The following is a 141,606-nucleotide window of genomic DNA, read 5'->3' as shown; positions in this document are numbered from 1 at the left end:
AAGTCCGAATGGATTAATCCTAGAATTAGGTCATTTGAAAATGACCCAGCTGTTCTGATGGCAGTCCCTCAGAAGTGCCCCTGTAGCCCCCGTAGCCCCCACCCCAACTCCAGGCCTCCTGTGAAAGTCAAAGCCTGTCTTTCATCTCCGATCAGTTGCATGTGCCCTCACAGATCCACAGGTTTTACTGCTTAAGTCTGGGCTGGCAGCATTGATCATGTGACCGTTGCCTGCCTGGCGTTTAGACACATCATAGCTCTGTGAGCGCTCTCTGTCTATGCAGCCTGCCAGTTCTGCTCACACATCCCCATCGTTCGTCTCCCCATGCCTGTTAGTTTTGATTTGCACATGCTGTTGTCGAGGGTCCATCCGTGATCATCAAATCCCGCTAGTTGGAACTGTTAGGTCAGGTTACATCAAAGAGATCAGGAGGGATCAGCCTCTTGAAAGGGACAGGCTCTGGCTCACATCATCAGAAACAGGTGGAGGTCCTCATTGGAAGAACAAAGGAGAGATCACCATCTATAAAACTTTTATATTTCATAGAGGAGTTTCTTTAAATTCCTTTAAATTGCCACCCTCACCTACACAGTGCACAAACTACACAGCACCACCAAAAAACATATGATATCAGGTTCGGGATTGTGGGACTCAACCGCAGCACTAAATCCCATAAAGGTCACAACAGCAAAGCCTCAGACTTAGTGGCATTATGCCACAAAGTGTTTAAGTGTGGAAATCTGCTAAAAGCCAGAACAAAAAGGAAACTGGAAATGTATGGAATACAACTCAGGTGTTATGAATTAGTTGGAAAGTTGTTGAAATCTTCAGAGTTATTTTGTGTATTGTTTTAATAACTCTTAATTTCTCCTGTGGCTAACATTTCTCTGCTGCTTTTCCATAAAAGACAGTACCAGACTTTGACATTTTGTTCATTGTTTGTGGTAGCTTGGTCACAGAACTCACTGTGCTACTCATAAAAAAGAAAACAAATACACTAGATGTTATTCATGCAAATATAATGATGTTTGCCTGCAGCATTTTATTGATAGTGTCATTAACAAGTTGATCTGACGGTGGTGTTAGAGAGCTTTGACGTTTGAGGCTATCCTTACCTGTGAAAACGTTTTGAGGCTCAGCTTCTGTTCTGTGTCACCTTGAGGGAAAACTCCGGAAGCAGGTCCCCTTAATTTCATGTTGGAACTATTGTTTAAAAACCAAAACAAACATGTACAGAGGTTTTGGGTGTTAACACACTGTAGAGTTCCTTTCATGTGCCCTCACCACATGTTCCTGATATTACCCAGAGAATCCGTAAACAACCTTGATCCTGGTCAAGTTAAGTCAAGAGGTGCCATCTAAGATGTGGATGTAAATGGGGAGTAAGAGAGAGTAAGAGAGGCAGGAGACATCTGTCGAGCAGGCTCTCATTTCGTAAGAGGAGGCCGTCTATTGGTTACAGATGATGCCCTGTTTGATAAAAATGAACTCTTTCAAGATAGGACAGCTTGCATTAGGGGTCTCTCTGGCACCAAAGGGTAACCAAATAGTTCAGCTGACAGGTCAGCTGTTTGTTGTTGATCTTTCATCTGAATGATGGTCACAAAATAGCTGCTGTTGCCTGTAAACAGTTCTGTCACGTCATTCTTACTAAGCAAGATAGATGTTTGTGTCAGTCAGGGTGGGGGTACGTGCATGTGTATGTGCCTGCATGTGTGTGTTGGTGTACATAAGGATGAGTGATGTGGACTCGGCTGTCTCAGAGGTACCGGTGCGTGAGTGTGTGGCCCTCCTCCAGGAGTTTTCCATTCATGCTTTGTGCCTGAATCATCCTGTGCAGTACCCTCTGCCAGGTAGCGACAGAGGAGGGAGCAGAGACGAATTACCATTGAAGACCTGCTATTATTATCATCAGAGAGGCGGCAGCCCTCCTTCCCCTGCGCTTATTCCCATCTCCACCGAGACAGGAGGAGAATCAGGCCCTTTTGTCTCGGAAATGTTTATTTATGCCGCAGATTTGCCAAAGGACATGGAAAAGCCCTTATTACAGGTCATGACAGTAGAGCCACAACACATTATTCATTTTCTGTCCTTTAACCTGGTAGTCTCTATGGGGAAATTCTTTTGAAGTCCACACCCTGTTGTAAAACATGGTCATTATTCAATTATGTAAGAGCTGTATTTGAAACAGTTTTGAGACTGTAGACTATAAAGAATCTATGTATGAAGAGTTGAGAATAAGTTGTTGTATATGCCATATAAAACAACTTATAGCATATAGCATAAATCTCTTGTTACATCCAAACGTTTGGTTCCAGTTTCTCAGACAGAGATTAAGAATAGTCCTAGACTAAAGACACAATTCTGTGAAATATTACAGAATAACCATAGTTTTGGACTAGACTTAATCCTTGTCCGGGAAGCAGGCCCATAATGTTGTGAGTACATGGTATGCGCTTCAATCCACTGAGCCACTGGGACACCATTAGCGCATGGTATGTGCCTCATTATTTTTGACACTTTCTTAACACCAAGCAGCCGTTTTCTTTTATCCTCTCAGCAAGCAGATGAAGCTACTGTAATCAAAGAAGACAATGATCAGTGCCAGCCTCTTGGCCTGGCCTGGTACCTGCTTTGATGTCATATTTTGGTGTATAGCAGGCTGTGGCCCATGCCAAAGAGCACCCATAGTCGCCAACTGTCTGACAGGCTGCCTTTCATCACTCTGCTACTTGATTACTTTCCATGGGTTCTTCCAGGCCTGGGAATTTTCTCCCAAGAATCTGAAATCATCATCCCCGTCTTTACACTCTTCATCTCAAAATAAAAAAAAAACACACATCTGAGACAAACTTTAGTATATGTGGCATATGCATGGGCGTATATTTGGGTATGGACGGTAGAAATGTGTCCCTACCAAAGTTGAGGAGTTAGTGAATTGTCTCTACCAGTATTTTTACTGATCTCAAACAATGTAACGGTAACCTGCAGGAATATTACAGTAACCTAATACAGTCAGTCAGTATGCTGAGTGACAGAGTGAGGTACAGTGGATACTTGACCAGATGATCTGGCAACTCATACTGTATTGTATACCACAGATACATAGATGCTGCGTCATTATATTAGGGGATCCAGGGATCAGCACCACAGAGGATATATAGGCAGGCTCTGATGCTATAGTGAAATGTCTGTTTGTGAGTTCATTAGGTGATTATAAAATCAGTTTTTGAGAAGTTTTAAAGATGGATGCCAAAAATGCACCATTGTATTCAGGGAGATTTATTTTGTCAAACTCATACATCAACTCATCATTCAGTCATCTGCAGGGAACAGAATCAAACTCAGGACTTAGGTGAGGTCTAACAAGATTTATTAGTGCTCTTGAACATAAATAGAGATGGTACTGCTACATATTTACTATATCACTACTTTATGATTGCACAACTTGAATTACAAAGAGGTCATTTATTTTTTTAATTTCATTTATTAAACAGAAACATTGTTTGCAAAACACTAAAATAAATATATTATAACAGTGGCAATGACCATTTTTATTTCTATGTATGCAAGACTTATTTTAGTGTTAAGTCATTCCTGACTACATCATCATCATTAATGCAGTGTATTTAAAGAAAAGCTCTCATACTACAGCATTTCAAATATGCACTTTTGTGTAGGTTGCACAATCTTTCTTGTCACTGTTCTGCAGAATGACTCAGGAAATGATTTTTTCGTATTGTTTTAAATATAATTACTAGTTTTTGACAGCATAACCGTAAACCACTTAATTTTAAAATGCAAAAAATGTTTAATAATTGTTTGTTGAAGCATGCTGGGAAGTACACAGCATTATAAGCAATATTGAAGAGGAAGCAGCTGTTGGATCTTAATGCGCACTGTGATCCATACTGTGTAAACTTCATCACACAACATGCTTAGAATGCATCTCTTTTGATTTGTGATTCTTTTTAGCCGGTTTCATGAGTTGGGAACTCTCAATAATCCCTCAGGAAAATTCAAGGTAGTATTTGAAGGACAGGCAACATCAGGAAAAAAGCAAAACCAGAAAACTGAAACCTATATGTCTGATCAGAGAACAGGTAGACCGTTTTGGAGACAGCTGTTACTGCTGGTCTTGGTCAGCATGAAAGTGTATTGTTGGGTATGGAGGAGATGACCCATTGTGGTTCAGACACCGGAGTCAGGGCAAATGGTCTCTGGAAAAATGTCCTTGGTCTATATCTAGCATCAGAGATATTTGGGGGACTAGAATGCTTAAACAAGTCGCTGCAGAAGAAACCACAGACCATTGCAGGCTGTACCAGAATACATGAACTCCTCTCCTCAATGTAAAAAGGAATGAGGAACACTGTCAGAGAGTGTTTGACAAGGCATTGTCTATGGTGCACTCCTCTGATAGTGAGGTTATCCAAATCTTTCACCAGAGACACCCCTAATAGATACAATGGTGGAGCAGCTCAGCGTTGGCCCAAATCACCAGGAGAATATTACAGGGCTGAATATTATATGATGTTAAATGCAGTTTAAAAGATAGTTTAATCAGGCAGATATGCAAGTCTTCAACAAATTAGAGAATGTTCTCTTCATCGGGAAAATGAACAATGTTGTCTGTCAATACTAGCTTAAAAAAAGAGTATCCGAAAGTCCGTGTTCATCTCAAAGAATAATTACAGGTCCAGCATTGAAGCTGCAAATATCTTAAAAACAATGTCTCTTGAGGTTAAGGGTTTGTTTGATGAGGTTGAAACTCTTGTTTGGCTGCTGTTTGTCATCCCTGTGACTTCAGCTGAGGCCGGAAGGAGCTTCAGTAAATTTAGGATATTGAAAACTTGGCTCAGGTCAACAATCTCACAAATGTGTCTTTACAACATTGCAGTGTGCCCTGTCCATTAAAAAAAACTTGATACCTTTGACCTCAGAACTATAGATAGATAGATAGATAGATAGATAGATAGATAGATAGATAGATAGATAGATAGATAGATAGATGTTGGTGAAAATACAGTAGTGGAGTCCTTTATTTTTATTTATTCTCTAGTAATCTTATTACAAAAAGCTATCATATGCCAATTCTATTTGTATTTGAATTAATTTAATTTCAATTATTTTTTTTTTCAATTTATTTTTTTTGATAAAATAAACAGTAAAATATTTTATCAAATACATAAAAAAATCCATGTGATACAAATCATGTTTTGGCAAGTTTGCAAATGCTTGGTAAAAAAAAAGGTCCCCACTAATGTTAAAACCAAATTTACGCCCTCAGGCATATGTACAGTGTTTGTATTGAAAGGTAAGTGTGCTGAATATTAGTAACAAAGCACTTCTATTGTGACGTTAGGGTTTTGTCAGGCCATGATGCTTTTTTGTAAATTCTTTAATACGATATGTTTTGTGATAGTAGTGAAACCAGGTGGAGCTCAATAAACATTAATCGAAGCGTGAAGAGAAACATGGAAAATAGAAAAACAACTGTAAACACCACAGTCTTTCAAATCAACATTTCCCTTCTTTGATTTTCCCTCTACAGGGGGAGAGAGCACTGATAAATTACAAGGTAGAATCTGAAGTGTTTGCTTTTGGAGGAAACTGAGGAAACTGCCGTGTGAGGTGGATATTTATAACCCTAACTTCTCCTCCGTCAGGCTGGTGGTAGTGTTGCCTCTCTGCCCAGTGTCAGCTTCACAGGATCGTTGTCTGTCTTCACCTGTAGAGTACTGTAGGTCAGGAGCAGAGAGCCTCTCCTCCCCACATCATACAGACTCTCCTCTAGATGCCCTGAGGATCAAGAGGTGTCTGCGGGCCCCTGACCATCCCCTGACTGGAAACTGGAGTTTAGGACTTTCAAAAGGAAAAAACATTTCAAAGGATTAGAGAGTGTGTTTGTTTATTCTCAGCAGAGAGGATGTAGAGAATGACTGCATATCTTCAAGAGGTTGAAGTGGGATAGACAGTACATAACTCATGTGCCTGCCAAGTCCGCACTGCTTTTTGATGTATTCAGATGCATATCCTCTTACAAACACGGGTAGGTATAATTATCATCGTGTGATCTAATTAGAAACACAGAAGGACATATATTACTACGGTAGAGGAAGAGTCTTTTTAGTGCCACCGCTACTTCTTACAAAGCCACCTAAGCCATTGAAATCTGAGTGTCTTCCCGTAAAGATCTCATCTTTGATTTTGAGGTCACCTGTGGTTGGCGAGTGGAAACATTTATTCAAAACAAGGTAATCTATCTGTTTGGGAATATATGGCACCCACATCCCTTTCTCCTTCAGCAGGAAGAGAGTGATCATTTGTGGGAAGAAAGTGTTACTCAGGCTTTACTCACAAATGCGAGAGAGCAAAAGGAGCCGTCATCAGACACATCATCTTGTTTTCATGATGACTAATGAGCAGACTTCTACCAGCACCTTTCGCTCGCCTCTATCTGGTTTTGATCTGTTAATATTTCACATAACTGGAATACTTCCTACCTCTGAAAAAGAGCTGCGATGGAAATAAATGAGTTCTAGTCAGTCTCTAAATGAATCCACTTAATCGTTCTTCTTTTCTTCGCAAAGCTCTACAATTAGGGAAAGTGATGGATGGAAATAAAGTAGAACTAAATACTGATTACTACCACAATCAAGTAATATTCCTAAAGTAAGCAGTACAAAAACAATTAAGACAAAACACTTGAATAATAAGACCAAAAGTGAGCGCCCTCACATCTGGAGGACAGGTGTAGGACCAATTCTCATGTGTCAGAACTCTCTCCTTAATTTACTTAAGAGTCCACAAAAGCCAGAGTGAAACAGCTGTGTACTTCTGGATTTGATACGGGACAGGAGAGGATTCCAGTGTTAAGGAAACCAAAAGGCATGGTTATCCAACTAAAATGAAAACACGCCAGGCAGGTAGGGGAGAGGATGACTGTAACATGTCTGAAGCGTAACCTGTTCTCCGGCCCTTGCTTTGAAACCAGATGAAGATCGGCTGCGGCCCTGAAGTCATTACACCTTCAAAGGTAATTAACACATGGCTTTTGTTTGGGCCCGATGAGCCCCAGATTATGTAGGTACAGATGGTCAGGGGGGCGGACGACAGATACCAAGAGCAAGGTGTGCTTGGATGTGCTTTCATGTCAGCAGGAAGTGCTTGACCCTTGGCCCCCTCTTGACCTCAAAACTAGGTTGTCAGCGCCACTTCCTTGAGTGCCCTGTAAAGATTAACATGTGGACAGAGACAACAGGCCTTCAGAGTCCTGAGTGATGAGCAAGAGGGCCAAGCTGGCATCTCTGCCCTACAACACCTTTTGCCAGTTATGCTAATGCAAGGTTATATAAGATCAAAGGCTCGATTTATCTACGTCTACTGAGGCCTTACGGCGAAAAAATACTGCAACATCAGTTTGTGGGTACTGTATGTGTGCAGGAGATCAGAAAAGTGGTTCTCACTTTTCAACACCATTGCCAGCTTAATGCTTTGAGCTTCTGTTTCACTTTGTGCTAGAAACCACCACCTGCCATATTTCTCAAGGTGGTAAATAGCAGCACTTCCTCTTGTTGCCATCAAAGGGAAGGGGGGCTTGCCTTGACCTTGAAGCCACAGAGTTTCGTATTGCACACTGGTGTGCCTACATTTGGAGACCAGCCATTTACCCTATAACCCCTCTGATCTCTTGCCCAGTACAGTAGCACAGGGACCATGTGTAGCATCACTATTATCTATACCACTATAACATCAATCTGTGAGCACTTTCTGTTAATGCTTTGTTGTTTTTTTGTTGTTTGTTTTTTTTCTAAATCACTCTTTTAGTGATTAATAGTCCCACTTCCTTCAGGAGTAATCAATTGGCTGTAATTATTAAATGGTATCCTTTCCACACATCCTGCCTGGTGTTGGTGCAATGATGCTGTACAGGGTTATTTTATTTTTCTGAGTTATATTTTAGTCATGCCTGGCTTTTGGCAAAGGGTTTAAACATCCAGAGTGAGTAATGCTGAACTAATGGTAGACACATTTCTTGGCCAAATGGATACTCTGTGATGCAGCAATCACATGATAATGGAGAGCGTGCCAATGTGTAAAAGCATTAGATTGTTGTAAGATTCAGAATCAGATAGCACTAGTAAACTCCACTCCACATGTTGCCACTCAGGAGCATCTGACTGGTCCAGATCCACATTATCTGTGCCCCTGTAAGCATCCAACACACATGCACACACATACGTACACATAGTGATCCCTACAGTTTAATATGAATTATCTCAAGCAGACACTTGGATCTGTGGGTCAGCAGTCTGTCTCAGGAAAGTGTTTGATGATGGCGTTTTATTGTTCCAGAAGGTCAAGATCTTCAAAGCTCTCCTTCTGTTCTCCACAGGGCACCCGGGCAGCAGCTGTCGGAATACACTCGGCTTTGTGTTTTTATATGAGAGAAGAGGTTGGTCAAGCCCACTCTCACAGAAATGTTTTTACTAGGGGGTAGGCACTCAGTGGACACCATAATATTTTTGTTCTACCCTTTTGTGCTCAAGAGCGGGGAGCGTGTGAATCCTGTCGGATGGGACGTCACCTCTCCTAAGTTTGCTGCTGATCAAATAGCCTTTTTGGCATGATTCAGCAGTGTGCCTATGTGTGTGAATCAATGTGTATGTGTGTGAATTGTTACAGACAAAACAGACCACCACTTGGGCTTCAGATCAAATTGCGTCTCTCTTGCGCACCTACAATGCACTATGTAAGCGCTTTTACACTAGGGTAACACGAGGGCTTGTACAAACAGTGTTATTTTGACAGGTTTATATGCACCACAATAACGTATGAATTGTTCTTGTCAAAATATTGGCTCCCATAAAATATTTGGGGTCTGTGCTGTATAAATTGTTTTCAAGATCATGTTTTGTAGGGAAATTTCTGCTTCCCATGGACTTACAATATTTTTTAAATTAGCTAATTGCATGTCATACAGAGATAATTGTGGATATGTTTTTGTTTAGAAAAAAACAAGCTTAATAGCAGACAAGTGACAGTGTCTTTTAAGGAATGACTTAATTTGACCAAAGACAAAAGAGAAGGTTTGAGCATCTGTAAATGTAGATAAGCCATGTGTTTAGTCAGAGCCCTTCAAAAAGTCGTTTTACCACATATTTCCCTCTTGACAACTTCCAGTACAGTATGCAGTCAAAGAGAGGTGCTTTGGGTGAATAAAAGAGTCAGTGAGTTGAAGAAAAAGTCAGAATGAAAAAAAATTTGGGGGTCGGTTTGGTTCTTCTACCTCCAATCCATTAACAAGGAAGAGATAAGACGAACGACAGGCCAAGTACCAGTGGCTCAGATCTGTAATGAGGGTTGATGGCCCCCCACCAGCTAAGAAACCCAAAGCCAACAAGGATGCAGTGATAAGACTTGGTCAGCGTAGCCTGGAGTAGAATAGTTCACACACTGTTTCTCTGACCTCTTGCACCCTCCCGCTGACCACCCTGAAATACTGACTTTTCTCCGCTCCACCCGCGCCCTTCCCTCTTGACAGGATGTCCATGAAAGACTCCTCTTGCCCCTCCACCTGTTTTCACACCCAGCAAGCTGGAGAGGCTCATTTTCATGCAGTTGCTATGCATTTGAAGTGCCCCATTGCTGAACACGTACACCCGAGAAGGCCGGTGGTTTGTGCCTTTGATAACTGGAATGCTGTTTTGGACTTTCTTACACAGCTATGAGTCAAAATGCAGCATATTTTCCAACTTTACAGACGTGTAGAATAAGAGCATCGTCTGTGTACCTCATCCTTATAAAAGACTACTGAAATAACTACTTGTTTCCACTGCTCCTGCTGTGATTCACACAAGTTGCAACCACCCACTCTGCTTCAAAAATACTAAATATTATTAACTTGTCACAACAGTCCAAATCAAATTGGAGTGGTGTGAATAATTCCTTAGTCAACAGCAGCAGGGATGTTTTATTTCCCCAATGAGAGCAGCCAACTTTGAAGATATAGTCCGTTTACTGAGTTTGCCAGATTTCTTGATTCTGCAATTCCCAACATTCCCCAGGTTTCACGGTTTTTACAATGCCAATAAATAACACAACACAGATTACATGTAAATATGACAGGAAGCTTGAATCAATTTATCTGTTTCATCTTTGCAGCATCACTTGTACGGAACATAAACTGTGAAATATAAACCCGGAGCAAAAAAACAGCTCACTAGACTTTTGTCATTTCATCAGATCTCTTAGCAAAAAGAAACATCAGCAGCGAACTTGCTGAAAAGTAGGACAGCAGTAGCAGGAAGGGGTTAGCTCTCAAACAAAATGCTGTCACTTTGATCATTTCCTACTGGTCTTTGATCTCGGCACTCTTGAAAGGGCCAATAATGATGTTTAATTGATTATGTAGAATGAACAAGCTCGGTTTGCTCTCATATCATTCATTCCTCCCCCTTTTTTTTTTGTGTGCTTTCTCCAAAAGAAGATCGCTCGCATGCCATATTGCCCCTTCCCTTTCTTCTTCTAAAACAAATAAAGACGTCAAACATCAAAGCTGTTCTTGGTTAATAAAAGAAGACCTCAAATATTTTCCATTATGTTTGACATGGTTTTGGGTTTCGCCAACCAGAGGAATAACAACAGGACGGAATAAAATGACGCTTTTTTTTTTTTTTTTTTTGTGTTGTTGCTCCGTTTCTGTGTTACAGAGGTTAAGCAGACCAAACTTGAGCCTGTTCTTTGATCTTGTTGGCTCTAATTATTCAAAGGTAGTCTTTCTCTCTTCTACTTCTCTTCTGAGACACCAGTATCCCCCCCCCCCCCCCCCCCTTACCCACTCATCCTTACAACCCACTCCACTGCTCTCTCTCTCTACTTACTGTCCCTTTCCACCCTCCTGATTATGATATCCAGAGTTCCCCGGCTAAAACAACAGTCTGTCAGAGGATCACTTTCCTTTGAAGTCGACGTCAGTCAGTTTTGTTTCTGTCATGGGCCTGAGCACTGACCCCTGACCTACAGTGATTACTTCCGTGGCGCAGCCAAGCAGAGATAACTGTAAATGCAGGCCTTTGATATCCACTTGAGAGCGGGAGGTTGAGCCTAAAGGGAAATATAATGATGCTCAGGCATCTTAGTATGTTTGTGCGCTCGCTCTCACACACCCACAGAAAGAAAAGACAAGGCACCAGATGGCAGAGGTCACAGAAACATGGGTATGACTTCCTGGTAAAAGCCGTGACACAATGATATGTGAACCTCCAAACCCCCAAAGAAGATTTGTGAACAGATTCTGGTACTGTTGATGAAACCTGCACCTTAAAGCTTATGTTGTGAGTCATGAAAAGAGAAATGATGTTAATGTGCTCTTATATAGTCACATTTCTCTATTTAGGAAGATGGCACAAGAACAACACAGCAACAACAGTTTTTTTATTCATTCATCTTTTGATTATAAAAATGAACTACAAAATCTAACCATAGATTCCATGAAGCCACATTGGGCACAGTCATTATGTTCCCTGTGGCCCTCATGTCACCATCCCTTCATTTTACAGTGTATGCATTCTCTTTAAAAGCTTACATTTATTACAGTGCATGTTTGCATCTGAATGATTTAGTTTCTTAGGTCTATCTTGTTGAGGTCTATTGGAGATATCTATATATGTTCGGACAGCACACAGTGGATTTTTCCTGTAGTTTCCTGTAGATGCCTTTTTTCTGTTGACATTCTTTTATCTCTGAAATAAGTATTTAGCTGACAAGATAGTCCATTTTCATCCATATCCAGATGGCAGTCTTAAAATGACATCCACATAAATGCATGGATAATATCCATTCTCACATGCATGAAAATGTAAACAATTGTAAACTTTCAAGCTGTGTTCGGCCCCATGAGCCAAACCGCTGTCGTAACTGATTAACTTTTTGTGAATGGTGTTATAAAGCTATTATAATCATGTTTTGTTTAGATCAGCCTAAGTGAGTGGATATATGTCTCCAGAGAATGCCATTAATCGGCATATATAGTCATTACTGGAATGACTGTTGACATGGTCGGTTAAACAAGGCCAGAGTCAACTGCATTCTTATGTTAGGGACAAATGAAGATGAGCAGATGAGAGTTTTTTGACGAGTACTCACTCACTCTCTCTCTCTCTCTTTTCATACTCAACTATAATTATGGCCTTTCTTTATTCACTCTGTACTTCCAGTCAACTGTGGTATTTTCTTTCTTTTTTTTTTCTGAAGAAAGACTAGCATGCTGCTGGACTGAATGTCATGTTCGAGCTCAGAATAGTAAACATAAAGCCTTGTAATTTGCAGAATGCTTTTGTCATCTTCACCTCTAATTTCTCTTTCAGCGCAGAGTGAGTGCCACATATGAAGAGCGGGAATCAAAGGAAGCTGTGGAATGCGTCAGGGTAAAAATGAACACAAAAATGAATGACGGTTGCTCAGACTGACTGTTGGCTGCTTGTACTATCTGTGTCATTGCTTTTTTTAGTACCAAATGGCATTCAATTCACATCCATTCATAATGGATTTCAAAAGAGGGGGGAAAAAATGACTTCCACGGTGTAACAATGAGTCTTGATAGGTGAATCGATGGCCAATGAGTGCCTAAATCTTTTACCTTGATCTTGGGTAGCTGTTAGCAAATACCTAAGAGAAAGAAATTTGCCATTGAGAAAATAGTCCAGAAAAGTTTGAGCCTTATTCTGAGACTAAAACAAAGAGGATCAAAAAGACTGTACTGTATCTGCTTTGCTCCTGTGACCCCTCGATCAGCGATGGTTGAGGGCATTCTTGTGTTTGATAGCCAAGTTGTAAAACTAACAAACCATGGAAAAAAAGATAAAACTGATATATTACAGTTTTGTGTTAAATCAGCCAACTTTCAAATAATATACTCACACAATGAATTTCAGGTCTCATGACTCAGTGCTCAGCTGGTTTTTATCATCTATTATGGGGCTTATTCACACCTGGGACACTGAGTAAATACAGATTATGAACTACCTGGTGGGAGAGGACGCCAGTGTTGTCTGAATCTTAAATCACAGCCATCTGTTTTCATTCCAACTTTTCACTACTATACAGCAGCTGATTTCCTCCTTTCAGGTTATATTCAGTATACCTGCATGTAGTCGGTACATCCCTGTAACACCTTCCACAGCGAGACATGACACTTGGTTTCATGAAGATGTATACCAGGTATGACCAGATGTGGAACTAAATCCAGTAGGACATCAGCCCTCCACATCAGAATAAAAAAACTGTCTGAATAAGTTTTTTTTAATAGCAGTTCTTGATAATATGAGACAGCTTAACATTGTTGGCCCTGTCATATTTTCTAGACCATAGAAAACGAAAAAATGTGACATATCCAGCAGCATGTTGTTTCAATCAGCTACCTCAGGAGGGAGCTGCAACTGCTTAGGATTCTGCTGTAATTTCAGTCACAGCTATCGACTGCAGGCTCTCTGTCACCTGTCACTTTTCCTCGACTTGCTGCTATTTGTCTTTCCACCTTAATCCTTGTGAAAATTCCTGACATGTAATGCATGGAACGGCTCAGAGAGAGGAAACATGTAACTGAGAGAACATGTAACTGCCTCTCTTTCTCTCTTTCAGCAGTCTATTGTGTGTTATTGTATCTCTTCCTTCAGACACTGACAGCCTGAAGGATGAGGATTTCAAAGTGTGTTCTTTTTTTTTCTCTCTCTCTCTTTTTACCCAAGCGCATGTTTTATGTCATTCTATATCTTTGTTGGTATCGTCTTTGTTTTCATATTTATTCTTTTAGAGAAAGTGAAGAGGTTCATATAATGCACTCAGGCTGGGCACCTCTTTCATTTCCTTTCTGTATTTACTTCAATTAGTCATGTGAGGATTGAGAGTTTCAGCTGCTGTCTTCATGTGTCATTTACTCTCATGCCAAGATAAACTCCACACTGGTTAGCAAAGTATCCACAGTGTCATTTTAATTTCTTGTCATTTTAGTGCAGGGATGAAAGACAGCAAAAAAAAAAAGAAAAAAAAAAAAAGCCAGCCCCTCAATCTCACAAGTTATATGAAGTTGTTACAGTGATTTGTGAGTGGTATCTTTTCAAATGAAGGCCTGCTCATTTCTCTCTCTCTCTCTCTCTCTCTCTCTCTCTCTCTCTCTCTCTCTCTCTCTCTCTCTCTCTCTCTCTCTCTCTCTCTCTCTCTCTCTCTCTCTCTCTCTCTCTCTCTCTCTCTCTCTCTCTCTCTCTCTCTCTCTCTCTCTCGTTGCATTAAACAGCGGCGTGATGTCCTCTGTCTTTGAAATGTAAATAATTTGACCGCTCCCATGGTAACACCTCCCATGTAAACAGCCTCAGCTTCCACCAAGCCCCTCCACTGATACCAACTTTTTGTTTAGGGGTAGAGTCCAGGCAGAGAGAGAGAGAGAGAGAAAGAGAGAGAGAGAGAGAGAGAGAGAGAGAGAGAGAGGGGACTATACTTGAGGAGACGTAACTTTGAAAATCCCTTTCATGTTCGTGGAATAGCGATGAACTTCTGTTGTAGTTTATTGCCGGTGTGATTTTAAAAGCATCCCCCAGGCTCTTTGAAGTGAAAACTGGGTCTGTTTTTCCTCTGCAGTGCAGTGGTGTCACTGTGTCACTGCTGTTTCTTGTCTCTAAATGGATCTGATGAAATTTCTACTTCAATATCCAAAACTGGTCATATCGAAAAAACTGGATCCACCACACAGCAAAGAATTATACTCTGAAAATATAATTTACAACTCTTATACTGATGAACACGATGTCATTGCTTTACAGTATTAAGCTAAGAAGACTCATCTTTAAAAAAACAGTTCAACAGGAAATGATTCAAAGATTGATACCACTGTCATGTGACCACAGTAAATATGAAGTCATCAACAGCAGCGTTACACTTAGCATTAAGATCGGAATCCAAATAGCTAACCAGGGTCTGTCCAAACCTCTCAAACTTACCAACACTAACGTTTTATATCTCACTAAAGCATAAAAACAACAATTCACTTTTTTAATTTTATGGCAGTTTTTTGTTGTTATATCTTGTTTATTATGTAGAGAAAGAGAAATGATGATTTGTTGTTTCATGGGTCATTTTGTGTGGGAGACTACATTGGTTGCCTGGCAACTCAACGCCAAGAAATGGTTTGGCACATAACCCCCCCCCCCATATAATAGCATAATGTTGCTGTTAGGCTTCAGTCCTTGTTACCTTTAGACAGAGCCAGGCCAAATGAATACTTAACTAAACAGCACATAAGTGTATTTCCCCAAATATATATTCCTTTAACCCTCCTGTTGTGCTCCCGGGTCAAATTGACCCCATCTCTTTTGACTGTTCCTCACTTCCTTCCTTCTCTCATTACTTCCTTTCTCTCTACTTCCTTCCTTCCTTCCTTCCTTCCTCATTCCTTTTTTCCTCTCCTTACTTCCTTCCTCTTTTCCTTCCTTCCTTCCTTCCTTCCTCCCTCTTTTCCTTCCTTCCTTCCTTCCTTCCTCTTTTCCTCTCTTCCTTCCTTCCTTCTTTCCTCCTTTACTCCCTTCCTGTGTTCCTTCCTCATTTCCTTCTTTCCCCACTTCCTTCCTTCCTCCTTCCTTCCTTCCTCATTCCTTTTTTCCTCTCCTTACTTCCTTCCTCTTTTCCTTCCTTTCTTCCTCCCTCTTTTCCTTCCTTCCTTCCTTCCTTCCTTCCTTCCTTCCTTCCTCCCTCTTTTCCTTCCTTCCTTCCTTCCTCTTTTCCTCCCTTCCTTCCTTCCTTCCTTCTTTCCTCCTTTACTCCCTTCCTTTGTTCCTTCCTCATTTCCTTCTTTCCCCACTTCCTCCCTTCCTCTTTCCTCCCTTCCTTCCTTCTTCTTTCCTCCCTTCCTCCGTTCCTTCCTTATTTCCTTCTTTCCTTCCTTCCTTCCTTGACCTGAGTACAACAGGAGGGTTAACATGACTCTTAACACTGTCCTGTTTTCCACTAAGAGTTGAAATATATGCTTTGTGAACTGTAAAGTGATTGAATTGAAGAAGATTGATGTCTTCACTGACAATAATGCCCCCTCTTCAAAGTTAGCTGAGCAGACCATAATCGTAGTATCTTTCCTCACTTTTTACGGATTTTGTCATGCATGCCTTCATGCTGCTGAAGCCAGGGCTTCATTATGCTTTTACGGACTATTCCGGTCAAACTCGCGCTGCGGTCACACACGTCGAATTGTTTTCCTAACAGCTGTCTGTGCCTTTATAATAGCTACTTGAAACAGAAGAAGGTTTTATTTTCCCTCTGAGCATTATTTTTACTGATTTATGTGTCTTTTTAAGATGTTATTTCAACTCCAAGCGGGTTTAAAAATAGCCACAAAGTGCTATTCCCAAACATTTATATACCTAACATATAAACATTTTTATTGCTTGAATGTAATTTTGTGGGTAGAAAAAAGAAGGAAGACAAAAAGGCACACATTTTTTGATTTCCTTCCAATAAATGTTTGGAATTGTAATAACCTCTGGGACAGACAGCCTGTTACTGTCTCATGTGGCTAGAGGATCCGGGTTGCTCTCTCTCTCTCTCTCTCTCTCTCTCTCTCTCTCTCTCTCTCTCTCTCTCTCTCTCTCTCTCTCTCTCTCTCTCTCTCTCTCTCTCTCTCTCTCTCTCTCTCTCTCTCTCTGTGGTATGCGTGTCCAAGGGCTTGTTACACTTTGAGGTCTTGGTTTGTTTAATGAAGTGGTAATCTGTCTACACTGAAGGATCACCCTCAAATCTTAAATTCACTGTGTCAAGTGGCTCTGTTTATAAACTTCTTCTTCCTGTCTCTAATAAAAGTGACTTCTCCCCTGATGCTTGATAACAGTACATATATGTCCGATATGTATTTCAACATCTTTTTTTTCCCCTCTGTGATGCTACCACCTCTGGGTTTGTATATGTTCGACCCTTTGCTGACATTGAAACCTATGCTTATAGCTCTGCTGTGCTGAGGGCCAAATGCAAATTGTATCCTAGTGAGCAGCTGGCAGGAAAGTCCACACAGGCCAAAGGAGGTTGCGTTCTGCTTGACTCGGGGTGTGTTTGTGCAGCCATTTTTTTAAGGGTGCTGAGGACTTTCCAGGCCCTGGATCATCAGAAAAACAACATCAACATTCAAGTTACAGAGAGAGGGGACTGAAAACATGATCCACTCCACACTGTGTTTGAAATGTTAACTAAAGAAAACAAGCTGGCTAATGGTTTTGTATTTATATATTTTCTTTGTGGGCTTTGAAGTCTGAGCCCACGTTGCATGTCAGCCCCAGGCAACTCTCAAAAGTAGCCTAACTGTGAATGTGGTGAATGTAAAGACACACACATACACACACACACACATACACACACACACACACACACACACACACACACACACAAAAGATTAATTTCAACTCTGAATCTAGTGCCTTTATTCTAATGTTATCATCATTGGTCCAAATGCCCTCAAGTCCAAATTAACAACTAATGGTTGTCATAGAGACACTTTTCACATGATGGAGATAATTCAGTGAACACGTTTCCCAAAAAGAAAAGAGGATAATTATCTATGAAACTTACAATCACTATAGTCAGTTGAATCTTGTACTTCTTGAGTACGTGGAATAAGAACTGAGAACAGGCACAGCAACCACCAAATCTATAAATTAGCGAGTCCATTAGAGTAATTGCTACAGTTTTTTGTAACTTAGTAATGTTTCTACACCCTACAATGTTTGGATAAATTCAGTTCTTCAAAAGAAGGAAATATTGAGTTTGCATTGGCGGTAACTTAACATGACTCTGATACAGTTTTCGGAAAAAAATCGAATCAGAAAAGAAGTTATCAGGAGGGGGTCCTTAAAGAGACAGGAGCTAAAACTGAGAGACACATAAGAAGTTTTGTGAATCCTGCAAAGCTACTCTTGTGGAATCCCAATTTGAAAATATAGAGCTATAAATTAGATAATAGATCCCCTTTTAAGATCCTGTTTGTTTCCCATAGTTATATTATTGTGCCCTGTTTTTATTGTGTAATTGCACCAATACAGAATTACACTGTAATCTGTGGGCTTCAATCAAAAGCTTTGGCTTGTATTTTTATGCCTGAAATCTAACTAACTAATTAAATGGCCATCTTTAAACATTTCTACCAGACAGATTATCAAAATATTAAACAAAACAGGAAGAATCATATTTTAGCTTCATTAATTACTTTATCATGTATCCGGGGAGTAGAACTAGTTAGTGGAACTACTGCCTACTTGGTAGTCACTATAAAAACTTTACCTCAGTGTTTTCTTTGGATTATCTAGTGTAACTTTTTATTTGTGGAGAGATTTTGCTGCTGATTATTTTAAATGTAATATTTCAATGCTACGAGCACCACAAACCCAATTTCCTGAATTGCACTGAGGTGAACAAAAAAATGTCAGTTACCCACAACTGAAAACCTGGCAAATAAAACCCAAACTATCTGCATGGGTAGATTAGATACCACTTGAGTTACATTAGAAAAATGCATTGTTCTGACTAGACCCCTGTGTGTGTGTGTGTGTGTGTGTGTGTGTGTGTGTGTGTGTGTGTGTGTGTGTGTGTGTGTGTGCATGTGTGTGTGTGTTTTGTTTTGTTTGCTTGTATGTGTGCATGGGTGTGTGGGCTGGGGGGGTTATTACTGCTTCTTGTTGGTTGCGGCGCAGTCCTGTCTGTTCTGTGGGACATCTGTGGGTTGCGTGATGGGCTTTGTGGAACGGTGCTCTGTTAGTGGAGTTAAACAGGCACAGTCACGAGCTCTACCAGACGCCATGGGCACAAGTGGCCTTGTCTCTTTGAGTCTTCGTACACACGCACATATGCAGACATTACAACATAAAAATACAAAATTACACTGAAACTCAAGCAAGAAGTACATTCAGTAATAGACGCAGGCAGAATTTTCAGGAACGTGTTTCACTGGGGAACCTGTAACATTCATGTAGTCTAGATGTTGCCTGGCCAAATCTGTGAAAGCTGTGAATGAGTTGTCCTACAGCTGCCAGTATTTTTGGTCTTTATTGGCCCATGAACACATGTTTGAAACATCCCCACCACACAAGTGCCCACCATCCATTTATCAATGATGTGTGCGGTCTGCCCCGTCTCTGAAAACCTTTGCACAGCAGCCAAAATCCAAGTTTTATTTCTAATGTGTAGCTATCCAACGCTTTAATAGCTGCCTTTTTATGGTTATTGATTTATTTTATTTGAGAAAGGAGTGGGTGTCTGTGTGTGAGTGTTTTATCTCACTCTTGCCCATTTGTCAAAAAGAAAGTCATAAACTTCCCTGGAGGTTGAGAACATAACATCCATTACAGAACATCCATCCAACTATACCAACCGTATTCGTTCAAAGGGGGATGCAGGATCCCGCAGAAGATGTGTAATTTGGTAGGAGATGAAGTGATACTGGCTGGTAGATGGTTGATGGTAGATGTTGTGTATCAGAGTGGTCACTACAGAGCTCTTTCTTATTTTAGAGCTTACCCCCCCCATTCTCATGTCAGACCCTGATAGATTTTAAATTATTTGAAGGGCAGAGGAGGATAATGAAGACCAGAGTGTAAATGGGCCAGAGTGATGTTAAAAAAGAGAGGAAAAAACTTGGAGGGATCAAACAACCCAGTCTATTGACTTTGATGTTTGTGTCTTTCGTCCTGACTCGCGGTGGTTTCAGGCATTTTATTAGACGCTTCAAGACGCCTCATCTCTTCTTCCTGCCACCTATTTTTCACACGCAAATTTGATGTTTGGCACGTCTTCCTTTAAGTTTTACTCTCAAATGTGCACATGAAAACATCTTGTGTACATTATCCACAGCTGTGTTTTTTAATTTAAAGATGTTTGGGTGAAAGATTTCATACAATGGATAACATTACGTGTAAAGACTCAAAAAAAGACATCATTGATTTTATCTGGATCCACCTTGTGCTTAATGAGAAGAGGAAGTGGCCCTAATGTTTTCCACTTTCAGCGGTCATACTCATGGCGATACTCATTCCATGCTGTTGTTCAGCCTTGTTTTGTTGACGTGCCAGCATGGGAGGCCCAACCCGGCTTGGCAGGCGAGCTGAGTCCATCAGAGCGGTCGGCCCTTTTTATGAGATTACATGAAAGCGCGGGAAATAAGGACAAAGCGTTTGATCATCTGAGACCAAGCTGATTTACTGCCGAACCCAACACCTCAGCTTAAACCTGGCAGAACATCACCTAACGCCCGCCCGAGAGGAAGATGAGAGCAAAACCATGTACCTCGCAACGTCTCTTTCACTTTCCCGCGGTTTACTACCATGGCTCCAGGTAGAGATTTGGTGCCAGGCCTTTTTTTTTTTTTTGGATCTGTCCAACCACAATGCTTTATCTTTACAGGGAGGAACTAATGAGCTAATGCAGAGGAAATCTTTAACCTGTAGACACCCACGTACAACAGAAAGGAATTAACAGCATTCTTGTCAAACAAAATGGAAATCTGTTTTTCATTTCTGGGGATTATGTCATGGGACTGTGCTCCACTTTTGAAGTTGCTTTACCTGAGTGCAGTGGAATGATTTCCCACATGTTAGTGATGATGAAATAGTTTATAGATGATTGTATTATTTGTGTTGGAGTTGGCAACTTGAAGCAGTTTATAAAGAAGCACCTGGCTTATTCTCAGATCCATTTTTAGCTGCTTGATTCCAACATAGCATTGTAAAAAGTTCATATAACAACACAAGTCTGTCAAATCCAATGTTGTACTTTGCAGTATTCATTTATAATAAAAAAAAACCCTCCAACATAGACTTATTGTTCTGGCTGGTGCCACCTTGTTTAAATGATTAATTCTCTAAGAGCTTGTTGATTTATTTTTCTAAACCAGGGCCTGGGATTGGTACTCGATCAAGTATAAAAATGCCAAAAAATCAACATACAAACTGGGATTTTGTCTCCACTATAGGTCCAAATAATAGGCCTTTGATGAGTAAAGGCTGGACAGAGATGGAGACGGAGGAGAAAAGAGAGGAGACCCACTTGAAACCACAGTAGTCAATGGCATGCTTTACAAGAGACAAAACATTGAACAAAAGAAAAAATAGGATAAAGGATGTATTTGCTTCAAAGGTCTTACTGTAAGTGTAATTTTTTTAAAGGGCTGGGTTGCCCCCGTTCTGTAATTAAGTTCTTCACATTGGGTTTGTCTGGAATTAAAAGGACTATTGCCACTTTTCAACATGGATGTTTTTATATGTCTATGTTTGTCTGTGGTGAAGGATGAAAGGGAGATGCATTCCCCTGTCTCCTGAAAAGTCTTTACACCAGTGGAAAGTAGACGAGGAAGAGACTCTGCAGTGTTTGAACTTGTGTCTCGTGCCTTCCTAGTCTTCAACCAGTCAACAGAGGTGGTTATGTTTTTATTGTGTGCCTGACACTATGATGCTTTTGTTTTCTGGCCATAAACTCTGCCCAGATGAGTCTAGATGATCCCACCAGCACCCTCTGAAAATCTTATGTCTCCTTCCCATGTTTTGTCACAACATGGGCAAAGACATATTTGAAAATGACACGAGTGAGTATTTATCTTGTCAGTCATCTTTGAATTGTCCAAAATGGCACGTTTTCTCAGTTGTGATGCTACCTTAAAACATATCCATTTTAATTGAATTGATTTCTTTTTTTAAAGTGATGATCTGTGACATTTTACTCAAGTCTTCGAAGCTTGCCTTCAGTGCAATGCCCTTTGCTCTGGAGGAAACCGGAATGACAATCTTTTTCAAGTATCTTACAAAGTGAAAATCTGATGACAGTAGTTGAGACTAGTGGACTGTAAAGCATTATCTGTGGTTCCGTGGTTTCTTCCTCAAAGTACAGCTCCAGGGCAGCTCTCAGAGTTCAATCACAACCCCTGTTCTGCTTCCAAGACTACTCTTGAAATGACAATGATACACTGACGTCAGATGCGGGTGTTTTTCTTAAAAACAAGACAGAAAAATAATAATGATACAATAAGACATGGCCTGCTGACTTTCCTGGAAGCCCTGATTCATTGGAGCCAATGAATTGAAGCTTCTTTGCTTTCTTAAGTCTTTTTTTTTTTTTTTTTGTGAGCCAGACATTATGTCTTCTCGATGAAGGATAGTCTGCAGCATTCTTCAAAGGCACTTAAGATGTATAATTAATAACAGAAATCAGTAATTTGAAATTACAGCAGAGGACACCCAGGTCTCTTTGAATCTGTCAAACCTCTATGGATGACTTGTGGTCCTTTAATTAGCCTGGATTGAAGAAATTGGGTGGGGTCTGTCTACCCTGTACCCACCTACCACAAGCATATCCACCCAACACCCAGAACTGAGAAGAGAAAGGAAAGTTGTGCTTGATGCACAAACATTTTCCTTCCATCTGACCCCAAAATGTAAGCTGAAGTCATCTTTTGACAACAGTGATTTTGCTGTCTTGAAAAGTATCTCCTCAATCAGACAACCATATTGGTTGGCCTGTGATGAAAAACATCACACAATCCTCACTGGCATCCCGCAGGCTACTGACGGGGCCTGCCCTTGTCTATCACAGGACGATTCTGTCAGTCAAAGCTTTTAGAAGAACCGCAAGCCTCAACCAGAGTCTGTGGTGATGTCTGTTAACTTCATGTGGTGCAGTCATTCACGTATCCCTCCACCCTCCACACTTCTCTGTCCCTGGCCTCCATGGTTCGTATCTCGGGCAGCTCAGCAACCATCACATGCTTGTCTAAGCTCTGCCAGCTTTGTTTACGGCTCTCCCTCCCAGTTACGACAGTCAGAGGTCTGTCAGTGAGACAAGAGCTAAATATAGACTGGGCCTGTCATTATCAGGATCATTTGAGAGTAAAGCTTTTTCCCATTATGTGATAAGCCAGCAACCCAAACAATGACATACATTGTGTTGTGGGAGTATGACTACAACTATAACATACTACAACATATATTAACTATAACATACGGGCAAATATGGGCAAATGGGAGGAACAAAAAGATATGGATGTTTGTTCTTGAGATGCCAGTTACCAAAGTTTCTGTCCTACTTCTGGCTTGTTCCTGTGTCTGCTGTGCAGTATAGGTCTTGGTGAACAGCAGAGCATGTGGCCAGTCTTGTGTTCTCTCTCTCCTCTCTGTGGGTGGTCCCATGGGGGATGTTTGATTATTCGGGGATAATCTTTTGATTACAATTCAATATGGCTCTCTTGAGAGAGAGCCGATGGAATTTCCTTATTCTCCCCTGTATGAACGTGAATGTACTCATTACCTTGACACCAGTGGAGTTCAGCATTCACTTGATTCATTCTTACCAGTTTTAAAGAATTTGAACCACAACTTCTGCGGATCCATCCTGTTGTCACTGTCACCAGACAATTTGTTGTTGTGTTTTACAATGGTTTTTAAATAACACAGTGTGGATTTCTGGGAGTAGAACTATGAAATAAATCAAAGAGCACACATACTTGGCTAGATTTTATCTTTCAACTGTTCATGTTGCTTGACGTGTGTCTGGGGAGAGATGGAGCTCGAGAAAGGGGTGATTTACAGAGGAAGGATGACACGGGGGCTGTGGAAAAAGATTAATGAAATACCACCACATACGCAAGTGTTTGGCCTGGATGACGCAATCTGCCAGGGAAATCCAAAGAAAGTGGAGGGGTGTATCATTCTTATAGACTATTTCAGCCAAGTTGCTACGCCCAAGAAGAAGTCATGATGACTTTTACAACTTGGAGTGTGGACATTGGTTTTACCTCCAACATATCTAAGGGATTCACCATCTGCTGCAAAATACTGTCAGTGTTTTTCTTTATATGTAGTATTGAATGGGTGCACCTGTTCATACAAAGCAATGCAGGAATGAAATGTTTTTGGGTGAGTGTAATTCCTGGAGCATTTTAAGATGTAAGGATGCATGCCCCCTTTTTCTAGAACAGTTTCCATCCTTTCCTCCACCCTCTTCAATGTCCCTTTTACTTTCTGTGCCCATAAAGGGACAATGGATTAGCCTCCTCCATTTCTATGTGACCTCTTCTGTGTTTGATTTTTGCCTACTTGAAATTGGCCATGGGGTTAACATAGAGTCCTTTGATCAGTCCTGCCAGGAATAGGACTTGTTTATCTTGTTTATCTGATGATGGCCCCTTAATGGGGGGGGGGGGGACTTACATTTGGCAGGGGCATGCCTTGATGTGGGTCTTGATAGCTGCAGGACACAGAGAAGAGAGGACCAGGACTGTAATGATCGGAGGTGAAGGAAAGACGATTACAGATGTGGCTCGGGGGGATCTGAGCCTTGTCTCTCTCAACTTCTTTCCTCTAACACTTATCTGACCCCATACAGATGGCCCCTCATCATCATCAAAAAGCACAGTTATCCACCATCCTTTCTTTTCTCTTTTTAACCTAGGCAGCTCGTCTCTCTCTCTCTCTCTCTCTCTCTCTCTCTCTCTCTCTCTAGCTCCCTGAGATTGACAATTATTAATCTACATGCTGACAGCCTTTCTAGGTAGTCTGTAAGTGCAGGAAATGGCACGTAATCAACAAGGTTCTCAAGTGAGATGTTGCCCTATTCCCCTGTTCATTGACTTGCTGATGGAGATGTGAGGAAACGGTGCGGGTAGACAGCCAGGCCCCATCCCATCACTTGCCTGGCTCGACCTCAGCCCCCTGAAATGAAAGCTTTCCTCTCCTGCACCGCAGCTGGACTCCAGGGAGCCTGCAGACGGACTGTTTATTTGTGCAACAATGTAATCAGGGGGTCTGTCGTTACAAGACCTAGCCTTTGCACCTTCTCTCTCTCTCTCTCTCCGCCAGCCCCATCCTTTCTTCTGTTCCCATCAGCTCCCCTCCCCTTCTTTTACCATCTCTCTTTCACCACCCTCAATCTTTTTCTTTGAGCCTCATCATTATCCAAATCCTTTCGCTGACCCTTGTTGACCTTAGGATTTGTTTGATGTGGTCCTGGCAAGGAGAGAGATGAAATGAAGTTGAAAGTTTATTGTTTAAAGGGAATATTTCCATGATTAGGGTTTTTGAAATAAACTTTCCATCTCTTTACCTAAGAGATTGCAGAGGCCCGTGTGAGTGTTTCTGTGTATGTAAGACAGCAGGAGAGAGAGAGAGACGTCTTGCGGGCGTGCATATGTGTGTTAATCTACCAGCAGGCACATGCACACTTTCTCCTGTTCCAATCAAAGGGGAAAGAGTGTGTAGTGTGGTAACATGCTAATAATTTAGTCTGTTATGTTGTGGTTTAAATCATGAGATTCCTTCAGTTAAAAGCCAAGCGTAAGTAAACAAGCTCACACATGTGGCCACAATATTGCCGTTCCTCTGTCCAGAGATGTTTTCCCTGTGAGAAAAAGGGGGTGTTATCCATCCTTTTCATTCAGCATTTCCCGCTGATGTCTGACAGAACCCACCATAGCCTCAAGGTTTTGCCCAAATATTAGGATATTTAAGTCAAAAACAACTATTTTACTCATCATAATGAGTTTTTTCCCCTTCTTGTAGTGTTTTTTTTTTTTTTTTTTTAAATGATGCAAAAAATAAAAATGGTTGATGGTTAAAAGGTTAACTCAAAGGTGTTTCATTCCTTTAAACAGGTTATAATCATACTTCAGAAAACACTTTTTTTTTTTTAGGCGCATGTCCCTTTAATTACTAGTTTGTGAATTGTGCCCAAAATTGAGTAGATTCTGACATATGTGAAAGAATCCATTTGGTTTCATGCATGTTTAAATCTTTCTATCTTTACTTTATAACCTGTTGTCGTTTGCTACACTGAATTCAAGTCTGCACTTCATCCTGCTCTCTCTTTATTCAGAATGAGTTCCAAGTCCTTTTGCAAATCTGTGATGTCTCTTATTTCCCTGTTTGTCTCAAGAGACAGACGGGCGGGTTAGTTTGGGCTGGTCCGCCCTTCTGAACAACAGCATCTCCACCAGTCTGCGCCGCTCTGCACAGAAGAAGCATCTTGTTTTTCAACTGGTGGTTTTCTTAAGCCACAATGTTTGATGTGGGCTTCCCTTAATCACACAACATGCTCTCTAAACATGAACTACATTCATTTTCTCTCCATGACTTCTGGACTCTCCCCCCCCCCCCCCCCCCTTTAGTTTGTCATTGCTTTTGTTGAGTTATTGTGCAACAGTGTAGTTAGACAAGAGGAAGACAGTGACCTTGATCTCAATGAAGTGATTTTGATCTGGCCAATCCAGCAATTAGGCTACTGAGGGAAGAGTGAACCTCTAATCCTGGATGGGTCACATGTGTTCTTTGTAGTCCTTAATGTCTCTCTTCCTCCTCTATCCACATCACTATCTGATGGGAAACAGAGTAAGTATTAAACCAATGCCTCAGATGGAAGCCTACCATTACGATGGAGATGCTGTGCTCTTTGAGGCTAAGGACTTTTAATTATAAGCTGTGGGCCCGATGTAGTTGTGTTTCCTCCATCTTGCTGAATAGAGGGTTTGCTTGGCGCTGGCTAGAGAGACCTGGTGCCAGGCTCTGGAGTCAGCATGTCACTGCCGGGTACTTTGTGGGTACGAGACAAGGCATGCCGCCACGCCGAGCATGACTCTACAGGAGTCCCATATGGGGGCAGAGATGAAAGGCTTTTATCTCCCGTTTACCCCCCTCCTTCTCTCTGTCCCCTTCCCCTCTGAGCTTTGACTGGCAGGGCAGTAGGTGGAGGATAGAACTAGAATAACCAGACTGGTTGTTAACATATCAGCCCTTGTTGAAGCTTCAAGGGCATCCAGTGAGATCAAAGCAAAGCATTCAGTCCAAAAGGATGACATTGTCTTGCACAACAATCCATCTAGCCTCCAATTCATCTGTCACTGAATGAGGAAGTGGTCATGAACAGCAATGGAAGGCTTTCACTGTCTCCTAATGGGCTTTGATGATCCAGGACAAAGAAAGTGTCATAATGGTCTTATACAAAGTCTAATGTGGGCTTTTTCATTTGTTTATTGTTGTCATTAAACCGAGAATGACCCAACCCACACCTTTGTGTATTCAGTCAAATGATGATGAATGTCTGACAAACGACTTCTGCCTATGCAATGTTAGGGTGTGTTTCTTTCTTTTTTTTCTCTCTCTTCCTTCCTTTCGTTCTTTTTTTCTTTCTCTCTTTTCTTCTTCTGTCCTCTCTCTCCCTTCTCCCTGTTTCTTTATTTCCTCCTGTACACAGTAGCTCTTTTTCCTCCCTCTCCGGGGGTGTGTGGGGGGGGGGGGGGGGGGGTGCTGTTGTGAATATCTCCCATCCCCTCCGGGACTTCTTTATTTTTCATGGTTTTGTTTTGTTTTTCAGGCACTCTGCATTTACACCCAGCAGCCCCTTTGATGTTGTTGCCTGGGTGCTGATGGACAAAAGAGCCTCCATCAGCTGGACTTAAGGATGGGGTGGCGGGGGGTGGCGGGGGGTGGGGGGGGGTGGGGAGGGTGGGGAGGGAGGGAGGGGGGAGGGATGAATAAAGAATCAAAGTAACTGGAGTGGGGTTCGGAGGCGGAGGACTCCATGTGAAACTGTGAACCATGTACCCCTCTTAAAATATGGGCCAGGAGTTCACAATTGTCATTACTTTTCCTTTTGGCTCTGTTCCCCCCCCTTTTTTGTTATGTCATTGTCTCCATATGTCTATTTGTGGCCATGCTTGTTAATTCCTTTGTTATCATTGTATATTCTCAATTCTTCAAGTCAAGTGACAAGTACAAAAAAAAAGGTCCATATTTTACCCTTTTAGGTTCAGGTGATGTGAAAGACCACCAGCTGACGTTTTGGACCCAGTAAAGGTTTCTTCTTCATCATCTGTGTGCCGATCACAGCTGCTGCTCGGCTTTTCACTGTCACAATGCAGCTCAGTGGCACCTTGCTCTGTGCCACCGCAGTTACAACCTCTTCTACTCCTGTGTTTTCTACCCGCCTAGCCATGCACAGCACAGCAAGGGGCTACTGATGCCACTGCTGCCCCTCACACTCCCACAGTGGGGGAGAGACAGTCTGTGCTCCCTCAGCTCATCAAATCCCTGCAGGACCACTCTGGTCCACTGGAGGTGAATTCAAGGAGCAGCCTTTGGTGGTGCCGACACAGCAGCCCTCTTTCACTGAGGGCCTCATTAAACCTGACAACATCCCCTCAGCCTGGGCTTTATTGTTCAGCCAGCTTAATGCTAAATGGCAATTAAAGGCATCACCAAGGTGCAGGTATTAATGCCTTTGAGGAGCACAAAGGCTTTGTGAGATAAAAATGACAGCTACACAGTAATTGAAAGTTTTCTTTGCCATTGGAGGATAGATACACTTGGTGTTCGCTTAGGTCACCCTACCTAACCTCCATTCAGAAGTTTAATGTGCAAAGCAACAGCGTGAGACTCTTGAGACTATTAAGGGATGTTTGGAATTTTCTTCAATTAACAAAGAGCTTCAACATTTCAACATTTATGACTTGGACAGTTTTGTTGTTTGCAAGGTGGAAAATTCAGGTAATGTGTTCAAACTGATCTCAGCAGTTTCATTGCCAGGTTGTTTTCCACTATAATTAGCAGATCAAAGCATAACATTTCTGTGTCACTTGTTTAACTCACTCCACATATACAGTCATCAGAGTCTGTTTAGATCCAGTACCCGGCAGGCTCGCTCCTCTATGGATTACTTGTGGGCATACATCTTCACTTCCTATTTATTTGCTTGTGTGCAGTCATGGAACAAGCAGAGGGTAAAGAGCATGGGCTCCATATGCCGGAGGGGCTCTGCTATGTAAACCACCAGACTCGGGTAGGCAAATGGATCCAATTGAGAATGGTCATAGCACAGATGAATGAAAACTGTGTAAACAGTCTGTGAACCATCAATATATACTTCAGCGAGGTGGAGGGATGCAACTGTAACATCTGTCCCAGCAGTCCCACTGGAGAGTGATTAGGCCATATTTATAGGCGGCACAGGAAACAGACCCACAGCTTATCTTATTGTGGACAGGTTTAACACAGCTGGTTTGAGAGGACAATAAGAGATTTTAAGGAAAGACAAGGCTCTGGCTGCCTGTGTAGTATTTAGTAGCTGTATAGTGTGTTGTCAAAGCGTACTCCTCTGTGAATCCTGTCCAGCAGATTTTATCACCAGTTTTTGATTCAGAGAAAGTGCGGAAATTGAAGACAGTTCACTAAGATTTCACTCACTCTCTCAAGACTTCAAACACACAGTGAAATAACAAAAGGAAGTCTGGCAATCAAACATGGCTATGTTTGTCTATCTCTATCATTACCACATTTTGAGGTTTTTCCATTTCAAAAATCATGTCTGTAGCCATATAAGATGGACTTAAGTAGTTTACTCAGCTGTAGATGAACAAGCTCTGCTTCCCCTCTCAGCGTCAGAGATGCAGTGAAGAATAAAATTGCTCTGATGGCTGTGTTTTTACATTATTGCTGAGTATCTGACCTTCCTTTTCATATTGTCACAATATTTCTTCAACTAAGAAAGGTGAAGGAAGGAGATCTGGCTGCTGTCAGCAAATACAAGGTTTCATAACCACAAAAGCAAAGTGCCTGTCATGTCCTGTGCATTCTGTGTTTTCTCCACCTGGGTCAGCAGTTCAACGCCCTTGGATACCCATTCATAAAATAGCCTGTGTATAAACTTTTCCCATGACCCCAATAGGGTGAAAATGTACCTGCAGTAGGCCTGAAAAGCTTCTATTTAACACTTTGTATGATTTGCCTGTGCCTCATTATAGTGTTAACTTACAATACTTACTTTCAAATTTGCTAAAAAGGAGAGGATAAAACACAATTATTAAAGAATTTACAACTTTATTTTTTATCTAACATTTTCATTTTTAGATGTTGCTAGGATACACAGGTAGTTATATGATTTTCAGCGATTTTTGGATGTTCAGTTCATCATTTAGTTTAGTAGATTTGCAAAATCAGTCTATTATATTTTAATACTTCCTTGATCATTTAGAAAGTAAAAATACCAGACATTCACTCAGAACAGACTCATTTCCTCTGTTTTGTAGAATTCTGAATATATTGAGGGAGGGGGGGGGTTCTGGGGTTTGGATTGTAGTTATATGTGATGGGCTTTTCTGCAATTGTGGTGAGCCAATAATTCATTGACAAAAAAAAATCAACAGATCCATTGTCAATAAAAGTAACTTAGTACCGTATAACTTAAGTAAAGACATTCTTCATTTCAGTTTTTCTCTGTGGTTTCTTTTTTAGTTGATATATTTCATGTCATCAGCTGTGTCTATGTTGAATGCTTTCCCTATTGGAAAGGTCTTAATCCAACCCAGAAAATAGAAACCAGCAGCTCACTTTAGAGACCTTAATCAAAAGCACATTCCAGTAGAATTGTCACTTCTACCACTGCTACACATTTCACTTCAGTTTTTGTTTAATGTGCAGGTGTCAAATGGGATGGGGCTGTGTGGTTAGATAAATCAAATGTTCTTAACATAAGACATACATGCTATTGTTTAAACTGAAATGCCAAACTAAATTTCTTCTTTGTTAAACTTTGTTCCTCTGTCAGGGAGCAATTGTAAGTCCTCACTCCCACACATCTCCATCTCCACAGCTCAGTGATCTGGGTTCCTGTGCCAGGGGTGGTATCTCCCCTGGTGCTATTAGTTAGCAGGATCTGTGCTGGGTGGGGGGGAGGACCGGGGGACACCTGGTCTTTTCTCTTTGGGTGCTCAGACATGTCACGGCTGTGCCCCCTTGACAGATTCAGGATGCAGGATATTACTCTCCTATTGATGTGCGTCCTGAAGCTCCTCAGTCCATGTAGTGTATCAGTGCAAACTCCACCAGCACCTCCGGGGTATCTGGTTGCAGTACACAACCTTATTTCCAGTCCATTCTAATGCTCTTAGATAATGGATTTTGTATCATTAATTACTCTAACAAGGCTCATTTAGAGCATGGTGACAAATACATGGTCCACTTCTCTCCTTTGTGGGATAGTATCATCAAATTAAGGATGATGGAAAATCCTTCAGATAAAGAGACAATCCGGAAGAAAGTGAGAAAAGGTGAAAAAGAACATTTGACTGTTTTGCCAACAGTACACCATATAAGTCTGTGTACTGGAAGTGAAATTCAAGAGTCTCTCTCTCTCTCTCTCTCTCTCTCTCTCTCTCTCTCTCTCTCTCTCTCTCTCTCTTTTCTTTGTCTGCTACATCTCTCTCTCAGTCTGTGCCTAAGTGTGTTGTTAGATTTTTGTTTCATCGTAGGGTGATTGAGTGGTTTTAGGACATGCCAGTGCTTTGTTTTACGCACAGAAAAGTAAGAGCACCAGCGGCTCCTTTGAAGACCTTTCAAATTTATTGTTGTTTTTCCAGGAGAGGCGTTTTTTAAATTACTGCTCATTGTGAGTGGATCTGCTCCTTTGCTGTTCTTGGAAAGGGTTTACATTTTATGTCTGGAAAAGAGTATTTCCCTCTCCTCTTCATCAGATGAAGATAGAACAAGTTTGGCACAGAGTGGTGCAATGTACTGTACCTGCCTTCAAAGATCAGAGTTCAGCTTATGTTAGCAGTCTCTCTTCTACATTTTTATTTATTAGAATTTGTCACCAAGATCAAAAATCAATCCATGGGATTTGCAGACATATTTCAGACCACAGCTCTGTTCTCTGCCGACTGTCCCTTGCAGCAGTAACCATTCATCATCCAAGATCCAGTTGTGTGATGTGAAACTGTGTATTAACTCTGTTCTCCTCTTGCTCCTCCAGGCCAGCGTGTTTCCAGCAGCTCTGGTTTATTTCCAGTCTGATGTCAAGACAGGTTGATAAATCACCTCTCCTAGTCACTCTTTTTCATGCCAGAGAAGCAAAAAGAGCCTGAATTGCTTCTTCTATTTCCCTTGCATTCAAAGAGAAAAAGAGACACCTTACAGTGGAGCACCCTGCTGTGTCCCCTATTGACCGTGGAGTTTCACCTTCACTCTTGCACTGTTTTCTCTTAGGCTATGACACATGCAGAAACAGGTGCACCTTCAAAGTCTGAAGGTGAGCAGAAGCATCGGCACAATCTGTGTTATATATTCTGAAATGAAACATTCATGTCAAAAATCAAATAAATTATTGAGGGTGAACCTTGAAATCTCAAAGGTTGTGGATAAAGGATTTGTTCGATGTAAATCGCTGTCTAATAAATTGTTATAGTGAACTTAGCCAGTACAGATCCTACATATTTCAAGCAGATTTACTACAAGGACCACCTTATGTGACAATCATGTTTACTATCCCTCTGTATTACATTATTAAAACCGCTGGATCAGCTTTGCGAACTGAAGACAGGTAAGACAGTGTAGTCATTCATCAGTGCAAGTTCTATGCAAGTCAAGTCAACTCTGTATGTGTACATAATGTATGCCACTATAAATAAAACATATATTGCTGTTTGTTTAACATTATCCATCACCTGGATTTAAAACAAGACTTCAAATCTACAGCAATGCTAGCAGCAGTGTGAAGCTGTATTTTTAGCTAAATGCTAAAAGCACCTCACTAAAACCTCAATAAAAGCATGCTAAAATCAGCATGGCATGCCCACGATGACAGTTTAGCACATTAGCATGTTAACATTTGCTAATTAGCACTGAACTCAATACATAGCTGTCTGATGAGACTGTAATTAGTTTGGTGCGTGTTTGGCAATAATAGATACAATTATTGCACAAATTCAGTTTTGACCTGATGATGGTACTTGATGGAAATTTAAAGGATCACCAAAGGTATTCATGGTGGGGTTAGTTACCAAAGTCAACAGTGTTCTTCATTTCAATCCACCCAATAGTTGATCCAACAAGACTGACATTGCCATCTACAGAGCTATGCCACTAGTATGGCTGATAAAGATAAACCAAAAACCAAAGAGGATACCTTTAAAGAGCCTTGGCTCCACTCTTATTTAACTCAGCATTTCCTCAGTAATAACTGCAGCTGTGTAACTGAGTACAAGTGGAGTGATAAGACCCTTACCTGTGCTGGAGAGTGAGGACATTTCTTTGCTTTGAACCTGTAACACAAGGGATTACCGTTCAGGTTTGCACAACACAGCAGACAGGAAGCTGTTAAAGACAAGGACCAACACTGCATCATGACCTCTGACCTCTACATCCTGACCTCTGCTGCAATCTGACATGAGCCCTTGTCTACATGAAAGCTGTCCTGTTGACTCACTGGGGCTAATTTAGAGCTGTGGTGCCCCCAACCACTGTGAGAACAAACAGTCAACATGTTGGCCTTTGGACTTGTGAAGGGAACTTTAGACATGCTTGTTTGACCCAATACAAAAAATGGAAACATAAACTTAACACCTAACTGTTTCCAATGGGTTTCAGGTTTGGGAAGCTAGTGAATACTGCACTTTTGCATTGAGGTAGATGATGGCATCTTAATCTAAAGGTCTCATATCAGCCCTGTGGTCTGATCTCCTTCAGTGTACAAAGTTGACATTCAAATCAAGAAGTTATCTCCATTCACCACTTTTTGTCTCCAATATGTAGGGTGTGATTGCAGTGAATATTAGCCCAAGAGCTGAGGCCTTCAAATGTCTGCTGATGAAGTCCTTTAACAAGTCTAACAAAGGGCAACTTCACACTGTGCCACCTGCCACCAGCTAAAGAGATTTCGGTCATTACTTGCTCCTTTTTAAATATCTTCAAACATCCACCCTTTCATCATACCGAGTGTCTGACCTTCAGGTTCACAGCTTCTCTAAGCGTGACTGACAGATCTTTTGAGGGTCAGTGCTGCAGTATTTTTATATCACTGCTTTTGATGGGACCTAAAAATAGAGTGCTCTGCTGACCTCCGGTCCTGTCGGGTCTCACTCTACCTCCCCTGACACACACTCCTTTTGACGTCACCTCAACCGAACTGCTTCTTTATTTTTAGACCCTCCCAAAATTAATTGAATGGTCTTGTTTCGTTGAGTTTGTGCAGTGTTATGTAAGGGGATTACTTGGTTGTTATTGCCTATGCCCTGACCATGTAGGCCACCACGCAGTAGTGGGAGGAGGAGATGGAGAGTAGAGGGGACTTGGGGTGGAAGAGGAGGGTAATGTAGTTAAGGTAGTAGTACAAGGCTCCAGAAATAACCCAGCTCCAGGCCTAATTGTACATCTCTCTTGGTCCCTTTTCCCTCTTCAGCTGCATGCCAAGGTCTTTGACCTTATCATCCACCTCACTGGTTCCGGAAGAATCCTTTCCGCCCCCTATGGCTACCAAAGCCCCAGCCAATACACAGAGCACAGCAGCAGACCATCTCCAGCCTCCGACTAACAGCCAAGCGCCAAAACCAGTTAGGAGTGATCCCAGCAGAGCACCCAAGTGGCTCAAACTGCCAGGTATGTTCTAATCATCCCCGGCGTGGGCCCTGTGGCTCCTTAACAAAGCTTAGCCTGAGGACCCCAGGCCCCTCAGAGAGGCCCGGGGCCTCCAGGAAACCCGCATGTCACAGCAGTATATACTGTCAACAGAGATGCTGCCTCTGTATTTGCATTCTCTCCACACACGCAAGCTTTCCACCCGAAACGCATGCGCATCAAACGCCTGCGATCATGTTTTGTTTGTATTTTTCTGACAGTGCTGTAAATGTTTGTTACTTTTCATGTGTATGTGACTTGCATGTGAAGTATCGAAGAGGAATGCAGTTGCTCTGTGTCCCCTGCAGCATTCCTCCATGGTTAGACAGCTCTGTGCCCATGAGGGGGCCACAAGGGCCTCTTGTCTCCTGAGCACTAATGCATCACAGCCCCAGATCAAGCACAACATGCATGCAAGCACATACATGCACACAAACATCCGAGAATGGACGCACGCCATCAGATATCTATTGTATAAGCACTCACAAACATGTGTAATTGAAATGATGAGTGTAAAATGGTGCTTGTGGCAAAGGACACCTGCAGCTTCTTTGCTGATTATTTCCTGTTTTGCAAGAATTGAGCTGAATCAGCTTTATTCCAGTTGTTTTTTTATACTATCACTTGAATGCCTTAACCAGATTATAAAAAGTAAAAGGTTAGTATAAAATAAGGCAAAAACTTGCAGGCACAGAATTGATATACATATATGGTGCAGTAAATGTGTCTTATGCACACATCATTGGTAAAGGTTAATATTTTATGGCACATAAATACATTTAATAGCACATATCACGCTTCAGATTTTGCCTGCTTGGATGTTTTTACAGCCATCCCTGGAAAACGTGCAGTTAGGGAAATAACTGTTCTGGCTGTATTATCATCAAATGTCATAGTTGGGAACTTAGTTTGGGCCTGAGAAGAAAGGAGCTTTGAGATGACAGAAAGTTGGGGAGATGGAACAAACTGTGTCATTTGAACAGAAAAAACAACCACAGACTAGTGAGTGGGGAATTAAGAAGTCAAATCAGACATAATCCTAACATACCGTCACAGGGACTCCCAAAACTGATGCAGACGACTCCACCTTGGAGACCTCTCTCTCTTTCTGTAAACCCACAGAGGACAGGTACTTCCAGATCTCAAATCAAATGGGCAGTGTATCATTTTATTTTTTCATGATAGTGAGTTTTAAAACAAATCATAAGGGCAGATACAAACTTTGTCATACCTAACACAACCACACTGATAAAAGAAGCCAAATTTAAATCCATGTATATAGAAAAACTAAAAATGGGCCTGGCAGTCACTGGTGTTTCAATAAAATCTGCATTGATATTGATGACTACAATCAGGCAAATATCTCCAAGCAATAATGAAGGCCGTATCCCATGTGCCTTGCTGTCAAAAGACCAGCCAGAAGCTGGAGACAGATCAGTCTCTGTCTCCTGGGAAAAGCTTATCACTCCGGAGCTTCTCCAAAGCGTCTGGACTGGCTGTCGACACTCCCTGCCTTTAATGTATGATCAAGAAAAGCTTTAACTCATTACTCTCTTCAACGCCCCTCCCCATTCTTGTCCTAACTGCTTTCGTATGTTTAATAATACTGCCTTCAGATGTAATTTGTTCCACTAAGATGCATAAGGAGAAAAAGTTGTACAGTAGTGTAGTACTTCACCAGTACAGACCTTCCAATAACTCTTATTATTGGAATTAAAATACATTTAAAAAAATCAGAAATCCAAGAGAATAATTGTTTTGGTTTGATTTTATTACATTTGCAAGAATTACCAGTTGGGAAAGAACCATTTCAGTTCCAATAAAACTTTTATGATGTGTATCTTATCACAGTCATGTATACATAGTCAGGATGTATAACACAATTTTTAAGCAGGATCATGAAAAGGAAGTCTGTTGAACGTTGCCTCCAGCTTTTCATCTGAATGAGCAGGTTGTCAAAGCGGTCGACTTGCAGCTATTTATGTCACTAATTATTAACCCAACAAATTATTTACATGACAGAAAATAATTGAATGCTCTATTGGTCCTTGTGGTATCATTAAACTAAACATCACTTAACCAAACACACCCTCTCCTTCAGACCTGCTGTTGAAGTTACTCCTGGGAAACACAAATCCAGTCTGGGCTGTACTAAAAAGGTGCCAGGTCAAATTCCAGGTGCTGTGTCCTTGAGCACCTATCAGAGACTGGACTCTTCACTTTACCCCAAGTTGCTTCCAGCTGTATTTGAGCAGCATTTGTAAGCACAGTGAGTCACCCAAGAGCCACACAAATAAATAGTGTGAGGTGTTGTACAGCTATGCTGACTCATAGTAAAGACACGTTGGTCAAATACACCACTAGTGGAAAACCATCAGAGGCACTTGGGTTAGAAAACCCCACATTACCCACTCTCTTGCAGTCCCAACTTCCCCCTCTGCTGTGATGAAAGGAGAGAAAGCACCTCTACTACTCGCCTCTTTTGTTTATTTACCTTCAGAATTACACCCTGCTCCTCTTGGACCATGTTCCAATGTGTTTTGTTATGTTTCCTTTCAAACAGAGTATCTATGCGTGTGGTCTCTGGCCATGTTTGGCTAACACATGCACACGTTTGTGCACACACACTCCCATTCAACTTTCCCCCTGTGCAAGAGGTCCCCTTTGCCCTTCCCCCCACCTCTAACTAAACATCGCAGGACAGCAAAAGGGAACTTCAAAGTGGCCGGAGGGGGTACTTCTTTTTTTCCTGGCACTTGTCATCATCTAAGGGACTGGCTGCTCCCCTTATTACTCTAATTGCTTCCAACTGCTCCAGGAGGCTTTGATGAAGGGCGCCATGGAGCATGCTGGAAGCACCTGTTGTTGCACAGAGGAGCACAGGTGGGCCTTATTGGTGGTGGCATGGAGGCTGCTTTCTACTTAAAAATCACACAACTCAAACAAATACAGAGGGATAATCTTAATGTAATCTTATATTTGAGTCATTATAAAATTAATTTCCAGTAAATACAAACATCAGTAAAACTAAATGTGTAGATGTTGAAACTTAAGTTGTAGGGTTGAAGTAGGAAGATGCATGTAGCCCTCTGGCTCCATCTTGTGGCGTCAGTGTGCTAGAAGTCCAGCAGCTGCAGTGGAAATGAGATGAAAGACGGAGAGATAATGTGTAAGTAATATCACCATTAGTTACTGAATATCACACACTGATTGATTGGAAATGAGCAAGAGTTACATTCACCAAGAACTAGTATTATGGCTTCATTTATAGAACAGTGATTTAAATACTAACTCTCCAAAATCTAGCAATAAATACTGGAGCAGTAATCCCTACATTGACGGCAGGTGAAATAATATAATAACAAACACAGATCTAAATGTGAATGAATCCAGCAGATACAGAAAACTCATGTATTGTATAGTTTGTGGCTCTTGAATAATTGAAGTATAATGTGAGTTTTGTTACTGTTGAGTGTTGAGCTACACACCAGCTGAGGTAGGATCTTTTCAAAGTGCTCGATGTCTACTTGGTGAGAGTCCTCAGATTCAGCTTGTTTCTGTGATCTCACAGCTGCTTCTGGAAACAAGACAAACACATTAAGTCTAATCACTTAGTCATTCAGTAATGATGTATCACATTGTACACAGCTGCAGCTATCAGATATCCTTACCTTGGACAAATACTTTCAGCATCTCTGCCATGAGCAGCACAGCATCGCCACTTACTGTAACAATATGAAATGTGTTGAATCATACAACAACGACAAAAATACAGTTTTGGAGAAGTTACTTTTATCAAAATATTTTGTCAACTCACGTTTGGTTTTATCCTCCTTAAAGAAACTTGATAAGAGTTTTCGTACTGTTTCCTGTAAGTGCGGGGGATAGAGCACATTACAATGCAAGTTACACTGCATGCGACATTGACTCTGTATATCACTGGCTTTCAAAGTGAGGGGTTTCCAAGGGGTCCCCAGCAAAAAGGGGAATAATGTATTTTCACTATAATTCCATCCATAAGTAACACAATGGCAGAATATAGGACAATTTTGATCATGGGATTCATACATTTCTATAACATTAACCCTTAAACAGACAATGTGCACCAGGAGATACAGACTCTTTAACCTTCATGTTGTCCTCCCGGGTCCTTCCTCTGTCCTTCCTTCCTTCCTTCCTTCCTCAGATCTAAGTTCAGCTGTTAGGGTAAATGTTCCCTCCTTCTGTCCTTTCTTCCTTCCTTCACCTGTCCTTCCTTTCTTCCTTCCTTCATCTGTCCTTCCTTTCTTTCTTCCTTCCTCCCTCCCTCCTTCCCTCCCTCCCTCCTTCCTCCCTTCCTTCCCTTCCTTCCTTCCTTCCTTCCTCCCTCCTTCCTTTCCTTCCTTCCTTCCTCCCCTTCCTCCCTCCTTTCCTTCCTTCTTCCCTCCTTTCCTTCCTACCTTCCTTCCTTCTTCCTCCCTTCCTTCCTTCCTTCCTTCCTTCCTTACTTTAGGTGCAAATGACATAACTAGTAAGGCCTGTTTAAGGGTTAAACGAAAATCTTATCACATGGAAGATCCTGGGACAAAACATTTCATTTGTGACAGTTTAGTGAGTCCTTGACGTGAAAAAGGTTGAGAACCACTGATATAGATGTTTTCTCCTCAGACTAAATGGTGTGGGAGAGTGGGAGAGTATCTTTAGCCTTAGTTTTGTGTTGCTGCAAAAAATAACAAACTAGACGTATATCACCGGTGCTGTTATTTAAATGTTGACTTGTATACCATTTAATGATTTAGCATTAACCTGTATAGGCTAGTTTTATCGGAGGTAGCTGCCTTTGAAAAAATATAAATTTAATGTACTTTAGTGTAGCTACTGGCGAGAAGAACTTAAATATCCTGATCACAGAACTACTTAACATAAATCATCATGAACCTCTTTTACATTCGGCGTACATATAGTTACCGTAAATCCACTAAATTAAATATGAACAAAGATTTAAATTTGTAATCATACGACATACAGAGCGATTTGCTTCCTGTATGAGCAGGCTCGACTTGAAAGTTTAATGGCAGTTAGCGTTTACAATTTGATGAAGAATGAGAGATTATATTCGTTTTTATTTAGCAACGAGAATAACAAACAAGTGTAAACGAATAACAAAGGCACCGCTATTGCTCGTACCTTTTTGAAAACAACTTCTGCGTCCATCTCCGCCATGTTTCCTGACGCTGAGAGAGAAACTTGGCGCTCTGCGTACTGATTGGCTATTGACCTCTGACGTCAGACGTATTGCCGTCAGCAGGCTGTAAACACCAGCTGAGTGGTCATAGCAAAAGTCATTATTTTGAGATATGCCATTATTTTTGAGATAGTATGTCATCATTTTGAGATATTAAAAAGAAATTAATAGTCAAATAAATAAAACCTTTGCTTAAAACACTCGATGAGGAAGTCTTGTTTGTTTAACCTCCCCAGGTTACAGATTACACAGATGCCTAGATGTTGGCATTGAATTTGTCTCCTTTCTTGAAGATGGGTGTGGTGTGGTCAGCCCTTCATCCAAGCTCTCAGGCAAATGACCATACTCTAGTACCAAGTTGAATATCTTTAGGATGGCCAGTTTGCATTTTCAATTGGTATATTTTAACATCTTGTTTAAGATGCCAGCAGGCTTGCCTGTTTTTTGGGGGGTTTCAGAAGCTTCAGTTTGTGATGATTCTTAGTACATAGTCCTTTCAAGATCTTTCAGTTTTTCAGAAATTTGGTCTTGAGCTTGATTCTTCTGAGGGTTTTTTATAGAGATCTTTAACATGATTTTTCTAGAAGAGACTGGATTTCTTAACTGACGATTGCTTCCTGGCACTGATCCAGGCTGTTTTGTTCCCATCCATATTGCTTCTTTATTTTGTACAGCTTACAAAGCTCAGAACATATGTTGTCTGTTCTTTTCAGACACAACGTGATCTGATAGAGGTGTGTGTTATTTCACTATGAAGGCTCCCAAAGACTTTGGGTTTATTATAGCATAATCAACAGTGCTGCTGCCAAGATTTGAACAATTTGTATAATGTCAAAGGGAGTCTCCTCAAACCCTTCCATTGACAATGTGCAGACCAGCACTCTGCAAAGCTGTAAGACTTGTTTTCCACTCTTGTTTGTGTTTTCGTCATAATTATTCCTGTTTGGACAGATGTGAAGTGAAGATTAGCTCCAGTGTCACCATCAGTGCTAGTAGAGTTTAGCTCCCCAGTTCTAGCATTTAAGTCTCCAGTTATCCACACAGATCCCTGGACCTGGAAATGATTGATCCCTTCTTTTATGTTGGAGAAAATGTCCTAATTGAAATATGAAGATTCTATTGGGGGAATATAAATTGCACATAAAATAATATCAGTACAATAATACGGACAGCGGGGCACCTTCTCACACAGGCTGCTACAGCTCCACTGTCGAAGGGACAGATACAAGAAGTCTTTCCTGCCACATGCCATCACACTGTATAATAACAACTAAACAACTCTGGTCATATCTTACAGTCACTACGCATTTTATTTTCTACACAGTTACAGTTACACACATCGCACATTATTTTACTTTGCACTAAAATCAACACTGTCAATTAGTTGTATATACTTTTGTACATTACATTTTATTGTATTTGCTATTTTGCTATTTTATTATGTATAGTTTGTTCTTTATATTCTTATATTATATGTTGTTATTGTCACGGTGTGTAATGCTGCTGCTGCACTGTAATTTCCCAGCTTGGGATCAATAAAAGTATATCTATCTATCTATCTATCTATCTATGATATTACAGATCTCACATTAAAACTATAGTTAGGATACTTTAAAGGAATTAAAATTGCACTTGTAGGAAACGGGGTATCACCCTTCATGGGTAGGGTAAATTAAACAATCTCTGCTGTAAAGGAATAATATTTATTGAACTACTAAAGGATAGGGATGGGAACAAATGGACATATACACATTTTTAATTCATTCATTTTATTTGTTTAAAGAAGTCAATAGTCATTGCCGGCAGAATGAATAAATGAAATTCAGAGTTGTCAAAAAATGTGAGTCAGAGTGCAGAGAGAGGGCTAAAAGTTCAAAACCATTAATTCCAAAAATGTCAATTTCTTTTCATAGATGGTGGGAAAGGCTGTCTCCTTTAGTTCTACTTAACATTTTTCTTGACATTCTTCACTCCCTGAGGCCAGAGGTCACTACATACAGACACACACTGCCATAACCATACACCACAGCGTTTTCAAAATAATTCAACTTTTTCCAATGCTTCTGGGTTTCTGCCACTATAATGTATACATCTATTTAGAATTTAAACTGAAAGAAAAATCTGCAGAGTATTTGTTTATCCTTGTAAGTCATTATCCAACCACTGAGCATCTTCGAGTAAGTAGCCCAGACCCATTGAACGCCGTGGTCGAGGCAAAGCGGTGATTGCTTTGGCCTTCTCATCCTCCTCCTCCTCCATCTGAAAGAACAGTAGACACATTTTTAAAGTCATGTCATGAAGGCTGCAAATGCATGTTTTAAACCAAATAGTATTTATCAACATTCCTCTACACTGACTACTGGTGAATACTCACCTTTGGACTAACAACTCGTTTCACCTCCACTTCAGAGCCTCCAAGAATGTGAGGACCAGCCCAGTCTGCTCTGTCTGCTTCTTCCTCAGCAGAAAATCTCACATAGCCTAGCCCACTATTGTAAGAGGTCCTCATAACCTGGAAATTAAATCCAACAGACAAAAGAAATTCTTTCATTAGGTGACCAAATCTTATATTGATAATGTATACAGAAATACATTAACAAATACTGAGGCCTGATTTACTAAAGGTCTGCATGTGTAAAAACGTGTGCAAACTTGACATCACCCGCAAAAAATGTGCAAGCTGATCTACTAACGCAGCGCACTGAGGTTTGCGTCTTTCAACTGTGCAAGATAATACACACTGTCCATTTATTACCTTTGTCATAATGAATATGTAATATGGGGCGTTTCAACCCCAGTGTGCAAAATACAGGGAGGAGAAAATGCAAATATGTTATTTGGCACACGCTTTGTGGTTTACCAAACCTGAAGGTACATTTTACTGACGGAAACTGCGTCTATAAATAAAACCTTTGAAGGGCAGGTATTAACCAGCTGTGCACTGTACACAGATGATGGCTGTTACTGTAGAGAGGAGGAGACGGAGGCACAATGACAGAATACGCACAGGACAGAGTTTTTCCACCCGTGTTAATATTTTTGGTTTTACTAACAGCATTGTTTTTGTTATAACTCAATATATTTGTTAACCTCTTCCACTAGAACCTGATCACATTTCATTTTGTGCTTGCAGCTTTCTGCTCGTCCAAACTCTCCATTAAGACATGCAAAACCCTCATTTAAATACTGCTGCCTGCACCTGTTGCACCTGTTTTCATTTATGCAGTTATTCTTAGTAGATCACCCGCAAACACAAACACAATCTATTGCACTATGCACGCAATTTAGTACCCACTATTTGGGGTCTTAGTAAATCAGGCTCTTAATATGATAAAATAAGATTATAAGAGATATTATGAGACTTTACCTTACATGCTGTGATGGTTCCCCATTCTCTGAAGTAGGCCCTTATGTATCCTTCATTTAAGTAAGGGTTCAGATCTTTTAAAACCAATCCATGATCCTATAAACGGTAGGGGAAAAAAAAAATGAGAGTCAAAGTCAAAAGTCAAAATATTAAATAAAGTGATGCACCCTTACTGTTGAAAAGAAAGATATGATTTACCAGTTCATAATGTGCAGCAAAACTAGCCATGTATTTCTTTGGGAGACTGATGTAGACTCGTTTCTGAGGTGCTTTATTCTCCTCCATCTTATCTGGAGGAAAGATGAGTTATGAACACTGTGAAGTGGGAAAGGTTGTCAAAACAGGATCAAATAAGTATTATAATATGAAAATGTTGCACTGAGGATTTGCAAACAAACAAGTCAAATGATTTAAATGCTTCACATTTATGTAAAATTATAAACACAACATGAAATCTTTCTCAGCAGAAGAGGCATTAAGTCAAAAAAAGCTCTTACTTACCAGGGGACTAAGAGTGACTGACTCAAAATGCAAATGAATGTGTTGTGGAGAGGCTTCATAAAGTGTCCCTTGAAGTCACAATGACAAAATCTCCTCCTTCTTAGTACTTTTTTCTTCTTCTTTCACAGAAACTAGTTTTTCTTGTTAACAGAAAAATATCAGAGTGACTGGTTGAAGACTTACCTAATGTCAACTATGTTAATTAGGGTTGTTGACATTGTTGAGCACTTGGTCATTGAACACTAAGTGTACAGTCTTCCGACATGTGAAGCAGAAACAAGTAAATCTTGTATTCAGCTGTAGTTTTAAATGATAGTTTTTCTGTTTCAAGGAGTCATGGGTACATTTATTTACAAGCCTTACAAGTCTTGTCATTTTTATTTCCATCTGTACAGCCTCACAAGAGTTCGTCCAACATTCAAGTCATTACTCTATTTTTAATATTATGTCAACGATGCTGAACATACTGCACTTATTGTTGCAATTTACTGTACATATAGCAAACTGCCTGTTGACACAATATGCAACAGGTCAATGCCCACTCCATTTTGATATCTAAATAGCATTCAAAGATAGTATCAGTTAAATAATTATTTGTCATAAACACATTCAAACTGCACACAGAGAAATAATGTAGATGTAGGCTACTTGGTTTTCCACATACATTTTACGTAATGTCATGTGGAATGTGTGTCTGAGGTTCTTTGGAGTGTGACTGAAAAAAATGTGCCTGTCTTGACAGCTGTATCTCTAATTTGTGTTGGTCCATTATTTCACATTTTGCAGGATGAACATAGTATACAGTAATGTTACAGATACATGCACTGGCAGGTCACATTTTTACAATAAAATTACAAAAGCTCAACTATAGAAACGTTAAAAAAAAACATTATTCTCACCTAAACATCTTTTAATACAACGCATTCAAAGTCCTACACAACTATTATTTTTATATTTAACGTTGATTCTAAAACAAATAACTACAATATTTAATTCTAATAATATCCAGTGATTTAGGTTGTGACATTCCTGATGGTGCCGACAACCATCTTAGTAATGATGATAATATCAATGCTAATCAGCCACAGACTGAAAGAGAAAGAAAGAAAAAACAGGAAAATAGATCATATAGAAGGCAGTGCTCACACAAATGTGTATTATAAGTGAGCTCATTAAAACAGTGAGGAAATAAAGATGATTTGTTGCAACCAAAATGTGGATATACAACACTCAGACTGCCTACCTTATCTACGAGGGGAAACCGGACCACTCTGCTCATGAAGGTCTTGCAGTTTGGTGATGAGGAACTTTTTGTCCTTACCCTCCTGCATAGAAGAAATAAAATCAATATTAACATACTGTACACATGCCATTGAGTTTAAAAAAAAAAAGCTTGATTGTGCATACATTTTCAACTTGCTTCTCTAACAAACTGATGATTTTCCTGTGGCCATCGACAACTTGAGCATGAATGTATATCACCATTCTGAAAAATAAAAGCATCAATTCAAATTTAAAGCACCTAAATGACATTCACACAGGTGGTTCATAACTGTGCATCTTAAGGGCAAGCTCTCTCTAAGGAGAAGCTGAGGTTCTGCAAGCAGAATAAAGTTTAAAAAATAACTTAATTGCAAATATGAAATCATATCAGATGCAAAACAAAGATTATGAAACTGGGCAGGTTGTTTAAACATTGTTGGCGATCATGTTACCACTCACAGAAGAATTCCACTGGCGAGGAATAGGAATATTGGGTGTTCTACAAGATAGGTAGTGGTCTGGATGAGCCATGATAGGTCCGTGTCCTTCCCCTTTGTGGCCCACTCCTCCACTGCCATAATCATTGTGGTAAGATTCCTGAAAGGGCCGCAGTCTGTTGAGGGTCTAATCCTGTGGACGACAAACAGATGTGGTACACCTTTCTACTCTTAGGGCTCAAACTCCAGCACATTGAATTTCAGAACTAAAAAAGATCAACATTGGCAAGCAGTACTCTATATTTTTCAAAGTTATTGTGCCCAGCAGTTAAACTTCTGAAATGTAATATATTTGTAGATTATGCAAGGTCACACACACACACACACACACACACACACACACACACACACACACACACACACACACACACACACACACACACACACACACACACACACACACACACACACACACACACACACACACACACACACACACACACACACACACACACACACACACACACACACACCTTTAATTATTACTCTCAAGCTATTATGCTTGTTGTCATCGGACCAGAAGCCAGACATTTGAAGAAAGTACTGAGGAAGACATTTTCCTGTAAAGCATGTCACTTCCATACTTCTTTATTGCTTTTTTTCAAGCTTCTGGCTGACTGAATGTGTTTGGTGGCCACTATAAGAGAACAGCACATTGTTAGCACTAATAAAAGTAATCCACGCCAAAAATTACTAAACTGAGAGCTCCATGGCCCCTCATGCACTCCATAGCTATGGATAAATTAACATTTACAGCACAGAGACAGTGGGCTACAACTCCTACACACTCCACATTCAACCTCAGTCATTTGTAACGTGCTAGGTTACAAATTGTATATGCTTGGAATGAAATGAGAGACTGTCAGCATGAGTTTAGAAATCTATTCATGAGTCTGGTGTTGTGGATGCCTTTCGGTGTAGAAAATGCTTGTGAGCATCACAAGTCAGAGAAAGAGTGGTTATTATTTGTTCCACTCACTTCCAAACTGTATATGCGACAGGCACAGCAGCACCAAGAAATGAGGGGAACAACAAAAGAGAGATGAATAGTGTTGTCATCTGAGTGGCCCTCCAGGGCTTTTTGGAGGCCTGACAGTTGAGTAACAGACTGCCCTGGGGAAGAAGACAGAGAAATTACTTTGAGTTTGTCAAGCAAAACAGACACATTTTATGAAGTAGACAGTGAAACACTGGCTGTACCTACCTTCTTCATGTAAAACAGAACAAATAGTTTTGCAATCTGGACGGCAGGAAGCAATGGAGCGAACAGGACCCCAAGCCTGAGAAGAACAGAAGACCATTAAGGTTTAAGTCACTTTTTTGTATGTTAACTAATTACGGTATTCATAGATTTGATGTAATGTTGTTGTGTGATTACCAAGTGAGGGTTTGCCCATATATGAGCTCCAGCACATTACGAGCAATGTCAAACACTGGCTTCCTGTTCCTTTTCAACACATGCTTGTAAAAGAGCCTGAATTGAAGATTTCAACTTAGTGTTCAGCATTGTAGCTTGACCAGTTAAACAGTCAGTTTTGTCAGCAGTGTACAGCAGAATAAAGTTACATTATCTTTCAACTTGCCTCCACAGGAACTCTCCCAAAAAAGTGTAAAGCACTGTGAAGATAAAGTCCATCACCAGCAAGCGATATAGCTCTTGTCCCACAAGGCTCTCCCAACACTGTGGACAACACAATCACAAGAAGTGGACTTAGAGTTGTTTAACATCTCCAATAAGGTTAGCTAATTAGGCCATAAGCAAGCACTCTGGACGTTACACCATGTCAGTGTTCTGACACCACTGCAATTATGAGTGTCAAATATGTGGATGCTTGTCACCTTTTTTGGTTCCTCTGCAATTTTGTGCCAGCGATAAAACAGCACTCCAACTATACTGGTTTTCAACAACAAGTTCCTGAGAAAATAATGAGGATTTTTTGTTTTTATGACAACATCTATAACAAAAAGATAAAACCAATATTTCAAAGAAAAAGGGAAAATAAGTCAGCCCTGTTTTATGACTTACTGTATGATTATTAGAGGGCAGATCTAAAATGCCAAATATATCAAAACCATGCTTTTTTGTTTTTGTGGTTCGTGTGATTACAACTTTTTCAATTAAAAAAAGCTTTGGTTGAGATAAGATCATAACATATATCATGAGATCATTTTTTTGTTCATTTTTATGTCACTTGTGTGATCCTGAAAAGATGTGAAGTCTACTATTAAATGACTAAAGTTGAACTGATTACTTTGTCAAAATATGACAAAATGTTTCAGGGTTTTTTGTTAGTTTTTTTGGTTAGGTTTGGGTTTTTGGTAGATCTCATTCTCACCTGAAGATGGAGACATAAACACGAACATTGGGTGAGTTATGATCCTCTAGCCAAGTGCATAGGTTGAAGAGGCCAGGGAGCAACAGGTTAATGGCCGACACTACCGCAGAGAGCAGCAGCTCAGTTTCTTCTGAAGGACCCGGGTTGTCAGTCTGTGAAGGACAGGTTACCTGACAGTGAGTAACCAGGGTGAAAAACAGTATGTGAAACTAGAGTGGAATGGACAGCATTTCAACTATACTGATGGCTGCATTACTATAATTGCTGGAATGCAACATATATCATTAGTCTCACCTGTGCTTTTCGGCCTGTGGCAAGTTTCTAAAATGCTGATAGCCTATTGTGATTCAAGTCAGGAAGATTTATTCAGAAAGACATCGATGTGTACAATACAAGATTGACACATTTTTGATAGAGAGGAAAAGAAAAACAGCAGACACCCTACTCATGAGTCAAATTCAAAGTAGGAGGAAGTTCACTGCAAGACAGCAGAAAGTGGTTGTGTGTTGTGTCTAAAAGCTGCTCATGGGATCATTTGTAACTGGTTTCCCCAGCTTGTTACCAGTTGAAACAATCTGACAACAAAATATCAGATGGATGTTAAAAAAGCAAAATGGTGTGATCATCACACTGTGTGATGTACAAACAACAGCATATGAACAGACGTAAAACTTCTGCTAGGAAACAAAAAAGGGGAACTTAACTAACTGCGGTGGGATGGTGTTTCTTCTGAGTTATTTTCATGGTATTCTTGAGAAAATTTAAATTGCTGCTCTTCTGTGCATGAAATGTGTTATGTCTGGTTGCGCAGCACTTGCTGACATTTTAAATCTAACCTTTGGCAGATGATAGACTGCCATAGCGCTCAAGACGATGCTGGCCAAACACAAAGCCCATGTGAACAGATGCACTAGGATGTGGCAGAGTCGTTGTGTGCAGCTCTCTTGATCTTCTCCACGCATCATCTCAGACAGCAGTTCCTGTCAGGAAAGCAGCATTTATAATCTTAAGCAAAAAGCATTTAAATGATCTACACAACTCAACGGCAGTGTGAAGACGTGTCAAGGCTAACAACTGCTGATACTTCCTGTCTATTTAGAATATACAGTTGCAATCAAAATTATTCAACCCGCACTGCAAATTAGGTTTACTGGCAAAATGTACAAACTAGCAGTTATTTGCAATAAACAAATCAAACGAGAACTATTCAAATAGCCCAAAACAACTAATATTACAAGTGATTTCTCCAAATTCAACACAAAATGCCACTTTTAATGACTACAGTCTCAAAATGATTCAACCCCTTCATGACAAGCATCTTTAGTACTTAGTAGAGCACCCTTTTACTGTTATGACCTGCTGCAAACGTGATGCGTTCCTGAGGGATCTTGGCCCCTTCCTCATGAGCAAAGGCCTTCAGTTCACTAATATTCTTGGGTTTGCGTGCTGCAACGGTCTTTTTCAAATCCCACCAGAGATTTTCAATGGGGTTCAAGTCAGATGACTGTGATAGCCACTCTAGTATCTTCCAGGACCTCTTCTGAAATCAAGCCTTTGTGGACTTTGAGGTATGCTTGAGATCATTGTCCTGTTGGAAGGTCCAATGACGTCCAAGCTTCAACTTCCTCACAGACGGCATGACATTTTCTCCCAGGATTTCCTGATACTTGATTGAATCCATCTTGCCCTCCACACGCTGCAGGTTCCCAGTGCCAGAGGAAGCAAAGCGGCCCCAGAGCATCATTGAGCCATCGCCATCCTTCACTGTAGGCAGGGTGTTCTTTTCAGCGTATGCTTTATTCTTCCTCCTCCAGACATACCGCTGATTCATAGGCCCGAAAAGTTCCAGTTTTGTTTCATCGCTCCACAGAACAGAATCCCAAAACCTCTTTGACTTATTTATATAGTTTTGGGCAAATTGGAGCCGACTCTTCTTGTGCTTTTGTGTCAGTAGTGGTATACGTCTTTGAGTACGGGCATTCAGCGTTTAGTTTACGCCTTACTGTTTAAACTGAAACCTCAGTGCCTGCCGCCACCAAGTCTTGCAATTGATATCTTCCTTTTTCTGCCACATCCTGGTAATGTAGCCACTGTTCCTTTAACTTTAAATTTGTGAACTATGCTTCCAACTGTATCTTTAGGAACATTCAGTGCCTTTCCTATCTTTTTGTATTCTTTTTCTTGTTTGTGCAAGGCAATTACTTTTTCTGAATGTTTTGGACAATTCTCTGGACTCAGCCATATTTCTAACATGCAATGAAATGTCACCGTCAACAGTCTAGGTATTTGAGGGGTTCTATATCAAGCACACCTGATGCAACTAATGAAGCCCTTGATATGTTGCATCAGGTGTGCTTTAGACCACACCTGATTTACAAATGTGTGCTCTTATGAGGAATTCTATTCAGGGGGTTGAATATTTTTGAGACTGCAGTAGTCATTGAGAGTAGGATTTAGTGTTGAATTTGGATGAAATCCCTGTAATATTAGTTGTATTTAACTATTTAAACTGTTCTTGTGTGAACTGAATTTGTTTATTGCAAACACCTGAAAAATTTAAAATTTTTGCCAATAAACCTAAAATCCAATGGGGATTGAATAATTTTGATTGCAACTGTATATTTAAATCTTCCCTTCATAAGGAAATGGCCTTCGTTAGACTTTATGTGCATGTTGAGGAACACGATATGCACTGTCTGACAATGCATAATTAAACACTTCCTGTCTAAACACTGCTGCACAAAAACAGATAGTGTGACAAAGTATGCATGTCATTTAAATGAGAAAAATGTATTCTCAATATTGTTCTCTGCTTTAACATACATTTGTCTACAACCTCACACCATCCCAATGTTTTATGCTTCAGTGAGTGTAAAAGAGAATTCAAATGATTGCGTACTTTGAGCTGTGTGCTGATTTTCTCAGACTGCATTCTGACAGATGTTTTCTTGGTGACTTTAAAGTCCCAGGAGCAGAACACCTTTACCGCCATATTCCCATTAGACGTCAGGGAATGACAACTTTTCCCAAAGGACTTGGAAATGCTGCAGGAGAATAATAAAGCTGTAAAACACACAGCACATGGTATTAAATAACATGAATGCATATAAATGAACCTGTTGTCCAACCTGTACACTAGGATGATGCAGATAATGAAGAAGGCAATGGCAATGGTAAAGAAGTAGGCTGCAGGTATGCTGTATCCACCAAGCAGGCCACCAAGTTGATAGCTTGTGTTGTTGTAGTAGCCATAAAACATCACACTCTTAGAGAGGTAACCCTGCCAAGGAGAGCAGATGGAAGGTAGATTAATTTCAAGAGAGTGCAAATAGACAGGATAAGAAGTGCACATCGACTGCATCTCACCGTGCCTGTGAGAAGCTGAAGACCGGCGAAGTTGAGAGGGCCATACGTAGGAGGGTTGATGGCTTGAGGGAAGACCAGAAAAAGGCCGTTGATGATGAAGAGGAGGAGGTTAAACAGCAGGAGGGTTCGGAGAAACAGGAAATAGGAGACCACTCCAGTTCCAAAACGTGCGCTCAGTTGCTTCATTGGCAAGTGCCACAACCGGAGAGACATGAGGGTGGGGAGGCAGCTGAAGAGGCAGTGGCGCCTAGTCTGGGGGGAGCATAACATGTGTCTAATGATACAGCAAACATTTATCTACACTTTATCAAGTTTGTACTTACCCTTGAAATGTAAAACCTGAAACAGCCGAAGCATGGAACGTGTCTGGTGAGTGAACTTTCAGCTACATCACTAATAGCGAGTGGCCTAAGAAAAGAAGAGGTGAAGTAGTTTAAAATACCTTGCAGAGAAGGTTCGTCATCATTGTAAGTTACCAGAGTTTCAGTGGCTTTTATTCTCAGGTCATTTCATGTGTCAGTGCCATGTGTACCTCAGTTCAATTTTATCTGTAAGGCTTAGTGGCATGTCACGCAGCTTACGAGCGATGTCACCCGCAGAGAGACCCCGAAGGCTGGATACCAACTGCTCCTTCTTGTTTTCTGTAAAATACAAATCTAAAAATTAACTCACTGACTCTGAGCGCAGAATGAACAGGAAGACTCACTTGAATAACAGTAATAGTTGTCAATGTTTGGAGCTATTTTACCTTCCCTAGTGATTTCTCCAAAATCTGTCAAAACAAGGTCCTCCTGGTTTGGTCTGGAGTGATGCGAAAAATCTTGTGATGTAGCCTGATGCCTGTTTAGCAGAGGGGTGTGTGTTGCAGACCCAGAAATGCCTGCAGCACTATTTTGCCCTGTCAGAGAGTTAAGCTGTTTTTATTCTTAGGACATTTGCTTGAGTCTTATTTTTAAGAGCCACATAAAGATTGTATTCCCTGGTGACAACTTTTTCAAAAGTAGCAAGAAGCATTTCATCTCACCAACGGTGCGACTGGGCATTGAAGAAAGGATCTTTTGTGTTGCAGCCGACCAGCCGTGCCTTTGCAGAGGGTTGACCAGCCCTCTGTTATCTCTCATGTGGCCACTTTCTGTTGGCCAGTTGTCTGAAGTAGCTTTTAGACCAGGAAATCATAAGATTAATTGCAGATTGCTTGCATTGTCTATGTGACAAATGGTATATGCCTTACATTTTATATGGATTACAGATGAAACTCAAACTTTTTTTATGAACTGGAAGTAAAACTTGTGCACTTGTAGATACAAGTAATTAGACACCTCACTGTAAATAACGAGAAGACTTTTGTACTAGTAAAAATGGCAGACATGTGTTTTTGTACCTGTGCATTCAGTCAACACCTCCAGCTGCAGGGTTTCACACTGCCTCTCAGTGCTGGCTGCTGGTTCTCTGACAACCTGGCAGGAACTGACCCAGTCTGATACACCATCATCCTGGTACCTTCGGGAGAGTAACCAACAGAGTAAACCATGACCAGTGCCATCTTGACAGCAGTGTGTATGAAGAGAACATGTGCCTTAAAGAGTATTTATTTCAAGGATCCCAATTGTGGTGGGAAATGTGGAATAATTTTGTGAAAAGAAAAACTCTAATGTAACCTGCAATGGACAGCAATGATTAAAATTTACCACAGCGAATGGGATCCTTGAAACAAATACTCCAAATACCAAGGAGCACGAAATTTCAAAAACTGCACTACATACATGTAGAGCTGCAATGATTAATTGATTAATCGATTAACTGCCAACTATGAAATTTATCACAAACTATTTTGAGAATGTATTAATCCTTTGGAGTCATTTCAAATTCTCTCATTCCCAGCTTCTAAAATGTGAATATTTTCTGGTTCCTATGATGGTAAACTGAATAATATATTGTGGAACATTGGTCAGGACAAAAATAGACATTTGAGGGCATTTTACAGAAAATGATTAACATATTAATCAATAATGAATATAATCATTAGTTGCAGCCCTGAAATACATGCAAAGTTATAAAAAATATGTTGATATTAAACTATTAATCACTGAAAATTGCAGTGATACACACACAGATTGTTCCTTCCGCACACTAGTTGTAGGCAGGGGCGATTTTCAGTGTTCACAAGAAGATGCACGTAAATTGTACAACAAATACCATAGACAAATACAACTTTGTTCATTGGTAACACAATAATTTGCCTTTCAATGTAAACAACTACAAGATAAATTTACAATAAAATTCACCAGCAGACAGGTACACAGCACATGGCAGGCAAAATAGGAAGAACCAAAAATAAAACATCTCTTTAATAAAAACAACAAATACTTATACTCACTCATAGTCTGAGTCATCACTTGACATGTCGACATTGATGTTTGCCATGCTCCTTGATGATCTCTGATTACTGCAAAAATAAATCTCCAAGAGGATCAGTCTTCTTTATCTACATAGTGGGTCGTCAGTTAATCTTTTCTGACACTGAACACTGACTTCTTTTCTTCAACCTTTCACAAAGTAATACTGCTACTCATTGCAATTGACAATGTGTTGCCTTGCTTCCTGTGAAATTCGCCCACATAAATCAGCCCCCCTTTGAATCTGTCACAAGGCTGCTAGGTCAGCAACAACTTTCTAACCAATGTGTGAATTATGTCAAAGCATCAGACTGTGCTAATGAAACACAAAGAGGAGGACAGCACAGCAGTGTCTGGTCTTGATAAATTGTGAAAGATACATACACTTCCTCTTGCCCTCTCTTTCTCAACACAGCTGTGCCTTATTATATGTAATAGACACAAAGCCTGTCACTCATCTGCCTGCTTATCAGCTGACTCTTCAGCTTACAATTAGTCAAGCATGTCTGAAATGGCTGGTGGGCTCACTTGGGGCGTAGAAGTAAAGAAATAAGTACTAAAAATAAAATAAAAACATAATGGTGCACATACATATTGACAGTATGGTACCGTGTCTGCTAGTTGGAGTTATAGTGTCCACTTCCCTCTAGTGGTCACAGTGATAAACGGCTATACTATTAGATTAGATTTGTCAAAAGAGTACTATACTAACATCACTGTTGGAACAATCTGCTGTACCAGGTCTCACCTTTCCCCTACAACAAAGTCTTAACAACCAATAATCAACCAGTAGGCTACTGTCAGTGTGCACACAAGACAACATTTTCTTTCTAAAGCGAATAACAAAAAATATTAAAACAAACAAACAAACAAATAAAAAACTAGATCTTGGGGAAACAGACCAAAACATAACAACTGTAACTTTAATTTAATTTTGCGGGTATGTAAATGAACTGAAAATGAACTTACTATTACGCTATATGGAATAAACAAATTTAGATCCGTCAAACGCTTGACTGGCCTGTGTATGCACTCATAGGTGTTCACTGCCAGCTAGTGGTCACAGTGGGGAACTGCAACAGAAGATTAGTTACTGGCGCTATTGGAGACATGTTAACCTATATTTAAAATAAAGCAACCCAACAGAAGCATTAGAAAGGTTGTTGATGTTTGAGTCATAGATACAATACAGGCATTTATAACTTCTACTACTACTACTACTACTACTTATACTATTATTATTATTTAAGATATATTATTAAAGGATGGGTTCACAGTTTGTCAAGCATGTCCTAAAACAATAGTCAGGTGCCCAAATGAACACTGAAACAGATTTCTCTTGTTGTAGTCCAGGTTATACTGACCGTTAGACTAGAGGATGCCTTCATAATGAACTTAAAATATAAGTGATTGGGAAAAACATTCACAAGCGTCCTTTTGTGCAAAAAATTATTTAAAAGTTAATGCGCCCTAATACACCACTATCACCCACTATGACCTCAATAATAAACATAAAGCAGAATTTTTCCTAATTTTTATTTTACTGAATACATATATTGCTTTTTTTAATTATTTGACATCAATTCTTTAAAATATATTTTGTAAATATATCATGTTGATGTGTTAAATGGTGTCACAGTACCAATTAAGCCAATGTCAGACTTTTGACTTTTTTCATAAAATATCTTTATTGTATATCTACATGAACTAATGGACTAACTTGCTTTATTATAAATGATCTCCCTTATACATCATGTCAGTACCAATGAAAAACACCAGAACTTAGATTTTGGTGGGCTTAATGGCTACACTACTATTGTTAGAAAATTAGAAAACTAATCTAATGTAATAAGTTACATCACTTTGATTAAGTTATTGAAATAGTTACATTACTTATTACATTTTTAATAGATCAACTAGTAATCTGTAACCTGCTACATTTCCAAATTAACCATTCCAACTCTGTTTCAGGCAGACGTGGAAAAACTGTGAACCTGTCCTTTAATTCCTCTTAACGTCCTTGAACGCAGCACGGTGGGGGCGGTGTTTAAAAAGTTTTCAGGAAGTCTTATGGTAAAGCGAAACTGTGCCATATCTGACAGGAAGACTTCTACTGCTCGCTTTTAAATTGTCTTGACTGGGATTTTTTTTTCCGAGGGTGTGAAAAATGCAGAGCAGTGCTTACGGGGCCTCGCTGGCCGGTGGTGCTTTTGATATAGAGAGCTTTGTAAAACAGCCTCAAACCATTTTGCGCTGCCTGAGTTGGGTGAGTGACTCCGGTAAAGTTAGCACCACTGTTAGCCAGCTGTCACAACACCGACTTTATGTTAACAGATGTGAGCTGCCAGCATCGACACACATCATTAAATAACACGTCCTGTTAGCTTAATGAACTGTCAGTGTGGGACATTAACTGCCTATTAGATTGAAATGTAAAATAAATGTTTAATAAAGCGCCAATAAGATGCATTTTCCTCCGCACTTGTTGATATATGCTAATGTTAGCTAGCGTTGCCAGTGCTGTGTCACCACAGTAGCTACTAGTTTCTCTCACCTGATGATGGACGATATGTTTGGCTTTCACTTCATTTTTCTTGATCAGTCTGGTGCTAAAACTGGACCAGGACCTCTTAAAACTCAGACAAGAGTGTTTTCACTGCTAGAAACCTATCAGGAATTTAAACATTTCTGGTTTGACAGTCATTTTAAAATGCGTCTAAGTCTGTGAGATGAAGTTAGTGAGTTGTAAAGTGAATTATGTAGCTATAATAACGACAACAAACTTTATTTATGTTACACTTTTTTAAAGACACAGTTACACAGTGCTTGTAAAAGAAAACTTAAAGCTAACCAGCCTTGATAGCAAAAGCTGTCACCTTATTTTTAATGTGGAAAACAAAAAACAGAAGTGAATCATGTGAGTTAGGATCAAAAGGTCAAGGTAAAAGAAATTAGTGGTAGTCAGTGCAGAGATGCCAGTATCATTGAAATGTGAATGTAAAGCTGCTTGTAATTATTGATTAAACTGACAAACAATGACTAAGCATTTGGTTCATGAAATGTAAACAATATTTTTTTAGGAGTGAGCTTTTAGAGAGGAACAACAAATCTTTACATCTTAGTAGTTGGCATCAGACAATATTTGGCTTATTTTTTCTTGGGTAAACTGTTACAATCATTTCAATAGTTTCAGCTCTGCTCTAGTGTAAAACGCATATCAGGAACAAGGATCCCTCACAAAAAGGTGTTGCTCTGCCATTCAGCCATTGTTGCAGCAAATCAGGAATTGAAACTGTCTGAACTGGTTAGACAGTGTTTTTAACCAAGATAATTTTTTTTAAATGGTGAAAGCTTTCTTGTAATATGAATCATGTGATAAGAATCACAAAGCCTCACAGCTGCTAGACCTCCAATGTGGAATTAACCCTTTTGTTTCCCTTCATTGCAGGTTTTTTCCATCGTGGTCTTTGCGTCCATCACAGCAGAGGGCTATGTTAACCCGGCACTCAAGCAAGAGGCCAAATGCATGTTTAATGAAAACGACAGCGCCTGCAGCTACGGGGTGGGAATCGGTGTCCTGGCCTTCTTGGCTTGTGTTATCTTCCTCATACTGGACGCCTTCTTCCCACAGATCAGCAACGCCAAGGAGAGAAAATACATAGTTATAGGAGATTTGGTCTTCTCAGGTGAGAGTCAGGTTTCACTGTTGTCTGCTCATACCAGAATAGAAACAAATGTACCCAAAGACAAGAAGTGTGACCAAGTTGAGGTAAATGCTGCCATCATGTTTCATTTGTGTGTATTTCTCTGCTTTGATCCGACGATGGGCAGTGGCTTGGACGTTCCTGTGGTTCATCTGCTTCTGTGTCCTGGCCAACCAGTGGTCCAAAACTACGGCCACTGCTGTTGCTGGCGACGCCGCCCGGGCTGTCGTGGCATTCTCCTTCTTCTCAATCATCACCTGGGTGAGTATAGTGAGGCAGGCATTTGACTAACAAAGTAACTTGATAACACACAGCTCATCTTAGTAAAACAGAGTATCTGCAGGTCTTGAAAAGTCTTACCAAGTATTGAATCCATCTCAAAATAGAACTCATAGGTATCAATTTAAAAATATTTACTTGAACTTTTTTCTATCTGGGTCCAGGTTGAATTAATGTAATTAATTGTATCATTAGAAGTCATTGTTACACTGCTGGGAAGTACAGAAAGTATGTGCTATTATAATAATAAATGATTATAGGCCAGATTGTTCCTGGTGGTTTTCCATCACACTTTTATGAAGCAGGTATTAAATTGCATTATATGTGGTGTTTAAAAAGGTTGCTGCTGAATCTTTGTTCTTCTTGCAACAGGGTCTGCTGTCCTACTTCGCTTATGGCAGATATCGCCAAGGCGTGAGTGAGTTTGACCAGGAGTACAGAGACCCAGCCAATGACCACACCACCCCGTACCCACCGGCGCCATACGCCAGCGGCCCCACAGGGTACCAGCAGTCACCTTTCTCCCACAGTCAGGAGCAGCCTGGGGAGTACCAGCCGCCAGCTTATTAAAGGACTGAGATTCAAACCTCAAGACGCGTGCCAATGGTTCATTTGCAACTGGGGCCTGTTCCCCACACTCCAAACTTTCTTCCTGCGGAACGTGTTTGCATTTTTTTTGGGTGCACTGATGTGTTTTTAGTGTTTCATTGTTGTAAGTAGTTTGGTGGATGTTTGCTGCATTGTTCCGAATGCCACACACAGCAGGTTGACTCTGAAGACGTTTTTGTATTGGAAGGAGATTGGAGGATGACTGTGCCATTGTTATCTTTGTACCAAAAAAGTGTAGTTGCTTCAGTGTCTCTTTTTGTTTCAGTTCGGAGAGCAGTTAATATCAAAGCACGAATCAACAAACAGGTTAGAATTACTTTACTACTTGGAAATCTGCTTTGCATAGCTAAAATGGAGAGTGGAGTGTTTTTTAATTAATATGTTACTATCTAGTGCGTTTTTTTCATATACACCATTAGAAGAAGACAATAATCCCATCTTTTTTAATCAGTGGGTGCTTTGAAAATGTTGCCACAGTAACTACTGTACTGCTTTTATCTTTGTTTTTTTTTAAATAATCAACCACTGAAAATGGCTTTTGTGCACTGAAAAACACAATGTTAATTACCAACATTTGAACGAAGATTGTTCATTTCAATGTTTTAAGTCGTCTAGTCTACTACTATTTAGTTTAGTATTTATGGGTGTCTTTTGTTTTTAGGTAGCCAAACCATACATTTATATCAGCTACCTCTGTAGAAGTTGAATGTGCTTTACTTGAGTTTAGTTCAATTCAGCAGTTCGAGCCACAATTTGATTTTCAAGAATAGGTGACATTGTGGTAAATTGACATATTTATTATCCCACTTTATCCTGTCAGCCCGGGTACATGACAATCATCATTTAACTTTTTTCATCTTGCTTCTCCTCTTTTTTTCACAAGCTGGAGTGCCTTTTTACACGTGTTGCAGTCTTTCTGTTGTACTCAATGGCTTCACAATAATTCTCCATTCAAGTGCCTTTTGCAATATTCTTTATCACACAGGGTTTGCCAAATAAAAGCTGTTCCCGTTTTGAACCTCAGGCTCAGCCCATAATTGATATCCTCCTCTAAAGAAAGAACAGGAGTCAGTGGAGCGGTCTGCTCCTTTGGCAAATATTTGAATAGTCATTGTGTTGTGTTGATGAATGTGGAGGAACTTTGTGAACTGTGGAGACAGTACTGTGATAATGATTTAAAGACAATGCATCATTACCTCATATGCAGTCCTTACAGAAGTGCACCAAAATGGATGATTGATGTGCATATTTTAAAAGCAACGCTTCAATAAGCATTTATTAATTGCACTGAGTTATTGAAGGTCATACAGTAAGTGTGAGGTTTTGTGTACAGCAATGAAAATAACTGCTGACTTATTGGATAATACTGAGAAAGGAATAATGTTCACCATAATCTTTAGTGTCATGTATTTAATTTTACTTTGGCAAAAAGGTTTCAAGGTTTTATTGTGATACACATTGTGAACACATTTTACACTTAAAGGAATGATATTCAGATGATTGGGGTTTCTCAGTACATTAGGATAAAATCACTGAAATAATAAAGAGCAGGTATAAAATTTAAAAAGCCCTAAAAGATTGAGCGAGTTTTGCAAAAGTGCTTTTTTTAACTGAACTATTGCTGGACTAATAATTGCTCTTTATTGTAATGGGCGGAGTAAGCTTAGTAAAAAGGAAGGCGTACACGGAATCGCACCACGCATTGCCCCGTGTTGCTTCGTAGTTCTCATATTTCCGACAGCACCTGAAGGTAGCGTTTGACAAACCCTCTCCCTCTGCATCCACCGTGTGCGATCTGTCGTCATCAGCAGATACAGGAAGTAATGATCGGCTGTCTGGTAAACTGGGAACGGTGGGGGGAAAAGGAGCCAAAGAAGAAAGCGATACAATAATGACATCTGAGCTACAACCCTTCAGCGGACTGTGAGCTGAAGATCTGACATCTGTGGTGAGTATGAAGACAGCAGAGGGGCTGCGGGGTCGGGACTGTGTCGGGTAGCTTAGCTTCTGAAGGCGCATTTGTGATGGCATCTGGGTTAACCTCTGCGCTGCTGGTACGACAGGGACATGAGCTAACACACAGAGAGAGAGAGGGAGAGGGGGGAGAGATAAACTGGATACGTGTGTGAGTGTGTATGTGTGTGTATCACTGTAATTCATAACTTAAACGAAGCGAATGTAAAGTTGCCCAACAGTGTGATCTGCTCAGCCCTTAACCTCAATGAAAGGCCTGTAAACAGCAAAGTGTGAATACTCCTCCAATCATGCCCTGCAGCAGCATTTGCATAAGAAGGATCCAATGTAAAGACCCCAACCACTAGTTCCCAAAGGTCTACATCTAAATAATTGAATGCTTGATTATTAATAATGTGCATCCATGTATCATTCAAACTCTTCTCATTGGACAAAGCCACGTGAAATCAGCTGTGTGCACATCTGTTTGAGGGGTTCTTGACATGAACAGGAGTTTTGGGAATCTGCCTTACAGCACCGCGTGAACTATTTATGGGCCTCGCGCTCTTTCTGTCTCCTTGATCTGTTTCCTTTGAAGTGCACCTCCCCAGGTGTCACCCCATATGGTGGCACCCGGTGGCTCAGCAGATAATCTCACATTCTCACATTTTCACATTAGGGAGCAACAGACTTGCATATATTTTAAGATTTGTCTCTAAATGGGGAGAATTATGTAACAGCCTTCACTGTCAGGCAGTGTGACAGCTCTTCCATTTTGATTCAGTAAAAAGACTTTGACAAGCATGACTAAGACAGGATGAGATGCAACTAGATATATTGAACTGACAGCTACATGGGTACAAACTCAAATGTCTCATGTTTTCTATAATCATATCACTTTTTTTTATATTTCTGTATATCCTATCATTGAGCAAATAGTGAAATTAAACTCTTTAATTCAGGACCATTCTGAGAAGCACAGACATATTTTACTGAATCATAGGTTCCTGTTCCTTCCCTATTGAGTATCTAACCTCCGCTGTTGTTATCACCCTGATCTCTGGCCTCTAACTGATTGCATCACAGCAGCACTTGTATGTATTGGTATTGATTAAAGTTGATGTTGTCACCAGGGGTTTGTTTTTAACTTCTATTCAGCCTGCCAGATGTTCAGCTTTTTTTTACTATCATGCTGGTAGAGTTATTGTGCAGGTAACAAATGTTTTCCTAACCTCTGGTACCCAGCCATTCAAAGGTTGATATGATGAATGATGAACTGTGTCTGCCTCCTGCAAAGGTTTGACCCTTTGGACTGGATCGTAATCCTCTAAGTGTAGTCAAAGTTCACTGCCATTGTAACAACCCCTAGCCATAGTTTCAAGCAAGCAGAAATACAGTTTAGAGCTCAGGAAAAAGTATTGAGGTCCGCTGGAGGACAGCAAGGTAAAGATGACACAGGCTCAGCGTTCTGGCAGGAAGAGACGAAGGGGTAAGATGATTAACTCTGTTGTTTCAGTTAAGGTGTTGCATTAAAAAACAGTGTTTTAAGTTCATTAGTATCAGCCACGTATTGGTGTGATTCACAGAGTCGTTTTCATGCCACAGAGTGCGGACCTGATGTTGCTGCCATAATGGACTGCTGTTTGGCTTGGGGCCCTCTTATGAAAGAGTCTTTCAGCTGCTGCTCCCCTTTTTAGAGAAATGCAGCCATGTTTTGGCTCTTGAGGCCAGGTTTAGAGGTTGCTGGAATTTGGTTTAGAGTAGATTACACAAAATTTCTACTCCAAAACAGCCTGGTGGTGTCCCTCCAAATACAGAGAACAACAGACAGCTCACAACACATTTGCTCTGCAGTGCTTCAAGGTTGTGTTGAGTTACTTGATACGACTCAAAGGTCACATGAGTTTGTTGGGCTGCAAATACCCATGTAGTACAACCGTTTTTCTGTGTTTTGAATTTGTTTTCATGAGTTATGAGAATTTTCTGCTTGCAGCATCCCATATTTCAGCATTATGGGCTAGTTTGTTTGATGTTGACCCCTTCATTTGTTAGACTGAAGTATCTACTTCTTAATTTCCCTTTTATCTGTTGAATAGTTCAACTGAATAGGCCATGAAAGGAAAAAGTGTCTGTTTTTAGACTACGTTAGGTAGCAACAGGATTATCTTTTTTATTCATATCTATATCATTTTGTCTATTAAACATTGGAAAATTGTGAAAAAACACATTTCCTTGAACCTACAGTAACGTCTTCAGATTTCATGTTTTGTCTGACTAACAAAAATACTGAAAAACTCAAATATATTCAATTTACTGTAAACCAGCAAACTTGCACATTTAAGAAGCTGAAAACATCAAATTGTTGATATTCTTGCATAAAAATTGCTTCAAAATTGTCATTAATTTAATTTTGTTACAGCTCTTAACTGAAGAGGCCATCAAGGGGGAAAGCGTTGTATAGATGAGATAGGGCTGGAACTAATGTCATTTTAATTATTGGTTCAAAATGAATTGTTTAGTTTCTAAAATGTCAAAACAGTGAAATATGTGCATCACAAGTTCCCAGACTACAAGATGAGCTCCTCAAATATCTTGTTATATTTGAGTCAAAACCCAAAAATATTGAATTAAAACAGAAAAAATAAGCAAATCTTCACATCTGGAAGTAGTGAGTATCGATTATCAAAATAATGAGTTATTCATTTTCTAATCACAGACAAACAGATTATTGAGTAATTGTTTCAGCACTAAAATCAACCCCAAATCGGGAGTGTGATTTGTGACTCTCAGACGGCCGGTTGTACATATCTGATTTACCTGTCACCTTATTGTCACTGAACGGGCTCCTCCCCACCACACGTTGACAAAGCACATTGGTGGCCACCTGATAGTCACCCAACCCAGTAAATCCGGTCTACTTCCTGCTTTTTGTCACATAATACTTAACTGGGCATACACCCACAGCTTCTTGTGAACTCTTTGCAACATTTAATATTTCAACGATAAGCTGCAATGAAGGACTTATCTGCATTCGGGACTAAAGATTTGATTTAGAGGTGAAGAGAATCTACTTATGGAGAGTATGTGAGTAGGATATAGTTGAGATATATTACCTAAATGCCGTTAGTAGTGTCATGTTGTAAGTTAGGTTGTAGGCCTTTGTCCTCAGATAACTAATATTCTTCAAAGATTTGTTTGCAATTTGAATGAAATATATAATTTTGGTAAATCCTTTTCTTATAGACAGGCCCATGTATATGATTTACTCAGGTGTTATTTTAAGTGGATCCTTCTGATGCATATTATGGGCCCTTCAGTCTACTTTTGATATTTGCTCACAGGAAAAACAGGTGTAACTACTCTTTTCTGCCAACTGAACATGTGTCTTTATATTCCAGCCTTTTGTGTACACCTCAACTTTATCCTGCTAAAACATGATCATATATTACCTTAACGGTTATCCACATTTGAGGAATAATAATCATATGAAAACAGTTCAATATTGACTCTTAAAGAAGATTATGAATCACATGACAACAATCTTTTACTCTTGAAGTTTGAGGCCAAAATGTGTTAGGGCTTCAACTAACAATTACTTTTATTATCAGTTAGTCCACTGATTATTTTCATGATTCATTTTTTTGTCAATAACAAAATGGTAACAAAAAAACAAAAGCAAGAAACATCTGTCCATACAGACCAGTACCCCCAATTATGAAATTTACAGTAATGTAAGACCAAGAAAAGCAACAAATTCTCAGTTTTGAGAGCATTCTGGTAAAGAGCGTGTACCACATACGCAGTGGACCCCGGTTCGAATCCCAGCCGGAGGACTTTTGCTGCATGTCACACCCGCTTCTCTCCCATATTTCCTGTCTCTCTACTGTTAATAAAGGTGTCTATGCCAGAATGTTTTTTTTGAGAGCTTTGAGAAAATTGTTTGCTTATTTGCTTGAACATTTAGTAAAAGTTTATTCGATGATCAAAATAGTTGACAAATTGTCTACTGTCTCTCTCAATTTTTCTCCAGGTCACTCCAGTCCTCCGTCCTCCATGCCTGCTCCCACAGGCTTCACTCGACTGGACCAGAATGAGCCTATGAACACTTTACGTATCTCTGTCGGAGGCCTCCCCATGTTGGCTTCCATGGCCAACACCACTGACCCTCGTTTCCGCTTGAAGCGGAAGCCCATCTTGGTGGTTACCATCTTGCTAACTGTACTTCTACTGTTCTTCATGCACTGGAGCTCAGGCTTCCGATCCCACTCCTACGGCTCACAGAACTGGAGAGCCAGCCGTAGTGACACCCAGCAGTCTGATTCCCATTACAATGACACCTACCCTCTCAGTCCGCCAGAGCGCACGCCGCAGGGCACCCGCTACCGTATTGGGGTCATTGCTGACTTGGACACAAGCTCTCGTAGTGACAAGAAGCTGACGTGGTTCAGCTACATGCGGTGTGGGTACCTGTTGGTGTCCCAGAGCGGTGACAAGGTGGCAGTTGAATGGGATGCGGACAGGGTGGTGCTGGAAAGCCACCTAGCAGAGAAGGGCAGGGGTATGGAGCTTTCTGAGCTGGTGGTGTTCAACGGGAAGCTTTACAGCGTTGATGACAGGACGGGCATTGTCTACCACATTGACGGTGACAAGGCTGTGCCCTGGGTCATCTTACCCGATGGTGACGGCAGTGTTGCCAAAGGTTGGTGTTACCCTGGTGGCATATATCCTGTAATTCACAAGTTCTTTAGCAACAGATTGAAACAAACAGTGCTTTCTATAAATTGTGACCCATGAGCTTTTCTCTTGACAGGGTTCAAAGCCGAGTGGCTGGCAGTGAAAGATGAGCACCTGTATGTTGGTGGACTGGGGAAGGAGTGGACTACCACTACAGGCGAGTTTGTTAACAACAACCCAGAGTGGGTGAAAGTAGTGGGCTTCAGAGGAGATGTGCAACACGAGAACTGGGTTCCAAAGTACAAATCACTGAAGTCTGCTGCAGGAATAGAACCTCCAGGTGAGGATGTAAATCTGGTCTCATGTAACAACTGCTGTTGGTGTCATTTCTTTCTCCTGGCTGTACTCTTCACTGTGTTCCCTTGAATCTCCGCAGGTTATCTCATTCATGAGTCTGCAGCATGGAGCGACACCCTGCAACGCTGGTTTTTTCTCCCTCGCCGTGCCAGCCAGGAGCAATATGAGGAGACGGCAGACGAACGGCGTGCCTCAAACCTTGCCCTTAGTTGCTCGCCAGATTTCAAAGACATCATTGTGAGTCGGGTGGGTCCGCTCAACCCCACTCACGGTTTCTCTTCCTTCAAGTTTGTCCCCAACACGGACGACCAGATCATTCTGGCACTCAAGTCAGAAGAAGATGCCGGAAAGATTGCCACATACATCATGGCGTTTACACTTGATGGACGCATTCTTTTACCTGAAACCAAGATTGGTGATGTGAAATATGAGGGCTTGGAGTTCATTTAGTAGGCTCGCTCTTGAGACCAATGCACTGTGGTTCTATTTTGTTTACAAGCCACTGACTGTTGAAGTTACTCCACTTGCTGCTTCCTCATTGAGTTTATGAAAGACACAACTCCAGCACTCATCTTCATTACAAATAGACAAAATTAATGTCTGAGACTGTCAAATAAGGTCTGGCTTTGGGTGTTGAGAAAGGACTAGTCAAATAATGCCAGCATGTCTTGAGATGGATATTTTCCTTCTCAGGCCAAATGTGGCCCTCAACAGTACTGTAGGCTTTCTTATAATGAATGTACAAAAGACAGATTTATAAGACTGTGATTGTTATGCACATACTATACACTCTCAACAGGTCAAAGGTTTATTTTTAACCTTTGCTCCATAGTAAAGCAACATCATTCTGTACAAATCAAACCTGTTATATTCGTTGGATAACTAAAAGTGTGTTTTTATTCATCATAAAACATTGTTTGAAGGACATTTTTGTGAAAATTGAATTATAATGTATGTAATGTTTTTAGGGGATTGACTGAGTAAACTCTTGATCACTATTTGTCGAGTCTTGTTATGAAGCTCACATGTGCATGTCTTTACGAAACTAGTTAAACATCACGTAGACATTGTTCTCAAACAAGTTTCGAATGGCCCCAAAAACCGTTGCGCAACACCCTGATTTTCTGCTTTACTGTGAAATGAAACACAAGGAAAGCAGCAGGAATATAGAAGTGAATCCCGCGGTTTCTAGCAGCATAAAAGCAGTGGGATTCATTTTGCAAACTTCAGAAGGTAGAAGCACATTTGAGGACTACAGGACTTAATAGCCAGAGGGAGGAAGGTAATGTGGCTTCATTACAGTATATGTAAATTTTACCTTTTAACTAACTTTGACCTTCAATTTTTAATCTAGAAATTTAGCAAAGTCAGTTTCAAGTTTAGAAGATTGAATCAATTAAAACAAACTGCAATTCATCTCGATGAAAACATAGTAAAGGCTAATGCTATGGTGGTTTTGCATTCACTCTTAGAATCAGTAAATACTGTAGACTGATTTTTAATCAAAAATGTTCTCTCTTTTGTTGTCATTGTGTCAGAGTCCTACACTGGTGGTTGGAAATGCTTATTAAACGAAACCTACTCACTCTGTGGGTTCTGCTACTTCTCTATGCCTCTGGAAGTGCAATGAAATTTAACTTGTTCAGTAAGTCACCAGAAGCACATCTCATTTGTGTGACAACTAATAAAATGCTAACCATGTTGCCATGAAAGTAATTAATGGAGTGGAAAATGGTCTGAATTATTATTATTATTATTATTGTTGTTATTGTTATTGGATTTATAACTGTAAACTATACATTGTCTGATATGCTTTTACAAATACTAAGAACATAGATTACCTGAATGTTTGGATAAACTCTCTGCTGTCACAGTCTAATTTCCTACGCCTGTGATCACACAGATACAGGCAGGACACCTGATGCGCAGGAAGGTGATGTGAGGCTGATTGGCTCTCAGAGCACTTCAGAGGGCCGTGTGGAGGTCTACCATGATGGGAAATGGGGAACGGTTTGTGACGATGGTTGGGACATGGCTGAGGCCCAGGTGGTGTGTCGTCAGCTCCACTTCCCTGGAGCCAAATCTGTTGTCGAAGGGAAGGAGTACGGACAAGGTACCTTCTACTTCCATATATCCCCCACCAGAGGGCAGTGAAATTGTTGTAATGAGTCAAGAGTTGCTATTCAGCCTCTCTGAATGGGTTCTGTTTAATCTGTTATTGCCACAACAATTAACACACCCTTTCATTTTAAATCCTAGCATCTGGACCTATTTGGCTCGATGATATCACATGTAAAGGCACAGAGAACCTTCTGACCACTTGTGGTTTCAAAAGCTGGGGAGTGACTGACTGCACACACAAAGAGGATGTTGGAGTTATTTGTGACTCAGGTAGGCATTTAAACTAAACCAGTCCCTTCATACAGAACACATGACACCATCTGATCCGGTAAAAATAAATTCAATGATCACTCCTCACTACCCTTCTTGCACACTTTCTATTAAATGCTTATCCCAATGATTATTTGTTATTCCAGACACAAATGTGACAATGAGTAATTCTACTCATTCCCTGGACCACAGTGCTACTCTGTCTGATGATCTTGGCCAAATATTTGACAGTGGGGATGGCTGCGACTTCCATATCACAGTTCAGAGTGCCACTGGAAACAAGGAGGATGGGACACCAAAGATGCTTGAGACAACGATCTGTGCACACAGGATGATCGTCTCACAATTCCCCTTCTTTAGTACCTCCATGGGGATGACTAGTATCACGGTCAACGTCAGCCAGTCTTGCCAACCACATTTCACCTCCTTCATTAGGTACAAACAGGATTGTAGTCACTGTTGGAGATGGTGCAGCAACACACTATTTTATATAAATTATTGCAACAGCTATGACATGTATTGCATCAATATACTGAATTCTAATGGATTTTAGATGTTTTTTGAGAATGTAAATAGCAATACTTGTTGACAATAAGTCATATATTAAATGCAGTTTTGTCAGCAAAATCACTGGAAAACATCTAACCCTTCTACAATCCGGTTCTTGACAGGTACCTTTACACTCGCAAGATAGATGTGACCTTCTCCTCTGCACAGTGCGTCCACTGGATGGCCTCAAAGTTTGGAGTGAAGCAGCTGATGGAGGACACAGGCCGGCTGTTCACCAAAATCCTCCCTGAGGACACATCATTTCATACCCAGGTGTCCCTTCACAAATATGCAATGGAAACTGAGGACTTGGTCCTCCAGGAGAACTGTATCCAATATCTGGCCTGGAACTACCAAAATCTGACTAGGTCTTCTGCTTGGCCACACCTCTCTGTGGAGGTCATTGGAGCCCTTCTAGCCCGTTCAGACCTGGTGGTGCCAGATGAATATTTTGTGCTTCAGACTGTGGAGAGCTGGATCCTCGAGAAGGGCAACTCAATCAGTTTGGAAACCCAGGCTGAACTATTGGGTCTCATTCGTTTCCCTATGATCCCTGCTGAGAAACTGTATGATTTGGAATCCAACTCATCACTCTACAGCACACATGAGAATATGTATCGTGATAACATGTTGAAAGCGCTTCAGTTTAATGTTCTGCTCTTCAGCAATCTTCAGACCAATCCAAAGTTCAATAAAGAAGATGATGATTACCATCCCAGGATCTACACCTCTAATCCATGGAGCACTGTAATCGAACCTTCCAAGAAAACTGTAACACAACCAGTCCGTACCCATTATCCATCATACAACCGCAGGACGCAGTATGACTATGGCTATAATTCTCGTTACCGCCAACCCACTGTCAGCCCATATATTCAAACCACAACTCAGTCATTCAGCACACCTGTCCACAACAGCATGATCTTTCAGAGCAACAAGATTCAGTGGGAGGCAAATGTTTTCAAGAACACACGTGAGTGTTCAAACCATGGTCTGCGATGCGAGTCGTTCCCTGTGGCAAGGTTGGTTCCCCAAAACCACCGTTCCCAGAGCAATGTTCTGTTTCGTAACCGACTTCTGCTGATGTGCCAAGGTAAGTACATCAGTCAGGTTCAGGACTTCAAAGAAAATCTGGCTTATATCGCTGTGAACGGGACCCAGGTTCTGGCCTATCCCTGTGCTGATGACCGGTACATTTACCACTTTGTCGTGAGACCAGAGTATGTCTAATCCAGCAGCAATGCAAGACCGACTGTTTCTCTCACCTGATCAATTTGACAGGTTATTATTCAATAGATTGCAATCAAATACTTAAAATATGATCGTTGTGAATGATTTTCTTTTCAACTATCCTTTCCTGCACTTTTGTTAAAAATTCAATAATAAAAATAAATGTTTTTTAAGTATCTTTTCCTGCACTTTTGTTAAAAATTCAATAATAAAAATAAATGGTTTTCAAGTATCTTTTCCTGCACTTTTGTTAAAAATTCAATAATAAAAATAAATGGTTATCAATATCCTTTTCTGTGTTTGTCATCTGTTTTTCTTTAAAAAAAAAAAAATTCTCCCTCACACAGCAACAGAATATATCAATCTTTATCTGGAGTTTATCCAGATATGAGACACAATAAATGAGTGTGAATGGGCCTGCGCTATAATCATCTGACTGATTTATAGCATCACTTTCCTGGACATGTGATGAACCATGATCTTAGCCATTTTGCTACAGTCCTGCTCAACTGAAGAACGGTTAATATGCATACATCATTAGGCCATGACTTGTGAAATGAACAAGTATTATGCATTTACACAGGAGAGTATTATGCATTTACAAGGTAGTGCTGCTAAATGTCAGCACTACCTTAAAGGAATAGTTTTATATTTTGGAAATTATACTTATATTTCTGCCAGAGAGTTATATTAGCAATACCACTGTCATGTTAGTTGAATATGAAGCTACAATACAGCCATCAGCCATAGCTAGTTTAGCACAAATAATGGAAACAGGCAGTAAACAGTTAGCTTGACACTCTTAAACGGTAACAATACTGCTAACAGCGTCTCTAAAGCTTACTAATTAACACGCTATATCTCATTGGTTTCATCTTTAAAGAAAACAAGTGGCAAAAATGTATAACTACCAGTAAACCACTACATATTATGTTTTACACTTTGTGCTTTGTCAGAATTAAACAAGATATATAAAGAATTAGTGCGGTGCTGGAAGGCAGATTTTGTGACCTTTGAACAGAGCCAGCCTAGCTGTGGTAACCCCTGTTTTCAATCTTTGTGCTACGCTAAGCTGACCGAATGCTGGCTGTAGTCGTGTAAAAGATGAGAATGGCAATGATCAACCAATTCTCCAGAATGTGAGTAAGAAGTGAAAAACCATATTTCCCAAAATGTTGAACCTTTCATTTATTAACAAAATATCCAGTCCAACATTGAGTGCTTGTGTTTCACGAGTGCAGTTTCAGGACTAGCTAAAATAATTTGAATTCACTCAGTCACTTGTCTTCAACATAATGAAAACAACAAACTCCAAACATGTTGGTTTATTCAAGATTACCAGACTAGATAGTTAATGTGAAAGGAAAAGTTGTATACAGGGATTTGAGTAAGGAAGTTTCCTCTTTGTGAATCATGGAATCTTCCCAAGCTATTGTTTTTTCAATACACATTCACACCGGACTGTCTTCCAAGTCTTTCTGCATGTCTATTTCCCAAAACTGACAGTCACACTTTAATGACATGCAGGCCTACATGCCTGGACAGGTGGGACCAGTTTCTGAGAAATGCGTCTATCTGTGGCTGCACCAAACAATGACATAGCCATATAAAACATGACTGACTAATTAAGATCACTGATTACATTTAAAGATCACTCCTTCACACTCATAGGTCATTGTGGTAGAAACTCACAGCACTTGTTTTGTTAGACGTGTTACAGAACTTGTGCTCTATGTAAGGTAATGGATGGCCGGAGGGAAAGAGGCTGAAGGAAAGTTCTGCTATTTCGTCACAGGGTAGACTTGTTGTGCTCTGAGTAATATCTGGCTGCATTTTTACTGTTGTGTCATTTTACCCACGAAAATATTTGCCCCCACAAGTTATGACATGGGTTGATTGTTTTGTCCCAAAATTTTGAAATTCCATTGGGTGGTTCCCTCCTGAAATATACAATTTTTCCCTTGTTATAGACAAAACTAAGTGTGTTTTGATGGAAATACACAAAAGAAACAACAACGTAAGTAGCAACCTTTAAAGAAAGAAGTGTGGCTCATAGTTACGCAACTGGCAGAGGAATGCCGACAGTAAACCCAAAAGCAGAGAGTGTACACCTGTATGTGTGTGTGTGTGTTTGTGTGTGTGTAGGACAGTGGGGTGGTATTGAAGTAGTGCCCATATTGGTAGTTTTAATTTGTTTTGTTTAAAGCTGCTTTAATGAATATTTTTATATCACATATTTCATATGAACAGTGGATGTGTAAAGTGAAAGGTGTAACCTACTGTGACAAACCCACAGACAATTATCACCATTTCTGCAGTTCCCCTCAGCTATATGGAGGGTTTTAATATCTTTTAGTTCATTGCTTTGGTCTCACAGTCTCACACTCAGTTATTTTGATTCACAGCTCACATTAATCTCATTTGAGCAGCATTGTGTGTACATAGTGGACCATTTAGCAGCTGACACAATGCCCTCAGAAGCTGACGGAGAACAAAACTAAAGTGAAAGTGAATATTGGACTTGTATGAGATGGACATACATACTTTTTTTGAATTCAGATGAGAGTCAGCCTGGTTAGCACAGTGCATTTAGTCTATGGTTAACTGTGATAATGCTAATGCTAATTTTCGCTGGCAAAAAACAGTCACAAAACCATTAAAGTAAAATGTACTTACTGTAGTGTAAAAAACAAACATCTGACCTCTCAGTGGATCTTTTAGTACAACCAAACATTGAACAAGAGTTTTTTAGTTCATCAAAATGGTCAATCACAATTTCCCACACCCTAAAGCATACCCTGTTTTATTGTCTATTTTACTCCAAATGGGGCTATAATGTACTGAATGAATATCACGCTGTATTGAAGAAGACTTAAAATGAGACCATTAAGAAATGTTTACTGATTTAATGAATCAATTGACAAGTAGGGTAATTTTCTCACAGACTTCCATACAATCAGACTTCTGTTTCGAGCCAGTGGAGTCGCCTTTTGCTGGCCAATAGAGCATGCAGGTTTCAGGCACTTTGGCACTGGCTTCACTTTTCAGGCCCATAACTATACATTTAGATGTCATACAGGGTTTGGATGATGATAGACAGATTGCTCATCCAATCACCAGCCAAAGTATGTTTGTTTTTTTAAAAGATCTTGTTAGCATAGACGCTTTTATTTATCAGTAGACCGACAGGAAACATGGGAGAGAGAGGGGGGTGTGACATGCAGCGAAGGGCCTCCGATCAGGATTCGAACTGGGGTCGGCTGCATATATGGCATGCTCTCTAACCACTCAACCACCTGCGTGCCCAAAGTATGTTTTTAAGTGCCTGCTCTTTTCCAAAAAGTTGCCAAGAATGGCTTTTTAAATGGTTGTGTGCAACAAACCATCTGGTATGACAGGTTAGTTTTAACCACAAGTGATGATTTCATTTTTTAATTAAATGATCAGCTACATGACAAGCTTTTTAACAATAGAATAGAATAGTCTGTGGGGTTGTAAAGGTTGAACACTTATACAACATGGTCTGTGCTTCATATCAAGTGCTGTCCCAGACATCTTAATCATGGTCTGATGGCATAGTAGTGTGAAAGGGGAAATGACTGTTTTCCACGTAATTTAACAATTGTGGCTATTTACGTTTTGTAAGATGAAAGTTCCAGTTAGAGCATGTGTAAGTTTGACATGCTTTCACCTAACAACTATTCCAGACAACTAATTCACTTAAATTAACTCAAGTCATTGAGGAGTGTCTGTGGAAAGTAACTCATTGTGTCATTGTGACTCTTACATTGTGGGAAATACAGACCACTTCACTCCCAGTCAAGGGTGGGATTTTACTGTTATTTGTTTTTTTCACTTTCTAGCATTTGCCTTCCTCCCTGCTTTCCCTGAAGTGATACTGCTAACACGGATTCACTGTCTCACATTGTCACCAATAAAATATGCATTGCTGTACTGATGAATGGAAAATCATGGGAATTACCCTTGGGCCGTGGTCGGGTCACATCAAAACAAAGATGGTTAAGAGGTGGGGGAAGACATGCAGCAGGGGATGGATAGTGGAAAAGCTACGCGGTGGGCAACAGAGCAGAGGGGGAGTAAGAGGATGTGGGTCAGTGCCACAGCACCCACCAGTTCCCACAATGAGACCCTCTTTTTCTGTCCTGCCGGGCACTTCCTTTTGAGAGTATTCCTGGCCTTGCAAGTCTGTAATTTAGGGGACGGAGGTTCAGGCCATTCCTAAGCCCCTTTTTGGCATTTGTAGTGGGTAATGTACACAGGGGGGTGCTTACATTGCACTTCTTTAACAAATCCACCCTCTTTCAACAAATTTAAACCAAATGTTGATACAATAATCCAGGTCTTAACAGACGACTAAAACCCAGTTCTAAAGCGAGAGTTGTAGTGTGGGAAATAGCTCAGAATGGTCATACTGTGAGGTCATTTGAAAAATGCCCAGAAGCTGGGGACACGGCTGAGACATCTGAGCAGAGCCCACCACATCAGTCAGCATCTCAGTGCAAAGGAAGCCGCCTGTTTGGACAGGGGGGAGGCAGGCTTTGCCCAGAAGAAGGCGCCTGCTGTTCCTCTGATGCGAAAGTGTGGAAAGAAACGGAAGGACATTTCTCTTCATTTGGTCGTGGATGTGTCACTTCCTTTCATGTGTCGGATTTCTGTCCCACACCCAAAATCCGTGATGCTATCCTGGTTACGTCTTTCGTGCTCAGTAACTTCCACTCAAGCATACGAGTCATACTATCTTGCAAAATTTCTAATGATTTGGGAATTTTCCTTATCTAACAGATGGAATTCTTACTCTATGGCCGAAGGCAAAGATAAATATGAGTTACTTTCCTTTCCTTAACAAAAACACACAGGGGACGTTAGTCATTATATGACATTACATTGGCTGTCCCATTTTCCTTTCTGCTCTCACTCTCTCTCCCTGCCTGTTTTTACATAGACATCAAGTAACAGAGACCTGTGGAAAAGCAACCAGGCAAAAATGCTAAACTATGGAAAAGAGTGGAAATATTTGCCAGAGTGGCCAGAAGACAGAAAGTTGGTGGCCAAATATGATGTCAGGGAGCAAGGCAGCCACAGCCGATACAGTCCTTTCTCTCTCTCTCTCTCTCTCTCTCTCTCTCTCTCTCTCTCTCTCTCTCTCTCTCTCTCTCTCTCTCTCTCTCTCTCTCTCTTTTTCTCTTTATTATTCATCATCAGCTCTAATCATCACACACAGCATGCCCTCACTGTGATCTCTCAATTTTAAGCCAGAATCAACATGGGAGGCCACAAACCCCAAACTGTTGAGATCCTCCGTTTTCTGAGGTGGTGTTGCAGCAGTGAACTTTTCAGCAAAAGAGACATACATTATTGTGCATAAACAAGGGAGTGAGAAACAACCAAAGAATTTGACTATAGCATAATGTTTCTTTTACACAAGGTCGGAGGGTTTGGGTAGCTTACGCTGGGGGAATCGCCGCCAGATTGAATCTATTAAGTTTAAGGGGATGATGTCACTTCTCTCCACTCTGACACTCCTCCTCCATTCTTCCTCAGTATTTTCATCTGTTACAAACAGTGTTTTCAGAGTCCCTAAAACTGACTTTGCATGGATAAACACTCACTGAATTAAAGCCCTGAATAACCATGCAGCATGAGCTGAGGATTACTCAGCAAGAGTACGTCATAAACTATCAGTCTTATAAATGTTTATTACATTTCAAACCAACTGAGAAAATATGAAATGTACTGTATATAACATAATGCAATAAAAATAAAATGAGAGCACCTACGCCTAAAAATTTAAGGGGAACAAAACTTCATTATTACGTACGAGAACCTGTACAAACTGCACTGCAGTGAAATCACAGGTGTTGAAACTACTCATATTGCAAGGTAATTATTACCACAGACACAATGTTCAGAGGATGGAGATTAAGTGGAGGTCATATACTGTGGATTTTCAGAGTTAGTGACCCCCTGACCTCTCTTCTAGCCCTGCTATCAAGTCAAATACTACAACAGTTACTATTATCCACTTATTCTCACACTAAAAAATCTAAATCTAAAGACATGTTTGTAATCAATTTAGCTGAGGATGTTCATGCTCTCCAGATGATTTCCATGATATGAATAATCTGGTGATTTTGTTTTGACAGTAGTTGTCGGCTGATTTAATGGAGCCTAAATATTCTTGAAGATGAGTTTGATTTTAATGTTAGCATTGATGTGTAGCATTGTGTTTGAAGTTTTAAATTTTGTTTTTTGGGGTTTATGGACATTTTTTAAGGTTCTACATTAGGGTTAGAGGTTAGGGTTCATCTGGTGGTTTAGGGAAGTGCAATCTCTAGTGGAAATGATTGGTCATCGCTGACCAAAAAAGAGGAACAAATGCATACGTGAGTGTGTGTGTAGTTTCAACAGTCATCCACCTCTGCAATCGTCAGAATTGGTGGCACCTTGTGGCACAATGTTCAGAGGATGGAGATTAAATGGAGGTCATATACTGTGGATTTTCAGAGTCTCAAAATCGAGAATCTGAATGTTAGTGACCCCCTGACCTCTCTTCTAGCCCTGCTATCAAGTCAAATACTACAACAGTTACTATTATCTACTTATTCTCACACTAAAAAAATCTAAATCTAAAGATATGTTTGTAATCAATTTAGCTGAGGATGTTCATGCTCTCTAGATGATTTCCATGATATGAATAATCTGGTGATTTTGTTTTGACAGCTGATTCAATGGAGCCTAAATGTTCTTGAAGATGAGTTTGATTTTAATGTTAGCATTGATGTGTAGCATTGTGTTTGAAGTTTTAAATTTTGTTTTTTGGGGTTTATGGACATTTTTTAAGGTTCTACATTAGGGTTAGAGGTTAGGGTTCATCTGGTGGTTTAGGGAAGTGCAATCTCTAGTGGAAATGATTGGTCATAGCTGACCAAAAAAGAGGAACAAATGCATACGTGAGTGTGTGTGTAGTTTCAACAGTCATCCACCTCTGCAATCGTCAGAATTGGTGGCACAAGGTGGGTGGATGTGTAAAGTTTGGGAGCCCTTGACCTCCACAGTGCTTTTCTCACTGGCTGAGATAACAGCAGGGGAGGAGTCTGCTTCCAGCACTGCAGTAATAAAACGCGGCTGCTCCTGACGGTAGTGGAAAACAGATTTGGAGGAGGTGTCTTGAGTGCAGTCTTCAGTAGGAATGAACTCTCTCTCATACCTTGTGCATTTCATATTTTGACAAGTGGACCTTCTGAAGCTGTGGACGTTCTTGGTTCATCTTCTTTACCGGACTGCTCAACTGCACAACTTTTTTGATACTTTCTCAAATCCTATAAATTAAACAGAGATGCTTTCAAAGATGGTGAACAGTTGTTTTGTCACTCTGGCCATCCTGTTTCTGTGGCGAGTGGAAGAAATAGCAGAAGCCTGCAGCTGCTCTCCTGCGCATCCTCAGCAGGCGTTTTGCACCTCAGATGTCGGTAAGTGGATTCACTAACATAAAGAAACATAGCAGTATTTATTTTACTATATAATGTAGAGGAACAGGTTAGTTATTTTTTTGACAAAGAAACTGTAGCCTAAATGCCGAGAAGGAAAACTTTGCAAACGTGCCCCCCTCTTATGTTTACAATTACAGGGGGCGGAGGATGGACTGGAATTTTCTGTCTCTCAGTCTTTTTCCACTTCCCTCCTCTGTCTGTTTTTTTAATCTTCTGTTGTGATTCTCGAGTCTTGATGGTGACATCAGTGTACATCATGTACTTTATGCCATTTTAAAAAAATCAAATGGTAATTGTTGTGTACCATTTGATCTATAATACAGTACGATAGAAGCACCAAGTATAAAATCATTTAACAGTTTGTAGCACATTATAATGTAGTTGTTAGCTGCAACAAGTGTTTATTAATGTGTGTATTTCCCAACTGCTAATGTATGAACAAATAATCAATTAAAGTATAGTAAAACTAAGTTGAAACAATATAAAATATGTCTTCATATGGGAAGTTATAACACTTAGAATGCGACTATATCTCCTAAAAAACTATTTTATAGTGTGTTATGAACCATTAAATTAATGTTGATAAATGTTAAATAAGTAGATGTAAACTCAAGTGCAACCATGCTTAGGATCATCCAAGAGAAAAAAGTTCTTATCATCCTCAACTCAGTGATTGAGAGGTTTGTGGTGCACTTCCTTAAAGACTGCTAAATGTCAATTCCATTGCAATTTAAGGCCTTGTGGGTATTTTCCCTCCTATTTTACCTTTTACAAAACACTGCTTGTTGCTGCCTCCAACATAGGCCTTAAGCTAACGAGAGTCTCAACAGTGACCAGCTTGTCTAGCTATTTAAACTGGGGTCTTTTTTCTTGGTTGTGAGCTGGCTGAGTGTGTGGTATGTATACAGAAGCTGACTTGATTCAAAGGTTTCTCTCTACCAATGGATTCCATGGTGCTGGAGGATGAAGAAACCACATTATCCTGCTGCAGAGTTTACCGTAAAGGAAAATCAGATTTTTCAGCTGTTGGTTTAACCTTTTCATTGAGATCATATTAAAGTTCCTGCTTCAGATGCAGCCAAGGAGCTAATGGAAGGAACCTAGATAGAGGGAGGGGAATTAAAAACCCATTAGGTATATTTAGTATTCCTTGTTACAACTTTAAAGTGATCAGGACAAACTTCAGTATATCCAAGAGTTCACTATAGCTAGGAGTACAGCTACTACAGACAATGCCCGATAATAATACAAAAAGTCAAAAAAGTATTTCCAATATAGTCTTACTTATGATGAAACATACACAAATGACTGACATACAGTATATTATATTTTTCCTTCAACATAACTATAAAATATAACAAAGATTAAGATATAACAGTGTCTTTCTAACCTTTTGCTTAGTGATGATATACTATTGCCATTATTGTTAGTATTTCTAGTTTCATAGTGTACCACTGACTGTATAGAAATATGGACTTTATAACTGCCCCCAAACATTTCGATTGCCCCCTGGTGGCTGGATTTAGCATAGGGTAACAAATCCCGCCCCCTCTATATTAGTGGATGGGAAATGAGCTAAACTAAAATATTCACAAATACTTTTCCTAAAATTTGTTTCTGTTATTTTAGGTTGTGCTTTTTCGAGCTGATCTTTTTCTGATAAGTTTGTTTCTAATTAGTGTTTTGAGAATAGCCAAATGGGTGTGACATCATGATTGACAGCTGGATGAGCCATTGTTAAATCTCTGTCAGGAAGTGGGACAACTGAGGGGGCGTGTCCTGCATGCAGTAATCCCACCACTCAACTCTATTGCACAGAATGACATCACACGAGCAAAATGGCAGCTCCTGGAAAGGAGATATTTTGGCTTTACTTTTGCACAGTAGCAGGAAGTGTCATCCATATTTATATGACTATCCTGCAGATTGTTTTAAGCCTAAACTAAGGTGTTGATAGTCAGCTGATCTTCCAGATGGGTTTGTTTCATGCGCTCAGGTCAGATCCTGACCTAACCCTGACCTCATTGCCTGTGTTTCAGCACCATGGATAGACCCTCCTACCAACATGAACAATAACATCAGTTTATGTAGCCAAAAGGTTCTTGATTCCTCCTCAGAAATCTTCATAGCCACACCAAACTCTTACTTATATAAGGGTACAACTCAAGTATTTAAATCTTTTGTAAAGCTAAAATTCAGAGAGGAAACGTGTGAATTTGTAATGTCATTGGTGTGTAAACTTAGCAGCTGCTAAGTAGACAATGGATGGCTGGGTAACTGTGTGAAGGGATGAAATGTTAAGTTTAGTTGCCACGTTCAAAAAGAAGGTTTTTATCTACTGTGTCAAACTCTCCCTTTATTCTTCAGGCTTTTTTCAATTTAGTTGGATTATTTTGATCTTAGTTTGTGGTTTGCTATCCTCTGAACTGCAAATGATTAAATCAAAGCAAAGTTATGTGCATTAAGTATGGTATTAGTATGTATGCATGTAGGATGAAACTGCTATTTCCATGCCATTACTGCACAGTAAGACATTTCCACAGTAAGACATTTCCTTTTCCTTGATTTCCTCCCTCATTTAGTGTGAGACAGTTTACTGAAGTGAAAGTATTACTTAAGTTGCACAGACGCAGAGTCAGTGTCTGGAGTGTATGGAAAATTACTCAAGAAGAAGAGGGCTTGTAAATTTGGTTAGTCTCAAGTGAAAATCTTTAAAACTGAGAGGAACAGTCAAAGTTTGCAGTGTGTAAAAACGACACATTTGGGAGAGATCATTGCATCATTGGGCCCCTTTTTAAGATGAGCCATTACAATTTATATAGTATTCTTTGTGGGAAGTCAAGATACTGCAAATAATGGAAATGGATTCTTTAGATTATAGTTTCCACCTTTGGCTCAAGTTGACCCCAGCTCTTTTGCCTTTGCTGTAGTAAACACAAACAAGCTACCTGGTCATCTTTAGTTGTTAACATCTACTTCCATTTATCTTATTAAAACAGACAGAGCAGGAACAAAAAAATCTTCCCTCATAAACTGAAATCCATCCCCTGGGTCTTTGGCTGAGGCAGAGGAATGCCGGGCGGTCATATGCTGTGCTCGTTATGTATTCGCTGTTTACTTCAGAATTCTTAGTGATTATCTTTGTTCCATAATACTCTGTGATTATAGAGTGCACCTATGCAGCTTTTGGGAAGAAGCAGAGCAAATCATTTGAGATCTTGAAAGAAAGCCGGTTTTAACGTGACTTCCGGTATAAACACAGTGCTGAAAGCTGTGTAAACAGAGCTGACATTAAAACCAGATTTCCCTACTTTGAGCCAGGTTGAATGTGTGCAAGCTCTCGCCGCAGCTGCTGGAAAGTCCAGGGTCACCAGTGATAATGCTTTGTATTGATCTCCTCAACAGATTGTGTTTATGTGCTCTAAGAAGCAAATAACGTGTCATTTTATGCAGAAACACACGTTTATTGTGCAAAACATAGAATATTGTATATGAACATTTGTACATCAGCGTCATCATGTTCAGTCCAGAGAATAAGATAAGATGAGTTAAGAAGTACTTCATTAATCCCTTGGAGGGGAAATTGAATGTCACCTTCTCACAAAAACAGCCCACATACAGCAAGGAAACATACAGACTCAGGCAGTACAAGTTAAGAGCAAAGCACCACATCAACATCAGTCAAACAATCCACAACACTCAGCATTCAACAGCAGTGTTCATTAAAAGACCTCACTTCACCAGGTAAACATTTAAGTATCCAGTAAATGCTGTTAGTATATTTACACACTGACAGGGGGTTTAGACACCAAAGAGTGTACCATTGTTTTAAAAAAAAAAAACAAAGTAAAAACGAGATAATGGCGGATTAATCTGTGTATTTTGGACTGGATCAACAGAAGAGCTGTTTGAATTCGTAGTTTAGCTTTTCCCGTTCAAGGTCCGGCCACTTTGTGGCTTCTTGGAGAGGAAAATGGCTGACCAGGCCCTGCAATTACATGACATGCATTTGCTTTCTTCTCTTTGTTTTTTAAAGCACTCCCATTACCACAATACTACATACAAAATAATGTGTTTATTGTTTGCATAACTAGAAAATTAGATGGTTTCCTTAGTCCTCAGCTTTCTGAAACTTATGTTTTTTTTTTATAGGGCTCAGTCAGCCTGTTCCAGTAAACATCATCATGTCCTGTGAGAATCTGGTATACAATGTTCATCTGTGTAGAAAATTAAGCCATATTTCTGAATTAGTTCAACTGTAGGGTGCCGAAATCACTATCTAAACTCAAGCAATACAAGCGAGTGCTTTAGTAAAACTGCCATGAAAACAAAAATTGTTTATTACTCAAATAACTGGAATCATAATTTTAATAGATGTGCAAAATAACAGATGGAAAAAAGTTAAATGTAATCTGTTCTTACTTTGTTTTGACTATTTGTAGCATATAAAGAGCTAACCCTAATCACTCACAGCACCGTTTAGAGTTAGAGTTAGATTTGAAACCCAAGTAGTAAGCAGGGGTCTTTGAAAAAACTCAAATGATATATTATTACTCCCCTAAGCCACATATTTCCGTTTTTTTGCTTACTGTACATATTTTCACCTGCCCTACTTAACACTAGTAGGAGGAGAAGTGATCTGTGTGTGATTCTGCACACTCAGGCATAGGGGATTACCACTAATCCACTTTGTAGCCAGAAATGTTTGAGTTTCTCAGCACCACCAGCACAGTGTGCTTGAGTGTTTGAAGAAGTCTGTGATTAAACCAAACTCATTTGGACTGGTAAAGAGAATTATTCAGTGCAGTTTGTGATTCCCAAATGTCAGGTATTGGCAGTATGGATAGCTTGTGTTTTGGTATCGCTGTCTACTGTATATTAGACCAGTCTGCATGACTCAGTATCTTTCACATTTGCCTAGCTACAAACTAAATCCCACCTCTGTCTTTCTTCCTCCTCTTCTCCCTGTCAACTTGTATGTTTGTGATAGTGTCACAGTACTGCTTTAAAGAGCTAGCTCTTTGGGCAGTACTACCATCTGCAATGTGACTGCATTTCTTTCACTCTTCCTGCAGAATGCAACCATCCTCATCACTCCATCACTTTCTCCATCTGTGCACACACTCTCCTTTTTTCCCTGTTTTGTTAAAGGTAGACTATTTAGACCCTTAAAAGGAGATGTTCTCTAAGCCTCTATTGTCATTGAATTAGGGCACATATGGCTCGCAGCTTCATACCTTACTCATATAAAAAGCAAGTGAAAGGCTTGATCTTATTTGGTAAGGAAGCAGTGATGGACTGAGGCAGTCAGTAGCTGCCACCTCGGGAAAGCAAGACTGAAACGGGACTTCATAGAGAACATCTGGTTAACATTAGCTCTGTTGCTAGTCTCCACCACTTTAAAGCTTGGTTTTTAAATGTGATTTTGTAAACTTTTTTTTGATATAGTAGTCACATGACTACAATAATCAACTTGCATGGTACACGTAATCCATAGGTGTTTAGCTTGACTGGCATCTGATTAGTGTTATTACTGTACTTCAGAATTTGGATTCACATGAAAGAGGCAGTGATTGTGAAGCACATGAGTCATATTTTTTGTTGAATACTCAGTATTTGGCCTAGCTAAAGCTTAAAGACTCATCCATTTGGCCCTGATAATATTTTTCCACATGAACTGTTACCCCCCCCTCCAACCAAACCTCTCCAAATCTGGAAGTTGGAACTTAAGAGTGCAAGAAAGAAGGGAGAAAGCTGCATGTGAAAGAGAGAGGCTGATTTGCATGTCAGCACCTCTATCCAGACAGAGAGGCAGGCCGGCAGAGAGGCCTGGGGGCAAGGGGAGCATTCTAGTTCATTCTAGTTTTCAAAGATTGCTGACTGACTTCCTCCTGTGTCGGCCCAGGAGCCTGGGAGCAGGCAGCATACATTCCTCCCTCTGATTACAGCTGATGAAACACTCATGTGCCTCTGTCTTCCCAGCACCTGGCACATGCAAACTCCTCAGATCCAAGCCACAGCAATGTGTTGTGGCCAACCTCGGCATGCCAGACCTGGGCAGGGCTTAGATCACATGCAGGCAGATCCCGATCCAAACATGACAATAGTGTTTGGTTTAAAAAAAACGTTCAAATACACTCGATGTTAATGTGGGTTGTTTTTTTTTTCTTTACAGTTATCAGGGCAAAGGTGGTTGGAAGCCAGGAGGTTGACGTTGGCAATGACATCTACGGCAACTCCATCAAACACATCAAGTATGACATCAAGCAGATCAAGGTATGTGGAATAAAGTTCATTCATGACTGTGTACATACTTAATTCCAGTATGAATCTGAATAATTTTTCTCTGTTTGAATTGTCAGATGTTCAAAGGTCCTAACCAGGAATTTGATAGTGTCTACACTGCGCCCATTTCTGCATTGTGTGGAGTGACTCTGGACACCAATGGCAAGAAGGAGTATCTTATCACAGGTAAAACTATAACCACATCACATGCTCCATATAGATTATAAAATGTACTACTCACATGACAACGATTTTTACCTTGTTACATCTCCATATCACTTTTTGTGTCAACTTATTTCCTCTATTACACTCCTTCTCCACTCTAGGCAAACTGGCAACTGATGGGACGGTGCACATCAAACTGTGTGACTTCATTGAGCCCTGGGACGACATGAGTGCCACCCAGAAGAAGAGCCTGATCCAGCGCTACGAGATGGGCTGCGGATGCAAGGTAGGATGATATTCAGTGGTTCAAGTAGAATTTACTATTTCATAATTGCTGGAAACTAGAAGAAATAATTTGAGCTTGAAAGACATGTTATGAGTTCAACTTCTAATCTTGATCTCTTCTTTGATCCTCAGATCACTCACTGCGCCTCCATCCCGTGCATGATCACCAGCCCAGCAGAGTGTCTGTGGACAGACTGGGTGATGGAGAAGACAGTCAGTGGAGAGCAGGCCAAACACTACGCTTGTATCAAGAGGAGTGATGACTCTTGTGCCTGGTACAGAGGGGCAGTCCACCCCAAAAAGGATTTCTTGGATATCGAAGACCCTTAACTCCACCACAATGCAATGGTCTGAGGATGACTGCAGTTGAAATACACCAAGATATCAATACCAAAAAAAAAAAATACAAATAAATCCACCAGTCAAATTGTTAGTTTGTTTTGTTTCTCATTAAGAAAGCCACAGGGAGTGTTCTTTGTGGTGAAGTTGGACAAAAAAAAAGAAAAAATGAAAAAAAAAAAGATGTTTTTAGTTGCAGGACTCATTATGTTTTTAATCAACAGTCTTATGAATTCAGCACTTTCCTAACTTCAAAGCACTTCTTCATAAACCACTTCTCCTTCAACTGAAATAAAGAGCGTCCTCACAATGCAGTATTACTGCTATTAGCATTTTTGTTCCTGTTTAACCAAAGATAGTGTTTAAAGTGAAGTATAATTTCTAATATGAAACACGTACATACCTATAACTGAAAGTATGGCAATTCTGTGAATCTGTGTGCTGATAAATGGCAACAGCCGGCAATCAGAGTCCTGATTGTGACAGCAGAGCTATCACAACGAGTGATTGCCGCCTTTTGCCTGTCTTGCTTCAGATTCTTTCTTGTGCTGAGTAAGCAAAAACTTCTCCCCTCTGTTTTCAAGAAGTGTCGCAAGCCTGTTTGGAGTTAGAGTGTTATGTTAATGATCATGTTTCAGGTGCAAGCCTGTGCACACAATCAACGCTTTTTGCTTTTGTTTGTGTTTTTTTTTTGTTTTTTTCTGAATAATCCTGAATAGACAAGAATGCACTTTGAACACAACTGTCACAGCAGTCATATTGTCTCGAATGAAAATGTCTGAAAAAGAGGATTGAATCCTCAATTTTGTATTTTTTTTTATATATTACAGCTCTTCTCTTTGTAATGCTTTAGTGTAAGAACATATTTTATTTAAGGATGTTATATGATTCATCATATTCTGTTGAAAAAATGCCCACATTTTTCTACTTTTGTGACAAATGACACCATTGGTATTTTTTAAAGACATAATATTTTATTAGAAGTATAAGATACAGTTTATGTGCATTAAAGGTCAAATTGTAGGCCTTACTGTTAACTGTCTGACTGGCTCATCATTTAGGCCAGTGAAATAAAGAACATATTATTGTCACTAATGATAGATACACTTGCAGAGCCATGGAAATGAACATTAATGTGTCAGGCTAATGTCATTTGACTTCAATATGAGAGTGTAAAAAGATTCTTCATTTGAAACTGTAGTCGAGTACCGTGATGTCTTGTGCTGGTTTCACATGAGGCTTTTAAGAGAAGGTGATTTTTTGCATGCATGACCAACTGAAACAATACTGTACATTTGACTATTACATTAAATGCCAAACCCTATTCTGGTGCACGTTGTACTGCTTATTTTCACTTCACTGCTTAAAACTCCAGGATACAATAGTCATCACAAATTCTTAAAGGATTTTAATTCAGCAGAGAATCAGAGTGGTATTCTTTGTTAGTTATGGTCATACAATTTACAAATATTGTTTTTATGGATTGGTTCACAATTTTTCAAGTCAGTCTTAAAACAACTGTCCTGTGCACATATGAACACTAAAAGGGGTTTCCCTTGCTGTAACCATTCTTCCTGTTCATACACTTTCAATATAAGTAATTGGGGCAAAAATCCAGCCAGCCATTTATTACATTAAAAAGTTATCTGAAGTTTATATGAGGCTTTGACAGTCTGAGTTAGTCATATTAAATGGATATCTGCCACATTTCCAGTCTTTTTTAGCATCAAATTCCCTCTTTGTGTTTCCTCTAGTAGTGTTTTCCTGTTGAGTTGCAGTTGAAGTATAGTCACAAAAAGAGGAAGCTTGGTACTCAAAAGTGTGCAATGCTGAAAAATATCTGGTTGATTTGACACATTTAGACATCTGAAACTTCATAATAACTTCAGATAAACTTTTAAGTACATTTTTGCACAGAAGGAGGCTTACATTGCAAATCATTATGTTCATTTGGGCACCGAACTATTGTTTTAAGACAAACTGGAAAAATGTGTGAACGAGACCTTGACTAGTGCAGGAGCTATAAGTATTAGCCATACATGTGTATGGAAAACAAGGCCTGAATTTGTTAATACTAAATAAATAAATACATATTACACAAGTACCATGTATCATTTTCAGTTTATTAAATCAGCACTGAACTATAACTAGAAGAGATACTTTGCGACACTAAAACAGTAATCTGCTGCCTCCTACTGGAGGTAATAACAGGTGACAGTAACACACATTCCTCCACGGGCCTCGCAAAATGCACATAAATGTTGTGCCATCATATCAAACATGATGAGAAGTGACAGTTTACAGCAGTGTTACAGCACGGTTTAAGACATTAACCCAGAATGAAATGCATTTTGCAGAAAGCTGTATACCACCACCCCCAACACCACTTTCAGTAGTCGACGTTACTAGTTTGTTAATTTAACTACTTGGAACCCAAGGTATGGGAGGCGTGGCTTAATATTAAGTAGATAAACTGGCATTTTATCTAAAACTTAACATTGGGTCATCCGCATTAGAAATTGACATAAAGGAGCTATTGGATTCCTGAGAGATTTTCATGTAATCAAAAAGCTTAATTTGCTTAACACATAATACACGCTTAACATAAATGTTCAATACAAATAGGTGATGAGTCGGTCGCTCTTTGATGTTACATTAATTTTTGTTAACATGTGTCGTGCCCATTGCAACAATGGTAAACAGCGCTGCTCATAGGTCACGTGTGCTTCTCTCTGGACAGCGCTACGTCACTCTGAGCGCTGATTGGCTGAACCTCTCCGCTTACGGTATGACCTGCTCTCCGATTGGCCCTTGATAGCTGTCAGTCATCGTCGTTACCGCCCTCTGATAATGCAGCATGGGCGAAAATACCAGAGTGAAGAGAAACAGCTGAGGAAGCGGACTCCCCTACTGGCAACGATTTTGAACGATTGAACTAAAAGGTGAGCGAACAACCGCCTTTATGTTATGTGTGGTGTTTGTAAGAGTGCGATTTCGGTGAATAAATAGGCAGGATGTGGCGGCTGGTGGAGCGGAGGGGGGTTGCTAGCCACCTGGACCGCTGAGATGCTAACCCACATTGCAGCATTGAAGGGAGACTGGACGCTCTCGCCACGTTAAGTTAGCTCGCTGGCTAATTTGCTGCTATTGCTGTCAAGCGTAACAAGATAGAAAACGATAGAAGTCGCAGTAGGAATACGATAGCAATTAAACTTCGAACGGTTTAGGTATTTATGGAAGTAACGACGAAGTTTGGTGTCTAAACTTAAGCGTGTTTAGGTCGATATTAAGCTGTGTTGAGGTTAGCAACTTAGCATGTAAGCTATAATGACTGGCCCGAAGAGTTGAGTCCAGCGGGTGTTCAAAGGCTACCTGGCTGCTATGATGGGTTGATAACGATAATTACCGATCAGTTATAAAGGAAATTGCCGACACTCGGCGGCTAATTGGTTGTTTAATCGAGTTATAACGAAGGAGGAATTTTACAAGTGACAGCAATAAAGCGTGATGCGTTCAGGTGCTCCCCCTAATGTCCATCGCTCGACTGTAAGAAATCATGAGTGGATAATTGTGATTTGAGGCGTTTATCGGTTATTATCAAAATATTAACGGTGTCTGATTATGGATTATTGTTGTCAGTGAGATATTAAGTGCTCCGGCAGCTTAATGCCGTAATGAAATGATTTGTCATAACTGTTGTACCCTCGAAATATGCTTTAATGTTGGAGGCGCTCTGCTTTCTATGCGAGCAAGTGGTTTATCAGAAAACATTCAACATGTCCATTCACACACTATTTACTTTGTTTGGTCCCGTTATCACAGCCATCACATCTCCTGCCCAACCTGTCATCACCTTTCTGTAAAAAAGATTAGTATTAATATCAGGGCTGCAACAATCAGTTTTCCATTACTGACATATCTTCTCGATGTTTTTTTCCCCATTTCCCATAATAAAATGTCAGAAATTGGTGGAAAAACTGCTCACCACAATTTCCCAGAGTGATGTCTTCAAATTGATAGCCACCCCCCCCCAACCAGTGGCTCAAAGAACATTCAAATTGGTGTAAGTCTTCACTTTTAAAAAGCTGGAAAATTAGTGGGGGGAAAAAATTGAATAGCAAAATAATTGCTCATAAATTCAGCTAATACCTTGTGCTGTAATCATTATTATACGTGTAATATTATTTTCTGCATTGTGTGGGTAGCTACAGTATTAAAGGTTTGCTGAAGTGATGGTATTAAAAATGCATTTTCCCTTATTGATTTTAATGTGATCAGCTTATGAACTTCTAAACTTAAAACTACGATCTCTGTTTTGTTGGAAACCAAGGTACATTTTAGACAATGTTTGGCCTGCAATTACATCATCAGATGTGGGATGATGACTTGGGCATTCATACCAGATGATGAAAACACTGTCACCTCCATTGATGTACATCTGTGCAAGGTTTACCTCCAAAATATGACTCAGATTACATAGATAAGATAAATGGATAGATAAGATAACACTTTATTGATCCCAGTGGGACAAATTCATGTGTTAAAGCAGCTGAGTCTGAACAAATAAATATTATGGTCCAAAAGTCTGAGACCACTTTGCCAGAATGAGAAAGTGGTCTCAGAATGCACATAAAGTGATTTGATTTCCTGACTGGGAGGGATATTGATACACACACATTGGCTGAGGCAGTCACTAAGTCCAGCCAGACAAAAATAAAGAATAGAAGAAGAACATGAAAAAAAGATTAAACCGGCTGCCTCAGAAGGTGACATCTAATGTGATTTCGGATGTTTGATTCTATTCTCAGATCTCACACCAGGTGCCCACAAGCTTTCTTTTCATCAAAATATCCAACAAAAATCCACGCTTGATGTAAGCTGGACTGACAGTTTAGAACAGCTGCATGTAACTATTATTAGTAATGCTGATCATTTTCTCAATTACTTGTTTAGTCTATGAAATGTCAAAATACTGAAAATAGCCCTTTATAATATCCTGGAGTCAAGTGCAACATCTTCATTTATCTATATTTGTCCGACTAAGCACAAAGAGAGTTTACTATTGTTAATGACAAAAACAGTTAAATGATCATTTTATCAAAAGCTGAGCCCAATATTTTTATTTAAAAATGACTAAAACAATTATTTGATTATCAAAATAGGTGAATAATTTTCTATAATCAGCTAATTGATTACTCGTTTAACTGTTGTTGTTTTTTAAGCTTTTTTTGTCCATTCACACTACAAGACTACACCGTATCCATGCATGTAGCCTCAAAATTAAAACATTTCCCTTTCTTTGCCCAAATAGTAAAACTAATGGTCTTGGCTCACCTGTATTTTTGTTTTGTTTGTTTTTTTTAATGCCCACTTCCTCAATGACAACAATCTCAAACAACTCCTGCGTTGAAGTGAGCGTATCGACACTGCTGCCTGCTCTAAGACCCGAATCACTGCAGTCAGCTGTGTCATTCTTAGTTGTATCAGTATCAGCAGCATGTGAAGGTCAGCGTGCCCTTGTGCATACAATGCATGTTCAGCCCTCCTTCCCTCCTCATGACGTCACTGCCCACTCCAATGAGCATGACTCTCGTGTTACTCCATGCCTTTGATGTTTTCACTTTGGCGTAGTACCGTGTGACATCTACATGATGTAGTGGCTTCACATTTTGGAGGTTTTGTGTAGTTCAGGGCAATAGGACATTAAAGGATTGGTTCGCTCACTCAGTCAGCAGCATTGAACGCATTTCGCCAGCCTGCTGCCTTTTGTAGGAAATAACACGTCAGAAGTCATTCACTTGGCTGACTGGCAGACAGACGGTTGTTGTGGAAATGTGCACACACTGTTATCTACACTGAAATGGTCCTTTTTAGTGCACTCAGCTGCACTGTATTTAAAGGGACAGTAGTCAGCCAATGCAAATTTTCACTCACGTTTCCAGCAGCATATGTCATCTGTTAGTCAATGATTTTTTTTTAACTATGGCTGATTGCCTAGATTTTAAAAAAATGATGGCATACAATTAAATTGAAGAAACATAACATTTGGCAGAATTAAGATAACAACTGATAACAGCAGCTGTTTACACCTTATGTGCTCTAAATACTTGTACCCTCCCAACTCATACACCCCCCCCCCCCACCACCCAATGTTACCAACGTCTGACATCTTGCATAACTGTGGGGATAGCTGCCAATACCCAGCTGCCTCCTCAGATGTACAGTCTTTACAGTATACCTTCATAACGTCTGTACAGTATTGTCAGGATATTTGGAGTGAAGTACAAGCAGAAAGGAGCATTAACAGGCGATTAAATGATTAGCTGAGGGATAAATTCAACATTTAATTGATCAACTGAAGTTTATTTGTGGTCCTGTGAAGCTCACATGGCCAATATACTAACCCTGAAAGTGGGATTCATTTTTTTTTTTTAGTATTATTTGTTTTGTGCAACTTCATGTGGGCCACGTAAGGTCAAAGTGTGAATGATTTATGACACTGACTCTCATTGCATCTTTTTTCCTCAGTGATGTTTCAACAATGCCGATAGTGGATAAACTCAAGGAGGCATTAAAACCTGGTCGAAAGGAGACGGGCGATGAAGGCGACCTCAACAAACTGTTGGCCTCTTCTGCCAAGAAGGTCCTTTTGCAGAAGATAGAGTTTGAGCCCGCCAGCAAAGGTTTCTCCTATCAATTGGACAGTCTGAAGAACAAGTATGTGATCCTCAATCCCAGGAATGAGGGTGCTACGGGACAGAAGGCCACAGAGCCTGCCCAAATAAAGAGGCAAGGTAAGCTCTCAAAGCAGTTTGATGTTTTCCTTGTTTTGATTTCTTTCCTTTTTCATATGCTCCTCAGGCTCTGTGTATTCATATTTTGATAATGTCACAACATTGACTGCAATCTTTCTTCAGTCTCTGAGAATGTGGTCGGGAGCCAGAGCGATGGGATCGCTGCCCCACAGAAGATGCTCTTTCCAGGGAACAAGCTGACCCTCAAATGGGAGCGGGTGTACAGGGTGGGAGCCGGCCTCCACAACCTAGGAAACACCTGCTTCCTCAACTCCACAGTGCAGTGTCTCACCTACACCCCACCACTTGCCAACTACTTACTCTCAAAGGAGCACAGCCGTGCCTGTGAGTACTTGAATCATGTTCTTAAACACTGGCTGACTTCAACATTCAAGTTTGGGAAGTAACTTGCAACCGTTACATGACGTGTGGACATGTGTGTCTGAAAGTCAACTGTGGAATGCAAGTCTGAGCAGCTGAAGAAGAGAAACAAAAACAGCTGCTTCAGTTGGCCACTTTGTCCACAATAAGTTTTATTCAACCTCTAAAACAATCAGGAGTCTATGATGTACTGCTTTAACCTCTTTAGTTAGCCAAAAAACAAAGTCATTTTTTCAATTTAATGCCTTAGGTTAATGTGTAAAATATTAAGCACGCCAATATGATTGTTGCCTTTTTGATAAAAAGGCAACAATCATCAACAATCTTAATTCTTCATGGAAAAATTTGGTTTGAACTAATTATCCCTTAAAATCCTGTTGATCATGTGCAGGCTTCCATAAAGTAATTTATAATTCATTCAAATTAATCATTTTTGAGAAAATGTTTTGGTTATTCTATTTAAATCACTTCACCTTTTTGTTAAGTATTTCTGCCTTTTATCTAATTTATTTTTAATCTGCACATGAGTGGGTTAAATAAGTCACAGTCACTCTGTGATGGACAGTTACATGATTGACAATTCATCAGGTAATGAGTTGATTATGACTGTCCTGTGTTGTTGTTTTCTGTGTTTCAGGTCACCAGTCAGGCTTTTGTATGATCTGTATAATGCAGAACCATATCATCCAAGCCTTTGCCAACACAGGCAATGCCATCAAGCCTGTCTCCTTCATCAGAGACCTAAAAAGTAAGACCACCAGCTTCCCTCAGCACTGTGTGATTGTGTCTGAGCACTTTGCACCTGCTTGTTTCAATGTAGGTTGTGTCAGGAGTCACAGACACCTGGTTTTTGTTTGAATGACGCAACCCTGGCCACAGTATCCTGTGTGACAACAGCAGGTAACTGCAGTACATAAGTGGAGCGGTGAGACTGCAGGCTGTGAATGAACAGCATGTAGAGAGAAGAGGTGTGCGTTGCACCTTGACATGGAGAGGTGCTGTGTTGTAGTCTCATAGGAGTCCTCCCTGCACCCTGTTCCCCTCCCTACCTGCTTGCTACTTCCTTATGTGCTGCTGCAATCATGTCTCCACCTCCTGCGCCTCTTTTTCTGCCCCCCCCTCCCCCTTCATCTCCCTCTCCCTCCCTCCTTTCACGATGCCCTCTCCGTCTCCTTGTGACTGCGGGCTGAGAGGAGCAGCTTTCAGCTTTAGCACAAAAATGTACAGTCCACCTTTTTTCCTGTCTTTTCAAACTGAACTGTGAGATGGACTGTAGGTTTCCTATGGTTTCCCTTTCCATTCATTTATTTGGTGGCCTTCCACACAGCTAGAAATTTGCCAGCAATGAAATGAAATGAAACATCTGTGCCTTTGCGCAGGCCACTCCACCAAAATACAAATAAAGCATGATGTCATCACATCAAATAAAAAGGGTTTCACAAACAAAATAAAACCACAGCCCATCTAATTTTATGCCCGCAGGTTTCATATCTTCAAGATGCCTCCTTCCTCTCTGTGAAGTGCCCCGAACAAGTCATTAGTGCATGGTGTCTTATTCCTTTTTCCCACTCAGGGGTGATTCATTGTCGTAAATGTGCAGGGATGCTATGCTGGGAATGTGGTGATGACCACATTATGATTCTACCAGCTCGTACTCTCCCCTTTTTCCATTAGGAAATAACAGTAGAGCCAAAGGGTTTAGAGCTATATTAGTTCTAATATGAGACTTTTAGATGAGACATCAGTCTACTGAAGTCACTAAGTGACGGTAAGCTTTTTATTGGGTCATTAGAGGGCAGCTGTAAATACCCTTGATAAGTGCTCTTTAACCTTTACAACACATTCAACAAACTGATGTTAGTTTCTAAAAGGGCCAAATGTCCATGAAGCAGCATCATTAATAGTCAGAACCACATTTTAAAGAGCAAGTGTTTAGATCACACACTTCAATACACCTGTGTGTGTGTGTGTGTGTGTGTTCCTGTCTTAAATCATCCATTTGTAATTATGACAGGAGCTTATGAATCACTGAGCCACTGCTGTATTGTTTCAGAGACCGAGCAGAAAACTAATATGTCATTTTTTCCTCCACAGAAATTGCAAGACATTTTCGCTTCGGGAGCCAGGAGGACGCCCATGAGTTTTTGCGATACACCATTGATGCCATGCAGAAAGCCTGTCTCAATGGCTACCCTAAGTAAGGCTTTATTAGTCAGTCATTTATTAACAAACAGATGTGAATGTTGATGTGAATGACCTTCTCATTTCTTTTCTTCTTCTCTGTAGGCTGGACAGGCAGACCCAGGCTACAACGCTGGTTCACCAGATCTTTGGAGGTTACCTCAGGTCAAGAGGTATCAGTAAATGTCATATATTATATTTGGAAAATGACTCAACATAAGAGATTTCAAATTTCCTTAAATTCCTTTGAAATGTGGGCGTACTCTTAGAGAAAATGTAAATGTAATGTTTTTTTCCTCTCAGTATTTAATCTGAGAGTCAGAGGAGATATAAGTCCTTGATAGTTTTATATTTACAGGAAGTGACTGCTTCTGTGAAATATTCCACTTACATTACTTAAACATATTTTCTTCAGAAATACTTTCAAAGTCAAATTTGTTTTGTTGTTTCTTGCAGTGAAATGCTCTATTTGTAAAAGTGTGTCGGACACGTATGATCCTTACCTGGACATCGCTGTGGAGATACGGGTAGGTTTCACAAGACCTTTTTTTTTTTTTTTTTTTTCTCCAACCTTATTTTTAGCAACACTGAGGGCTGATTTACTAAAGGTCTGCATGTGTAAAAACGTGTGTAAACTTGACATCATCCGCAAAAAATATGCAAGCTGATCTACTAATGCAGCGTACTGAGGTTTGCGTCTTTCAACTGTGTAAGATAATACACCCTGTCCATTTATTACCTTTGTCATGATGAATATGTAATATGCGGCGTTTCAACCCCAGTGTAGAAAATACAGGGAGGAGATTATTATTATTATTAGTTATTTAGCAAACTTGAAGGTAATTTTTCTGACGGAAACAGCGTCTATAAATAATACCTTTTTGAAGGGCAGGTATTAACCGGCTGTGCACTGTGCTCAGATGACGTCTGTTACTGTGGAGAGGAGGAGACAGAGGCACAATGACAGAATACGTACAGGATGTAGTTTTTTTGGAGTGGAATATTTTTGGTTTTACTAACAGCATTGACTTTGTCACAGATATTCTCCCATATGTCAGTTTTTCTGGTTATATTTGTTTTTGTTATAACTCAATATATTAGTTAACCTCTTCCACTAGAACCTGATCACATTTCATTTTGCGCTTGCAGCTTTCTGCTCGTCCAAGCTCTCCATTCAGACATGCAAAACCCCCTGTTGCACCTGTTTTCATTTGCACAGTTATTCTTAGTAGATCGCATGCAAACGAAACGTGCGATCTTTTGCACCATGCACGTAATTTAGTACCCACTATTTGGGATCTTAGTAAATCAGGTGTGTTTATCTGTCCTTGTCTTTCAGCAAGCAGCAAACATTGTACGCGCCCTCGAACTGTTTGTGAAACCAGATGTGTTAAGTGGAGAGAATGCCTACATGTGTGCCAAGTGAGTGACACTTATCTAGTCCAACATGTAACATAAATCATAAACCTAATGTAAAAAGTTTTGAATAAAACCTGCAGGGCATAAAACTTTTTATTTTTTATTAGGTTTATTCACTTTGCTGATCCTTAAATTTCTTTTTTTTTTCTCCCCAGGTGCAAAAAGAAAGTGCCAGCAACCAAACGCTTCACAGTCCATCGAACATCTAATGTACTGACCCTTTCACTGAAGAGGTTTGCCAACTTCAGTGGGGGAAAAATAACAAAGGTAAACAAAGGATTCTCACACCGTTGGCTGTTTTGAAACAACTGTGTAGCTTGACAATATATCTCACATTTCTGCTCGTCTTTTTCTTTCTTCAGGATGTTGGATACCCAGAATTTCTGAACATCCGCCCTTACATGTCTCAGAGCTCAGGCGATCCTGTTATGTACGGCCTCTATGCTGTTCTGGTGCACTCTGGCTACAGTTGTCATGCTGGCCACTACTACTGTTATGTCAAGGTAAGCTGATATTCGTCCTTTATTCCTCTATCCTATTTGTCAATGGAGACCTTCTAGCTGTAAATAATAATGTTGAATACATTTGACAGGTAATTACTACATAAGCTGATGTGGACCTCTTGCTTTATTTTAAAACTTTCTCTTCTTCATTTTCTCGAAGGCGAGCAACGGTCAATGGTACCAAATGAATGATTCAATGGTGCACTCTAGTAACATCAAAGTGGTCTTGAACCAGCAGGCTTATGTGCTTTTCTACCTGAGGTAAGACACTGTGCAGTGCTGCAAGAGATCAAAACCAGTGTTGTCTGTTCCTCCTGGATATATAATTAAATAAAGCATCTAAAGAGTCTTTTGTTTGTATATGAAAGGATCCCTGAAACCAAGAAGAATGCAGATGGGCAGACCGCCAAGCAGGGGATGATGCATTCTGGGAAGAACAGTGTGTCGTCTGAACAGATAAAGAGGGCCAACCTGAACGGGCCTCTCTCCTCCCCGCAGGTCACAAAGGTGCGAGACATACAAACTTCAAACATCTTGTAAAATATTAAAAAGACATAGTCAGATTTACGTCTTGGAACATTTTTGATGAAATGTATTTATAATACAATTAAACTCCTCCTTAACAGAAACTTGAGCCTGCTCAGCTTCGTAAGATCCAGTCTATGGATGGTGGTTTGGGCCTGCCCGTCTCCAGGAACGGAGTGGGCTCTCAGCTGCAGCCCAGGATGTCCAATTGGACGTCGTCCTCCAATGGACCACCTAAGTTGCCAGGTGGACCTACGGTTATCGAGGAGCCTTTCAAGAAGCTGAAGAAACCCTCTCCCCAGAGTCAAGCGCAGTCACGCAGCAGCACTCCTACCCCATCCAATAACGGGGTCAGCAGGACGGAGGGAGATAAAAAGCAAGGTGGCGAGGGCAGAGGCATGGCAGCGTCTACCTCATTCAAGTCTTTGTCTGACTCTTCCTCTGCCGACACCACTGACTCAAAGGTAATGTTTGTAGGGAAAAAGCAAATACACACAAAGGAAACACACAAACCTTACAAATCAAATTTAGTGTATGTTGAAGGTGCAAGTATGTATACAGTGTTCTGTAGATGATCATATGAATTCATTACAAGCTGCACTCTGTATTCAGAGTACAGCTAGTATGAACAGATTGTAGTAATCAGTACAAACCTCAAGTATGTCAAATGTATTACCAGTTTATATGAAGCTACCATTGTTTTTTATAGATTTTAAGGATCTAGTTCTGGCCAAGTGTGGCTGCACAGAATCATAACCACAGCGTATGATTGCCTTTGTATCGGCCAGGACTCCATGGGTCCTAAAAGTGCTCCAGTAGGAGAGACTCCCTCCACCCCTCGGAAAGGCTCCAATGGCCTGGCGTCTCCAGCCAAGAGTGTAGAGCGCTCTCAGAGCACAGAGGAGCAGAAGACGGCGAAAATGAAACCCCCGACCCTCAACAACATCACATCTGAAGCCACCAGCACCATGTCACCTCCACCTGCCAAGAAACTGGCCCTGTCAGCCAAGAAGGTGAACTTTATTCCCATCTTCAGCTGCAACACCACTTCCTGTCTCAGTACAAGCTCATGATACCTTGGTTTCCTGTTGCCCCACTCCACACTGCTATCCTAAATTTGACCATTTATATCAATAAATTGTTTAGGAGATTCTTTTAAGAGATTTGACTCACCTTAAATAGTTTTATTTAAGGGAAGTAAAGTCTCTTCTTTCTAGTTTGTTTTCTGCTGTATGTAATGTGTTATTTCTCCAGCGTGCCTGTCTAATCAACCACATAGTAGCACTTGTTTAGAGTTTGTCTTCTTTTCCTTTAGTTTGTTCTTTTTTTCTAACCATTTCTAATTCTTCTCTGCCATACCCTTTCCTCTTTGTTTTCCCTCCCTCCATCTTTTCCTGCCATCCTTTAAAATCGTCCCCTTCCTTATTTGATTCTCTTCCTTATTTTTGTCACATTCATGGCTATTTTCTTTAGACCACCAAGTTTTTATTTATGTCGATAACTGCAGGCTCGCAGCCGGAGTCCGAGCAGCATTGATGCTCTGCCCCCTTTGCCACGCCAGTTGTCCAGAGATCCCACGCATCCAAATCAACTTAACCCCCTCACCTTTGCCTCACCTCACACTCACAGGTAGGAAGTAGTGAAACGCAACTCATGTCACAAATACACCGGAATCCCAACTTCTTCCATCTAAAGCAACCCAGGTGATTCAGATGTATTCTCTTCTCTTTTTCACAGAGCTGGTCCATTCCATTCACCTAAAGTCCAGTCATCGCCTTTTGCCCACTTAAGTGGATCCTTCAAACAGCAGAGCCCTCAGAAACAGTCCATTCTTTCTACACTGCAAAAGCCAAACGTCAGCCTTTCTCTTAAAACCAACGGGCTTCACAGTCCCGGCCCAAAGAGCCCCAAGTCTTCCAACAACCTCAGCTCCGTGGTCCAAGAACCAGACCTCAACAGCCTTTCAGCTCAAAAGGTCAACCAAAAGAAGAAGAAGAAAAAGAAGCGTCGCCACTCTGAGACGGAAGGTGATACACAGGCAGCCGCATCTCCAGCTGTGGAGAGTGAGACACAGTCCAACCATGTGGAATCAGCTAGCGAAAAGAAGAGGAAGAAGAAAAAGAAAAAGCGAAAGAGGGAGAACGAGGATGGCGAGAAAGCGAAGGAGAGAGAGTGTGTCCCCTCTCACCTGGACACGTCAAACCAGGAGGAGGATTGGTGTCAGGGTGGGATGTGGAGTTTAAGCAACCATCCAGATACTGAACAGTCGAAAGACAAGCCTCTGTTAGCTGCCACGACCTCAATGCAACGCCAGTCAAATCAGGAAGAACACAAAAAGGACTCTGTGTTGTTGATGAAGAAGAAGAAGAAGAAAAAGAAAAAGAAGATGCAACTGGAGGAGGCTCTGCAAGACACAACTTCAGCATGCTCTGCATCAGAAAGGTGGGTTGAAGTTTGGCTAAGTTAGTTGCATGTTTTGTTGTTTCCTTGTAAGAGTGCACATCAGATATTCTTCATTTCTGTTCAAAATGTTACCTTCAATTCATTTTGAGCTCATAATTTGGATAAATACAGATGCATAACTTTGTTTCCATAACAACCAGCTGGCTATTTCATCGAACTGTTCTTATGTCCATCTATCAGAAACTGCTAGAAACTTCCACAGGACAGCCAGCCTACTACATACTGACTTCATGAAAGATATAAGTCCTCTTCTACCTGTAAATTTCCAGTTTTCATTCATTGTTAATGTGTGTCACCTGTCTTAGTCAGCTCTGTATAAAGTGCTTGACATTATGCATCATTCTTAAGTGCAGGCAAAGCAGGTGCTTACACCTTGTAGCTTTCATCTATAGGCAAACACTATTTCACCCCTTTTTGGCAAAATGAGCACAATATTAATCTGTATGAATTGACTTTGTTCCAACAGGAGTCCTGAGTCGAAGGCCGCAGGTGTTCAGAATGACACGGGAGATTTGATAATGATGAAAAAGAAACTAAAAATGAAGAAGAAGAGGCTAAAAGAAGAGGTGAGACAGTGGGAGGAGAGCAAGCAATGCTTAGATGGGCAGAACAACAAGCCTGAAGCAGAAGAGCCCCCTTCCAAAAAGGACACCGCAGAGAACACCAAACACAGCTCAGGTATGCATGTGTGGACTTGCGTGCATGGTACAGTACATCTAGAAAATACACCAACATTTGCACTATGTAATGAAATGGGTGATCTCGTTTCCTTGGCGAATAAGAATGTACAATATTTTTTTTGTGGATATTGAGTAGAGACATCTGCTGAAACTCTCTGCACCACAGTCTCTCAGCCTTTTATTTGAGTGACCAGTCATAACACAATTATACTGCGAGAGCATGACTCATTACATTTTGAGAATGTCACATTTAATCTCTCCATCTTCTATCTGTGGGTTGTTGGGGGTTGTTTTTGGGTCTTGTTTTCTGACTTTTTTTTTTTTTTTTTTTCTAAATCTAGCCACGGTGGTAGTGTGGGACAGCCAAGTGAAGGACGGCTACAAGCGCAAACAGGCGCCAGCGGCTGATGGAAGTGCAGCAGGAGACACCTCAGCTGCTCCTCTAGCTTGGGATGGGAAAAAGATGAGTGGTGTGGTGGAGGAACTGCTCAGAAACTCCAAAGATAAAGCCTATGGAGCCAATGGTGAGACAAAGAGTGATGTGAACATTTAAGCTATTGTATGTATATTGATTTGATAGTTTGTGGCAGAGCTACAGTTTACATGTGCATTGATAGGTTTTGTTTGTGTTATTTAGTCCTCAGTTGGGATGGAGAGATCTCTGCTGTTAGTAGAGATGCCATTGAAGATGTCCGCCATGCCCGGTGTGACACCGTGATCGATGAGTGGGATGAAGACTTTGACAGGGGAAAGGTGAGAGGGGGGGAAAATAGCAATTGTATGAATGTATTTTTTTCTAAATCACAATGATTTCTAAATATTAAAGCCCACATTTTGCTGCCTAATTTTAAGCCATACACTGTCCCATTTCATCAGATTCATTACTCTTTGTTTTTACTTGTGAATAAACAGGTGAAGAAAGTGAAAAACTATAAAAGAGAGAAGTGGAGAAGCGGGAGCAGCATCTTCCAGAAGATTCAGGACAGACGGAACAAGTGGTCTGTAACACCCGGAGGGAAGAGAGTTTTTGGAGTCCGTCGCTGAATGTCCAGATAGCTGTTGAGGTCATGTTGGCTGGAAATCGAGACAACAATACTGTATACCAAACTTCTGTACTTTTGTCCCCTTTCTTTTTTACCTCTCTGTTCTGTGTTCAGTTCAGACCCAAATTCTTGAATAATATATGAGCCAAAAGCAGCACAGCAGACTGCATTAATGGCTTATAACTGACCCCTTGAATATCAATTTTAAACTCAACTTTTAACTAACATGAAATGTTGTCTTCAGGCTTCAGTAACATCGGCCAGTGGGATTTGACCACTCACATCCCCCCCTTTAATCCAGTGGCTCAAACTTTTCTATGCATGCAGTATTTAACAAGACCCCCTTACACCTCAGTGTCACATGAATTCATCGGTGGCACCCTTTGAGCCTTGGTTATTGCCTCCAAAATCCTTGAATACAGTTTATCATACTAAAAAAATTTAAAGGATACCTGTAACATTTTGGCTGTTTTTAAAAAAAGTGACCTTTTTTTCTCCTGAAAGTATTCAATACCAAATTTCAAAGATCCAGAATTATGTATTCATTAAAACATACTTTATTTTAGATTTATATATGATTTTCTTTATATCTTTTAATCTGCCTTTTGTTTTTATTTTGCTGCAGTGTCTGTGCCATGTGGCTTGTTTTTATTTTTTTTCTTTCTTTTTTTTAAGGACCAAATTTTGGCTGCATACTATTGGTAAAATTACGGTTTAAAATTGTTACCACTTTTTATCAATGCATGTCCAAATTGGTCCAGAAATTTACCAAGCTGACTTTTTTGTTTTTAGTTCTGCTGTTTTTGGTTATGTACCATATTTTGCTAACAAATTCATTTAATTTCAGATTGAATGTTGATGCATTTATACCGCAAGAGTGCTCTGCCAATTGGAAACAGTTCAACTGTTTGTGGAAGCGTTGGTATCGATGAGCAAACATCATATCTATATGTTTACCTAGATGTTATTGTTTTCTGACGGAGTAGAGGTTGGGGTTGTTGGAGGACCTCAAGACGAGAGCAGTTGTTTTCTACTGTGCAGCTATTTAACTCTGTAGCTCATCTCATCAGTCCTGCGTTCGGAAGCCTTGCATCTGGAGATTTGAGCTTTCCATTATCTGTAACAAACCTCACCACAAACTGTTCTTCACCAATGTACTGAAATAAAAGGGTTAAATTTTCTACTTCAGGCACTGTGTTAGAATGGGATAGCCACATGCTAATAATTTCTTTTCCCCTTGTATCTTATATCTCTATGCAATTTTCTGACTGTCATGCTGGTCACCTAGAAACTGGGCTAAGACTCAGGAACCCAGGCATCCTGTATCCATTCTCCATTTCTGATCGGACCCCACTCCCCCTGTTCCATATCAGACCAGTCCCTCTCCCTGGACCACCATTTTTGCACCCTGTGCATCCTGTAGAAACTGTTTTATACAAGTATTTCAGGTGTGGAAACCATGGGATCATCTTGCACCCAGTCATGGGCACAGATGAGTAGAGAAATCAACGTCAAGATAACAAAATGCTTTGCCAGTGTAGAAGACTGTACAGTCCATCTTGTGCTACCCGTGTCTCCCTCCAACGCTGTAAAGATTTGCCCATGCATTTCTTTTCATTCTAGAGATGTTGCCTTGAATTTGGCTATAAAAAAAGTATAGGATTTAATGTTATAAATATATAATTTAAAGAAGACAAGACACAGATCTTTAATGTGCTACTAATACTTGGATCAGTTGGTGGATGTTAACTTGAGAATTTATTTGCAAATGTGTTTGTTCATTTGTGTATAAGAGAGTTGTCTGTTTTCATGCAAGACTTTCCCTATGTCACTGTAGTGTGTACAGTACAAGAGAGGCTGCGGCAGTCTAAATTCCATAGGACATGTTTGTCGGCTGTGAAATTGACATAGGGTGTGACTCTCAAACTGACAGGAACATTTACTGGTGTGAATGGACGGTCCCACATGTTTGCACCACCTTTTCTGACCAAGGAAGAGACCTTTCATAATGAAAGTGGCTCTTACCACACTATAGTAAACTTTAAAGGTGCAATAAAGTTGTGACTTTTGTGAGATGGTTGTGGGTTTTTTTTTTCTTTGTCCTGAATTAGCACAGTTATGATGGAGAAATGCACCGATGAAAGTCTGTCATAAGTGTGATATTTCAAAGCAAAGCTGCATTGAAACACTTAAGTGAATTGCTGTCAACAAAAATACAGGAAACTGCTGCTGTCTGTGGTTTAATATGTTGGCCACACCTCAAACAGCTATGTCACAACAGATGTTTCCCCATTGGTAGCTGTGGCCAAACACCTATTGTGACTTGACTGATCATCAACAGAAGACTGGCATGCAAAGTGGGTTCCTTGGAAGAGCAACAGTTTTCATAGTGCAATTAATGTTTACTTAGAATTAAAGTCCCTGTCCGGTCAACAATTTATTATGCCTATTTTTAATTCAGATGGGTGTTTGAACTTCAATGTGCAGAATGATGAATGTGCAGACTAGTATGACAAGAGTTGCCTCAATCTGGATTTGCGGCATCACAACTAGCTTGGAGCCAATCACGGTCCAGTTACAAATGTAATGTAGAAACATGAAGCCTCATACACTGAGAATTAATTTAGGACTACTGGACACAGAGCCAGGTTATGATTTTTTTTTTAAATGAGGGTGAAGGCATAGATGTCATTTTAAGATTTTTAAGTAAATTAGCCTATTTTGTGGGGGGGGGGGGGGGGGGGGGGACAAGACACCCATTACTATTGAAATTGGAGTATATTATAAACATCTTAAAACATTTCTGGGGGACATCTTTAATAGTTATCTAAAAGTATTTTTCAATTTTGTCAAAGCAATGCTTGGTCTAATATCTAAGGATCTAGAGCCAACTTAAACATCAATATAAACTATTTTTGACCATTTAAATTCACAGGTTGTTCTTGCAGTGTGTCTACTCTATGCAGTACGTGACTAACACGGCGGAAATGATACCAATATTCAGCAAAGTTTTTTTGTCTAGAGATGTGACATCACATCTGGGATGGGAGGGGCCAGCATGTGCACCGGCTCCCCTGGATGCACATCAGCATGCAGCCAACACCGACAACACACATATTTCAAACGGCAACTGACGACCAACAAAACGGCAACATTTTAAAAGTACCACCTTCTATGGAGCTTGTACATGCCACCACAAGTTAAAAACCTGGAGGGTAAGCGAAGAAGAGACTAGAGAGAGAGAGAGAGAGAGGAAGAGAAGGTATCCGGATTAAGCTGCGAGCGCTTGGTGAGAGACATCCCCGGACAGTGACTCCTGCAGCAGCATCAGGACCACCAGGATGGAGGGGGAGAATTACGGTTTGTCATCATTACACTCTTACATTGACTGTTTAGCGTTGAAGTGAATGTTTCCACCCAAGCTTCTCACTGTGACATGACTGCATGCTGTTGTCGTTTTAAGCACCGCTGCTGTCTACAGTGTTCGTGCTCTGCTGTGGCAAGTGTACAGATATAAGCATAGAGTCTACTGTGCCAGTCTGACTGTCTGGAGGGATTGTTTAAATAACAGCATGACATACAGTAGACATGTATTTACACCTAGACCTAAAGAGAATCATGTGTTCAGCTTTCACCCTGTGTTTATGTAATTGAAACGCATATACAGGAAATGAAGTTATACCTGTAAGCCAGTTTTGGAACAGGTGGCCTCTATGGTATTCACAGCCAAAAGGATATAAAAAGATCTGTATGATGAATTATTAAGCATCACACTGCAGCTATAACGGCATGGTGGACACTGTAGAAATCCACATATCTACACAGTGGAATTAGAGAGAAAAGGAAATTAAACTTCCTGTGTATGTGGGATTTAACATGACACGATTGATTTGCACCATGCTGGCATCTTGTCAGAGTTGCACAAGCTGTTTCGATGACACAGTTTTACAAAATGCCTTCTTATAAAGTGCCCCCCCCCCACCCCCCCCCCCCCCCCCCCCCCCATTGCCAAAAAAACACTCATTACAGGAAATTCAGTGTCCTGGCACCATATACAGGCTGATGCCCCTGATGATGTCAGGCCGTGATGAGCTGATGGCTCAGCTCAAGCAATGATAGAGGCTTTGTCTCAATTATTTAGCAGTTTAGTTTTCTGTGAGCTTAATGCATCTCAAAATAGACCCACTAGCAATGGCCTCATTGCAAGATTTCAACTGATGTTCTGTTAAAAAGGAGGGAGGGCTGGTACTCCTCTCTCTATGAGTCAGATAATAACATTTTTTTAAGTTTTTGTGTAATAAGTAGAAGTACACCTTTGAGGTTATTAATTTACACTTTTATACATTTTTTTTAGCAGTTTGAACCACTGTTTTTGACTGTGTTTTTGATATATCAGAGTACACAGTGGCCCGAAAGTGACTTCTACCACTCTGGACAGCCCCTACATCATGTTTGATCTTCCCTATGTGAGATATATAATCATATTTCTTTGCATATTTCTTTCCCTTGTCAGTAGTTTCCTAGTTGCAATTTAGCTGAAGAATCAACTGATGACTATGAAATGATCTGCTTAAGTGTGAGAAGGGATGTGTCTCATGCTCTCAGCACATTCAAATAACACTCTCACTATTCAGCACCTACTTAGTCAAATCGCTGGGTTGTTGATCGGAATGTATAAAGGCAAGTCATAAAATTTCCTCTGTCCCTGAGCTATGTGACTGCTCAGCACAAATGAGAAAGAGAAACAAGGAGAGAGGATGGAAGTAATCACTTCACCATCAAGATTTGACTTTCAGACTTTTTTTTTTACTTCGATGTAGCTGTGTTCTTTCCCTTTATTGTATTATTAATGTAGACTTATGTAACAAAAAAGTCTGTTATATTCATGTGGGGATGTGAAGGGTGTCAGGGGATTATTTGTATATTTTATAGCCTTGCAGTGACATTATGTTAAATCACCTTCTTAAATTCATGACAGGATCACCATACTGTATTTTGGCACTCTACACTAGTAATGTTGCTAGGGGTTGGTGCCTTAAAGTAGCTATCTTGGGATTTATTGGGTGCGGCTCTGTTTCAAGGCTTACTTCAAACGGCTTTGAGCAGCAGGGTAGTAACATATCTTTGTTTTATCTTTTTTTGTACAGGCACCTTTGCCATCTACCAGTGCCTGTCAGTGCAGCTCAGTTTCTCTTTGCATAATGAAATGTGTGCACACAAAGGAAATAGTGTGCTGGTTCATAGGTGTGGTGCACTATAACGACAGGTACGTGTGGTTGCTGTGGTTATGGGTATCATCTCATATCAGTTTAACCCCATCTCAATTGCAGAGTGATTGACGTTAGAAATATAGTCACTTCTTCTAGTAATATGTTGTTTTCCTGCTGCAGAGTGTCACACTTTACTCATGTGATGAGGCAGGTTTACTCCAGCACTAAGCTCCTCTCGCTTTCAAAGCACTCATTGAAGGACTGTCAAAGCAGTAGGAGGCAAATCTCAGATGTATGCAGATATGTCTTGTTCCTGATAAAAAAAAAAGGAATTAAATTATAAAGTTGAAATCTCTTGCTTCAAAGTAGATGCAAATCTGACATTTTGCTGCAGTTGTTTTAATACCTAACCCCCTTAAAAAGTCTAAAAATAAACTGACATCGTTCTCCAAATTTCCATCTCTTAATTCATACTCTGATTGATGAATCCAGATATAACAGTATGCCTCTGTTTTCCATTATTAAATCTACATCCGTCACAGAGAGATGAAGATAAAGGGAAGCACACAAGAACAGTATATTAAAGCTCTCATATTAAATACACATTTGAAATGAAAATTGGACAAAAGGGTGCTGCAACTTATTATCAGGAAGATGTGAATTAATTAAATCTAGGCTATATTTAGCATTAAGCTATATACTTTGCAGTGAGTATATTTGGTTGAATTATGTCAGCAGAGGTGCGTGTTCAGCTCCCACCAAGCCAGGTGTTAGTCATTGGAGGTGATGCTAACATTAGGCTGCTATGTAGGAGTTCCACCAACACAGATCAGCCAGCTCTCTGTGGGTTTTATTTCCAGTTGGGGAAACACTTTCATCACATATAAGACTTCCCTACTTAAATGGCTGAGGAGAAACATTGGACTGATTTTCAACAGCATTTCCTTGTAGTCTCTCTATTGACAGAGCTGAAGGTTTCTGCTTGTAATATTTGCTCATGGATGTTCTACTCAGCTTTTCAACCTATGCACATTTCATAGATTAATCATATCCAAGTCTGCTGTATGGTCAACTCCACGTGGTGCATGCCTTGGGTTGGTGAAGAAATACAAATGCTGTTACATGCTATCTCCACCTGGTGGCATGTATGTACAACTACTCAAATAAAAAGTATTTATTTGGGTCCAGTTCAAGGCCAGGCCTATGTACTATCCACTGTAGCTACTGTTCCTGCTAAATGAAGGTGTTTGCCTCATGAGGTCAGATGCACATTTTCATCACTTTAAATTTGGCTGCACCAAATCATTTATACAAAGTGAAAATGTATTTATTTGCATAGGTAAGTTCTTTTCTCACTTACCACCTGAGAGTAGACATTGCAGGATGAGCTACACAACAGCAACTCTGAAGATCTGAGCATATACAGTATTAATACTGCATCACCAATGCATGATAGTGGGTATGAGTTAATTATGGTTTTCTAGTGGGCTGAGAGGAGCGCTTTGTTCCTTGTGCAGTATAAGTGCTGACTGTTTCCATTTAATTGAGTTGAGAATTATTTTTCAGTATTAATAGGATATAACTAAAGATAACTGCAGGGGCATACAACAGAGAATGAACCTCTTCATAGGAAAGAGGTCAGTCTACCTAAAATCAAATTAGGCCAAACCAACAACAATCACCACTCTCCCTTCCAAATAGGAGTAACTTATCGATCTCAGCACACAACCTCAACCACACCACAGTAGTAGTATTAGTAGTAGTAGTAGTAGTAGTAGTAGTAGTAGTAGTAGTAGTAGTACACACAGCACAAAAGCTGCCAAAATGGTCCACTGGCCCCATCTGCACTTCTCACTTGGACCTTTAAGCTCCAGGCCTTGATATAATAATTAAGCACAGCTGTGCCCCACAGCAGAATAGGTATGGGGAGGACCGAAACACACAGACACATACACAACACTAGAGAAATATAACTTTAGAAGTTTAAAAATCAATAGTAATGTCCAGGTCCAAATCCACCAGTTTATTTAAGACTGTTTTTGGAAAGTTTTGGACCAAAACTCCTGATCCATATGAGCTCTGTGTGATGAAATGATCAACCAAGGATCCAGCATCAGACATACTGTATAACTGATTATTGTGTATGGGCCCTACCATTCTATATTGTTAGGGCTACTCCAAGCTGTCAGTGCCTGCATCCGGTGCTGAAAGCTTCTCACAGTGTGTTGCACTTCACTTAAAATAAACCACAATACAGAGTGTAATGGATTTCAATTTACTATTATTGCTGTGGCTAATTTGCCTTCATGGCTTTCATTAGAGTTCTTACAGTTTGCTGTATGGACTCTTGGCTACTTGACAGTTCTGTGCAATAGACTGATATTATTCCATTTACAGCAATGAATTGATTTTTTTTCCCAACCTTGTTTGCAGGGAGAGCTAGGTATAAGGCTGAAAAGTACATGCTTCTCTCTCTCTCTCTCTCTCTCTCTCTCTCTCTCTCTCTCTCTCTCTCTCTCTCTCTCTCTCTCTCTCTCTCTCTCTCTCTCTATCTATCTATCTCTCTCTATCTCTCTCTATATACATATCCATATATCCATCCCACCCACCTGTTTACATCTTCATAGTCTTTGCAGGTGCTAAGCGAGTTGCTGACACCACACTCATCCAGAGAGGTAACTTAGGGCAAAGAGGGAGGAATATACATAATAAAAAAAGAGAGGAAAAACATTTGTGCTGACTTCACTTTTTGCCATGCTGCTATTCCTTCTTTGACAGAGCTGCTCCTCTGGGTGATGTGCAGCTGCAGCATTTTAGCAGCAGCCAGGATTGACTTTGCAGTTCAGGCAGGGGTCAGTTTGAGGGACTCAGCCCTCTGGCAATGGCAGCAATGATGGATGGATTAGAGGTGCTATCATAGCCAAACAAACTCCACAATGTGATCTACCTTATTGTGTGTAGTAATTGCCACTTACCATGGGTTGCTTTCATGCTGCCCTTGGCGGTGTGATTGACAGAGAGGGCAGAGTTGACGTATTAATTAATGGCTGACGCTGAATGAGCAATGCTGCTGTTGAGGGGTGAGAGACACTTTGTGTGACTGACAGGCAGAATAATTCAGAGTGGCAGGTAGAGTTGCACTGTTTCAAGGGTGGAGGTAAACCTTTCCGCTTTTCTCTAAAGAGGAAATGAAAGTCCAAAATTAAATCAGTTATCGTTGATTATGAACGCATCTGTCAGAAGCAGACCAGTTAATTTTGTTGTGAGCATGTGTGTGTGTGTGTGTGCATGTGTGTGAGTAAGCGTACATGCTACAGTATGTGGCTCCCAAAGACCCCCAAAATGTGATTGCATTCATTGTGAATAACGTCAATAGGTGTGAAAATAATCTAATCAAAACAAATGGCTCACAGTGTTTTGCCCAGGAGCAAATCATTACTTCTAACCCGTTGCCAGGCAACAATGAAATCTTGATTTTATGTGTAAGGCTTTTGAAGCCAAAATGATGAGTGACTGGAAGCTAAAAGCAACAGAGGGTGGACACCGAACTCCAAAACTGGGGCTCACGGACAGAGAGAGACACACTGTTAGTTCACTGTTCAATGTGATTCTCATGCACAGAATTTCTTCTTTCTTTAATCCATTTTTCTTGTGGTTTTCAATTTTTTATCAGGCATACTTGTTTTCTGTGATCAGAAAATCAGAAAACATAGATATCAGCTTGAATTAGTATGTAAAGTAGCAAGAGAGTGCAAGTGAAAGAGAGAGAGAGAGAGAGAGAGAGAGAGAGAGAGAGAGAGAGAGAAGAGGGGAAAAAACCAGAGACAGAGAGAGAGAGCAGAGGAGGGCATAGGGAGACTGAGACACAAGCACAAAAGGGGAACAGGGAAAAAGCAGAAGTGATTTTAGTGTCCTAGCAAGTTGCACATTCTCATCAAGGGGGAAGAGAAAGTAGGTGAGTGTGAGGGATTGGCCTGGAGAGCAGAGGACTCATCCGACCAGGGATTAGGTGAGGCAGAGTGACACAGAGCAGGACCTTCACAGTTGGAGTCTCTTCATGTCGGCAGCCACAGCGGGGAGTCTGGGCCTCCACAGCTTCTCTTTTCCTCCATCTCAGTCTGAATTGGTAGGAGGGTACAGCTTGAGACACTCACGCAGCAGTTATCGGAGACATACCTTCACACACAGACACAAATATTAACCAGCATTGTGGAACTATGGGGACAGTGGGTGAACTTTGTATGTCCAGCCTTCAGACATTCTTGTGTCCAGCTGTGAAGCCAGACCAGCAATCTCCAGGTAAAGTAAAATCAGAACTGTGGGCTTTTGTAATGTATATTGTGTTGCAGTAAGATGGCTCTTGTTGTCATCATCACTATTAGTTTTGAATAACTTCTTATGAGTTTTGGCAGCGGGTAAGATAACCTGTGGGTTAGCAGTGTGTTATGCTGCCAACATGGCTCCATCAGAGATGATAACAGTTGGACAGAAATAGAGAGAGAGCTTCTTGTGGCTGAAGAGGCTCTATCGTTAAGCACAATTTAAACCTCTACCCTGTGTGCAGGGAGAGTGAGCTAATGTTAAGTCTTACTGAGCAGATCTAATCTCCAGCAGGTGACACAGACTCACACAACAAAACTTGTCAGCCACACAGAATATTCACAATACTCTAGCTGTTTTGTTAACAGCTCGTGTTTTTGCTCCTGTCCTGTTTGGCCGTGCATGAGAATGTCTCATCTTGTCCTCGCTGCTAGTTGCTGTGTCCCGTGATAACAGGGATGCATGCAGTGTTGTGTTTACTGAGGATCATCTCTTAAACCTGAATAAGCGACTCTCATTGCTCCCGAGTTAAATTACAGATGGAAGAGCAGCCAGGAGTGGAGCCGGCTAAGATGCCATCCTGTTTAGGCGTTTGTTTATACTCACCGTCTGTCTCCATATGTCCAGATTTGTCCTTCCATTCTGTCATGTCTTATCAGTGGTGCAGATGATGTTTTTGTGTAGTCTGTTATTTTGGGTTGGTTTGGTTGTTAAGTGTTACGACTGCACTACGTTACACTGCGGGTGGTGTGCAGGTTCCCATTGGGAGTGTTTGAAACTTTACTGGCAGACAATGTTGACATGACTAAAGTAGCTTTGCTGGGGTTGTGGTGAATCAGCTGACCGGGTGCATAGCAAGGGGAAGCAGTGCTGTCTCAGTGATTTCAAAACAACTGAATCAGCACCGAGGTTTGCACGTGAAAAGAGGTTACTTTATTAGTTTTGGATACTTAAGGAGGAAGTAATCTGGACTGTTCTGTTTTTATGGTAATATGGTGACGGCAGGGAGTTTTGATTTTTGTCACTCAAGCAGCAAATATGACTTACAAAAAGAAAAAGTCATAATGATGTGTTTTCAAGTGAGTTATAGTTAGCTATAACACTGATATATCCTCTACATGTTGTGAATGTGAAATCATTTGTTTGAAAAGGCTTCACTTAACCTGCAGGTGTCAGGTTTTTCCCCCTATTTATATTTAACATACAACACTATCATATTGTGATGGCAGCCATGACATTTGGATCTCTAGTTGGTGTGCATAGATTGGATGATGCACTAAAAGTGTTGGTGTTTCTTTTCTTTTTGTATGAATCATACAAGTGATTCATGTGTGACTCATCTAATTATTGTCCAGCAAGTTCACATTGTATCTGCAGCACTATTAAATAACCTAACCTAAAACATAGCTACATGTACGTGCTGTTGGACATAAAAACAAGTGGAAACGTGATGAAGACTTCGAAAAAAAAGGTCACTTGGCTCTCATTTCTCCTTCCGGCCTCACGTAGTGATGCCTTACGGGAAGTGAATCAATCTGAGACAGTCTTTATTTTTCACCGGGGATAAAGTCTTCTCAGTCACTCCCCCTTTTCATCTACATGAATTAAGCACATTTATAGTGTTATGTTAGTGCCCTTTCCAACTGTAAATGTTACTGTGAGTTTAACATTCACAGTTACTGTGAGTGTGACGCAAGATGCCCTGTTAATCTCTACATGAGACAGGCTGGAAGTGAGAGCAGGCAGGGCAACGCTTAAAGTGCACATGATAGTTATCTAGCTGATTAATATTAGCACAGGGCCTTCTGTGCTGTGAGTCAGGTATGCCATGGCTGCGCCCGTGCTCACTGACATGGAAATCACTCATGTGGGATCTGGCGGTAGCTGAGGACACAGAGGTCTGTTTGGGAGCACAAACAGTCCCATCAGTGGTTAAACGTTTATTTGCCAAGTCTGCTTTTTGTAAAGTAGGATATGGTGTAGCTGTGATGATGCTAGTATATTTATGGCAGCGGTTTGCCACATTCTTGTGGCTTGTGGACCTTTAAAGCTGTATGTATCTGTTGTCACGCATTGCATGTGTCTTTGAGCTGGGAGCAGTTCAACCAAAGAGGGCTGTTACCTTCTCTGATTGTATTATTGAATCAATTTTAGATGCCTGAAAATGTAAAACTACTCACTATCTAAAAAAAGCTAAATATTAGAGAACAAAGAGGAAAAACAAACCTAATTATATATCTTTTCCCCCCTCTCTTTTCCTTCTATCTCGCTATCATCCCTAAAAATGGATCTTGTTTATCTTGCAAGGGGAAGCTAACTTACAACTTTATAAGATCATAAATAATGCACTGATATAGCTGATGTGAAGGCCTAATCGACCAGGAAACTCTTCATACACACTTAGTTAATGTTAATATCTTATACATTAGACAGATTTCACATGTATTTTGGTTCCTCACAAGATTTAAGCGAGACCGGAATGTTTTCCACTGGCTTGACGTGTTGTGGGTGCTAAAAGAGACAGAGTCTGCCAGTAAGCTACTTCAGAGAGGCATGTGTGGGAATCAAAACAGAGGCAGATAAAATCCACACAGCTCTGTAAGCCAAAAGAGATTTTTCTGTTGGCATGAGAGAATTTGTTTTTCTCTAGGTTTTTTTTTTCAATTTTATCTTGATTAAATGGCATGAGATGAACAGAGTGTGGTTAGGCTGGTAAACACAGAGAGGGAAGTATTGTTTTTCAGTAGCTCTTGGTCCAGGAGATCATTTAAAATATGTTTGCTGCACTGTACTGTAAATGCATAGCAGTGAAGACATGGTACAGGTTTAAAACTCTGACATAGTTTTATTTTGTGTCATACTCATGCACAGTTAATTACAGATGATGGTACTACCAGTTGTACAATGATGATTATATGCTCAATTGCTTTGTGGAGCTGTATATAGTCTACCAATATAGTGATTGTGTGTGTCGGTGTGTCCATGTCACATGCAGATTTGTATGCAGGACAGACTGCTGTGAGTCTAGCCTGAAGAAGAGTGATTTGTCTCTGGGCTATCTTACTTCATCAGGAGATCTTTGCATTTCACACCTTCTTCCTAAAACTGAATTGTGAATTCACAGCTTCTGACAGCAGTGTTCGTGTGTGTGTGTGTATGTGTGTGTGTATGTGTGTAAAGTGAAGGTGAGTTCAGTTGTTGGCTGTTCTACATTAATTTTTCCACTCCAGTGTTTTTATGGCCTAATGCTCAAAATTGGGATTGAAAAATATGAAATGAGTTACTTAGAAGGTATTGCAAGCACAGTGAAGGGTATGTATTATTTTAAATAGAGCTTGCAATGTTTATAACTCTAAAGGGATAAGCCACCCACTATGTAATTGTCTCTTGTTCACACTTATAAGAAAAGTGACACCAGAGCTAGATTTATTCTTATAATTATTATATGACTCGGTAATTAATTGTTCAGGGCTGCACTCTATCTCTCACCCAGAAAATTATAGGATGGATCAATCCAAAGGTCTCATTACCACTAACTGCACCTGCAAAAGTAAAGCTGTGGTTTAAAAATCAGCCTCTGCAATGAGTCACAGTCACACATGGAGCAACAAAACTTCAACCACAGATTTTGACAAAGAATGTCTACGATAGTAATATATAATGATAGTTTATGGTAACAGAGTTATTTTTCATGCTCAATGTTTACCTGTTTCTAGTTGGTATCTAGTCGCTAATCTCTCATTTATGAACAAGCATGAAATTGCTTTATGTATGCCAGAAAAAAAGGAAAACAGAAAACAGAACTGTAAGTATGTGAAACTAACCCTTACCACAATATGTTTAGAAATGTGAGGCCTTCATATAGATAATGATGCAATGTCTTACATCTATATTTCAGTAATATATGAATCCAGGTGTCATTTATGGAACTAATATTTAAACAGAGTTTTAATTTACCCTCATGACACACTTTAACTGGTCTCTCTTTAATTCTGCAGGTGGGACTGTAATCAATATAAATGATCAGCAGGTGTCACTATTGGCATTCCTTCTTGTAGGACTGGTAGCCATGATTTGCTCACAATTTCACGTAATTCATTTAAAACACAACATTTAAATTTTAAATTAAAGATTTGCTATTCAAAAACTGTCACTGTATTTTTTTTCTTGTAACTTATGGTACATGAACTAAGCCTCGTGGTTTCAGAATTGACCTTATTGTGCTGTTATATTTGTTATTATAGAGAGTTGAGAGGGACACCACACTGCTTTTACACCTCCAGATCAGTTTACTTGTATAATGGCGTCTCTGCCTTTGAGGGTGTTCCGAAGTTTTTAGGCACTTTTTTGGCTTGGGTTTCAAGACTACACATTTTTTGTAAAGGAAAGCCTGGGAGTGTTGAAGGACATGGGCGTTTACCAAACATGGGAGATCTGGCAGAGAAACACTATCAAGTGGCATTTTTGGTAGAAGTGTAGAATGAAATGTTTTTTTTGGAGTTTGGCTCATACTACAGACTAAATATTAGGTTATCTCAGCTGCATCAATTTTCACTTTTTTATCTCGCAAGTTGCACAACTTTTATAAATGTGATGTTCTAAGTTGCAGTAATATCCCTTTAAGTGTTAAATTAGCAGGTGTCATAATTTAAAGTCAGTTTTCTACCTGTCTAACTCACACACTCGCACATTACTGACCTCTTTGGAGGGGACATAGTCACACATATAATTATTGACTTAATTTACAGTCGACTTGCATCCTCTATACATCCATCAATCTTATCCTACTGTTTCAAATTGGAAAAAACAATAAAGCATCAACTAAACCTGTACAATCAACAACAGAACAACAGAGATGTGTGAATAATGCAAAAGACTGAGACTTCTAATCAGCTGCATCTTTTAACATGCAAAACCAAAAACCTCTTTATACTTTATAATCTAGTATGACGCTGATTTGACATTTGTATAAACACTCAGTTAACTTCACATTTAATCCAGCATCTGTTCTGCATGTCTTTTGTGTTCATCAGGAAGTTGCAGACAGAAATTCAGTTCATGTGTTGATATCAGCTCATGATCATTTCATTTAAAGGTCAAACAGCTCTCCCGTTTCACTTGCTCTGGGCTATAGCACACATTTACAGCAGAGCCTGGGGGAATAGATGAACTCTTAACAATGAATTGACCCTCTATGTGAAGACGGTTCACTTCACACAGACTACATTGTCTTGTTAAGTTTGGGCAGCACAACTGAGGCATTCATGGACCACAGCATCAAGTAGAGCCCTTCAACTGAAGTGGCCATGCAGTCTGTAGGGCTTTTCATTCTAAGATGTCCTGGTGATTTTACTCTTTGAGTCAATATCTTGAGATAAGAGGTGAATCCTATAGTGTTTGGTCTTGATTTCTCCGGTTTGGGGTTACTCGTGCAAACATACAGCTGCCTGCAAATTGCTTTCTTCCAGTGCATCAGATAGGATAGGGTAGAGAAAAAGAAAAACAGAGAGGAGCTGAGGAGTTTTCTCCCTCTACCTGGCCTCTTCCATTTGCTGTCAGCACAGCATTCCTCTTGGCCCTCTTTTATTCACCAACAGGCAGGGACAGGCTCAGCCCTCTCCTATCTGACAGCAGCACATTTGTGCAGGTGTTATACAAATAGCAGACTGATTTATTCGATTTTAACAAGGGACTGGAAAGTAGGGTAGCTATGTTGTCTGCCCTCACAGTTTTCCCCTAAAATATGCAGCCAATAAATTTCTCCCTAGTAGAACAAAGATACCTCCATCAGATGCACCTTTGATCACAGGCAGCATAAAATGTGAATATACTGTCTGTTAGTTGGCCAGGATGAAACATGAAAGTAATATTAAAAGGCCCATATTTATTTCTGAACCATTGACGTCAGGTGTAAAACATGTTGCTCACTCTCACCAGGATTTGGTAGAACCAGTTTCAACATTAATTACACACACATATGTGCACATTTCCCATTGTGGTGTAACAATGACTGTGTAATGACAAACAACTCCTGACAAAACAAACCCAGCAATTTTTCCATTGTAGCTTTTAGGAGGATAACAAATATCACTAGTCTTTAAAAACAAACAAACAAACAGAAAACAACCATATACTACTGATACCAGACTTAAAATCTTTATGGTGATGTGCAGTGATTTCCTTCCTGTTTTAATAATCAACAGGTGGTTGAAAGGGTTTTGTTTCTGAGGTAAAACGTCTGACGGCAGCACACATGTCTGCTCTTGGCGGATGTGGTGAATCCAACACAGCAACATGCGCACGATCAGCAGCAGTGAACTTTTGTAGCCTGGCTGTGTGTGTCAATCACTCTCCCTGCCCCCACTCAACTCTGTCCCAACAGTTTTATGTGGGTGTGTGTGTGTTTGTGTGTAGAGAGAGAGAGAGAGAATGGTAACCAAAGCAACAGGGCAGATACCCACAGGCGTTAGACGCGTCATTTGGCCCATTTGCTGCACCTTCATCCTGAGTTATGTCAACCACATAGTCATGGACTATTACCGGATATGAAGCGAGTGTTTATTCAAAATAAAAGTACCCGTCAGTAGCACAATAAGAGAATGTGTGACTATTTTGGTCATGTGTTTCATACATTTTTGGTAATTAAACATCTAAAAGTCAAAAAACAAAGACATTTGGGGAACCCTGAGACAAAAATGGGAAGCTGTAGTCTAATTCGTGTCAATTTAGGGGTCCTGAATGTGGAAATGTTTGAGAACCGCTGGAGCATCCACCTTTACCATTCGGGCAAGTCAGGGCAGTGGTCCTCGAAGTGGGGTCTGGGGACCCCCACTAGTCTTTGAGGGCAGGGGCAGAGCTAGGGGGTGGTTTTTGGTGCCGCAGCCCTAAATATTTTTCTCAAAACCTTCAATCTATTAAAAAATGTATTTTAAAAAATCTAGTTGGAGTCACTTCAATTTGCCTTATTGATATTTATTTATTTTTATGTGCATTCTTTTTGGAAAATACGAAAATAAATCACTAATACTACTTCTAATGTTTGCAGTAGGTATACAATGCAGTAAAATTCAGTAAATTCTTTGCACGTGAATCATCCAAAAAAAACTGGCCTTGGCTGTGGGTATTCTGGGCTTAGCCCCAGAACTTGTCAACTCCTTTGTTCAAGTTATCTCAATGAGACACTTTATAATGATGACTACTCTGTGCATAGGTTTCCCTCTCTTCACGGTAACAGTTATGGAATAAATTAATCTTCTCAGATGGGGGTCCCTGTGATCGCATCTTATATGGGCCTGCGGCCTTATGTTTTTTTAATCTGGGGGTCCTTGACACCAAAGAGGTTGAGAACCACTGTGCTCGGGTACGATGTGGCGTTCGTTCATTAGAGTTTTATTATGAAAATGTATACCGGAAGTTTGTTGTTTTATTCCGCGTGCCTTGACAGATCGCGCGCAGGGCTGGTTGGCTGGTTAAAGTACACCGTGACGTGAATAGTCTCTCCAAACCACTCCCTTGAGCTGTCGAAAGAGTCGCTGCCTCCATTTACCGAGGGAAACCAGTGCGTTTGTTAACTTTGCGGTAAAAACTAAAACAATAACTACAAACTCATCGATATCCTCATCATCCGGTCACACTTTCTACGCTCGGAAACCTCTTTTAAAACTTTAGTAGAGTCGGACCTGAGAGGCTCAGGCAGCATGGTGTTAAAATCAGAAGACGGTGTAGGTGAGTGAAACTGTCCAGGAAATGCTTTTTTTTACTGTTTAAATGTTTTCTCAGGCCTGCGCTTAGTTAAAAAAGAGTTTTGGGAAGTTCAGTATACGGGTTGAAACTTTGTGAAGCTTTATTTTATGGGTGAATTTGTAAAGTACCTCTCAGAAACCAAACGTGTGGACCCTCTGTCTGTGTCTGGCCGTATTGACAGTGTTTACTCTGCCATTGTGACCACTACTATTGTATTCACTCACTCAACTTTATGCATATTTTATCAACCTCAGTGGCTTTCCTAAAATACTAAACTTGCCCCATGTAACATGATAGTATAATTTCTGTTCACAATAAGATCAAATACCATTGAGTGTTTTAAAAAGACCACTGTAGAATAGCAATGCCCAGTCTGTTTAGCATCAACTGCTTTAGTAACACATTAACACATTTCCATAGTTTAAAAGTTTGCTAAGTATGCATGTCAGCCATATTTGAGGTTGAGATTCAAGCACTGCAGGTGTTGTTCCCTCACCACATGTATAATGACTTTAGTAACACATTTATGGCCTGGCTTTGGTACAGAAGCACTTATATGGTTTAACAGCTTCTGCCCCAGAGAGAACATCCTCAGTGTCATTTTTCAGTGAATGCTGAGCCATCAGCAGCAACAGGTGTGAGAGCAGACAGTTAACTGCTCTAATACCCACAGATCAGCAGCACATTATTCATGTTACACAGAAGTTTTCTCTATTATTCCTCCCTTTTGAAAGAGTTATTAAAGTTGTATTATTGTCATATGAGCCCATTCCAGCAGCTGTAATGACTGTATATTTTTTGTTTAAACTGCATTAAATGATGATTTTAATTCTGTTACATAAGATTACTTTTGTTATCACAACAAGTGGTATTACCGCAAATGAGTGTGCAGTTAAGTGAAACAGAAAGCTTTTGTTTCCAGTTGTGATGCTGTTCATCTGTTTGGCTTGGTAAGCCTGGCAGCATTAATTAGCAGCCTTGACTTGCGTCACGACTAATCGTGTTAGAGAACAGTTTAACGTCTGACTGACTGATCCTGTTACGTGCTGCTACTGATGGAGAGGGAGTACTTGTGCACTGTTTGGCTCCTCTGTGGCTCTGGCTGAGCCCGGCTCACACACTGCTGCATTGTTTTTTACAGGCAAAGAGATGAGAGAGAGAGAGGAGCAGTTCATTCTCTTTGAGTCCATTTGTCTCTGCCACTCAGCAGTGGGTGGTCTGCAAAGTTAAAGTAGTTGTCACTAATGGTTCTCTAATGAGCAGCTCTGTGAGCTCTAATGGGCCCTGCAGAACAATGTGCCCTGCCTGGCACTAATGCCCCAGTGGTTTGATAACCGTCATCATCTCCCCATAATCATATTTTAGCCTTCTTTCTGCTTTGGTTGCAGCCCGCCAGTGTTCATTCTGTGTAGTTACTGCTATAATGCAGTTTGATGAATGTGTATTTACTCCACAGCAGGATGTTGTGTGTCTGCAGGTCTCATGTTTGGGAGCTCAGCAGCACTCATTTGACCACATTGCAGACTTTTTAAGGCCAGCATCACCATGTATCACAATATTTCAGCTTCTGTTACAAGCTACATTGGGCTAAATGTAGGACTACAATGATGATGATTTTCACTCTTAATTATTTTTATTGTTTTTTTTCAATCAAATCAAACCCAAAACAACTTTATTGTCCACCTTGGTTAATAACAAAGCAAAAATAAGACTTTCGGTTTTTATTGAACAGGTTGTTGCTGATGTTGCTGCCTGTCAGTATAACAGGAAGATTTACTCGGTGTGCTCTAAATGTCACCTCAATTACTTTTTGATGTTTATAGATTATTTGCATGAGAGCTATTTTCTCTCATAAACATGTCGTCACACACGCCTCTGTGTTCCACTGCTAAATCAATAGGTCCTCAGTTTGCAAGTATATGAGAGGAAATTGGAGAGATGAGTGTGGCAGGAGTTTACTAGCCACTCTGCACCTGGGCTTCATTTTGGAAACATTTTCCTGTCAGCAACATGCACACGAAACTGAGCTTTTCTTTTCTTTCTCCAGGGATGGAAACCAAAATCTTACATTACATTACATTTCTAACTTTTTGTTGTTTTCTGTTGGATAGTTTAGTCTGCAGTTAATTTAACTTTCCTCTCTCTCTCTCTACTGATTTCAGTGACTTTCAGGCTTGTCTGCAACAGGTACAGACATGCTTGGAGATATTTTCTCCATACAAGACTAAACTCTATCATCAGATCTCTTGATAGGGCCTAGACAATCAAAATAGCACCTGGCAGGAGCTCCACAGAGAAAGCGGGAGAGTCCTGATTTGCTTATCAAACACTAAAAAGTCAGGATTTGGTTACAGTCTAATAGACTCTCCCATAGTCTTCTCAACATTTGTGAATAATTTGTGCTTCAGGAAAATAAGTTACAATTAAAAGTAGCTCATGATGTGGAAAAACAGATATGAATCATTTCTTGTTTCTTATTGACTTTACTAAATGATAGGGAATAGTTACAGTTTGTGTCAGTGTGTGTTCTCTGTGACTGAAACACAGACTGCATTGGACAAATAGAAAGACCCAGCACCATAGAAACTTTGTGAAAGATGTACACAATTCAGCCGTGCATGCTGAGTTGTATAGTTGCTTTATTGGTGTCCTTGCGTAAGCGCCCCGGCTTCAGATCACACCCATACCCCACTATGTTGTAACAGAACTGAAGAATTAAACTTGGAAAGAAGGAAGAATGACAATGTTAGTGCATTTCCCACAGGATGGGTGGGTTTAGCAACAGGTTTTACTCCTCCCACCCCCGAACCATGAGAACGGCTCGCAAACAGGAAGCCGAGAGTCTGACATTATGCATCAACAGGAAGTGACATCCCACAAGTTGTGTGTGGTCTATATTCTGTAAACTGTCACAGAAAAAGGGGAAAAAAACAGAGACACTAGGAGAGGTGAAGCTTCAGGTTAGTAGAAACCAGGGTTCAAGGTTCTTCCAGCTACGCCATCATGTCTTTTCTCTGGACTTGTGTGTATGTGTGTGTGTGATTCAGTTGTGAGAGTGGCGAGAGAGGATGTTGATAGTTGGACAGCCCTGATAAGAATCAAGGCCAACTGCATCAGAGGACAAAGGCGTGTATTGTGGGTAGAAATAGCACTTCCGCTTCTGAGGATCAACACAGGGAAGCCTCCACATTGTCCTATTAAAAACAATTAATGTTGATAAATGCCAATAAAACAGAATGGAGGTTGTTAAAAGGCCGCTGATCTTTTGTGTTCATTCTGATAGATAGTGTGTGTGTGTGGGGGGGGGGGGGGGGGGGCAGCTGCAGGATGTTTATGCTGTGGAGTCGTCTGTATGTTTGCTCTACTCCGAAGCTGTGTGTGCAGTGGCAGGCCTCGCTATATATTCTCTAGCTCCAGTTCCCACCCAGTCACATCCTCTAGTCCCAGCATTCCTTAACACAGCTAGCAGACCCTTTAACTGTGAGCTGATAGAGCATGTTAATGTGGTGTTGGGGGAGTGGCAGGGGTCATTTCTGTTGCAGCAGCCGTCTTCTGTGTCATTTGAATCCTGTGACTCAGTGGCGTGACTTATACATGACCCACAATAATGCAACAGGGTTAAATAGCGAAAGGAGGTAGCTACTTAAAAGCTTCACTGTAAACACATTGTTTCCTGAAATTGGTAATTTCTATTGGATTGAAAAGCCTTCACAGGATGATTAAAGGAATAAGACAGACATTAATAATTCTGTAAAGTTATGTATATTTATTTCTGCTTGTTTTTTTGTTTTTTTTTAAACTGATTACTTTTACCTCCTCCATACCTCTAAAAATTGCCTCCAAGAAGGGAAAATTCTGAATTGGTCCATGCTGTAGTCTGTAGTCTGTGATGAGCCATGGATAGATATTTCTTGATTTAAAATAGCCTCTGAATATGGTCACCATTCATACATTATTTACATACTCTTCCATCCTGATATATCAACTTGATCTTTACTCAATGATTTCCTACGTTTCCCAGAAGATGTTCAAACAACATGCCTGATCTTGATCTGCTGTAGATTTTACACATTTTGAGAGAGTAATAATGACAATACTGATAGAAATATTATGACTCAGTAAGCAGTTTTTTTCCCCAGTCTCAGACACATCTCTTTCTCCTCTTTCTCAAAATAAAACGCCTTACAATTTATATTGTATTGTATTGATCTGGTCTGATTGGCACTTACCCATACCTCTTCTAAAGGATTCCGCCTTAAATAATTGTTTAATATTGGTCTGGTTTCTGAGGTTAGGATAGTTTATATCCTCTAATGTCCCACTGCTGCACAAACACACATGGATCCCATACTGACACTAGTCAGAGGAAGCTCTGTCATCTGTGGGACTGCAGAGTGCAGCCGGCACAGCAGAGGGCTCCAGGTTGACTCATCCAGCTCTATACAGACATGAGGCAAGTTCTCACGTCTGCTCTGCTCTGTGGACCTACCCCAGGCAAATGTACACTCATGTTGTTAAAACACACATCTTGGGACATGACGACATCCCACAGTCTGTCTCGGCATGCATCATTAGCATTAGGGTAATGCTGTTGTGCTCTCCTCTTAAAAAAAAAAAAGAAAATACATGATTGTCTCAGCACAGACTCCATTGTTAGAAAAGAGTTTGGTGGTGATAATGAATGATGATATGACTAGTCGCATGACTAGTCAGGAGAGAGGAGACCTGCCTTGAGGTGCTGAGTGCTGACTCATAACAACAGCTCATTCCTCTATGGGAGATGACCGGATGTGTCAGAACAAGAAGAAATACCTTGTTCAGTCAATTTAGTTTATTTATTTATTTTTTTATACGTTAGCTCTTTAGTGACCTGGTAAATATTGTAATACATGTGATTTTTGAATGAATACCTTTTTAGAAAATGACCCATTTTAACATAAGCCAGTCTTTGTGTTATCATTTTTGGCCTTTGTGTTTTAATGTTTTTGAAGCATGAGTATAAGAGCCGATCAGTGTTTTATCCATGAATCCAGTTATTATGGCTGGGTCTTCAATTGCAATACTTTTTGAGTAATGGGAATTGTGTCTAAGTTAATTTAATCAATTTTGATACAAATTAGTTACTAACTCCCAAAATATTTGAATATATACTTGGGAATACCAGCTGAAAATGACAGTTAATTTAATTAAACATATTTTATCGTGTGTGTGTGTGTGTGTGTGTGTGTGTGTGTGTGTGTGTGTGTGTGTGTGTGTGTGTGTGTGTGTGTGTGTGTTAGAGAGAGAGGAGGCAGAGAAGGGAATGACCACTGGGTGGAGCCTTCATGTTAATGCTAGTGACAGCAAAACAGAGAGAGAGAGGGAAGGAGAGAGAGAGAGAGAGAGAGAGAGAGAGAGAGAGAGAGAGGAGGGTGGTTGGTAGTGAGTGAGTCTCCTTCCCAAATGGACTGTGTCAGTGTGCTGTGAGCAGCCTGGCAGCTGATAGCTGTGCTGCACAGTTGAGGAAACTTGGCGGTATCTCTCTCTGACTGGAGGAGCTGGCTCCTTCTGTCTGCCACTTGACATGTGGACATCTGGATCATCAGTGTTGATCCACAGGAGCTGACCGAACAAAAAGGACTGCTGGATTTTTAATAATATCAATGAGGAGAGATTCAGTGGAGACACAAAACTGACGCTTTGGGGGAATTCTCACTCGGGTTAGTTTGCACATGTGTTTTGGTTAATAGATCTTGTATTATTTCACATGTCGGTTTGTGTGGCTTGTCATCTTTGGTACTTGCTTTCATGGTGGTTCAGTTTTCATTGACTTTGTGTTCACCCACTCTAGACTGACAGCGTTGAGGATGAAGTCAGTCAAGCTGGGGATAATGCATGCTACACAGATCAATAACAGCTATGAGAATCATATAAAGTGCTCCTGGTTTGGGAGCACTTGGAGCTGTCCTGTCATTCTCCAGCCTGACCTGGCGTATGGCTTGTTGCCTTGTGGTTAAGGCCAGAGACACTTGAGATGATTGAGCACTGGTGCAGCAGGCCAATGTGGAGCTGTCAGTGGGGGTGAGGTCTGTGTGTATTGGGGGGGATGGTGGAAAGGCGTGTTCTATTGGATCATATATCTGAGCTATAAAAGTACAGAAGTTCATTGAGAGGCAGAACCTTTATGACTGTAGAAGACTTCATCATGTCACGTAAGTGCCAAAAAGGGCCATTATGATGGTTTCAGGAAGCTGGGATGACCAATAATGAATGTTGAGCCTGGACTGAGAAGTAAAGCCAAGGATGCTCTGGCCATCAGTCTCTGTGCCCAGGCCTTGTGAAGGAATGTCATGAGAGGCTGCTTGCAGGCACAAAGAGAAAGCTGTGATCGTCCCACCGCTCATCCCACTGTCTCTGTGTCCTCCTGCCATTCGCTGTCCCACGCCTCCCCGGCCAAACACAGAGCTCCTTCTCCTGTTGTCTGCCCCCTCTCTCAGTCCCCCTTCACCTCCTCCTACCCACATCTCAGATCAGTTTGGATGCTTTGTGAATTTTTGATCCGCAATTGGTGGTCCATTTGGGGCCTAGCTTTGGTTCTGTTTATGTGTGTGGCAGCTAAGCAGCGGGAGGTCAGAGGAGAGTTCTTTTGGGCCGGTGCCCACATTACTGACTGGCATTCCTTCACAGCCCCTGCTCGGCTTTGTTACAGGCTGTCTGGTTCAAAAGCTGGAGGTGTGTGTGGTTTCAAATATGTATGAGCATGAGTCCCCCTGAGATTTGCTTTAGTAATGAGATTCAGTGTCAGCTCAGAGATCAGTGTGTTAAATCACCTTTAAGATTAGAAAGCTTTGAGCCATTTAATAGACCTTAGTGTATTTTGTGTTTGTGTACCTTTACACATATGTGTGTGTGTTTTTGCCCATACCAGTTCACATAATCGATGTGTGTGTTTGGTCCTCAATGCATTAAACCTCATCATGAAGTAGACTGTTTCTTGTTACAGTTGGCACTCTTATTGGTTTAGGCTATGGGTCGATGATTGATTGGCGCCTACAGGGACCTTAGGTTTGGAGGGTGTATTTTAGCAAGTTTAAAGGGAACTGTTAATGTAACTATGAGGACAAAGGCCGTACAGCAACAGTAACAGCCTTGAGGAACAGGGGGAGGGCTGGAGAAAACCAATGATCTCGGTTGTATGTTGGAGATAAGATTGGCTTGAAAGGGAAAGAGAGGGGGTTGTAAAAGAAGAGAGAGGAGAAATCAAAGAGAAAGAAGAGGAGCGGGCTAATCAAGTGTAATGGATAGTGTGTAAGGACCAGATGGATGCTGCTTCTTCACTAAAGATAGGGAGGAAAAGAGTTGTAGGCACAACAGATGAAAGACCGCATGCAGGGAGTGATAGCTGCTACAGTACCAGTGTCATTCATCATTCATATCAATGTGTGCATGCCATCAAAATGTTACCATGCACACACATTCACACATAAACACGTGGCTACATGGATGTGTATCACTTTGCATATTCCCTCAGTCAGCAGATCGTAGGCATTATTGTTGTGGGAATATATTTATTGATGCCTCCATCTGCTCCTGTGAAGCTTGACATTTTATTGCTCCACATCCTCGTGTAAGAACATCTAGTGTGTATCTTGTGCCCTTGTCAGTAGCTGTGTCACTAGGGGCAGTCTAGGTGAGCACTTTATTTAGTTGATTGTTGTTGTTTTTTCTCATGAACTCATAGGAGCTCCGTAAAAATGGGTCACATCTGCAGGGAGGGGGGGGTTGAGAGGATCCTACAAGCACTCAGAATTCTAATTTCCTCATTTTCCAAGGAGAGTTTTTCAGTGATCTGGGTGGAAATGAGACGTCTGCCTTCTTCTGCCAGGATAGCAATCAGGATGTGTATTAGTGGGCTCTGCCGCTGTGGGAGAGGGAGCTATAATTGGTATCTCCCTTGATGTCACCTCCCCAGCGCTCTCTACTGACCCAGCCCTTGCTAAAAACTGCTTTTCGCCCATCCAGGAACTCTGCAACTCTGACGTTTTCTGAAACCGGTCACTGTGGCACCAAACAAAACAAATAAAGAGACACATGGTTAACATCTCAAATTTGAAAGACTATTTTGGGGCTCAAGCAAAGCATTTCAATTTTAAAGCCATGAACTTAAACAAAACACAGGAGGGATCAAGATGCACCAATTCAGGAGTGGGCACCAGGATTACACACAAAGGGAGCGAGTGTTTTGAGTCCTAAACTTGGATTAAACAGCACTCACAAGTAATGAGGGCCAGAGGAGGGCAGGACAGAGCTTAGATTATAATGTCCCAAATTTGACAATAGAGCACCGGTGTCAGTACTTTAACAAAGAAACATCCCAAGTCACCTTGCACCACCTTGATCTCAGCAAGTAATTAAATCTTTTAAAGACTTAATTTTTTATTATTGGTACTGTGAGAAAAATGCTAAAGAAAGCAACATTTTTTAAAAATACTATAAGTGATTGACCTGGTTCATTATACCAATACTTGATTTAAAAAATAATCTTTAATTAAATCTGAATAAACTAAGTGATTTTTTCAAGGATATAATGGATTCGATTTGAATATCACAGTGTGGACAGTTCCAGTCAGATGGTGTTAGTATTGAAAGCTAAAACAAAAACCAAGTTGCTGAGCACTGATATAGCGTCGGGCACAGCGGGACACCCTCGCCGTGGCAGCCCCAGGCGTCCTCGTGTGGGTGTTAGGCGTGTGTGCATGTGACTGTATCCTTCTCTGCGCACCACTTCAGCTCTCTGCATGCACGCCTCCATGTGCATGCGTGTGTGATTCCCCTGAATGACCCGTTTTCCAGGCAGCATGAGTCTCTGAAGAAGAGGGAACGTGGGTGGCTGTGTTTTTTTTTTAAGTTTTTTTTTTTACCGCACACAGACCTTATCAGGGTGCTGAAGGGGCCCGCAGACTCTGAAAGGCTCCTAAAACAGATACAGACATTATGACAGATGAGCATACCATGAAGGGGAACACCACCCCATTTCCCAACTTTTTTTCCTCTATTAATTAGACCAGTAAGAGCTGGTGTGTTCTCAGGGTATTTGCTAGCTTGATAAAAATCACTTTAACTTCTTTAGAAATACTACATCACTTTTTCTTTACCTCATTTGCCCTTTTCTGTCTCTTCTCTTTCTCCCCCTCATTCTCACTTCCTGTCTTTTTCTGATGACAGCCTCTTTTCATTGGCTGTGCCAGTGAAGAGGTTTGCTGAATGACAGCCAAGCTGTGTTCACAGAAAGAAGGCAAACAAGCAACTCTCAGCATTTAGTTAAGTGGATGGGTTCCCCCCTCATCTGCTGTGTTCTGGGAAATAACACCAACACTGGCACAAGTATTACGGGGCTTTTCCCTTTCCCTGATGTGGTCTTAATTATTTTGGGTGGAGCCAGACAGGCACCTGATAGGCCGGTTCCCTGAATAACTTTCATCATGTGGATGACATGAGATGACGTGTCGGCTTGTTTAATTGCTGGACCTTTTGGAAAGATGCTGTTTTTGTTCAAGCTCCTTGTTTTCTGCTCTTTGACAGAGGCAAGCAGACGGATGATTTCCATCCTCAAATGATAACGTTCCTTTCACTCAGTTCCTTTCTGTCTCCTCCTCAGCGTCAAATTATAGTCCTGTCTCCAGTTCTTCTCCCCTATCAGTCCTCTTCTAAGGAATGCTGTGGTTGTGCTGTGCTGGGTTCAGCTGTCCTGTGCTATATGGAATGGCTCCCTTCAGCGCTTGACAGCAACCCATCCTGACGTCATGTTTCCAGAAAGAAGGGTGGACTTCCTGTTTTAAGCTCATCCTCCCTGTCGCTCTTGTTTGTGCTGCTAAACTCGCAGCCTGCTCTGGGTTTGCTCAGCATGACATTAACTTACCCAGTCAATAGGGAGAAAAGTTCATTAAATGCAAAAAGGCCCATGTATTCTCAGACCTAGCCACACTTTTTTCATTTTGCGTGTGTGCCGGTGTGTAGTCATGTGCTTTCTTGTGCATCCCGGTCTGTATCTGAAACATGAATATCTCCCCTCCTGATACGAGCTGCTCTCAATAGGCTGTGCAACTATTTATTTCGGTCTGTCTTTGTTCTGCACTGACCCGTCAGCTCCTCCGCGTATGTGAAAATAGTTGTCTAGCCGAGCTAACCGCGGTTTCTATGGATACCCAGAACATTTGGGGATGGATGCTGCTGGTTTGCCAGTGATACTGTAGTCTGCAAGGTATGACGTGTGAAAGGTCAACCTCGGGTGGACCGCTGTTCTCCCCCATCTGTCTGACAACGAGACGGGAAGACAACTCCTTGACAGCTCGCTATCAGGCTCTTGTTTTGGACCTCGATCTATTGTCTGTTATCACTAAGTTAAATATTAGCAGACATGCCAGTGAATGTCATGAGTGTGTGCCTCAAGATGTTTGGGTTAGCATGGCTTATGTGATTAAAATAAATGCTCTACATTATGCTGCATACCTATTTTTTTAACTTTAGGATATCTTTAAATGCTGGAGAGGTAAAATGGCATTTTTTACATTTGAATGAAATATTCTTTGCAGAAAAATTTGCTGATTGTGTGTGTGTGTGTGTGTGTGTGTCTCAAATCACAGTGAAGCTCATAATTTCTGGGTGGCTGGTTGTGTCCTTGCTTTATCGATTGTTGTGCCAGATTTTATTTTGTTTTTGTAACCTTCATTCCACCAAGCCATTACTGCAGGTACATTGTGCCTGAGGTTAGACACTCAGTGTTAGAACTTCGCTCTTTATTAGGATTATATGGGACCAATATTGAGATGAAGGGAAAGGGGGACTTTTAAGGGTCATTATTGGTATCATAGAGAGTCTTGGAAGGAGTAATATGAGACTTCATGTTGAAGATTCCTCTGTCCTCAGCTTCCATCATTCTATAACCATTACCTTGTTAACCGTTTGCAGAGATCCACTAAGTCAGACCTAGCCTCGACCCCTTTAACCTTTGAACCCTGCTGCTGAGGTAATGAGGGAAGGAGGAGAGGTCACAGGAAGGGGCTTATGTTCAGCCACTGGGGGAATCAGAGAAAGAGTCACCGAGTGACAGAGATGATTATCCAACGTAACAGATGTTGTGACTTTTGCAGCTCATTTACTTATATGTGACACTGGGTTGAGGGGGTTTGATTGCCATTGCCTGAGGCCACACATGCTTAATATATCTAGTGTTGTGATACTGCAAGAATCTATCTGTGCAAGCGTCTGCCAAATAACACTTTGCAGCAGTTATGCAGTGGAGCAGTCTAGTGGTTGGTGTCTCGCACCTAGGAAGACACTGGCTTTCATTTCATGTCACAGGACCTTCAGCTTATGACTGTTGTGCAAATATGTGCGCTGAAAAAGTCATTAAGCCGGAAACATGAGGTACTCATATGGACTTAAAGTACTGGTAACTAGAAAATGCTGTTTGCTAAAAAAAAATAAAAAAATCTATTATCCTTCTTTCAGGGTTATTTGTGATCTTGATTTCCCAACTACGTTACAAGATTCACCTGCTTTTCAGATGGAGACTGGAATAAAATGGACGAACAGTAAAGTTCTAATGCAGTGCTCAAGTAAACAAAACACTGAGATTGTGCCTGGTTATGATTAGAGTGCTGATACCAGTGGTGACCTGTTATGCTTTGAGTGCAGGTATGGCCAGCACACACAGACACACACACAAACGCTTTGTCCATCAGTCAGGACACATTACTCGCCCCTCAGTCCTTGGCACAGACGAAGCTAATTATAACCGCTTACAGCTTGAGTGACAGGAGAACTGGCAGCGCTTTGAGACCTGTCACATTTGTGCTACTCTGGCACTGATGCTCATCGCTGCTTGGCTGACTTGAGCTGTTTCATGTAGGGAAACAAAAGTGAAATCCTCCTCAAATTGCACCTGACTGCTGCTGGTGTCAATGTTTCACATGCTGAGAGAGTTGCAATGACAGGAAAGGCTTGCTCTCTGATCTGAAACCTCTCCTTTCCTCCCCTGCTGATGAATATATTTTGACTCATATGATATTTTGTCATTGTGTATTCTCTGTGGCATTCTCCACACCCCTTGCTGTGGGCATTCATTCAATCATCTTGTGATGTCAAGGAGTATAAATGTTATTTCTGTGCTCCGAGATACCCGAAGGAACATGCCTCATGGGATAGATAGACAGAAATGCAGAGAACAGGGTAAAGGTACATTATATTTTGGGCACCACTGTCCTAACCCTTCATCTTCTTCCTTATCTCTCCCCAGTGCCGGACGACCTCACTCCAGAGGAGCAGCAGGAGTTGGAGAATATCCGCCGGCGCAAGCAGGAGCTGCTGGAGGACATTCAGGTTAGTATTAATATAGAATATGAAGGCTCTGGTAATGCTTGTTTGTACAAATGTATAATAATGCAAAAAAAAGAAGGACCTCGTGGTTGCTGAAAATAGCCTGTATGTTTAATAAAAAAATATACTGCTTGGATCTAAAGATGCTTTTTATTACAGTGGGGCTAATCATAATAAAACTGTTAAGTGATTTAAACATTAAAATTACCACGTCTGTGATTAAGAGGCTCATTGAGCAAGAAGGCCTTTATTTTTTGACCTACAAGGTCCAGGCTCTTGGCTCACTTCCACTGCCATCAACTACAACTGCAACTTCTTTGCCTTTTGATTAAACATTTGCCTCCTCCATCCAGTTTTTGCTGCCTTTATATAAATTCCCCCTTTAAACATTTCACCTCAAGAGGAATGCAAGGTATTTCCTACTGAGTGCTCACTTCCTCAGAAAACAGTGTCGGTTTATTGTTTAGCCATTCAACAGAGCCCTCTATTTATGGATACTAGTTATCTCCTTTTCATGGTTTATTGAAATGATGTTTGGAATATAACACAGTAGAGTATTAAAACAAGATAAGCAGATAAAATAGGATAATGCTCTTATGAGGAATTTGCTTATGCAGCCAGTTGAATATCTTTCATTTGCTCCCTGATTTCCAAAGTGAGGCAGGATTCAAATTAGCCAGACTGAATTTTCCTAGAGTGGTTTGTTTGATTCCTATCTGAGGATTTTTTTGGACTATTGCTTTGACTGCTCAGGTCAGTCCTGCCACTCTTTAACCAGCTCCATATGATACACACAGGTGACACACATGTCACATATGTCATGCCTTGGCTTGCAGATGTCTCAATGGGCAACTCAACATCCATTGGCCCTGACAGACAAACGTTGGAGGCGTGATCTGACACCCTTTCTTTTATGAGCTACCATTACAGCCCTCCCACCCTTTCTGGCCACTACTGCTGCCCCCATACTCCCCTTGCCTCCTCTTTGGTCTGCACACTGACCCCTCTCCTCCTCATTTACTCCCACACCCTCCTCTGCTGGTCCTGCATGTCATGGCCCCCACCACAGCCACCCCCTTTCCTGTATGAGCACAGCCTTTGTTTGTGGAGGCAAGCATCTGAGGAATGTGTTGCGATTGCGCAGGCCTTGAACATACAGATGTTGCCTTTGTGGTTTAGCCCATAGTGAATTGGTACTATGCATGAGAAATGATACATTAACACTGCAGCTGGATATGAATGGAAGGCTCTATGATTGTAACCTGTAATAAGAGCGTTGAAGCCTCTCATGATCAATAGCTGTATACAAGACTTCTTTAATGCTACAGTCTATTACTCCACACTTTCATCAAGCTGACGTCAGCCTCTCCATCCTCTAGCCTCTGCAATGCCCTTCCTGCGCCAGTCTGGCACCAGCAGGCCCGGCTTGATCGACTAAATCTGCCTCTAAAGCCATTAATCACTAAAACGCTACAAAAAATATAATCCACTTTTACGCTTTCTCACTCCATTTGTATTAAGCTTATCCTCAAATTTTCTCAGCCTAATCAAATTCAGACTGAGAGGATTGTTTGGGAGTGAAGTGCGTGCAAAAACACATTCTCTGATATGAGATATAGACAGTTATTATTAGTTTTTTGGAGAATTGAGAAATGAGCAACAGTGTGTGAAGTTTCAGCTCCTGAGAAATTACGCTGCTCTCTCACCTGACTGACAGATGAATGTAAATAATCAGAGAAGATAGCGTCTTCCTTTGTACTGTTTGCTAGAGCCCTTGCATTTTTGTTTTTTGGGGTTTTTTTGTTTTTGTTTGTTTGTTTTTAGTTTTTTCAATACAGATGCTTTGCATGTTGTTTGTGTCATTCATACCCTTCCACTAACTCAGGTGATGAATTTATTCCTTCATAATACTCATTACATTCTTCTCTGCAGCGGCTGAAGGATGAGATAGCAGAAGTGACAAGTGAGATCGAGAACCTGGGTTCCACTGAGGAAAGGTAAGAAAATGTGACCCCCCCTCCAAAAAAAACTACACACAAATTTCCCTCTTTGTTGTCCACACTAGCTTGCTGTTTGCCTTCTATTAACTTAGCAAATGAAACCATCAATTATTCATGTTTGATGGCCAAGTCGGGCCATCCTGTCACACCAAACACCCTACTCAAATTGGCTATGCTTTTAAGGAGGTTTAAATGTTTCATCAGGCACACCCCCATGATGGGAGGCCTCATTGAATAATGCAGTGGTTATACGGGCTGAAGCAGACAATGGATGTTCCCAGGGGAGGGAGTGCTCAGGTTTGGTCTACTCAAGTGGTTAGGGATCCCATCAGCTACCGAATATTCCTAAAGCACTTTCTCTTGGATTTAAAACCCATTAAGGGTTATGGCACCTTCTTGTGATCAAAGTTTCCTATGATCCTTTTATTGAAGACGGAGCATGATGGTTAGACTCTAGTGTTGATCTCAGCTGTACTCTCCTCTGTGGAGCATCTGTGTAGTTGAGTGTTGAAGTTTGGCAAACAAAAGCCAAAGGAATGCTGGTGCGAGTGAATCAGTGGGAAGAAGTGGTGACCTCTCACCGGCTGGAGATGGAGATGTAACCATGGTGATGACAGACTCTTGGAGTGCACTTTGACCTCTGAATTACTCAAGGCCTGAGAAATGAGTCGTTCCCATATGCATGATGTTAAATGCTTCATCAACATTTGTCATACTGGCCGAAGGGATAAAGTCCGGCTGCTGCCTTAAAAATCAAATGGAAAGATACGTTCAGGAAATGAATTAACTTATTGAAATGGTCTGAGCCATGTTAAATAGGTAAGATGATGGACCTTCAATATATTGAATTTTGTTCGATCTGAATGGTTCATATCAAAAAGGCAAAACATTTATACACAGTAGAGCTGAAACAAGTCACTGGTAACTGTGGGAATATTAGCTGATTTTATTTCTTGTCTGTAACAGAGTACAATATATCCTTATGGTCCTGCCTGTACACATCCCTTTGAGTTCTTGGAAAATTCCAACATTTAATCGAACTAATGACGGATCGAGAAAATAATTGGCAGATTATTTTTTAATAAATACAATTGTTACGCTCTAATTGTTACATACACCATTCATATATCCCTTGCACAATTTCAGTCTCATAATTTTCATGTTATGTTAACGTCAAGAGAATTAACCACAGCCTACAATCTGATGTTCCAGGAAAAATATGCAGAGGAATAAACAGGTGGCCATGGGCCGAAAGAAATTCAACATGGACCCGAAGAAGGTAGGCGGAAGTAATGAAGTAACATGTCACAATTCTTTAGAAATATTATTTTTCCCACGTTATGGATGTAATCCGTGGCATTGTCTCTTTCACAGGGGATCCAGTTCCTGATAGAGAATGACTTGCTGAAGAACACCAGCGATGACATTGCTCAATTCCTCTACAAGGGTGAAGGCCTCAACAAAACAGCCATTGGAGATTACCTCGGAGAGAGGTCAGCTTCAAGACAGATGTATTGTTTTATTCTCTAACTAACCTTCTCCTTATCAGAATTTCAATCTCTTCTGTGTGGATTTTGTCCACATCCAACCATGTGGTTGATAAGACCATTGAACAGCGATGACCTTCTTCAAGAGTGCATATTTTCCGTATTGCTCTGTTTCCTCTTGGTCAGGCACACCCATCCTTTCCCAAACAGAGTTTATTGGTTCCACATTTAGACTATCCTCTCAAGATGATGTCCATTGCTCAATAGCTTCCATCTGTCTGTAATTATCATACTCATTCATAAGTCACGTTATCAGGAGACTCACAACTCAAGAATGCATTTCTTGGAAGGAAAGTAAAGATTTGACTGGAGAGCATAGCATCTTTGTTAGAGTGAAGATATAATACAGGAAATAGTGACTGGCCTGATGTTTGGTGCGTAGTGCTGGGGGTGTTACAGTCAGGGTGTGGTCTGTGAGGCCAGACTAGGAAGCCGAGCGCAGACTTTTGCTTTTGATTGATGTTTTCTATTTGATTGCTATCAAGCTTTTTGTGTGTTACTCATTCTGGAAGGAGTGACCAGAGCAGAACGGGAGATGTGATTGGTCATTTGTCCACTGGGAATTATATGACTCTGTCAACGAGAGCTCCTTTGAGCCATCCTGTGATCCCACAGGGCAGATCATTTACTCTGAAGGGCATAAAGGTCGGGAATGATGTCATGATCAACATTAGATGATAAATGAACCGAGTAGGGTGTGTTTATCCTCTTCCACTGGATTTCACTGACCTCAAGACCACTTGTGCTAGATAACATCTTGAGCAGACACGTGCCTGATGGGTCTTCTAACGTCTACATTTCAAATGATGCAACAATCAGGCTTTGAGCCAACATTTCCCTTTTATATATTTGCTTGTTGATAAAAATCTTTAATTATTTATTTCTTTTATTGATTTTGCAAGACCCTATCACTTTTGAAATGTTTACCTTTTTAAGAATGTTTCTTTTTTTTCCTACAGAGATGATTTTAATATCCAAGTCCTCCATGCCTTTGTGGAGCTTCATGAGTTCACAGACCTCAACCTGGTTCAGGCCCTAAGGTAAGAACACACTTGCATCCTCACATCTGCTACATACTCACTGACTACTCAAGGCTAGATCCTCATAGCTTTGTCTCGTTTATATGTAAATCCTGTGTGATATGGTCCATTTTTCACACCAAGATGCAGGTGTCAGTTTCAGTATTGTACCTTAACAGAATGTATTCAGCTTTCTCACAGTATCACAGTGTGTGTGGCTGACGACTGAGCTGTGTCCCCTGACAGACAGTTCCTGTGGAGCTTTCGGCTACCAGGAGAAGCCCAGAAGATAGACCGCATGATGGAGGCCTTCGCTCAGCGCTACTGCCAATGCAACCCTGGTGTTTTCCAGTCCACAGGTAGGACTGACATGCCCAACTTTCAGTGCTGTCATAAACAGCCAAAGACCTGTCAAAGTGTGAGCAGTGAAACAAAGAACTAAAGAACTGCAGAATAATAAATATAGTTACCCTCATTCAAAGTCCTAATCATAATAATAAAAAAAAAAAAAATAATGATGATAATATTATAACTAATTAAAACTCCTAATTTGCTTGACTGTACAGGTCATATATAAATGGTTGTATTTTGCTGAGGTGAACTGTATTATAGAGAAGTGTCTGGCTTTTGGGAAATGATGCCCATAGCAGACGACTGCCTCTAACATGCACACAGATGGATGTCAATAATGCATGGGACTTCTCAACAGCCTAACGGGCCAGATAAAGTGCTGCTGCGTCAGCCGTGTGCTGGCCATGTTGTCTTTTAGTGTACACACGTGCACAAGTGCGCCTGTTCTGAAACACACATGCATACTTAGCTGCCCACGCGCAGCCTTTCACTCCCACCCACTCTACTTGCTAACGAAGCTTCGCCTATCTACTCCTCTATGTTAGACTGTGATCCCTAAAGTTCAGTCCTTTCAGGTCAGCTAATTTAAATTCCCATTTAAACACTATATTAAACACTGAAAGCAGTTTTATGGTAAACAGCAACCTTTTGCTAACTCATAAAGCTTATCTCACTGTGTGTATATTTGTGTTACAGACACCTGTTACATCCTGTCGTTTGCCATCATCATGCTGAACACCAGCCTCCACAACCCGAATGTGAAGGACAAGCCTACTGTGGAACGGTTCATCTCCATGAACAGAGGAATCAACGATGGAGGAGACTTACCTGAAGACCTACTCAGGGTGAGGAGCACTTTCAAGCTGTTTTGTGTGTGGGTGATTTTTTCCCCCCACTGTGACCCTAAATCATACTCTTATCTCAAACCTGCTGCATATTCATGCTCTAACTCTTCTCCTAGAATCTGTATGATAGCATCAAGAACGAGCCCTTTAAAATCCCAGAGGACGATGGCAACGACCTCACACACACTTTCTTCAATCCAGACAGAGAGGGCTGGCTGCTAAAGCTGGGTGAGTGACACAGAAAATAGTTATTTGGGCACATAATGAATTTCCAAAATGATGACATTCTTACCAATATGACTGCTCTGATAGATGACTTTGTCTTTATAGCAGCACATATGTGGGAACAATCCCACAGTTCAAAATCAGCCTGTATTAAGTGATAACCAATGTCTCCCCTGAAGTCAATAACCTGTGAGTGTATGCCCATGTGTGAGTGTGTTAGGTGCCTGTGCGAATATGTGCGAATATGTGCGTACACGCTCGACCCAAGACATCTGAAGACCTCTCTGCCCGCTTTAATGTATAATGAATGTGGCCTTGAGATCAGACCACCATATGTAGAAGCCTTTTGAATTATTTAAGAGAAGGCATATTCATACACTGACATGCATGCACACATACATACACAAATGCTGACTTTCATAGCTGCACAGAGTATGTAAATCGTGTATGCATATGCACACAGACGTGTTTGAGAGGGCATTGTTTTCTCTTGACCAAAATATTGTCCTTTCTTTTCTGTGGGACATTTGGAAAGGACATTTTTGAAGTTAAAAGTTTGTCCCATTGTGGAAATTCCCAGCAGGCCTTAGAATGTTTAAATAATATTGGGTTTTACATGGAATTTTTTTCCCTAAATTAAGTTTTACCAGTTGGGGAATCGTCAAGGGTCATTTAATTCTGACTCTTTGCTAATTTCTGACTTCAACATACGTTTGGACACATAAACATGCACATTGACACACACACACTTCATGTGCCTGTATCATTACAAATTGTTAACTGGATGTCAGATGGTACTTTTAATGGTCGCAGGCGCTCGACAAGCAGAAAAGCACAACCCTGGACTCAACAACTCTCCATCCTATGTTTCCTCTGGGATCTCTCTCTGATGTACAGATTCACAATGAGTTTAAATAAGAAAAGCATGACATTTCAAGTGAAATTGAATCTTCCAGTCGCTGTGAATCTTTACAAAGAACTACACCAAGGTAGTACTCTTTCTCCAATGACTTCAAATTGAGAGATTTGAGTAAAACAATCAGGGTGGAAGGTAAATTACTGGATATAACAAGAAATTGATCCAAATGGAGGTGATATTTCATGTAGTGCTTTACAGTAATTGTGACACACTCACACTGAGTAGAGCTCCTCCATGTGGACTAAATCTATAATAGCAGATGTGTAAAACTCTGCTGACTCATTCCTACATACAGTTTTTCAACTTAAAAATCAAAGCTGTGAAGCAATGCATCAAAGCCTCCTTGGAGCCAAAATTAACAGGACTGTGGTGCAATAATTCCTTATCATTTAATTTGATTTTTTTGTTTTCTTTTCCTCTTCGTTTGTTTGTTTGTTCCCATGATTTTGGCTGTTGTCTTTCCTCAGGAGGTATGTACACCTGCTCTTCCCAAATGCTAGTCCATCTTTCAGCTCTCAGGTGCTTTTGGTGGTCCGCCATGCTTTTGTTCTCTTCCTCATTATTTTTTTTACTTTCACACAGGGTTTTTTTTTTTTCCGTCTGTAGGTTTTTATTTTAATTGTTTGTCTCTCCATTGACTCATTAAAATTTCAGATGTTTGTTTGTCTGTTCAGTCTCTCATTGAGCTGGTGGTTTTTTCCCCCCACTCTCTTTTATCTCTGTGGGTGGTTGCCGGGGCGGTCGCCGGGTGCATTTGCCACCCTGTGGGCTCGGCTCAGGGAGCTGATGCTTTGTGGCCTCTCTACTGAGCAGTTTGACCCTCTTTTCTCTGTACGCTGTGGTGGTCACTCTCTTTGATCTCTGTTTTTTGGAAGCTGCATTATACCTTTTTTCCACACAGCGAGCACAACAAAGGACTTTGCTTGACTCTCCAAATTGATCATGAACCCATTTACCCATTGGCTTATTGTCATTTGCTCTCTGGTTGCATGGAAAAGGAATACTGCACCTTTTCAACAATGTGGATCTGCTCTCCTTATCTCATGCTGGTAATGGATCTGAAGGGTAACGATCTGGCTTCGACTCAGTTTGGTGCTAGACCGGACTGGACCAAACTGTGGGAGAGAAGAGTGGGCAAAGGAGTGTGCCAGAAGGGATTGAGGCATGGTTCAAATGATTCATGCATGCTTTATATATACTCAAATTGAACACTGTTAGTAGTAGTGCATTCTTGTAATTTGTGCACCTTTCCTATTACAAAATAATATTTGTAGTAATACTTTTAGGTAAAAAGGTGTTAATTGGATTTGATTGGGGTTATTCATTTATGTAGTTTTTTGCACAAAAATAAAAAGCAAAGTCATTACATTAGGTAAGAAGAGTGACTGTTGCTAATAATTTTCAAGGGGGATTATAAATCAACAAAATTCCCTCTTAACCTCCACTCGCCCAGCCTCCCACAGCCACGTTTTGCATGGGTGACCCCCCTCCACTTCGCTCCACTCCGGCCTAGCACCGTCCACACCCCCTGCAACAATCTGCTGGGACGTCCCGCCTCGTCCCAGACATTCTTGCACAGGAGGAGGTCATCTCTCTTTCGCAGAGTGACGGTAACTGACATGAACCGTCAAACCTAATCACAAACCTCCAACCCAATCAACTCTCCGGCCGTCAGCTGTGTGTGACTCTGCCATCTCGTCTGTGTTTTCTGTTGGTCTGCTTTTTTGTTGCAACGCGCTGACGTGTCGAGATGTGTCGAGGGGTTCTCCATCTCAGCCTGTCAAGTGAAGCGTGTCGTTGTAGATAATAAGTTTAGACTGAAGTGCCCGACCTATCATGACGTCTGTGATATGATGGGATATCATATACAGTGCTAAGGCTGTTATATGATAATACAAGTGTGTCATGCGTGTCTATATGTGCTGAAGATGCAACCACTTATCTCTCCTCTGTCATGGTAGATGGTTTCACAATGCAGCTTTTTACTAACATTGGTGGTGGGATAACCTAGTCTAGACAAGGCTTAGGTCTTTATGTCATGATTAGAAAGAAACTTTGTCTCCCCACTCACTGGACACTGCTCCTATATAACTGAGAAGTTACTTAACAAACCCCTAAAACAGGAAATTCAAGTCTGAGATGCCTGTAGAGTAGCTGAACATACCTCCAGGCTCTGAGCTTCCTGCCTCACTCAGTTTGTAGTTGGCATCACATTTTCAGAGTGCTAGGCTGCCATCTGCTTCTGTGATCAGGTTTCCCCTCACAGGAAGTATGGGTGTCAAAGGTGGTCAGAGGTCAGCCACAGATCAGCGAGCCCAGAGTTAACCAAAGAGCCCCCACTGGGCATGAAAGAGGGAAGCGAAAACTTAATCCCAGGCTGTAAAAATGACATCTCAGTTACCTCTTAGTTTCAATATTCAACCCTCATGTGGTTATTTGATTACTTTCCACTTTTATAACTGTCTCCTAGTAACTTCATTTAGGTGGTAGTTCATGAAGTCCAGTGAGTGCAAAGCACACAGATCTGTATCCTGCCTATTGATCCCAGCTCTCCAGGCTTAATCTCTGAGTCAGCAACTAAGGAGAGTCACAGGGCTTCTTTTAAGGAACAATGAAGCTTTATCATATAGCATCGTCACAATGATTCCAATCAGCCTTAATATGGTATCAACCATTTGGGATTTAACTGTTAAGTGTTCAAAACCTGACATAAAATGTAAAAACTATTCCTTATACCACCAAATAAACAAAAGAAGGACAATAAACAAACAGGTGAAGGCAATGCAGCTGTGGTGATGGTGAGTGCATGGTGCGATGTGGTGCAGTGGTGGATCAGGGCAAATATTGGGATGTTCTGGGAAAAGGAGTCCTCTGGAGCCGTCATCTGTCTGTCTGCTCATACATCTGTCTGCCTGTCTGCTGCTCGACCCTGTGCTTCGATGCTCGTCTCTCTCTCTCTGTTTCTCTCGCTGAACTTCTCTGATGCTGGCTGTTTGCTCCACAGGGGGACGAGTAAAAACCTGGAAGAGGAGATGGTTCATCCTCACAGACAACTGTCTGTACTACTTTGAGTACACCACAGTGAGTACAGATCAGTCACAGTGAAGTTTTTTTTGTTTTGTTTTGTATGTGCAGAGCTATGTCATTTTGTTAATTTTTGTATTTGTGTTTTGTGTTTGTATTTTTGTGCAGGACAAAGAGCCCAGAGGAATTATCCCACTGGAGAACCTGAGCATCAGAGAGGTGGAGGACAAGAAGCCTGTAAGCATAGCTCCCTCTACTGGTTCATTCTGTGACTACACACAGTCTGTTTTGGATTTTACTTGAATCTATTTTTCAAATATCTGTATCTCCAGTTCTGCCCATTTATATATATTATTAACTCAATCCCGCTCTTTGTTCATTTATGTACAAGGCATGATACTTTATTTCTAACTTTTCCTCCTTGTAGAACTGCTTTGAGCTTTTCATCCCCGACAACAAGGACCAGGTGATAAAGGCATGCAAGACAGAGGCTGACGGGCGCGTTGTGGAGGGCAATCACACCTTCTACCGAATCTCTGCTCCCACTGCTGAGGAAAAAGACGAATGGATGAACAGCATTAAGTAAATAGTTTTCCTCAACTTCTTAAATCATTGTCACATGAAACCTTACTGAAGACACAGTTTACCTGGATATTTGCAATTAATAAATGTAATAAATGAGAGCTCCTTGTGGTCTGCAGCTTAGAAAGTTTTTTCTGAGGAGAAAAAACAGGAAGAAAACAAACAATGAGCTGATTATGCACAATAATTTAGCTGAATTAAAAAAACAAAAACAAGAAATGGTCAATCCAGAGTGCTGGCATCGCAAATGTTATTTTTATAATCTGATTTGAATTCCTTTTTGGTTTTAGGTTTTTCTTAAATCCAAATTTGAACCCTCTCTGATATGAGTGCAGCAATTTCAACACTGATGCCACTATGCTTGTTCCTTGACATTTCCTCTGCATCTGTGCCCACAGAGCTGCAATCAGCAGGGACCCCTTCTATGAGATGCTTGCAGCCAGGAAGAAGAAGGTGTCGTCCATGAAGAGGCACTAAAGCTGTTCAGTTCTCCGGACGTTGCACAGAACGGGGGGTGGGTGGGTACTGGGTATCTGCTCGCCCTGTCTGGGCCGGTGCAGAGGCCACTGCTGGGATCTCCCTCAGACCTCTCCAGAGGATTTCTCTAGGATACATAAGAACTCTGGCTTTGGGACTCTACTGGCCAGAAAAACAGGAAGCATGCTGGGGTTTCAAGATAACAGTCAGGGCCAAAGCCTCCTCTAACCTCCTGTCTGAATGTCTCTTTTTCTCTCTCAGCTTTATGTGTGCTCTCTTTCTGTGAGGCCAAAAGGAAACCTTGCGGTGTCACTCAGCAGAATACCCTTCAAAGAGAAACTGTTCCCTCAGGCTTTAAAAAAAAAAATCCCATCTACATTGCACACATACACAACATGCATACACTCATGCAGTCTCTCTTAGCACACAGTGTTTAAACTCAGCAGGTCTGACCAAGTGTGGCACCCCAACCAAAATATTCCTCACTCTCTGAAAGAAAAGTAAAGACCTTTTCTGATGTGCTTTAATATGTTTGGTTCATACGTGTCTGTTTTTACAGCTTTTACTGTAGAATCCTCTAGAGTCTTTTCTGTTTGTTCGCTTTTGTAAAAAAAGAAAAAAGGTCTTGCAACTGAACCTGTAGTGGAGGGAGGGAAGTTACGGGATATTGGGGGGAGGGAGGGTGGGGGGTTTGCCAACTGTTACTCATTTTATAGTAAAAAAAACTATAAAAACAAAAACTTCTCTGTCAAAAAAGTTGCCACTCAGGAGATTGATACCATGTTCTGAAATGTTCCATGCCGGGGTCGAACGCGACGGCCATACGAGGAATGTAAGCCTCGTCTGTGTCCCAGACTGAACTGTTTTTGTAAATGTGAAGCTGCATTGTTGGGCGTACCACGGCAGGTGAGGTTGTCTGCTTGTCTGGACAGGGTCTCAGAGTTGGATATGGCTCTCAATGTTAATTTCCTGAAGGTCCTGGAGACAAACCCTGGGGATTAGTGTCTTTGAAAAGGACAAGTGTCTATCACCCCTGGCCTCTTTTTGAGTCTTAAGTTGTCTGGAAAACAGAACCATTGGCCCCTTTTTGATTTTCTCTTCCCACATTTCCAAGGCCACTTTCTGTTACTGTATCATGTAAAAAGCAATTTAATTATTAGTTTACTGCTGCACAGTGCCTGGCGCTCTAGATGAAATGTGATGAGAAATGCTGCTGGTTAGCAACAGTAATTCACAGTTTTCTGTACCCAGTTGAGCAACGTTGATCTTTGT

The 141,606-nt window shown here is 40.7% G+C and overlaps 9 protein-coding genes across 14 annotated transcripts; 6 read left to right on the top strand and 3 right to left on the bottom strand.

The window, feature by feature from the left end:
- Positions 1 to 36,212: 36,212 nt before the first annotated feature.
- On the bottom strand, positions 36,213 to 39,647 carry cenpx (centromere protein X). Its single transcript, XM_053338414.1, has 5 exons — positions 39,612 to 39,647; positions 38,263 to 38,314; positions 38,117 to 38,170; positions 37,934 to 38,022; positions 36,213 to 37,576 (listed from the first exon to the last, which is right to left on the bottom strand). Exons 1-5 carry the CDS (start codon positions 39,645 to 39,647, stop codon positions 37,562 to 37,564), a joined length of 246 nt encoding a protein of 81 aa, XP_053194389.1. The 3' UTR covers positions 36,213 to 37,561.
- Positions 39,648 to 41,640: 1,993 nt separating this feature from the next.
- LOC128379091 (heterogeneous nuclear ribonucleoprotein A2 homolog 1) lies at positions 41,641 to 43,649 on the bottom strand. 2 transcript variants are annotated; one of them, XM_053338712.1, is made up of 5 exons: positions 43,538 to 43,649; positions 43,235 to 43,326; positions 43,037 to 43,132; positions 42,044 to 42,181; positions 41,641 to 41,928 (listed from the first exon to the last, which is right to left on the bottom strand). In XM_053338712.1, the coding sequence occupies exons 2-5, from the start codon at positions 43,319 to 43,321 to the stop codon at positions 41,806 to 41,808; spliced, it is 444 nt and encodes a 147-aa protein (XP_053194687.1). In that variant the 5' UTR covers positions 43,322 to 43,326; positions 43,538 to 43,649; the 3' UTR covers positions 41,641 to 41,805. The 2 variants fall into 2 exon arrangements, with proteins under 2 accessions (XP_053194687.1, XP_053194688.1); XM_053338713.1 differs by lacking the exon at positions 43,538 to 43,649 and having other exon boundaries at positions 42,056 to 42,181; positions 43,235 to 43,338.
- A 614-nt stretch (positions 43,650 to 44,263) lies between these two features.
- On the bottom strand, positions 44,264 to 53,414 carry LOC128379300 (transmembrane channel-like protein 6). Its single transcript, XM_053338920.1, has 20 exons — positions 53,377 to 53,414; positions 52,381 to 52,499; positions 52,024 to 52,146; positions 51,748 to 51,897; positions 51,532 to 51,655; positions 51,323 to 51,407; positions 51,000 to 51,251; positions 50,762 to 50,913; positions 50,533 to 50,677; positions 48,448 to 48,613; positions 47,634 to 47,763; positions 47,137 to 47,212; positions 46,881 to 46,978; positions 46,676 to 46,771; positions 46,502 to 46,577; positions 46,277 to 46,410; positions 45,260 to 45,430; positions 44,945 to 45,023; positions 44,781 to 44,862; positions 44,264 to 44,626 (listed from the first exon to the last, which is right to left on the bottom strand). Exons 1-19 carry the CDS (start codon positions 53,400 to 53,402, stop codon positions 44,782 to 44,784), a joined length of 2,283 nt encoding a protein of 760 aa, XP_053194895.1. The 5' UTR covers positions 53,403 to 53,414; the 3' UTR covers positions 44,264 to 44,626; position 44,781.
- Positions 53,415 to 55,464: 2,050 nt separating this feature from the next.
- syngr2a (synaptogyrin 2a) lies at positions 55,465 to 59,005 on the top strand. Its single transcript, XM_053338708.1, has 4 exons — positions 55,465 to 55,661; positions 56,844 to 57,081; positions 57,227 to 57,360; positions 57,751 to 59,005. The coding sequence occupies exons 1-4, from the start codon at positions 55,563 to 55,565 to the stop codon at positions 57,946 to 57,948; spliced, it is 669 nt and encodes a 222-aa protein (XP_053194683.1). The 5' UTR covers positions 55,465 to 55,562; the 3' UTR covers positions 57,949 to 59,005.
- Positions 59,006 to 59,767: 762 nt separating this feature from the next.
- Positions 59,768 to 65,969, top strand: cant1a (calcium activated nucleotidase 1a). 2 transcript variants are annotated; one of them, XM_053338704.1, is made up of 4 exons: positions 59,768 to 59,935; positions 63,971 to 64,639; positions 64,751 to 64,954; positions 65,051 to 65,969. In XM_053338704.1, the coding sequence occupies exons 2-4, from the start codon at positions 63,994 to 63,996 to the stop codon at positions 65,419 to 65,421; spliced, it is 1,221 nt and encodes a 406-aa protein (XP_053194679.1). In that variant the 5' UTR covers positions 59,768 to 59,935; positions 63,971 to 63,993; the 3' UTR covers positions 65,422 to 65,969. The 2 variants fall into 2 exon arrangements, with proteins under 2 accessions (XP_053194679.1, XP_053194678.1); XM_053338703.1 differs by lacking the exon at positions 59,768 to 59,935 and adding an exon at positions 61,290 to 61,429.
- Positions 65,970 to 66,100: 131 nt separating this feature from the next.
- On the top strand, positions 66,101 to 69,378 carry LOC128379083 (galectin-3-binding protein A-like). Of its 2 annotated transcripts, none has more exons than XM_053338699.1 (6): positions 66,101 to 66,253; positions 66,510 to 66,616; positions 66,875 to 67,084; positions 67,231 to 67,362; positions 67,509 to 67,797; positions 68,034 to 69,378. In XM_053338699.1, the coding sequence occupies exons 2-6, from the start codon at positions 66,532 to 66,534 to the stop codon at positions 69,139 to 69,141; spliced, it is 1,824 nt and encodes a 607-aa protein (XP_053194674.1). In that variant the 5' UTR covers positions 66,101 to 66,253; positions 66,510 to 66,531; the 3' UTR covers positions 69,142 to 69,378. The 2 variants fall into 2 exon arrangements, with proteins under 2 accessions (XP_053194674.1, XP_053194675.1); XM_053338700.1 differs by having other exon boundaries at positions 66,102 to 66,253; positions 66,881 to 67,084; positions 68,034 to 69,377.
- Positions 69,379 to 76,225: 6,847 nt separating this feature from the next.
- timp2b (TIMP metallopeptidase inhibitor 2b) lies at positions 76,226 to 85,050 on the top strand. Its single transcript, XM_053338709.1, has 5 exons — positions 76,226 to 76,631; positions 82,828 to 82,928; positions 83,015 to 83,123; positions 83,264 to 83,388; positions 83,520 to 85,050. The coding sequence occupies exons 1-5, from the start codon at positions 76,499 to 76,501 to the stop codon at positions 83,715 to 83,717; spliced, it is 666 nt and encodes a 221-aa protein (XP_053194684.1). The 5' UTR covers positions 76,226 to 76,498; the 3' UTR covers positions 83,718 to 85,050.
- A 1,514-nt stretch (positions 85,051 to 86,564) lies between these two features.
- On the top strand, positions 86,565 to 100,142 carry usp36 (ubiquitin specific peptidase 36). 2 transcript variants are annotated; one of them, XM_053338697.1, is made up of 20 exons: positions 86,565 to 86,668; positions 90,255 to 90,520; positions 90,644 to 90,865; positions 91,539 to 91,649; positions 92,996 to 93,098; positions 93,188 to 93,255; positions 93,539 to 93,609; positions 94,422 to 94,504; positions 94,657 to 94,768; positions 94,864 to 95,004; positions 95,165 to 95,265; positions 95,373 to 95,511; positions 95,631 to 95,993; positions 96,318 to 96,542; positions 97,037 to 97,158; positions 97,267 to 97,971; positions 98,459 to 98,670; positions 99,014 to 99,196; positions 99,310 to 99,425; positions 99,585 to 100,142. In XM_053338697.1, exons 2-20 carry the CDS (start codon positions 90,268 to 90,270, stop codon positions 99,714 to 99,716), a joined length of 3,462 nt encoding a protein of 1,153 aa, XP_053194672.1. In that variant the 5' UTR covers positions 86,565 to 86,668; positions 90,255 to 90,267; the 3' UTR covers positions 99,717 to 100,142. The 2 variants fall into 2 exon arrangements, with proteins under 2 accessions (XP_053194672.1, XP_053194673.1); XM_053338698.1 differs by lacking the exons at positions 98,459 to 98,670; positions 99,014 to 99,196; positions 99,310 to 99,425; positions 99,585 to 100,142 and adding an exon at positions 98,173 to 98,386.
- A 9,000-nt stretch (positions 100,143 to 109,142) lies between these two features.
- On the top strand, positions 109,143 to 140,982 carry cyth1a (cytohesin 1a). 2 transcript variants are annotated; one of them, XM_053338706.1, is made up of 13 exons: positions 109,143 to 109,224; positions 129,266 to 129,348; positions 131,278 to 131,342; positions 132,558 to 132,624; positions 132,720 to 132,838; positions 133,852 to 133,932; positions 134,158 to 134,270; positions 134,959 to 135,107; positions 135,224 to 135,335; positions 139,256 to 139,332; positions 139,444 to 139,512; positions 139,703 to 139,857; positions 140,256 to 140,982. In XM_053338706.1, exons 1-13 carry the CDS (start codon positions 109,143 to 109,145, stop codon positions 140,332 to 140,334), a joined length of 1,251 nt encoding a protein of 416 aa, XP_053194681.1. In that variant the 3' UTR covers positions 140,335 to 140,982. The 2 variants fall into 2 exon arrangements, with proteins under 2 accessions (XP_053194681.1, XP_053194682.1); XM_053338707.1 differs by lacking the exon at positions 109,143 to 109,224 and adding an exon at positions 116,753 to 116,970 and having other exon boundaries at positions 135,224 to 135,336; positions 139,254 to 139,332.
- The last annotated feature ends 624 nt before the right edge of the window (positions 140,983 to 141,606 follow it).

This window comes from Scomber japonicus, chromosome 18, assembly GCF_027409825.1.
Source record: "Scomber japonicus isolate fScoJap1 chromosome 18, fScoJap1.pri, whole genome shotgun sequence".
Taxonomy (NCBI): Eukaryota; Metazoa; Chordata; class Actinopteri; order Scombriformes; family Scombridae; genus Scomber; species Scomber japonicus.
The sequence above is the reverse complement of the archived record's forward strand: the minus strand, read 5'-3'. Positions and strand labels throughout refer to the sequence as shown.

Bases quoted from the DNA above. Each gene is read 5' to 3' on its own strand.
- cenpx (XM_053338414.1), bottom strand. From the start codon at position 39,647: ATGGCGGAGATGGACGCAGAAGTTGTTTTCAAAAAG. The intron at 38,315-39,611 runs GTACGAGCAATA...CCGCACTTACAG, and splicing joins CAGAAGTTGTTTTCAAAAAG to GAAACAGTACGAAAACTCTT. The intron at 38,171-38,262 runs GTGAGTTGACAA...ATATTGTTACAG, and splicing joins TAAGGAGGATAAAACCAAAC to TAAGTGGCGATGCTGTGCTG.
- LOC128379091 (XM_053338712.1), bottom strand. From the start codon at position 43,321: ATGGAGGAGAATAAAGCACCTCAGAAACGAGTCTACATCAGTCTCCCA. The intron at 42,182-43,036 runs GTAAAGTCTCAT...TTTAATTTCCAG, and splicing joins GAACCATCACAGCATGTAAG to GTTATGAGGACCTCTTACAA. The intron at 41,929-42,043 runs GTGAGTATTCAC...CTGTTCTTTCAG, and splicing joins AACGAGTTGTTAGTCCAAAG to ATGGAGGAGGAGGAGGATGA.
- LOC128379300 (XM_053338920.1), bottom strand. From the start codon at position 53,402: ATGTCAAGTGATGACTCAGACTATGA. The intron at 52,147-52,380 runs GTACAAAAACAC...AAGCTACTTCAG, and splicing joins GGTGTTGACTGAATGCACAG to ACAACTGGCCAACAGAAAGT. The intron at 46,411-46,501 runs GTAGGTACAGCC...CTTCTTCCCCAG, and splicing joins TTCTGTTTTACATGAAGAAG to GGCAGTCTGTTACTCAACTG.
- syngr2a (XM_053338708.1), top strand. From the start codon at position 55,563: ATGCAGAGCAGTGCTTACGGGGCCTCGCTGGCCGGTGGTGCTTTTGAT. The intron at 55,662-56,843 runs GTGAGTGACTCC...CCTTCATTGCAG, and splicing joins TTTTGCGCTGCCTGAGTTGG to GTTTTTTCCATCGTGGTCTT. The intron at 57,082-57,226 runs GTGAGAGTCAGG...GACGATGGGCAG, and splicing joins AGGAGATTTGGTCTTCTCAG to TGGCTTGGACGTTCCTGTGG.
- cant1a (XM_053338703.1), top strand. From the start codon at position 61,390: ATGACACAGGCTCAGCGTTCTGGCAGGAAGAGACGAAGGG. The intron at 61,430-63,970 runs GTAAGATGATTA...ATTTTTCTCCAG, and splicing joins TGGCAGGAAGAGACGAAGGG to GTCACTCCAGTCCTCCGTCC. The intron at 64,640-64,750 runs GTTGGTGTTACC...TTCTCTTGACAG, and splicing joins TGACGGCAGTGTTGCCAAAG to GGTTCAAAGCCGAGTGGCTG.
- LOC128379083 (XM_053338699.1), top strand. From the start codon at position 66,532: ATGCTTATTAAACGAAACCTACTCACTCTGTGGGTTCTGCTACTTCTC. The intron at 66,617-66,874 runs GTAAGTCACCAG...GTGATCACACAG, and splicing joins AATGAAATTTAACTTGTTCA to ATACAGGCAGGACACCTGAT. The intron at 67,363-67,508 runs GTAGGCATTTAA...TTGTTATTCCAG, and splicing joins TGGAGTTATTTGTGACTCAG to ACACAAATGTGACAATGAGT.
- timp2b (XM_053338709.1), top strand. From the start codon at position 76,499: ATGCTTTCAAAGATGGTGAACAGTTGTTTTGTCACTCTGGCCATCCTG. The intron at 83,124-83,263 runs GTAAAACTATAA...TCTCCACTCTAG, and splicing joins GAAGGAGTATCTTATCACAG to GCAAACTGGCAACTGATGGG. The intron at 83,389-83,519 runs GTAGGATGATAT...TTTGATCCTCAG, and splicing joins AGATGGGCTGCGGATGCAAG to ATCACTCACTGCGCCTCCAT.
- usp36 (XM_053338697.1), top strand. From the start codon at position 90,268: ATGCCGATAGTGGATAAACTCAAGGAGGCATTAAAACCTGGTCGAAAG. The intron at 91,650-92,995 runs GTAAGACCACCA...TTTCCTCCACAG, and splicing joins CTTCATCAGAGACCTAAAAA to AAATTGCAAGACATTTTCGC. The intron at 95,994-96,317 runs GTAATGTTTGTA...TGTATCGGCCAG, and splicing joins CCGACACCACTGACTCAAAG to GACTCCATGGGTCCTAAAAG.
- cyth1a (XM_053338706.1), top strand. From the start codon at position 109,143: ATGGGGACAGTGGGTGAACTTTGTATGTCCAGCCTTCAGACATTCTTG. The intron at 134,271-134,958 runs GTAGGACTGACA...TTTGTGTTACAG, and splicing joins TGGTGTTTTCCAGTCCACAG to ACACCTGTTACATCCTGTCG. The intron at 139,858-140,255 runs GTAAATAGTTTT...CTGTGCCCACAG, and splicing joins GAATGGATGAACAGCATTAA to AGCTGCAATCAGCAGGGACC.